The sequence below is a fragment of the Alosa sapidissima genome, chromosome 1 (genome assembly GCF_018492685.1).
Source record: "Alosa sapidissima isolate fAloSap1 chromosome 1, fAloSap1.pri, whole genome shotgun sequence".
Classification (NCBI taxonomy): domain Eukaryota; kingdom Metazoa; phylum Chordata; class Actinopteri; order Clupeiformes; family Clupeidae; genus Alosa; species Alosa sapidissima.
In genome coordinates, this window is record NC_055957.1 from 20,876,628 (window position 1) to 20,996,762 (window position 120,135).

The window sequence follows — 120,135 nt, forward strand, 5'->3', positions numbered from 1 at the left end:
GAGAAATACTTCTCAAAACAACAGTTTATATGGGTGCCGTTGTTTTGGGATGTTTCCCTCATGCAAGCATCATACACTGATAGAATATTTATATGCTAATTACATTTCATTTGAATGCCTGAATGTAAGGATTCAGGAAACACAATACCAGCTTTTGTGAATGGTAAATGGCGGATCAGATCATGCATAAATCACTGATCTGGAGATCTTTAACTATCGTTAAAGGAATTATCCGGAGTAAAATGCACTTTAGATCGATTTACGGATGATTGGGAGTACATACATTGAGTTGACATCCAAATCATGTCATTCGGATGTGTTTTGAGAAAGTTCGATGTTACCGTTTTTAGTCAAAGCTCGTTAGCGTGGAAGTGAGAAGGGCATATTATTTCGCCGCTACAAAACGCTATTTTTATACCTCTTCTACAGTTCCAAACAACATTGCACTTACGTGGTAGTGAGTAGAGGGTCCCTAAAGCCAAACCGAAGTATCCCGAGGTCTTTATGTGGTCGGATAGAGAGTCCAGAATGAATTTCATCAAGCCAGTACCTTTCCGGAAATGTTGCCATCTTTGCTGCTGTAGGAGTCGATTGCCAAGTGTGCTCTGGAAATTCACAATTTCGTCGCCGTTAAAAAAAAAATAAAAAAAAACATAGTCCAGTATTTCTTTTGAAATTGAAATTAAGTTGTATGGACTGGACTATGTTTTCTTTTTTTTTTTTTAAACGGCGACGAAATTGTGAATTCCGGAAATTGTGGGGATCCGGCCCGCGGGCCTTGACTTTGACATGTCTGCCATAGACTGTCGTGCCAAAATATTAAAGCGATGGTTCGGAGTAATTTCACCCTAGGGTCCTTTGCACCATGCACTGTTTTCCCTTGGTCGAACCCTGGTCGAGTAGCGCTGTCAGAAACTAATGAGTTTCTGCAGGTGTAATGGAACCAACTTTTATCTCGTTAACACTTGCCTGATTCCTTCACGGGAGAAATAACAAAACGGGAGGGTGCCAGTAGATGACCTTGAAATACAGGAGAACCCGGGAAAAAGTGTTGACAGGTATGATTCCCAAGAGTCCAAGCTTTCAAATGGTGTATAATATTACTATGCTACATAACAATATGGTGCATACAATTGATTTAGAATGTTGGGGGAGGGGGGGTAGGTGTGCTGTAGAAGGCACACTGGTATGTTACAAGAAAGAGGCTTGGTCAACTGTATGGCATATCGTAAATTAAGATGCCCTACCATAACATCCAAACTCTTCACTGCACTGTAGCCAATTAACTTCATGACATTAGGCTATTCATATTTTCCTGTAGGCCTACAACAACTTTATGCATCACAACTAAGCCGCGTACTTGGCTACGGAACGCACACATTTTGTTTGCAGAGGAGAGATAGAATGAGAATGGACGCACACATCGATTACAGAATTTTTAGGCTATTTGTGGCTGGTTACTTTACAATTTAAGGAAGCAGACCCAACCTGCAAAAAGTCATTTCAGGGAGGTATCACGAAGCCCCCCCCCCCCCCCCCCCAAAAAAAATAAAATAAAAATTTAGCCTACTTAAATACAGATTAATATGTTCAATAATGTCTAGTTAGTACACCAAATAAGGAAGGCCTAGATAGAAATTGTGAGAATAAAATATGCAGATTTTGGTAGTTTGGTCTTTTCATGTAGCCTTGGCAACTAGCCATCTAGTAGGCTATAGGCCTGAATAATATGCACATGAATTGACACTTGTTAAACTCACCTCAACATGTCTTTACCCGCCATGGGCAATGCTAAAGTCATTATTACAAACAGTGCAGCGTGCAAGACTAGGCCTATCATTATGAGACAAGGGTAGCCTACACTTTGAAATGGGTCCTTTGAAATGGGTCCTTTTTTTGAGGCACTGACTCTGCCATGACGCTCCTGTTCCTACACTGAACTGATTAATTAAGTTCGGGAGAAAAGAGCCCGCCTACACTGAAAACTGATTGGTTGATTTAACGAAACAGGCCAATCAGGATGCTCTCTATTTTGGAGGCGCTCAGGCACACACACCACCCCTCTCTCTCTCTCCCGTCGTGTGCGCGCTACACTCACACGCGGTCTCGCATGCACGTTCTTGATCGTTCACTATAGATTCCAGGAGATTTTATCTAATTTGCGGGTGTCAATATGCTGGAGATTCCCGGAACTTCCGGGAGACTTGGGATGTCTGAGGAAGTAACTAGTAACTTGTAACTTATTACCTTTTTTGAGTAACGACCCCAAAACTGGCGGGCATATATCTATCTATCTATAAGGGCACTGCACTAGTATTCTCTACTTCTAAAAAATCTGATGTCTGCTGAAGATTTTATATTCAGTTAATGTGCTCACATGAACGGTCATTGACTAAGCTTTTCCAACGATATGTATATCGAGGGTATTGTAAAAAGTATCGCTAAGATAACCGCATCCAAAGTTGGCATGGTTCTCCTGTAACGATACGCCAGAAGAGGAGAAAATCACCTTTTTAAAGAAGCCCTATGCAACAATTTTAGCAAAAATGACCTTAATTATGCAGGTTGAGAGTCGTTCTGATGGTTCTACAACACTTTTTGGGTCGTTTGGTGGGTGCTTCGTCTCCCCCTAGTGCTTCTCCGCGGGAAAAACCGAATATGCAACTTTCTGGTCGCGGTCCGAACACATCCGGATGTAACTCAGCGGAAGTATCCAATCGCGTCGCGAAATTTGTTCACAATATGAAAGTGTAGACTGTATACTGTCAAATTATGCAAAAATGTGAAATTCGACATTTTAACCCGTACGTTTGTTTATCGTGGATTTTTCTTAAAAAAATGTGCGCAAGAGGACTGGTTTCGCCTTGCAGGGTCACAAATGTGTTCAATATGGATTCCATAAATAGTGTTCTTAATGTCGTGTCAGGTCGTTGGACTGTCATTATCACTCTGCTGTTTTTGTTAACTCTGCTAATTGGGATGTTCATCCTGTACAGAAAAGGTAAATCATGTATTTTATGTATTGTTATGATAATATTGGATTAGGACACATATATCTATGCTGGGAAAGTGAAGTTTGCCTTTTGCTGAGCTACTGGGATGGCACTCGGGATGAGAATTGCATTGGCTAGGAAAGATTTAAATGTATCTTGAACATTAGGACAGAACATTATGACACATTAAAAATGAAAATAATTTCATATTTAAGCTTTATGTGTATTTTTCACATGTATGACAACGTCTTCATTACAGACAATCATATCATTGACAAGAATGTGTTTCAATTAGCACATGCACAAAATATTGATTTGGTAGCTTTACTCAAACTACAGTATATTAATGAAGGCATCAAAAATGGTTTACATGCCTATGGGTGAGTGTCTTTTTCCAAGGTTGCTGTGGCCATTTGTTTACTTATACCATGTGATGTTATGTTTATATAGCCATGTGTTTCAGTTAATAGTGTATCTGTCCCCACCCCTCACCTGTTTCTGTTTATTAGCCTTGTCACCCGCCTCACCTGTTTCTTATTATGTTCATTATGAGACACTTTCTGACATGTTGTGACCCATTTTCTCCATCCAGATTCAGATATAAGGCCAGACAAGGCATCCCATAATATGTTTGCTTTTTCAACACATGTAAGAAATATTAGTTAGTGTCAAGAGCCATTTTATATTTTAGTAGGCCTACACATTTAAGCCTCATAAAAAGTTATCAAGATGTGATCAACATATCAATGTAGGTGCTTTGAAACATACAATGTTAATGTTGTAATTGATGTAATGTTACAACATTACAACATTACTAGGAATTATAAGCAGTTGCAAATTTCATACAATCAATAATCACTCCACAAAATTGCGTTTATCTTCTTTGTCATCAAGCACTTGAAATAAACCAAGCTTTCGCCCTATCTCAAATCAGCTGTTAATATTATGTTCGGTTTGATCTGTTAAAAATTTTGTAACTTTTTCCATATTGAATGCTTATTATAACCATTATTGTGGGTTATTAGTGCGTGCGTGCTTATGTGTGTGTAACAGTAGCCAGCTGGTCAGTACCGGTGCAGTGTGTACGTTGTGTACACCTCCCTCCCAACTCCTTAATGGCTCCCACACACAGCTGCGTGCGGTCAGAGAATGTCTAATAAGGGGAGAACTTCCACTCTCGGAAAACTTCCAGTTTCTGAACTGGTTGCAGTTCCTTCTATGGTTCCCACGTGAGGGCGCTCGTCCACGAGTGCAGAATGAAGCTGTATCCCTCAAAATCCACTTTTCTCGGTTCTCTTGTCTAGTAATTTGAATGTTGCATTCGAAAGGGGAGGCAAAGAAAATACACACTGTTGAGTAGTATATTTTTTTAAAGTCTCTTAAATGTTCTAAAAAGCCTTTCAAAAGTGTCAATGACATCATTCATTAGCACAATGCTAGCGTGTTATGGGCAACAACGACCCAACCTGTAAGAAACCGAAAGGACATAAGTACTCGTTCATTCATCTTTCGACCTATAACCCATGTTGAAAGATGAAAACCCATGAAAACTACAATCAAATCTGAGATTTCTCAACGACAATTCATTTTGCACTCGTGGTGATCGCCCCCAGTGGAACATTGGTGGAACTGCAACCAAAATTCAGTACAATGGGACTTAATAGAGAGTGGCCAGGCTCTAGACGGGCTCTGGTGTGGTGCTAGAGACGCATCCCGTCCACTTTACATGGGCTTAGGTCATCCGTTGCCGAACTGGCATGCGTTGACGGACCGCAACTGTGTGTGGGAGACGGCTCCCGGTGGTGATCCACTAGTACTACACGTCATTTTGTCGTGTCGCATTCCACTCTATTCCTATGGGTGACGTCAAGTGACTTTAACGCGCATTCCGGGAAGGCGGCGCTGCATTTGAAAAAATGTTGCGCGACAAAAAGCTGACCGATGTCCATCTTTATGCAAACTAATCCGTTGAACGCGACGCGACTATCCAATGAAAGCACAAAGGTTGTAGGTCCTTTGTTCTACCACAACGGTGCCTGTGAAACTTTGGTTCCGCTTACAAGGCACATTAATGTTTTAACAATCTCTTTCATCACCACCTAGTAGTCCATAAAACAAAGAAAGTATTTGGAGAAATATATTGACTGTTGGTGTTTCTGGTGAGGATTTGAGATTGCATTGAGTAGTTTAAATAAAACAACATTTCGAAATGACTCCATCAATGTGGGCCTCAGTGACACCTCCACGCCCCGCCCCCCCGACAATCATTTTCAAATAATGATATTCACTTCAGTTAAGCCACTTAAATCGGTGCTATACTATGCTATGCAATGCAATGAGTTTTCATCATATTTTTTGACGTTTGGCTTTGTTGCCCATATCAAGCTCAGGCCGTGCAGCGATAAAATGTAACAAATCTGTCCATTTTAAGTTAGCTATCGGAACGTCACATATAACCGTCACGTATGTCCAACCTCTTACGTGTATCTGTCACTTAATATTCATTTCTATACAAACCAAGGCTGCGGATTCCTAAAGAAACACAAGCACCCACACCATAAGTTTATCTAAATTAGCTATGTACCAAAAAATACATTTTACCGTGACTCGAAGAGCTGTAAACAGTGTTGTAAGGCTGTGTGTACAAATCCGCTTGGAGCTCAAGCTCCAACCTGCAAGCTACCGTTCACTAGTAACTTGCAGCTAGCTCGGCTGGCGGCACTGTTGCTAAATTATGTTATGAAGTTTGGCACAATACATTCTCACTCAGGATAGGGATCAATAATACCTTTCACTATCCCAAAGATTTAGTATACATCTCTTCTATTATTCATTTCTATTTTATAATGTTGACAATTACATAATCATTGAAAAAAAAACATAGATAGTTCTAACATGAAATAAACATTTTTCCTTCTTTTTTGAATCAACCTTCCGCGCCTCCCCTCAAATTATTTGGCGCTCCCCAGGGGAGGCGCGCCTCACAGTTTGGGAACCTCTGGTATAGGCTAATAATGTGTTGTATACTGTTAAGTACATGCCTAACTTGGTGGTCCATTTGTGAGAAACACTTAAGACAAGTTAAAAAGAACTGACCATGAGCTGCAAACTGACATTTTAAACTAAACGCCCATACGCGACTGAACGAGGGGAGGCAGCACGACACCACACATATGTGGTGTAGTACTAGTGGATCAGCACCGTCCCACACACAGTTGCGTTCCATCAACGCATGCCAGTGGGTGTTCCCGACGGTAGCTATGTAAATGACTTGAAGTATAACCATAATTTGATTGGCTGGTGCTTTCTGTTGTTGTCCGTCGGTACAGCAAAAGTGGAACTTTTCAACGCGAGCGACGGGAGCAACGGGACGCAATGGACCCATAATTCAGTTCGGCAATGGATGACGTAAGCCCATATAAAGTGGACTGGATGCGTCTCCAGCACTGCATCGCAGTTGTGTGTGGGAGCCATAAGAGTCGTGCTAGCAGCGTGGCCACTTTTAAACACTTAACTTCTGAAAAGTTTGATGCTGGCTGAAGGATTTAGAATCAGTGAATGACACCATATTAAATGTGTTCAACATGGTATCCATAAATAGTGTTCTTATTGTTGTGTCAGGTGGTTGGACTGCTGCCTTCGTTATCACTCTGCTGCTCTTGTTGACACTACTGATTGGGATGTTTATCCTGTACAGGAAAGGTAAATCATTGATCTTATTTATTGTTGTGATTATACTGTGTAATGACACACATATCTATGGGAAGGTGAAAAATATATGCCCCAGTGACCCCTTTTGCTTAATTATATCTTCAATCCTTCAGGTTTAATCCAGTATCCTGTGACTTCAACACCACCAGGTACACATTTTTACATCCCTCTCCCTATGCTACAGACCTTTTATTTATTTTCTTATTTCATCACACGTCAAAACACACACACACACACACACACACACACACACACACACACACACATATCTGACTTTCTCCAACTTTTGCACATCTCCTTAGAACTTTTTATTGATTATTTTTGATTTCTCCTCCATTTATCTACCCATGTCCTTGATTGCCTAGCCTTTCTGCCCCCCCCCCCCCACCCCCATCCCCAACACACACACACACAAAACACACACAGTTACATCATCACTGCCATCAACTCGCATACATACAGCACACTGCTTGCTACAGTAAGCCTCCTCTACATACTTGCTGCACACTGCCGCCCCCCCCCCCCCCCCCCACCCCCTCCCTACATACACAGCACATTGTCTTCAGGATCTTCTCCAACACACATCCACTACATACTTACAGCACACAGAACATTGATGATAGCAAAGATCCTTAATATACGGTAACCTATGTATTTGGATCTTTGAATATTCTTATAAGAACATTCGGCTACCTAGTAGATCGCGTGCCAGTGGGTTACAGAAACAGACAGACAAGTGGCAAACAAAGTCGTTTTTCTCCTTAACTGTTTATTTGAAAAACGCCATGTCGATGTCAGAATGTAAGGAACAAATGTGAATTACAGAAAATGCATTAAAATGTCCGATCTCGAACTGTATAATTAAGGGCTAGGGCATAATCCGAGAAAAAATGATTTCTTCCATAGGGCCACAGTGTAAAGAATCTCTCGCTAGTCTCCTAAAAAGGCGTGGCGCTAATGAACCCTACGTCATAGGAGAACAGGAAGAACCCTTCTGTGAATCGTCTCGCTTTATCAACCGTCTCTGATGATAGCATTGCTGATGTGGCAAGACTAGCTCAAGTGGTTAAGCAGCAGGAGATCATGTGGGAGACCAGGGTTCAATTCCTTAGAAGTGCATGAAGTTTTTTTCTTGAGCTTTTAATTACTTTTGAAACCATGTGTGTGCAGTTAATGTGTACAATCTTTTGTTTTTCAGTTATTAATCAGAAAAGCGCGACTGAATGGATACATACAGTATATGTCTGTGGTTGCCTAGCAACAATAAACAAAGAATAAAATTAAAATCGATCCCTTGAATCTTTGGTGTGGATCACTAAGAGTGAGGGTTTCCCAGGGGGCATGGGGTTTCCCTGTTATTATTAAAAAAATACTTTGACAGAATATGAGATGCATACTGCAGGCTCTGCTTTACTATCTATACTGAAGTACCGTTGCAGAGCAGTGTGTCACTTTAGCCACTAGGGGCATCCATCAGGACCTGATCGCGAGGCTATGAACAGTAAATTTACATTTAGACTGGGTGGGATTCTTACATAATACCCAATAGGAGTCTTCTACCCACCCTCTCATTAGAATTTGCATAATAGCCATTTCAGGCACTAGTTAACTAGTGAGCTGCTTCACTGCCACACATGCAAACTAGTGAGACTTCAATTGTTCCACTAGTTAACTAGTGGACAAAAACGGTCAGCTTTTTTCTCTTTTTAGGTGTAACTAGTTAACTAGAGAACAAAATATACATGCCACTAGTTAACTAGTAAGGCCTACAACACCCTCACTAGTAAACTAGAGGGTATTTTTGCCTTTACATGTTAACAAGTGACCATTTTGGCATCTCACTAGTTAACTAGTGGGGCTGAAATAGCCTTCACCAGTTAACTAGTGGGCGTTTTGGAGCACACTAGTAAACTAGTGACACTTTTTGCACCTCACTAGTTAACTAGTCGAATGGAAATTGCCATCACTAGTTTACTAGTGGGTGTTTTGGTGCACACTAGTAAACTAGTGACACTTTTTAGACCTCACTAGTTAACTAGTGGGCATTTGTGTCTTAACTAGTTAACTAGTGAGCAGTTCTGCCTTCACTAGTTTACATGTAAGTGTCACATTGAAGCCACTAGTTTACTAGTTAAAGTTCCTTTGGCCAGCATGTTAACTTGTGTGCCACATGCAAATGTTGTGGATGGGATTTTGTGAAATTCTGCAGTGTGATTGGTTGTCATGTTCTATTTGGACATAGGGAGCCAATTAGAAAGCCTCAATTTCCAGAGTTCTCCGCCTCCTAATTTTAATTCTGCACCACTAGCTGACTAGTGTGAATTTAGGCTTCAACTAGTTTACTAGTATACATTTATGACCTCACTAGTTAACTAGTTTGGATAAAGGATGCATCAACTAGTTAACTAGTGAGCCTGCTGCCATCACCTAGCTAGCTAGTAAGCCATTTATGGTTTAATAGTTAACTAGTGACATTGACCTACTCCAACTAGTTAACTGGTGAGGAGTTTTGCCTTCACTAGTAAACATGTGCACATTTTTGGCTGTCACTAGTTAACTAGTGAGACCCAAAAGCCTTCAACTAGATGACTGGTATGCATTTTGGCCTTTACTAGTTAACTAGTGGACATTTCTGGCTCTCACTAGTTAACTAGTGAAGCTAATATGTGTTCACTAGTTAACTAGTTGACAAAAATGGCTTAGATGTTGGCCTGATATCAAGATATCAGAATAAATGCCCAAGCGGCTGGCCAAATTACATAGAAGTTAACAAGTGTGAATTTGACATTCAGTAGTCAGCTAGTAAACATTTTTGTACCTTACTAGTTGACTAGTAAAATATAGAAGTCTTTAAACTAGTTAACTAGTGCACATTCCAGTGTCCACTAGTTAACTAGTGAACATGCTGAGCATTACTAGTTAACTAGTAAGATATGAAACAAATGAACTAGTTAACTAGAGAGAATTTGGGCCTTACTAGTTAACTAGTGAGCATTTTGGCTGTCACTAGTTAACTAGTTCACACAGAAATGGCTCACTAGTTAACTAGTGGACAGAAATGGCTTGCATGTACATGACAATTATGCCTGATATCAAGATATCTGAATAAATGCTCAATTGGCTTGCCATATGACACTGTCATGAACATGTTATAAACAAGTCATAAACGTTTATGATATAACGCTTCTGTTATTAAGTGACATTCAGTTTTTGTCATAACAAGTTAGGAAATTAGAATTAAAATTTGTTTTGGTGAGTGGTTGTTTGGACCATTATGCAATGGCCAGTTGTCCCCGCCCCACTAATCCCATCTAAAAGTCAAATAAATTAAATAAAACAGAATAAAATAAAAGTTAAAAGGAAATAAAAGAGAGGAGCTGTAAAAAAGACACAGAGTGGTTTAAAACTTTAATTTAATTTTTCATTAAGACCTTGTGGGTGTAGTGTTTGAAGTTTTAAAATCCACAATCTCTCTGCTCTTTTCCTCTGTAAAATTGTCCAGCCTGGGTTCCCTTCAAGGCCACAGACCCTCAAATGTGTGATGTTGTGGAAATGTGTGACGAGATAAGTGTTGAGTGTATTTTTATGTATGTTGTGCAGATGTTGTTTGAGGCGTATGCGAAGTGTATGTCCAGTTTCCCCGATGTACAACATGTGACAGTGAGTGCAGGTGATAGCATATACTAAGTTGGGAGTGTCTAAGTTTAGTGGATTAGTGGGTGCAGAACAGTGACTATGAATATTGGTGTGGTGAAGGTGTTGTATGCCGTGTGAGTAGGTGCCAATAAGGGGCAGGAGATGGGGTGGGTCAGGGTTGGGGTTAGGAAGAGGGTTGGGGTTAGGGTTAGGAAAAGGGTTGGGGTTAGGGTTAGGCAAAGGGTTGGGGTTGGGGTTAAGGTTAGGAAAGGGGTAGGGGTTAGAGTCAGGGTTAAGGTTAGGAAAAGGGTTAGGATTAGGATCTGGGTCTGGGTTGGGGTCCGGGTTGGGGTTAAGAGGAAGGTCTGGTGTGGGAGTGGGTGATGGGCAAGTGTTTGGGGTGTATGAGTGAGTAGGAGCAAGGCCGGCCAAAGTCAAGTGCTTAATGTGGCGGAGGAAACGTTTAGAATAGTGCCTCTTACGGAGGGCTTGAAAGAGTTGTTGTATGGCATAGTGAAGGTCTGTGGGATAGGAGCAGATGCGATGAAAGCGGATTATTTGTGATTTAACTATGGATCTAAACGTGTGTTTTGGGTGATTACTGTGCTTGTGCAAAAGTGAGTGAGTGTCCGTGGGTTTAAAATAAACTTTGGAGCTAAAAGTTTTATGTGTAGGTGAAATAGGGGTGAAAAAGATGGTAGTGTCTAGAAAATTAATTTGGTGAGGGTCAATAGTGGCCTTAAGTGAGATGGATGGGTGATGTGAGTTTAAGGTGTCTAAAAAAGTGTTGAAATCCTGTAGGGGGTGTGGCCAAGCTCCAATGATGTCATCCAGATACCGAAAATAAAAAGTGGGTTGAAGGGGGCACTTGGCTAGGGCGGCCTGCTCCCACTCACTCATGTAACAAGTTAGGGTTAGGTTTAGGGTTAGGGTTAGGTTTCATGTGTCATGACCGTGTCATGTGTTCATGACAGTGTCATGACACTCTTATGTCGATACTGTCAAGTAAAGTTTTACAATATATTTTCATAAATAATCATGGCATAAATAACGCCTAAATCACACCAGTCTCTCACACATAAATCTCAATGAGCAAATAATACACACAGCACTGCAAACGTGAAACAAGGCAGGTTGGGGGCAAGGAAACCCTTACGATATGGCATACAAACACAATTAAAACCGCATACTTTAAATATGTATGTATGTATGTTTAAATATAAACATAATATAAGCAACAGCAGAAAACATCTACATTTACGCAGGCGGGAAGTGCAAGGGTTGGGAAAATGCGCTGCCTGCCACCTCTTCAACTAGCCTACAGCGGCACTAATTATTAGGCTAAATGATCTGCGCTAGGCTACACACAATGATATCCAACTTCATAGCTCATCAACTCAGCGTTAATGCCGTGCTCGTGGCGTGCTCTCCCGACTCACACATTTCCCAGACAAAGCGGCCGCCTGCCACCTGAATCTTCAGTCCTTCTAAAAAGAGCGTTCATCAACACACCTCCCACACACTTCGGTGACGTCATGACGTAACGTTCATTAATTTTAACAAAGGAAGAGTTGTTCAATCATAAAACCTGGACACAATGACATTACACAAAATTAGGACACTCATGTCAAAAATGAAAATAATAAAACAATATCAAAATCATATCACCACAACAAAACAACCTTCCACTAGACGCCTTTTACAAGTAAATGAGTGTTTATAATGATAAAGAGTTTACAGGGATTTGTGGAACACTTCTAAACAAATAGTGTAGTTTTACATTATATTATAAATAAATGTGTGTGTTTCTCTATCTGTTTTGACTGAAGATGGAGAGAGGCCCACATGTGCTGGGGCAGGTACTATTGATGTTGTTCTGTTCTTGTTTGTGTATTTGTTGCTGTTATTACTCAACATTTGGAATGTGCAGTTATGTGCATGTCACAATCCAACTGTTTATCCAATAATTTGATCTTTTCCTTGCAGAAGAGTCTTTACCACTTAAAGGTATTTAATCTTAAACCATTGTGCGGTGGATATAACTTGTCTGCTTCAACAAAACATTACTGAGTTGTCACCGCAACATCACTCTTCTGATTTTAAAAGATAAAATGGAAGGGAAGCTGAAAACTGCAGACAAAGAAACAAACACAGCAGTGACAGGTAAATACCCACCAAGTTTATTTCAAATGTGTACGGCATTACATTACATTACATCTTTACAAATATCTCTTTCATACCCAGAATGGGCAGAGAAGGACACAAACACGAATGATTCCATCCTTCTGACACCAGGTATCATCTGACTATTTAACTGTTTAGTTAATACATGAATTGAAATTCAAAAAGTAAATGTTGGTTTTGCATTTCAGAATGGGACTTATTGAAATCACATACAGGTAAATTCCTCTGTATGACCATTTCAGTTTAAATATATTGAGAATACAGTATGTGTATTATCATCACTGTGATACTTGTTTCAGTTAAGAACATCAGTCTGGACACTAGCACTGTCTCTCCCTTTCTGGAGTTGAGAGATTTGGGAAAAGGAAACACAGAAGTGAGCTGTCCTGATCCTCTGAAAGCCCAGGGCCATGGGAACAGGTGTCCCCATGTTCTGTGTAAAGAGAGATTCAGATCAGGAAAGCACTGCTGGGGGGTGAAGATTTGGAAAGAAGGAAAAAATATTGAAGCTAAGATTGACTCTGACAAAATAATAAAACAGAAGCAGTCGTGGTATGTGGGGGTGTGCAGTGACACAGCAGAGCGAACACTCAGAGTCCCTTTAACCCCAATGAATGGCTTCTGGGTTCTTCAGTATGAGAAAGGAACTGGACTCTTTGCCAACTCTGACCCTCCAACTCCAGTGCAGGTGGCAACAATGTTTAGAAGGCTGGGAATGTTTCTGGACTGTGACAAACACACTCTGTCCTTTTACAATGTGGACACTAAATTACACTTGTGCACCTTTGAGAATGTGAGAGCTGCCAATGTCAACCTTAAATCACAGTGCACCTCTAAGAATGAGAGACCTCCCAACAGCCTGATTCCTCTGATTAGTCCTGGAGTCAGAGACTCTTTGGTCATGAAGATATGTGCAGATGTAGAGGGACGCAGTTCCGCAGTTCCGCCACCTCAGATAAATTAATAATAAATATGCTATGGCGGGCCCGAGCACCTAAAAGAACTACAGATGAACAGGTTATGATGGTTATTGTTATTGTAGTGATGCACATTTCCTAATTGAGTTTTACGAAATGAGTCAAAGGACAACTTGCCTCATATTCCCATTTTCTACTTTATTTCAACAGTTTATAATACAGACTCTTAAACATTATATAAACAATACATGTCATTAGTGATGTATTATGAGAACTTTCTATTTGGTATAGAAATGTCATTTTCTACAGCACTGATTATTGAGATAAGGGACAAAAGTACTTTTGAAAAGTGACAAACAAAAAATCAATACTACATTAATTTGAATTGGATATCTTCATAAACATAGGTCTCATCTATCATGCCTGAAAAGGAACAGGATTTTATTTAACCACTTTTTATAAAAATTGACATTTAATGACTTAGTAACTTGTCATTTGTCAACTCCGACACATGAAAATATGTTTTTTTTTGTGTGTGTTTGATATATTCAACAACACTGTAAAGTCTTTAAGTGTGTAGAAATGGTGTGCCTTAGTAAGGTTTAGTGATACATTGCCATTTTACATTGTTTTGGAATAAGACATTTTAAATTACCTTAATTTAGTTTACCATTTTATAATTTTTAATATACAATAAGTGGTTTTGTGCACACAAGACACTGATGCATGTAGATAAGTTGATGTTTTAAATGTACTGTATTAACACACAATATTGAACAAAAGAAACATAAATTTTTTTATAAAAATGAAAAACCTCCATCTTACGGTGTTGACACACAACTGACGGTGTTGACACACAATTGACGGTGTTGACAAACTAATCGAGAATCAAACTAATAAATGATATTTACCTAGTTTTGACATGGCAAAGGGAGAGAGTATCAAGGAAAAGGGTATCAGACTTCGGTGTAGAGCCAAGTATTAGTTATTTATATATATACTAGTTTGTCTAACCTGCGGGACTTGGGCATTGGACAAGAGGTGTTGAACAAGCCTACACTCTATGAAGTTCATAACATCAGGGGCTATGGCATAGAGCTCCCTGGTCTGGCTTACTTGGAGGGGGCAAGCTGTCCCTGTCAGTTTCAATATCAGAACAGAACAGGACAGAAACAGACATCCCTCCTCCTAGCCTAGTCGCCTGCTGTAGTTTTAATGGTCACCTAGCTATTTTATAGTTGTAGCCTATCAGGTAGCTTAGTTGACTTTACATTCTCCTATGTGGGCCTAACACATTCAGCCCATTTGGAACAGAAGAACACACCAGAATAGACCTGTTTAGCAAGCAGGATTTAATGGCCACATTCCTACACTTATAAAATGCAATTCAATGCGGAAGTAATCCAAGTATTCAGAATACGTTACTCAGATTGAGTAACGTAACAGAATAAGTTACAAAATACATGAAAGTATCCTTCCCAACACTGCCTATATCTCATGAGTCCCATGCGCTTTTCCACCAGCGGAGCTAGTTGGCTAGTTGATCAAACTTTTGCCAACTTAAAAAAAAAACTTAAATCCAGTCGCGATTCAAAGACCGCTGTTTGCAAGCAGCAGCATCCATCTTCTTTGTTTTCAAGTAGCAGGGAATTTGCGCGGAACCGTTGCAACTCTGTCGTCATTATGTTAAGCCTGCCCACGACTCTATACACAATATGATTGGCCTGATCGAAGTTTGATTTTTCCAGCTCACAAGCCAACAGAGAGTTGCTACACTACCCTGGCTGCAAATAACATTTGCTGCTGCTAGGGTACGTCTAGATTTCTAGGCTACCCTCCTCCCATATTTAGGGTGAAAATTGCCAGTAGGACCACAAGGATGCAAAACCTCAACTTTCACATCTTGGTGTTCTATACCTATGTAGCCCTGTGCTATATTTTCTTTAATTACCTTTACATTAAAAATATTAATAAATAACTACAAATGTTTTGGAATGTACTATGCCGAAATGTATTTGATTTTCATTTATTGTGTTTGAATATTTTACTTTCTGTAAGTTTATTGGTTATGAAGTTTAAGTTGACCTTTGAACCGGAACCTGTTGCCACGGAAAGAAGAGAGTGGAGGAAGGAGGAAGGAGAGAAGATGAAAGCAAGCGAATGGCATTTCTGAGCTCGCTGCAGAAAGCATAAGTTTACATGGTTATAGCTCTATCTCTAGGACATTGGAGTGGAGTTTATCTGACTAGAGTTGTCGGACAGATAACTAAAGTATCAGTGACAGTGTATTTTCTCAGTTTGATAGACTTTGAAGTCACGTTAGTTTCAGTCAAGTGGCGAATTCGTGCATGGTCGCCATCTTAGCTCAACGTACTCTTAGTCGTATCAATAGTTAACATTGTGCACTGGGACTTTGCAAACTGAGTTGGTGGAACAACTCTGTGCACTGGAACTTTGCAAACCAACTTACAGGCCTGCAACGAGGGTGACATTTTAGTTTGATAAGCCGGCATAGGGTACATTTATGTTTTCACATGAGAGACTGTTAATGCATTGTGTGTGTATTTCAAGGGTTGCTTATGCTATTTGAATGTTTGCCACTGTGTTTCATACTGGATATATTGATTTAACTGTGTGAGCACTAGGTGCCTAAAGGTGATGTATATCATTTAAATAATATTTGAGTTTGGTAAAAAGATTCCATTTGGGATATTTTCCTTTGAACTGAAGGGTGGTAAATGCTTTAAGATTTGATACCTACATGTAATTTCATTTATATTTTAGCCAAGTAAAATATTTATATTTTTACAATACTTTTTGAAGTGTTGATGTTTTTCATTAGATCTTAGATACTTAAAAAAGAGTGATTACAAGTTCATAGAAGCTTATATCTCAAAACCTTAAAAAATACAATTACTACTTATAAGTTAAAAGAACTCGGGCCGTCCCAACGAGTGAGTTATAGTAACTTATTAATGAGACATGCTCATTACTGCGGCATTGGGGCGCTACACCTACATCAATGGACTTTCCTAACCACCAGTGATCATCATACACCACTGCCAGCCAATCCCCTGTCTCAATACTGTTGATAGTTACAGTATGTCAAGTTGAAGTAGGCTCCTCAACAGTCTGGTCCAGAGGACTTTCTGTTAAGTAAGTATAAGTATATATACTCTTTTGATCCCGTGAGGGAAATTTGGTCTCTGCATTTAACCCAATCCGTGAATTAGTGAAACACACAGCACACAGTGAACACACAGTGAGGTGAAGCACACACTAATCCCTGCGCAGTGAGCTGCCTGCTTCAACGGCGGCGCTCGGGGAGCAGTGAGGGGTTAGGTGCCCTGCTCAAGAGCACTTCAGCCGTGGCCCACTGGTCAGGGCTCGAACCGGCAACCCTCCGGTTACAAGTCCAGAGTGCTAACCAGTGGGTGTTGTGTTGTGAGTGTTGGGGTGTCTATTTCATTTAGCCATCTATTCTGCATAGCTCTGGACCTTTTCTTTGCTTTCCTCCAATACCTTCTGCCGTGTCTTTTTGCTCTGGGTCCTAATTCTCCTACTTGTTTTACTTTTTTGTTTTGGACGCTGTCCTTCCATCTCTGTCTCTCCTTTTCTCCTCTTCCCATACCTCACTCCTGAGGTAAACCATTACCAGTCATCAGCCATCCTTGTGTTTGGCCCTCATTGCACCTGAAGTCCCTTCCCTATGACTGCCCTACCATTGCCTGCTGCTGTCCACCTTGCCTGGATTCCTGGCCTGCGCAGCCTAGCGACCCACTACCGCCCTATGACAATTCCTAATCCCTATGGACAATACATCCCCTACACTAGACTATTTGAACTTTCTGATACTTTCTGTGACTGGTTATACCTCAGGTGGCTTTAAACACCATGTTCTATTCTCTACACCTAACTAACCTATTCATTATCATGTATACAGACCTTACTGCCCTGTAACTGACCCTAGGCAGATGGGTCTGGCCCTTGAGTCATGGATCTGCTCGAGGTTTCTTCCTATTTGTATCCAATTCTAGGGAGTTTTTCTTCGCCCCTGTTACTCATTGGGTCTCTCTGAATGTTTAACACTGTAAAGCGCCATGAGACATGTGTGATGTTTTGGCGCGCTATAAGTAAAATTAAATTGATATTGAAATTTTCTAACTGTTCCCTTCTGCTTTCTGGGTCACTGTTAATTCTTTCTCTCCTTTTTCTCTTGGTACTGTTTCTTTTTCTTTGCTCCTCCACTGACAATTTTTGTCTAGCCATGTCTGCCAAGAGTACTGATAAAAACAATACTTTTTTATGAAAGTTATTATTTGGCATTTGGTCATATTAAGATGTTTTAAGTCAATCAGCATGCTTACTTATATTATATTATCATGTTATGTAGTTGTTATACATTACTTAATGAGTATTTGGGAGCACTTTTCCACTCCATCAGCTTACATGTCAACACCGTCAGACAAAATATCTGACAGAGTTGACGTCTGACGGAGTTGACAAAACAACATGTTTTTTTAACTTAAAGGAGAATTCCGGTGTGATATTGACCTAAAGTGTGTTGAAACATGATACCGAGAGTGAACGTATGTCTCATAGCCCATCTCGGCTTGTCCCCTGCACTCCAAAATCTGGCGCTAGTTAGCCGATGCTACCAACAGCTTTTTCAATGGTGGTGCTTCGGCATCGGGCTAGCCATGCAAATAAATCACTGCTTTACACCCATTTACGAGGCTCAATGTATCTCCACACTTCATTGGTAGACTTCCGAGGGCCCTGACATTTAAAACGGGACATTGAGAACTTTGAAAAAGCACTGGTAGTTTACTTACAAGACGATTTATACAGACAGTATCTTCACGAAGTTTAGCGTTTGCAGCCATCTTGAATTTAGTCACGATAAGTTGAGCGACGAGTAAGAATGAACAGGCATGATAAGGGATCAGATTCCAAAAATAATTCAGTGGAAATGCATGGATTCCAGTTTCTTCCAGTAGCAGCAACTGGAATCCATGCATTTCCACGGACATTATTTTTGGACATGAATTGAGGACAGATTCTGAAAGGCTGTTGTTAATGTATAAAATAATGCAATGTTCATTTTAAGTATTTTGTGATATTTTATTAAGCCATCCAATTAACCTCTTATTCATATTTGTGCAGTTTGGGCATTTTAAAACACTTTATTTTTGCAGTTTGATACTGTGACCTCTACGGAGGACGAGTTCATTTGCATGGGCTTTCATTGTACAGTGTCAGTATTTTATGAAATTACTATGAAATAATATAAACATAGACAAAACTAAGTCTAAACATACACAACTCTTTTTGATGGGGGACATGTTTTGTCCCTTATCTCAAGAATCGTATGTCTCTGTATTTAAATGTAAGTGCTCCTGAGCAAAACATTGGCAACATTTAGCTGGACAGTTAGCAAACTCACTTTTATAATGTCAACACTAAATCACACCTCTGCGTCTTTGAGAATGTCAGAGCTGCCAACCTGATTCCTCTGATTAGTCCTGGAGTTAGAGACTCTTATGTGCAGATCTAGAAAAGACACATGAGGGCAAATAAGAGAATGTAGAGACAGAGCAGAGTGGTGAGGGGGAGCAGAAGAGGTTAGTCCTGGAGGCAGAGACTCCATGAGGATGTGCACAGATGTGGAGAGGGAGAAAAGATCAAAGTAATCCTGCACAGTACAGTGACACAGTGGTGTCATTTTAAGGCATTCTGTAAAACACCCTTAAGTAAATCCCTTACCTAAGGAAGGGTCATACTTAACCCTTAGAACCCGATTGACGCAAAGTGCGTCAAAAAAGACACCCTTTCTTCTCTGTTACATTGCTCCGGAACTGTTCATCGTAGCGAGATGAAACCTTTATTGCATGACAGAGCAGAAGTGGGGCTTTCCAGAGAGACTACACACTTGTCTGAACGATCAAGTATGAAAATGAAAAAAAAAAATCATGAAATCAAATCAAATTGCATCATATTTACAGTCTATACTTCTCTGCGTTCACCTGCGCACCCATTACTCTCGTTTGAATTACTCACGAACTTGTGATCGCATCGATATGGCAAGCATATCAGATGAAAGAGGAGACACAGGGCTATCCATTGGTACCATGTTTATCAATCCTTCTGGCTTATAAAAACAGACATGTACACAAATAAAAAATGGCATTTATTTCCGTAAATTATACACCACATATTTCTGTAAATTGCTCAGCCCCAGAGTATCCCTCCAACATGGCAATTATATTGCCCGATTCAGGACAGTCTGCCCTACACACACATGAAATGCATGTAGAGCTATGAGCTTGCTGTGGTGAGATACATGTTGAAATATAAGAATTTTTATAATACGCTTTTTATATTGTAATTCTTTAAAAATCAAAATAAAATCAATGCTAGTACTAATACATGAATACATGATGGCAGATCTGAAAAGCCTAGACTTGCTGCAACATTACCAAAAGTTGACCGCAACCGTTTGCCAGAAACCTAATTTGCAAGTGAAAATATGACCTTGCTGCAAATTTGCGGCAACTTCGCCAGAAACCTAAAATTTCTGTAATGGTAGTTTTGGCCGGTAAAAAATATGTCTGGCCGGCAATGTATTTCATCTAACAGCCACTTTTGGCTAGAAGGCCAAAAAGTTAATTTCGACCCTTGCTGTAAATCACAGTCTTCAAAAACTATCAAGTGCTTGGACCCCAATCATCGCTGCTCTGCAGCTATATTTCTTCATTGTTTTCATTGCGAGATTACAATAATCAGACATTTTCATTCACAATAATAAATCGCAGGCTATTTACCTTTTATTCCCTAATATTTTTTTTTCTATTTCATATTTCACTGTTTCATCATGTAAAGTAAACTGATTTGAGGAATATGCAAATTAACCATTGTAAACGCGACATTTAACAAAAGATTTGGCAAGACTGAAGACTTGCTGTCCAGACGGAGGCATTCTTGGCCCCTACTGTGCGTATGTATCATAGACCAAACTACCGCTGCGCCCAGAGGACAATGTTGCCATCTTGTATTTCTCTCTATATATAATATGGAGTAATAAGAACAGATCAATCTAAGAAATCAATCATTTTACAGTTTGAAAACCAAATCATTTAACCTGAAAAACACAAGAAAAATATTTCATTTTGCTTTGCTTGTAGGCCTTAATTTTATTACAGTCACAATTTCCAGAAATGTATGATGTACATGCGAACTGCAGCAGTGGCCTCTTCTGCAGCTGTGGTCTCAGGTCCTCCTCACTGTGGCATAGAGGTCTGCGTCTGGCTGAGGGGGATCCTGCATGGAGCAGGTGGTGGAGGATGCAAGGAGACATAAAGAAACACATTAGCATTTGATGTGATGGGGCATTACCAACTGGAGAGAGAGATTCAGAGAATGCTGCCCCCTACAGGCCATCCTACATATTACAGGAGTCAACGAGGCTGATTTATTGTTCTGCGTCGACTTGTCACCAGGGATGTAGTGGAGGCTAAACGCAAGTAAATGCAGTTTATCCACCTCTGAAATGTCAGAAATAGAGTTTATCCACCTCACAAAATAGTTTATTCACCAATTGCAACTTTTAACATTAAACATTAACACTGTATTATCCACATTCACAATATGTACACTCATCAACACTAGGAATCATTTACCATATTTTCCGGACTATAAGTCGCACATTTTTTCATAGTTTGCCTGGTCCTGCGACTTATAGTCAGGTGTGACTTATATATGAAAAAATATACATGTTTTTAAATGTTAATTCATATTAACTGACATGAACCCTACATGAAACATTCTGTGCAGTCAGAGATTAGTGCTTACGCTATGCCTGAAACACACGTGCATACCTAAATCCTCAATTCAATTTAATTCATGAAAGAGCTCTTCTTAATATTTTATATGGTTGGTTGGTTTAATATTGTTGCCAATGAAAAGTCATTGTCCTACACCATGAGTCTCCAACACGTTGCTCTCAAGCTACCAGTCGCATGCCGCCCCCTTCTGAGCTTGCCATAGGCTGAAGCAGTAACCTACACAATTGTTGCTGCCAGGCATCATCAGCCTACAAATTTTATAAAAAAGTAAATCATGCATAATTAAAAAATAACTAAATTCAGCCTATCGTAGACCTCTTTGGCTATACAGAATAAGGTTTCCATTGCAGCACAGCACACGTTCCATGAATGAATGAAAGCAGATGCCTTATTTCGCAATAAGCGGATGGAAATCCTGACACTCTTTCATACATGAAACTTAATAGTGAACCATCAAATACCCCACAGATTTCAGTGGTCATCAGTCCCGATATTTAGCAATATAATCAAACAGTACAAATGTAAATTAAATCCCAAATTGAACATCTTCTGCTTTTGATAGCCTACCGGTATGCCGCTCCTACTGTATGTCTGTCTCACAATAAAACGCACCATGTAAAAAATAAAGGTCTGTAGCTGCCTCGAATACAAATAATGCCCCAAATAAAGATGCTGTGCTTTGCGCAGCCTAAATAAAAGACCCCAGCCATAATTTAAGGATTTACGATATCTGTTTCCTAAACATTCCTCACCCGTTATCTAGACATGCATGAAAACATTTGAAAACAAAACTCACTGCCATGTAATATTTGATCGCTGTTGTGCTACTAATTATCTTTCACGTAATGATGTAATGAAAACATGACAAGTGAAAGTAGGCCTACTATGCGCTCCGTGTCTGCTGTCTGTTCACTTCCGCAATCGATTATAATGTTCCTCAAATGGAGAACACATCCATGTTCTCTCGCGTTACAATTCGGCTCGGCTACAATTTGACTTGGGTGTGACAAATCCTGCTGAGAGAGAGAGAGAGAGAGAGAGAGAGGCACCCGCAAAGTGGTCCTGCCCATTATTAGATTAGACAGTGCTGTAAAATGTGTGGGAATTTCTCACATTATGATGGCTAGAGTTGCAGGACTTTTATTATTATGCGCAATACTTAATAACTTGCACAATACCCGCAATCCTGCGCAGAAATGTATGTTTTAAATGTGCATCTTTTTTTCTCTCTCTCTCTCGGAGGTGGCCAGCCGAGCATTTGTTCTGCTGCCTACTTGTGCCAATATATCGTCCAAAATGCTTGATTGCATTGCATTCTCCACATTTTTAGCTATATTTTTGTGTACCACATCAGCATTTTTGTTCAGTGAATCTTTTGTAAATTGCTTTACAATTAATTAGCGTCGGGCCCTCGTTGCCAGCCTTCGGCTTGCCTCTTGCCACTATTCACTCCTTCGTCTTCATTAACATTCCCTCTAGAATTCTCAATATTTTTGGCCTCTATGTGTCGAGTTACATAGTCTGACTGTTCTTGGTCTTGGATTTTGTGAAATAAATTTCTAAATATCACCTGCTTGCTGCAGCTTTGGTCTGGACGTCCTTTTAAAACCGCATCTTTTTCTTTCTCGTGAGCATTTAATCTGCTGCCGGCTTGTCTCTCCGCATCGCCCAAAATGCTTGATTGCATTGCATTGTCCACATTTTTAGCTACATTTTCATGTACCACATCAGCATTTTTGTTCAGTGAATCTTTTATAAATTGCTTTACAATTACCGTCGGGCCTATAGGCCTATCGCCTGGCTTGCCTCAGCTTTGGTCACGTCCTTTTAAAACCATATTTTTCTCTCTCGCGTGAGCATTTAATCTGCTGCCAGCTTGTGACTACACATCGCTCAAAATGCTTGATTGCATTGCATTCTCCACATTTTTAGTTACATTTTCATGTACCCATCCATCAGCATTTTTGTTCAGTGAATCTTTTGCTTTACAATTAGGCTACCTTCCGGCCCTCCTCTTGGCTGCCTTCACTTCTTCGTCTTCATTAACATTAATCTTTTTGGCCTCAATAGTCCAGTTACATAGTCTCTGTTTTTGGTTTTAGATTTTGTAAGTGTCCGGTGCGACTTATATATGGTTTTCCCTGTTCATGACACATTTTTTCACTAATGCGGCTTATACTCTGGAGCGACTTATAGTCTGGAAAATACAGTAATACCATTGGTATTGTTATAAATATTGGACAATAACCTCCATCATCATCAAACACGTTCTGAATGCCTTTTTAAAAATCTGATACCGCATGGCGCAGTCCACTATATTATGATCACAGAACTCATAGTTTACCCATGGGTGTTTAATATGAATAAAAAATATGCTGCACAAACTGCATTTTAACAGAAGATCAAAAGTCTGTGAGAAAAATTGATTTATAGTAAATGAGTGTATCCTGTCCCGTAGTTGGGTCTGGCCACAGCAACTCATCAACATTGCAGCCCATGTTCCTTCACAAATCTCATCCAAATGAAAATAAGTAAACATACTGTACCTATTCTCTAATACCACAGAGCTCTCAGACCTGTGCTGGGTACACTGCTATACTATGCCTTTACTATGCAAATTTGTTTTTCTTTGGATACAAGTGTCACCTAAATGCCAGTCACTTTAAATTTTTTGTGATCAATCACAATCATTGTGTACACATTGGAGTGGAAACACCTTCACAAGAGGAAAAGAAAAAAAAAACTGATTAGGCTGATTACAGCAGCATTGAAAATATAACAGAGGCACAGTGAAGTGTTATTTATTCTTATTTTTATTATTGTTACTTATTCTTAACTAAGTGTTACTTATGCCTGTTTCCCTTCTCCCCATATCACCCCTCCCTCCAACCCATCCAGCCCAAGCCCACCCTCCAACCCCTAACATGATTCGCTCAAGGTATTGAACAATTAACAAAAACAAAAAGGAGGAGAGGAAAAAAGGGGGCAACACACACACACCTCTCAACCCTTTCCCCTTGCCACCCATCCATCCACCTGACCTTATCTACATCATTTCATTTATTTTCTCTAATAGCTCTGACCAGCAAACAATATTAGAGGTTTTGGCATAATGTAAACAAGCTCTAGCTGAGCAATATCCTGGTAAGAAGAAAGCCATTTCCTCACTGACAATGCATGCGGTGGTTTCCAGCGCCAGATTATCATTCTTTTGTCAGCTGTCAGACCAGCCAGAAGAAGACACCTATTGTTTATAGTTAGCTTTAGGGATGATGTGTCATTAAGTAGAAACAAACATGGTGAGAGAGGGATGGGTCCTTTGATTATACTAGACATGATGGATGAAACACTATGCCAAAATCTATTGACCTCTGGACACTGCCACACCATATGGTAAAAAGTAGCAATGGTATTGTCTGGAATTTATAGAACTCGTTTACATTTATTCTGTTTATTATTGACATATTTTCTACCTTAAGGTGATTAATCATGGGACAATAATATGGGCTGTTACTGAGCGACACTCCCATTGAGATTGGGCAACATAATTTCTATCTGAACGATTTGGATATTTATGGGCAACGAGACCATCCAATCAGAGTGCTAGCAATGAATCACATGACCAATCATCTGTGAGCTTCTGAAATGTTCAATAAAGATCCCAGGGTCACGATAGTGAAGCGAGGGAAAAAGAAAAGCTTCGTATATCTTTTCACTCTGCTAAGTATGTTGAAACCCAAAACGGACATTTTACTTCATCAAATGCTTAAAAAACCAACTAACTTCTATTTTTACTTGCTAAAGTTAAGAAGACATTGTTTTTTTCCAGTAAACTATTAGCTGCCATTACTCCATTGAGATTGAATGGGATTTAGCTAAATAGCGGTGGTTTTGCTAATAAAGTTGCTAGTTGTCTGTAGTCTGCCCTCATTAGTTGCACTGTGTTGCTCAAAAATTGCCCAGTGTATCATCAGCTATACAGTTAACAATCACAGCTTGAGTATGGATGCAATATCTCATAACCTACCTACCTAGTGAGAGGTCGTCTGACCCTGGTGAGTGGCACAGATTCTGGGGCAGATGGACGTCACTTATTTTGGTTTTGACGCAAAGATAACTAAATGGTGCATGTTCCCACGGTGATCACATGATTGCATGAAGACTCATATGTAGCCTATATGATATTTTATAAACGAAATACAAATCATCTTTTCTACGTTTGTTTATGTTTATGTAGCCTATAGAACGTTTTTAATTTTTCTGTCATCTGCATACAATGCAATGACAATGATGCAATGTGGTGTATCGTGAATAATGATTGGTTCTTCTTTACTTTTATTTGTAAATGTTTACCTGAGGAACGACTCCTCCATTGCTGCTGGGGTTTTTGAGTGGATCCAGAGAGGATGTGTCTACATCAAGGGTTTGCAGACAGATCTACAGGCACATGATGACAGGGTTGTGTTGGGTTATAGGGATCTAGAGAGCCTCATTAAAGGACAAGCATATTCAACATACAGTATGATGCCTTGAGTTATCAACATGATACATTATATTGATGCAGAGCTATCTAGTTTTTTCCTAACCACTATGTATGGATAAGTGTATGTGTGGGTTCACCTCATCATAAGGACTCTCCTCAGCTGTATCTGGCTGTGTATCATGCACAGTGCTGTATGTGGAGGCTCCTGGATCAGGGGACCCTGGAGATGAAGGTGGCTACACACAGACACAGAGACACACCAGCACTGTGAGTCCAATTACTGACAGAAAGAGAGTTACAACAATGGACACTGGGTTTCATTCACAAATCAGTCTTATGCGCCAAGAGTAGGTCTTTGTCTGGGTTTGTATTGTGACGTGGACAAGAAACAAGATGGCTTGCTCACCGTAGCTTTGTTTAATAGAAAGGGGAAAACACAGACAATGATACAGGAAAACACGAGGGTGGTCACAACCATACATGCCACACACAAGGGTAATCATTCACATCAACACGAGGATAACACATTAGGTACAACCAAAGAGTGACTAGACATGCTACCAAGTCCACATTATGGTAAATGCAAATATGACCACAATAACCGACATTTACACACTATAGCGTTCACACTTACAATCTCGCTGCATTCTGGGCACTCACACAAACAGCAGACACATACCACCACCAATGCTACAGTATCGTAGACGTATAAGTTTATATATGTGACCGTGAGAAGATGAGAGAGGGAAATAGCCTGCACACCGTATCCTCAGCATATTCGGTTTGAGTTGGACCTGTAAGTACATGATGAGTATCACTTCTCTTTCAGAACCCCAGTGAAAGTTACTGTATGTGATGCTAAAAAATGCCTCTGTTCCTGTAGAAATGTCTCTTCACCTGTTGCTGTTCCTGTTTCACCACCTCGGCTCCTTTGTTGATACACATATATTGCAATGCTGGCAACAAAGACAATTGCAATAACTACCACAATTGTTATGGAGGGAGTTTCTGAGAGTATAGAAGGGAAGGGAACAGAAATGTCAGTGCCTTAATCACTCCACCATGGCTGTATGCACACTGTACAAATATACTATATTTGTATATACACAACATATACTTTAAATATTTCACATATGTATGTTCTCACCATAATGTATAATTAGTTTTAATTTAATTATAATTCATTATAATAGATTTGTTATTTCATTGTGGCAATTGTTATTTTCATTGTAATAAATAAATCCCATCTTCATTTTCTCAAGGCCTAATACACAACATCCTCTTCCTCGTCATCACTATGATCATTGTCACAATCACTAATAACAATACAAATATGCAATGGGAAGAACGCTTATTTGCAATCATTCTGCAATCATTCTGTTTCCACATTGTTTTGAACAATCAATCAGCACGTTTTCATGCCGGGAATAAACCGTTTTGAATCAGTTTATTGCCCAAATTTCGTTTATGTCAATATTTCGTTTAACCTGTTTACAAGCAAGTAGAATGTCACATTTTGAGCATATTCCTGTTTACTTAGCAATCAACATTATTCTGAATAAGTCAGCGACGCAGCCTACAAATAGGCTCCCAACATCATGATGTAAATCTCCGCTGGGGGAATTCCCTCTTTTGGCTGCATGATGCAACGTCTTCAGGGTCTTGTATTTGACTTGTTCGGGCGTACATCGATACAGCCTCATTAAGTTTTTTACAAATCTTTTTAAAAACGTTGCTATTACAACATTTTCTCCCGTCTATGAACTCCATGACATGTGCATGATTGCAAAACATAAGTTTGTCTCCTTGTCTTTCCATAATTAGGAAAGTGCATGAGAGACAATTCGTTCATTTTATCCTAATTCTGTACGAATTGAGCATGTGCAGGCCTACAACTTTCTTCCTTCTGGGAGCATATTCCGTTTAAGGTGTTTTCATGACCCAATATTCTGTTTAAAACAGGCATATGCTAGGGTGTGCAAACGGTTTATTAGTAAACCGAATGTGGCCTTTTTCAGTTTATTTCAATCAGAATAAGGTGTTTACAAGACACATATATTCGGTTTATTTCCAATAAAGTGATTTGACACCGTTTATTGGCTGCATGGAAGCATGCTGAATGAAATGACTAAAATGAAATGAACAGCTCTGTTCTGTCTTCAGCTCACTGTCCCAGATGATGTGACTGCCATGGTTACACAGATGAATCCTGTGTCCGAACCTCTCTAACTTACTTGCATCACTTGAACACAGAGGTTTAATTCGCAAGGTAGCATGTTTCCAGCTGACTGGGTTGCTATAGTTACAGAGGACAACACCTCCTCTGACTGAGAGGGTGAGGGTGGAGTCAGTGGAGGCTCCTTCCTTTGGAGAGCAGCTGCTGCTGTTACAGGAGGAGGTCAGAGAGAGGTCACGACCTCTACAGGTCACTGTCACATCACAGGAGTCACTGCTGGACCAGTTAGAGACAACAGCCATGACAGGGGCCTCCACTGGATCTGAAACAAACAAATACACACACATGCTCACACTAATTTTGAAAGATACATTTGCATTACAAGATACATTGATGATATAAATGTATTTGGTATCATACTGAAATGTGAGAAAGGTAGAAGAAATGTTTAATCAGAGAGGGTTAAAGAGGATCTTTGGTTTAATAGCCTTCATGAAATCATACAGTATCATACACCCTGTTACTCTTACCCAGAACAGAGAGCTCGTAATTAATCAGAACGTCCCCCTCTGAAATGCTTATTATCTGTCCTCTGTAGGTTCCACTGTCATTCTTCTGCAAATTCTTCACCTCCAGAGAGAAGGTCTCATTATTGAACTCCACTCTGCCTTCAAGAAAGGATTTTTTCAAATGGTTCTTAACAGGAGAGTAGCTCATAATATTTTGTTCACCAAACTGCCACCTAATAATATCTACATGTCCTCTCTCTAGCTGCTGGTGAAATTCCAGAGTGATGGATCTTCCAGTTTGTCTGAACACAGAAGTAGGTGACCCAGCTGTGAAAAAGATTAAACAGAGCTCCAGTTGTGAAAGCTTTGAAATGGTGGAATTCACAAGAGACAGTTCAACAAGCACAGAGATTCATATATCTTAGCACCATTCATGGACAGGAATGGGCAATAAGAGAGGGGTTTGGCCCTGGTGGCCGTTGGAGAGCATGGGATGAGGCTGCATTGCTGGGGATGCAATACTATTATATTGCACCACTAGTAGGTACTGCCGTGTAATAAGCGTGCATGTATTTATGTAAAGTTAGAAGAAGAATGAAATAGGATGGCTTCGTATGTATACCTTTACTGCTTACAGTCCTCAGTAAACAACACAAACGCAAAAGCCACAACACATATGCAAAGTCACAACACGAAAGCAAAAGCCACAACACATATGCAAAAAGGTCCCAACATGAATACAAAGTCTACAGCACAAAAACCCACAGCACAAATGCAAAAGCCACAGCTCGAAAACAAATTAATCCACCAGTCTGTTGTCAGTTGCTGAGGTTACTGCCTGCTCACATCGTCCCTCTCTGACTCACCCTACTGATTTTCTATGGAGTTTAGATCAGAAGACTGAGGTAGCAATGGCAGAAGCTTGATTTTGTGTTTTTATTTTGATCTATTTTGATTCATTGATCTGCTGAATTATCCAATCATGACCAACTTAAGCAGGGGCTCTGCTATGCACCCCAATGAGGTTCCTTATGCTTTTGAACAGCCCCACAATATCACAGACCCTTCACCATAATTATCATTAGCCATGGGGCTCTTTTCTGTAAGGTCGTTCTTATATGTACGCCAAACCCACTTACTGTAGAATGTTTCTTGCCAGGAACACAAATTCCATTCTATCTGTAGGCCAGGATTCCAGACAGTTATTGTAGCATTCAGTACATTCTTCTATTTACATTTGTAACTGAATGACAGGAAAGGCTTTTACCTGGCATGCCCTCTAAATAATCTATTAGCACGCGGGTCACTTTTCAAGATTTTTCTGGAGACTTGGTGACCCTTGTTTTTCACAAGGTTTGTCAGATTTCCAGTTGATTGGAACCTTTTATTTATTGTTTTACAGTTTTTCTTAATTGCTTTAATGTTTCTGTCAACTCTGACATCACACTTTCAAAACAATTAACACACAGGCCTTAACAGAAGTGCTCTAGCCAATAAGGCAATTTTGTTTGCAAAAGGCTCTAACAGTGACAAAACATTTAAAACATGCAACAAAAGCATTTCATCTATCTATAAAGCAAGAAGCGTCTGTGTGTGTGTGTCATTGTGGCACAAAGGTCGATTTTGAAGATTTTTGAATGCATATTTCAAAATATGCTTATTTACGTAGGACGTTTATCGCTGCACTGCACTGTTTCTAAGGGGACCAGTTTCAGGGGAGCTCCACCCCATGTCTATTGTGTGGCTACAGTAGGTCTCACTTTGATGATAGTATGCGGACTTTGCAACAACACGCCAACAAACACGGGTATAAAAGTATGTGCAATAAACTGATGCTTCGAATAGCCCAGACTACTTTGGACTTGAGACTTTGACTAAACAAACGACAATTACGACTGCAAGGTCCCAAATTGAAATGAGCTAGACAACAAGTGGCTTGAGCGACGTCACTTCAGTATTATCCAGAATTCATTATTGAATGCTTACTGTAGCTGGAATGATGTTTCCCTATCATCAGAGCCGGACAGTAACGGAGTACATTTACTTGAGTACAATTTTGAGGGATCTGTACTTTACTCGAGTATCATTTTTGGGGTGTACTCATGACTTTACTCAAGTACATTTGAGAGGCAAATATTGTACTCTTTACTCCACTACATTTCTATCCATAACCGTGAGTACCTGTTACTTCTTCTAAAACAAAGGAAAAAAGAAAAATCTCGGAAACCCTCAATTTGTTGTTTCCCTCTCAAACGTGATTGGATTGTGCAGGCGCCACTGATTGGGAAAGCCTATCAGCAATCACCTTCAGCTGTCCGCCAAAGTCAACTCCATGGTCAGATTTAGATAAGAGACAAAACCATGGACGAAACAATGGATGAAGACGCAGCAAGTCCATCCCGGGAATGTGCCAACCTGTGGCCCCACCTCGCCAGACTATTTCAATTTTCTGAACAAGTTAATGATAGTTTTCGCTTCAAGTGTTTCAATTACAAAATAGTATTTTGTATTTGAAATACGTATTTTATATACATGTATTAGAAATACTGCCCATCCCTGGCAACATGGTAAAAATATGAAAATTACTTGATTTTACTTTCAATTCCTTTTACATTCTCCAAGGTATTAACATTAACATTTTTCATTACTCCATGTAGGACGTTTCTGTACATAAATGTAAGCACTGTGGCAGTAATGCAATATTTAGAAAATGTACTTTTGATACTCAAGTACTTTTAAAAACAAGTACTTCAGTACTTTTACTTAAGTAGACATCTGGCTGTTGTACTTTTACTTGTACTTGAGTAAAATTTAGCAAAGGGTATCTGTACTTTTACTCAAGTAATGAAGCTGTGTACTCTGTCCGCCTCTGCCTATCATCCTAAAGCAGGCATACCTGTGGGCATGTAATTGGGCTACGGGTTTTCTTCAGGAATGGCATGTTTGAACGGGCACTGCACTAGTTCTTTCAAATAACACAAATTGTGTTCAAATCAGTGCATTCAGTAAATCATCACAAAATGGACAACAAAATGCAAAACACAGTTTTCTGTGCCATTTCTTGATACTTTATGTAGTATCAGAAAAACTGTGAAAATGAAATAAAATTAATTGTATTCATGCCTCCCAAGATGTAACAGTCGTAGGGCTGTATTTTGGGCTCCAGCGCATGGCGTAAAGCTCGTTATTCACCCGCGCAAAGCTTAATTCGCTATTTTGCACGTTTATTTTTTAAACATTGCGCCCAGGGGTGTGGCAATTAACAACCTAGGGAGGGGACAAGCGCGTTGTCTAAAAATCGCTATCATACACCACCTAAACCTGGTCAGAAGTCAATGGCGAGTTGTTCATATGCTATTTTAAGAGCGCATGTCAACAGTCATATTGGCAGGTGCACGCACCATCCTTCTATCATTCATGAACGCACACCAGCGCACGTCCATGCAAAGCATTACAAATGCACGATTACAATGGGAAACATAATTAGAATAAAGATATTACGAAATACTGTACATCTCATGATGAGTAGTTATTCACCATCATTTGCAAATTGGTAATGACGGTTAAAAGTGATTAGGGGAGAGGCGAGAGACACGTATGTAGCACAGCTGAAGACGCACTGTCACGAGATAAGCAACTCATCTGCAGGATAAATGTTGTTTTATTCAGTCATTTGAGCAATATTAGGGTAAGTGTTGTTTTTTCCAGCCTATGTTTTCGATGGTAACCCATTATCAGTCAGTAGTGAAAGTAACTGCATAGAACTGTCTTCGTTGACTGACACCTTGGTGAAGTTATAGTTTCACTTTGCCAATGAGTTCAAATAATAGACGAGTGCAAATGCGTGAAGGCTATGCTAGGTTTTAGTAATGCATGGTTTAAGAATGACTATTTCATACGGTCTCGCAAGCAGCCTCCTTCAAATGCGCCGTTGAATGCCAAAATACTGATGCATTTATTTGACATATCGCGCGTTGTGCCGTTAAAGGGAATGAGAGATGTCATTCTCATTGGTTTAAAATGATGTTACGCCCCAAACACACCCATATGACTGATTAAAAGACAGCAACACCTTGTTACGCCATGCGCTCCACTTTTGATAACAAAACCCCTCCCAATGTGAACTGGAAATCCTACTAAATTTGAATAGACTTTTGACGAGTGACGATGCACTTTAGAATGTCATGATAGGGCCCATAGGCCTTTATCACGGCAGCCGAAGTAGGAAGTGAACAGCCCTGTTCCTGTGTGAGCACAGGTGTGTTTCTAATTAAGTGTCAGATTCGGCCACAGTTACTTCAACCAGAGGCCTCGTTAATGTTTTTAGGAACACCTGTGGTTTGCCTGCCAACAGGAAATTGAACAGCCCTGCTTCAGCTGCCCGTGGGCTGCCGTGATAAAGGCCTATTGACTTACAGTACAGTAAGCACCTACAGTACACCACCGACAATACACATTCATACATTGAGTTGTGAGCGTAAAATCATGGCGAAGTACTGTATGTACAAACAGGCCGCACTGTCATGGGAGCTGAAAATGACAAATGTTTTTCCGTGTCATGCATATGCATTCATAGGAGGGTCAAGGGGAAAGTGGGAGTTTGCCATAAACAGATGGGAGGGGAAACTCAAAGAGTGCCTACCGTATTGGCCCGAATATAGACAAGGTTTTTTTTTTGCTCAAAATATTTCTGAAAAATTTGCGGCCTACAAAAAAACAGGAAAAGCCCGTATATGGCGCTGTATCGATATTTTGTAACAAGTGTTATAAATTAAGTGAGCAGCCACCAACCTTCTTCACAACAGTGTCACGAGCCTGAATGATGGAGAGAGATCATCTCGAACAAAGTGGTTCAAAAGTCAAGTTAACCAACAATTGAGAAGGAGCTTTGATGGAAATTTAAAAATCAAATGATTAACGCAATGGCTAGCCCAGAAAGACCGTCTTAAAATGCAAACAATCAAAATCCATGGTTCTAAAAGTGCCGCTTCCAACAGATTGATAGGAGATTGTTAGAATATGTGACTAAAAAACATACTGTAACTAGATTTACCGCCGCCCAGTCCAGCACAAAAATAAGTCACGCTTCTCAAATTGTGTTAATTTCCTATTTTGTTCCTTTTTTGTGTGTTTGTAATTGAGTGTGTGGTTGTTTTTTGTGTATATGTGTTTTGTGTGTGTGTGTGTGTATGTGTGTGTGTGTGTTTGTGTGTGTGTGTGCCTGTGTTTGTGTATGTAGGTGTGTTTGTATGGGTGCATGTGTGTGTATGTGTGTTTATGTGTTTGTGTGCGTGTTTGTGCGTGTCGTGTGTGTGCATGTGTGTGTGTTTACGTGTGTTTGTGTGTGTGTGTGTGTTTTTATGTGTGTGTGTCTTTATGTATGTGTACATAATTAAAGCAAATCAGGGAACCACCTACTCTTTGCGATAAGTGCCATGGGATAACAACCATGGTGAGTCAGGACCTCAATGTAACATTCACGCAGAGGAAAACATCTCCTGCAGTACAGTGTCTCTGTCACTGCAATAGGACATTGGGATTGATATTTGTTTGGTGGCTTTTGGCCACAGGGAAGAGTGCCACCTACTGGCCAGCCACCAACACCACTTCCAGCAGGAACCTACTCTTCCAAGGAGGTCTCTTATCCAAGTACTAACTAGGGGTGGGCGATATATATATTGTCTGCGATAATATCGTGATTGTTGTTTTAACGATGTGCAAATTGACATTATCGAGTATTTAAATTACTTATGGGGAAAAAACACTCAAAATCACGCATTGAAGCCCCTGGCTGCAGCAGAGCAAGTGTCACGTGATCACTAGTGGGTCACAACAACGTTGTCACACGCAGTGTTGGGAGTAATGCATTAAAAAAGTAATGTAATTAAAGTAATGCATTGCTTTTTGCTGTAATGCAGTAATGTAAGGCATTACCACATACAATTTCAGTAATATTTTACTCGGTACAATTCTCAGTAACTGAAGTTACTTTGCTTTTTAATCCAAAATTGAGAAATGCTCAATTGGCACCAGAGAAGATTATCCAAGAATTAAAAAAGTAATCTATGCTGGTCCTGGAATTTGATTGCCTTGTTTAGATGACTGTAGAAAGGGAATTTGAGTTATCTCTGCCATTCATGCAACAGATCTAATATGGTTATACTTCTCATTTCAAGCAGTGAGAATAACTAAAATGCTGCTTTTACAGACAAAGATCGTAGCCATTATTCTCAAACTATTTGCATTAAGTCTACACCACTGTAAGTGCAAGGAAAGGCAACCAGCAATGATGAGAACCATTTAAAGTCAACATACAATTGAACTCTGGCTATATTTTACTATATTAAGTTGTGAGTGACCTTTGGCCTTTGGGGCCTACCTACATTGTCCCATGACCCATTACTGCAACCATTATATTGTTCTTTTGTTAGTCTTAAGCCTAGCTCAGTCATTATGCCATACCACATCACCTCCTGCCGTGTAATGAGCTGCATTGAACACATGAAGATCTATTGAGAACACCAAATCCATATTTCCTGTTATTTTGGTGAAAGTAATGTAAACGTAGTGTAATGCCTTACAATTCAAAGACAGTAATATTGCAATGTAACATATGACTTTGAGATGACAGTAACAAGTAATAAATAATGCATTACACTTTTGAAGTAACTTGCCCAACACTGGTCACACGCATGCCAAATGTTTATTTTGTGCAGCGAGAGTAGCCTACTAGGGATTTCATTCGGCTACTTCTGTTCAAGTAGCATTGATGAGACAGTCACGTTTTCTCCCACACGGTATTATGGAGAGAAAACATTAGCCTTTGAGTATTTTAATAGTCAGTTGTAAACTATTCTCATGTAACTCTTTTGTAAATGGACTGAAGTTCGCTCTAAGTATCTACGTTTACCGATTATGCTAACCGTTAGCATCTCTATGGGATTTCTCATATACATTAGCCATAAGCTAACACATTAGTTTCTATTCTGTAATTTGGAATGTTAGCCTACATGATTGCTCTTAAACTGCTCTTGAGCTTCAGCTTCAGACTTTTCAGGGAGCTTCAGGGAAACTGTTAGGCCTATTCATCTTCTCTAATGTAGCTGGCTAGACCATGTCATTGCCACACACAAGTGGGGGCAGAATTGGAAATGTGTCATAGAGTGACAATGCATTGGTTGATTTGGTTAAAAAGTCACAGGTTAGGTTATTGGTTATTATTGTAATGATGCTATTCATAAATAATGAGCTGTAAAGTAACTCAGACTTTAAAAAAAACAATGTTTTAAAGGATGTCGACTAATTATCGTTATCGTCAAAATCTCAAAAAATATCGAGATATTATTTTTTGTCCATATCGCCCACCCCTAGTACTAACTAAGCCTGCTTCAGTAATTCAGCAAAGTCAGTGTACGAAAGACTCTTATTTTGTTTGTTTGACGTTGCCTAGAAACCTTGGCTCGTGCAGCCTCGTTAAGTTTCAATTCAGTTTCAGAGTGACAAGTTCGTGGTCAAACAATAGTTTAAGTAATTTGCAGTTTACGTGCCCAAAATACATTTATGTGCTGGATTGTGTGCGTCCATACAAAAGTAAGTGTTTGTAGAGTTGCAGACATGATAAGTCAGGTTGTAGCGGTCACCATAAATGTGTACATTCCGTTATTCATGATTAGAATGCTAAGCAGAAAGTTAGCATGCTAAGCTGAGTTTTATGTTGCTATGTGTTGGTTTTATGTTGCTTAGCTTGATACCCACGGTCATTTTGATATGCGATGCTTGCATCTAATGTAGTTATTAGCTAATCGTGTGAAGGTTAATGTCATTTAATGCAGCATACTGATTTAGTCCTTCTTTATTTACAGACCACACATTAAAGTCCACACACACATACTGTACGTAAAGGCATCCACCCAGACTTAGATAGCCTCCATTACATTTCTGGAAGATTGTATGGAACCAATGAAGACACATTAAAGAGATAAAGAAGACTGCTTTGTGGATTCTTCGTGTTCTAACAGACACGCCCGAGCAATACAACCAGCCAATCCAACCAGCAAATACAGTCCTTAACCTCATTAACATTTTGGTCCCTCGAGCCGGAGACTGTGTTGATTCGGGATCAAGATGGAACAAATAAGTGAAGCAGTTCGTCCTAAGCGACAGACACATCTCCCACGTTACCTCGAAGAATATGAGCTCGACACAGGCAGCGGCAAACGTCATTCTCCTTCGACTACGATAGAGATGCTCATACAGGAGAGCGAACAGAGATGTATAGTGGAGCTGGGAACAGTCAAGATGACACCCACCACACATCCACATGCTTCATATTCAAGGCGCCAAGTGCAGTGGGACCCAGCCCTCAACGAGCAAGAGGACGAGTTTTCCCTCAGGCCCCGCGCAGAATATGATACATGGAGTAAGCACGAAAGTGAAGACTTTGCTGCTGCATGTAAGGCCGAGCTAGAGGAGATTCGTAAGGAGAACGTGGAACTGCGTGAATCACATGAGTACATGTTACATGACATTGCATGTCTAAGATATGTCCACGATGATGTGAGGTCGCTAGCTGACACAGTGAAGGCCCTAGCTGAAACCCGAACAGAGCCTCATCATACAGTATGGCCAGACCTACCACCTCCTCCACCTCCTGCAACACAAGGCCCAACATCGACTGGCCGCCACCACCACCAGGGCGAACACCCCGGACATCAGAGCATCCTGATGAAGGAGAAATGGTCTCAGCCATAGATAGAGTGATGGGTGAGCTACAGCTTCTGAAACAGAGTGCGGCTTCTAGTTTAAAAGCAAATAGTAGCCTGTCCTCCACACCTAGAGCAGACTATACCCCCAGCAGGCCCATGCCACCTAGAGCAGGCAATGCCCCCAGTAGGCCCATGCCACCTAGTAGGCCAATGCCGCCTAGCAGGCCCATGACACCGAGCAGGCCTATGCCACCTAGTAGGCCCATGCCGCCTAGCCGGCCCGTGCCACCTAGCAGGCTTACTCAATCCCAGCCATTCTCAGCTATACGCCCCCCATCGTTCACCCCCTCAGACCACAGAGCCCCGTATGATCCTGGTGCGTGCTACAGATACTCACCTAGCCCTGGAGCAGGCTATGGTTCTTCACCCATGGGCCATCAGCGGTCATTCAACTCCTCTGTGTCTGAAGAGAGGGTCTACAGAGGGCCCAAGCCGAAGATACCATTTTTCAGCCACAGAGACCCAATGGAGTTCGTCCGTCTTAAATTAGCCCTTGAGAATCTCCTACCTGAAGACAGCTCAGAGCTCTTCAAATACCAAGTCCTCATCGACCACCTAAAACTCGAAGAGGCCTGTCTGGTAGCTGATTCTTACCTCAATTCCCCCACTCCATACTCCGACACTATGTCAGCCTTAGATGAGAAGTTCGGCCAGCCCCATCATGTGGCTCTGAAGAGAATAGCCACTGTTATGGAGTCACCAGAGGTGAAGCGTGGAGATGTTGCAGCCTTTGAGAAGTTTGCACTACATGTACAGTCCCTGGTGGGCATGCTCCAGACCCTGGGACCCGACGGAGATGTGGAGCTGAGATGCGGCTCGCACATTGCCCGACTACTCACAAAACTCCCACCAGAAATGAGAGCTGACTTTCGCCGTCAGATGCTTCAACGACCTGGGTCGACATACACCCTGATTGACCTGGCAGAGTGGCTAAGATATGAGTCCTGGTGCCAAGGCTATGAGGTTGAGCTGGCAAGCAAGGGGCAAGTGCAGCACAGCTCAAAGATTGAGAAGAAGCAGAGTAGACATGCGGCTTCTGTTCTACGTGGAGCAGAGCCCCCTGTAGCCACAAATCGAACACAGCAACGCCCTATGTCATCAGAGAAGAGAGGCAAAGCAAAGCCCTATTGCCCATACTGTGAGAGCTCAGAACATTTCCTAAGCCAATGCCAACCCATCCAGAGACTCACAAAGGAGCAAGTGACTGAGTGGATCAAAGCAAACAGACGATGCTGGCGTTGCGCAAGGAACCACCAAGCCGCACAGTGTGACCTGAAAAGGCTCTGCGACGTGTGCCAAGGCAAACACTTGAAGGTCCTTCACGGGGTCAATCAGAGAGGCACGGCTGAGCCACCCAGAGAGGAGAACTGCTACGTCAACACGGCAACTGAGATCCTCTATCTAGACAGACCAGCTGATTCATCAAGGGTCCTGCTGAAGATAATAAAAGTGCTGCTAAGCCATCACGACCGCAAGCTGGAAACCTATGCAGTGTTGGACAATGGCTCCGAGCGCACCATGCTCCTCCCTGAGGCTGCCAAGCAACTAGGGTTAGAAGGCACCCCTGAAGAACTCAACCTGCGCACCATAAGGCAGGACGTCCAGGTGCTCAGAGGAGCACGTGTGTCTTTCCACCTATCTCCCGCTGCTCAGCCAAAGAAGAGCTTTAAAATCACACAAGCCTTTACATCAGAGCGTCTTGGCCTTGCTGAGCAGTCTTACCCCATCATGTCTCTCCAGAAGAAATACAAGCACCTTGTAGGTCTACCCCTCAAGCAGTTTGACCGAGTCAAGCCCCTCATACTCATAGGTGCCGACCACCCGCACCTGCTCACCCCAGTCGAACCGGTGAGATTGGGCCCACCAGGAGGACCTGCAGCTATCCGCACTCGACTGGGATGGACTCTGCAAGGCCCCGCCAGGTTAGTCCAGCAGACTCTGCCACACCAGCAGTGTCTGTTCACCACCGTCTCCCCACAGACTGCTGAACTGATGACAAATGTACAAAGACAAAGGCTGTGGCAGATGGACGTGGTGCCGTTTCAAAGTGACAAGGTAGTCATGCGGTCAAAGGAGGACCAAGAGGCGGTGGACATCCTTGAGGCGAAGACAATACGCGTGGAGGTCGATGGTGTTCTGCGGTACGCTACCCCTCTGCTGCGCAAACGTCAAATGCCCCTCTTCCAAGCCACCAAGGAGGTGGTCATGCCAAGTCTAAGGAGCACTGAGAAGAGGCTGGCTAGGGACCCAGCATTCGCAGAGGCATACTGTGAGGAGATCCGCAAACTAGTCAAAGCAGGATCAGTAGTGAAGCTCAGCACCGATGTCACAACAGAGAGTGAAACGTGGTTCATCCCACATCATTTAGTACAGCACAACGACAAGAACCGTATAGTGTTCAACTGCTCGTACCAGTGCCGAGGCCTTAACCTGAACGAAGCGTTACTGCCTGGGCCAACCCTGGGGGCCTCTCTTCTCGGAGTCCTACTGCGTTTCAGACAAGACGCAGTGGCCATTAGCGGTGACATACGCAGTATGTTCCATCAATTTAGGCTCTTGCCAGAAGACAGGCCACTCGTCAGGTTCGTATGGAGAGATATAAGGCGAGAGGATCCTATATGTATGTATACGAGTGGCAGGTCTTACCATTTGGCACAACCTGTTCACCATGCTGCGCCACGTTCGCACTTCAACGACATGTGAGGGAGCACAGTGTTGCTGATGAAGACGTGCGGCGGTCCGTAGAACAGTGCTTCTACGTCGACAACTGCTTACAGAGTGTGCCAACAGTCGATGAGGCAAAGCAGCTCGTGGATAAGCTCCGTGCTCTGCTCACCACTGGTGGCTTTGATCTCCAAGTGCAATCAGTCACTTACCCACCGAAGCCAGGTCCAACAGCCTTGAGCACTGGCTTTCCAAGGGCGACGCCAGCCATCCAGAATCTGCTCTTGGACTCATCTGGCACTGGGAGTCCGATAGTCTCGGCTACAAGCATCGACCCCTAGAGTATGGAGAACTGACGATGCGGAACGTGTACAAAGTCCTAGCTCGACAGTACGACGACACGAGCAAAAATGCTTGTTCAACGCCTATGGGATAAACAGCGTGGCTGGGACGACCCGCTTCTTCCCGAAGAGCTGCTGCACGGGTGGAAGGAATGGGAGGCCGAGCTTGAGGTTCTACCACATATATCTCTACCCCGACCTTATGTGCCAACTCAAGCTGACGTTCTCAGCAGGCAGATCCACATCTTCAGTGACGCGTCGGAAAGGGCTTATGGCTCTGTCGCATACCTACGGACAGAGGACACTCATGGCAGAGTCTACCTGTCATTCCTCGTGGCAAGATCCAGAGTCGCACCAAGGCGGCAAATGTCAATGCCAAGATTGGAGCTCTGTGGTGCCCTTACAGGAGCACAGTTGTCTAGCCTGCTGGAAAAGGAGCTCACACTGCCCATAGACAAGACCATACTGTGGACAGACTCTACCACAGTGTTGACGTGGCTCCAATCAGAATCGTGCCGTTTTAAGGTGTTTGTAGGCACGCGTGTGTCTGAAATCCAAGAGTTAACAGACTCCAGCTGCTGGCGCTACGTAGACACCGCCCAGAACCCCGCAGATGACATAACACGGGGGAAGACTCTGGAGGAGCTAGCAGAGTCAAACCGCTGGAGTCAGGGGCCAGGTTTCCTTCTCAAGGGACCAGAAGAGTGGCCTTCCAGGCCATCCACAGTGGTTGAACCGGATCCTGCAGAATACCGTAAGCTTACCTTCTGTGGCCTGACATCAACAGTTGACCAGCCCAGAATTTCCACAGCTGAACAGTATGCCTGCTGGAAGGACTTTGTTGAAGCCACTGCATATGAGCTTGATGGGGCGGCCGCACAGCCTGGCAGCCTGACCGCCTCCATCTATCAGCAAGCAGAGTTGTTAATCATCAAGCAAGCGCAACAGGACTGTTTTCAGGAAGAGCTGCGCCTCCTAGAAGCAGGCAAGCCTGTACAGCGCAGCAGCCATCTACTTACCCTGTCGCCGGAGCTGGACCCTGTAGCAGGGATCATACGCGTAGGGGGAAGGTTACGGAGAGCAGAAGCACTAGACTCCAGCTCCTTACATCCGATCGTCTTGGACCCCTCCCATCCAGCCACCAAACTCCTGATCCAGGATTATGATGCTCGTCTATGTCATCCTGGGCCTGAACGGGTGTACGCAGAGAGGAGGCGTTCTTTCTGGATCCTGCGTGGAAGAGAAGCTATCCGACGTGTACAGCAAAGAAATGTCGAAGGTGGAAGGCCCGTCCTGCAGTGCCAAAGATGTCAGACCTACCTGCAGCTCGGTTGCGACTCTTTAAGCCTCCATTCTATTCCACTGGCGTTGATTGTTTCGGGCCTTTCCAGATCAAGATAGGGCGCCGCACAGAGAAAAGGTGGGGCATTATCTTTAAATTCCTCACAACCCGTGCTGTGCACTTTGACCTCCTACCAAGCATAGACGTAGACTCTTACCTGATGGCACTTAGGAGGTTCATCGCTCGCAGAGGGACGCCGGCAGAAGTCTACTCAGACCAAGGGACCAATTTCAAGGCCGGTGAGAAAGAGCTACGTGAAGCCTTCACCAGTATGAGCCCAGAACTCCAGAAGCTCCTTGCCAAGTAGAAAATTGCCTTTCACTTCAACCCGCCTGCAGCTCCACATTTCGGTGGGGCCTGGGAACGGGAGATCAGATCAACAAAGAATGCTTTATACAAAGTGATAGGATCCCAGTCAGTAGCTGAGGAAGTGCTTCGCACAGTCCTGCTGGAAGTTGAAGCCATCCTGAACTCTAAGCCGTTAGGCTATACGTCCTCAAGTATAGCTGATGAGGACCCAGTGACACCAAATGTCCTGTTAATGGGGCGGCCTGACGGCGCCTTACCACAGGTAGTGTACCCTATGGACAAAGGCCTCACCAGAAAGAGATGGAAGCACTGCCAAATTCTGGCTGACCAGTTCTGGGCAAGCTTCATACGGAACTACCTACCCACTCTACAGCTTCGCCAGAAGTGGCACGCCAACACAGAAGACCTCGCTGATGACTCAGTGGCCTTGCTGGTGGACCCGCAGCTCCCTAGAGCCAGTTGGCCCATCGGGAAGATCATCAAAGTTCATCGGAGCGTAGATGGTCATGTCTGGTCAGCAGACATTCAAATCAGAGACAAAGTGTATACCAGGCCAGTGACTCGACTCATTCGCCTTCCAGCCATCCCGGACCCTGATGACACCGGAGATCCCATCGGCACCTGAGGAGGATGAGTCTTTCCCAAGAGCAAATTGCTTTAGCAATTCGGGGGCGGCTGTACGAAAGACTCTTATTTTGTTTGTTTGACGTTGCCTAGAAACCTTGGCTCGTGCAGCCTCGTTAAGTTTCAATTCAGTTTCAGAGTGACACGAGTTCGTGGTCAAACAATAGTTTAAGTAATTTGCAGTTTACGTGCCCAAAATACATTTATGTGCTGGATTGTGTGCGTCCATACAAAAGTAAGTGTTTGTAGAGTTGCAGACATGATAAGTCAGGTTGTAGCGGTCACCATAAATGTGTACATTCCGTTATTCATGATTAGAATGCTAAGCGGAAAGTTAGCATGCTAAGCTGAGTTTTATGTTGCTATGTGTTGGTTTTATGTTGCTTTGCTTGATACCCACGGTCATTTTGATATGCGATGCTTGCATGTAATGTAGTTATTAGCTAATCGTGTGAAGGTTAATGTCATTTAATGCAGCATACTGATTTAGTCCTTCTTCTTTATTTACAGACCACACATTAAAGTCCACACACACATACTGTACGTAAAGGCATCCACCCAGACTTAGATAGCCTCCATTACATTTCTGGAAGATTGTATGGAACCAATGAAGGCACATTAAAGAGATAAAGAAGACTGCTTTGTGGATTCTTCGTGTTCTAACAGACACGAGCAATACAACCAGCCAATCCAACCAGCAAATACAGTCCTTAACCTCATTAACAGTCAGGGTATCTGCTGGTCTGGCTGCTGGCCAAAAACAAAAGGTGAAAGGCATATATGATTCTAACTGTCTCACTGAATTGCATTATGCACACTCAATTCTCACTGGTATCTGCTAGACAACAAGTACCAAAAGATGATTAGTTCATAGATTTCACATGTAAAAATACATTTTATACAACCCCACCCCCATCTTGCCTGTTCATAATTCTGAGAAATTGCATATGCATGCATGCGTACATATGTCTACTGTGTGTGTATGATTACGTATGATTACATACGTATGATTACTATGAATGTATGTGTGTGTGTGTGAATATCTATTTATGCGCATGTATGCGTATGGGATGGGTTAACATGACCCCTGGAGGCAAACATACGCAAAAAATTGGTCATCCTAGGCCCTACGGTTCTCAAGATATTCACAGAAAACTCTGTTGGTGTATGGTCACTAAATGTACACATAAATTAATTTTTTTAAAAATCTTTAGGGGAAAGTCCGTAGGAGTCGATTGCCGAGTGTGGAGTAACACGCTCTGGAAATTCACAATTTCGTCGCGTTTTTTTTAAATTATTTTTTTTAAACATAGTCCAGTATTTCTTTCGAAATTGAAATGAAGTTGTATGCAACAGCAAACCCTAGCTTACTAACAGGTTGGAATTTTGAAATGTCACGTGACGTGATGTCGTGCAACGACGTGATGCAATCAACTCCTACAGACTTTCCCCTAAAGATGCCAGCTGCAGAAGCAACCTTTTCCGGAAAGGTACTGGCTTGATGAAATTAATTCTGGACTCTCTATCCGACCACATAAAGACCTCGGGATACTTCGGTTTGGCTTTAGGGACCCTCTACTCACTACCACGTAAGTGTAATGTTGTTTGGAACTGTAGAAGAGGTATAAAATTAGCGTAAAACTAGGCAAAATGACATGCCCTGGTCACTTCCAGGCTAACGAGTTTTGACAAAACAGTAAAATCGAACTTTCTCAAAACACATCCGAATGACATGATTTTGATGTCAACTCAACGTATGTACTCCCAATCATCCGTAAATTGATCTAAAGTGCATTTTACTACGGATAATTCCTTTAAGCTACACAACAGTAGGAATGGTTTATTATGACCTGAATGAAGTGATTAGTACTGTAGATGCAATAGTCTGGAAACACAAATATTTCTCCATACCCTTGTTTATTTTTTCCATACTTATCCAGACCTGGAAATTACTCAAATCAAATTCCATACTTTTCCAGGATTTCCATACTGCGTAGGAACCCTGACCTTAAAATAATGTTTCCAAAATCGTTGCAGTGGTTCATCAACTCGTAACAGGGTGAACGGCACTTTCTGCATTCACTTCTCGGCCCTCTATCGGCTATAACTGCACTATGTAAGTTTGCCGGATCGGGTAGTGGATCTGTAGTTCGATGGAATGAGACATAGAAACTACAAATTTGACTTGCATCTGATGTCGCAATACATCGTACCTTCATAAAATCATGCAACATATTCTACCTTGTCTGTGGACATTGTTATTTGCAAAGCTGGTGCTGGATAAACAAATAGTGTGTGCTACAGAGGAAAAGTTCTTTGGTGTTGCTTTAAGGCTTTGAAGATAGCTAAAGAGCTAAACACAGACTTTAAAAACTAGCCTTAATGATGGACTGTCATTGCATCTGAACTTGTGCCCATCAGACTTCAAGGAGAAGCCAACTGTCTTTCCAGCAGTAGGCTATGTGATCAATTTAAGGAAAACTCATTCCAACCCCCTGGATCTGATAGGCAATGCTGATCAGTGTTGAAACTGCTTGTTTCAAGACTGTACAGATACACGTACAGGCTATATGGTTGATGCAGTTATTGAAAGTTAATTCAATGGTAGAAATACCACAGTCTATCTTTTGCATTTTCATAGCATTATAAAAATACCAAATCATTCATTAATGTAATTTAATGTAGAATAGGGATTGTCAAAGTTTTTTTTCCCCGTCATTTACTTCCTCAATTTTTGGTCAACGATACCCGGGACACCGAAACACCGGGGCACATGAAATTTGGTGGGCATTTAGCCCCACTAGACTTTTACGGAAATATTTTGTTATTTGTTTGGGCCACTGGGCCCCCCGAAACCCCAAAAATGCATGAGACTGACTCCTTTGAGATGTTTTTCTGAGGCCGTTTGGTTTGAAGCAGTTTTATCTGAGGATGACAGAGGCTTTTCTGACGCTGAGGTAGTTTTGTCTGAAGATGACAGATGTTTTTCTGAGTCTGACACCTGAGTCTGGTTTTTCTGACGCTGAGGCAGTTTGGTCTGAAGATGACAGAGGTTTTTCTGACGCTGAGGCAGTTTTGTCTGAAGATGACAGAGGTTTTTCTGACGCTGAGGCAGTTTTGTCTGAAGATGACAGATGTTTTTCTGAGTCTGACACCTGAGTCTGAGGATGTCCTAAAATGAACACCGTACAGCCATGCCGAAATTCTGCTCACTGCACATTTATTATATTATAATATAATATTCAGTGTTCATTATTGAATGTTTAGCTGGAATGATGCTTTTCCATATCATCTTATTTTTAAAGCATGCCTACCTACAGGCTATGGGTTTTCTACAGGAATAGCATGTTTGAACGGGCACTGCAAGTATAAACTGCTCACAATGTAGTTTATGGTGATGTGGTTATCCCAGAACAAAGACCTATTTATTCTTATTCTTTCTATTTTATACAATCTTTTATTTCTTAAACAAATTACTGTATATGAAGAGCCTTTCATTAGGAATCATAGGAAACATTTTTACATGTTATGTAAACATACATTTTATTAAAAATGACTATCGGCCGATATATCGGTTATCAGTTTTTGAATAACTCAAATATCGAAATCGGTAGGTTATCAGCCTACTCAAAATCCCATATTAGCCAGGCTCTATAGGAGATGGAGACAAATTGACATACACACACCAACACTACATGTTGTAGACACACACACACGCACGCGCAAGCACACAGGAGCACACACACACACAGGCACACACACACATTCTATTTATGCTATTTTATCCTTTTCCCCCAAAAAAATATCCTGAAAAGGGGGGTCTTTTTATATTCAGCGTCGTCCTATATTCGGGCCAATACGGTATGCGTCCCGCGATATGTACAAAAACTGCCTGTGAAAGCGCACGTCTATTTTGCGTCTAAATATTTCCGTCTTTTACAAGCAGGTGTTAATCCAAATTGCATTAAATGTGTCAATAAGAGAACCTTTCAAAGACAACAGAATCCCTATTTAGAGCACCAGTTTTACATCTTTGTACTTTGATTATTTTTAATGTTGTTATCAGTTAAAGGTACACTATGCAGTATTGGCAATTTCCTTACTGTTTTTTTCGGTTTTTGCTTCTTTTTCGCTGGCTCTGTCATGACGACTGTCTGAGAAACTCCATCGCTACCTTTTTCTAGCCGGTGCCTGGCGTGTATGTGTATTTGAATGCAGTAAAGCAATTCGTTACACTCGTTATACTTCCTAACACTGAGGCAGTCGGCCTGCCGGCCCGCAGTTTTGAAAGGGTAGTTTTTCCGCTCACAGGCGCTAGGGGGAAGCGAGTTAAATGAAGGTAAATTAAGCAAAAAAACTTGCATATTAAGCTAAAAAACCTGCATAGTGTGCCTTTAACTTCATTCAACTGCGCTTGTATGTAGGTTATGCCGTTCAGATGTGGATGTTCGTAAATTGCGGTAGGGGGTGGAGAAAGGCGCAGATTACCCGATGAAGTGAAAGTTTGATAAATACCACGTACACTTGGGTATCACAGCGTTCGCTATTTGCGGTTTGTCCATGGCGGTGATAACGCTACGTTCACAAATGTACGTACATCTGGCCCTTTGTGTTTAACCTATGGTGTTTAATTGCATGAAAATGTGTTTAGCTTTTAGTCAACCTACTGACACTTCCAAGGTTAACAACACATTTGTCCATGACTATAAGTTATGAACACTAGTTTATGAGCACTACTGATGCAAAATCCTAAATGAGATCTTATGTCTAAGAATGATTCAAGTTGACAAGGTCTATACAGCATCATGTAGGAACAGTCCCAACTCTAGCAGATATTAAAACAATTAACTTACCTGTCTGCAGGACGTTCACAAGAAATAGCACAGCAGACATACCCAGCTCCATTTCACTGTGTGAGAAGTGTGTTTGATTCTAAAGGAAGAAACATAAGACTGAAACTAACAGGAAATGTCATGGCCAGAAAATATCCTAGTACCTGAGGAAGAGATGAGAGATGGTCAAATGGGGTCCTGTGGTCATGGAACAGAAGTAGCACAGTACAGCAGAGACACACTAACCATGTGTCATTAAACACAGAATCTGTAGTGAGAGAATGGCCCATCTTAAAGATAAATGATACCTTGAGAGGCAGAGACCTGTGCTCAAATACCTTCTAGATAGAAAGATAAAATTATTTACCAGGACATATAAAGCCTATTCGGACAGGATTAGTTTTACCTGGGGACGTGGGGTAAAGTAATTATTACCAGGGGCTTTATTCCTGTACAAATGCGCCATGTCAGTAATTATTATGGACAAAGTTAGTAGAAATTACGGCAACTTTTACCTTCTGTAAAATGGTCCGGGTCCGAGGGTCGTCTTTGCACGGGATTAATATCACTAATATTAATATTGCAACACACGTTTATTCTTACGCTGGAAGTAGAGTGATACGAAAGTTCCATGAATCACACATGAGGCTGCCTGTCGTAAGATTATTTCTGCACTCAGATCTACACTGGTTTCTACGCTCAGTTGATAAATGAGGGCCATTGTGTGTATCAGCGTGTTGTAGTAGGCCTAGCCTACTCGAGTCACGGACTCAATGGAAGTTTTCTTTCCATTTCTCGCTGTCTGCCTTTACCTACATATTCCTGTGAAAAGCGAGGGTCTAGCACTTAAAAATGTAACACATCATAGCATTTACACTGACTGCCTCCTTAAGCAACAAGCACCAGCGGTGTTATGAATTGGACATGACTCGGACTTGACTTTGTAGGGCCCTTCTTTTCCCCAAACCTTTTGCATTTCTAAAGAATGCTTTTTGCATTTAATTTACATGTGTGGATACCTGTGTTTGATCTGTATTGTCTTAGCTGGCCATGGACAAAGATTCCCAACACCCACTCATGCATAAAATGTCCATTTGCTCTTTGTTCTGGCCGCTCTACTGAGAGGTTGACTCAGTCCTGGGCCTACTTGGTGTCTTATGGTGAGATAGGCCAACCTCATTATCATACAGTATTGCTCTGTAAATATGTGTTGTGAATAATACATTCATGTTTGGTCTTGAATTAATACTTGTAATGTGGGCAACAGTCTGATCATGGTTTCATTACAATTTAATGTATCTGTGCATAATGTATCTGTGCATGAATCTGTTGTAGACTAAGAACTACACTGTAGCATAAAGTTATGATATCCACCCATCCCCCTCAGACAACAAAGGCTCTGATGAGTTGGGGGTGGCCCAAGTGAATGATAAAAGTGGAGGCTCTTGTCTTCCGGCTCTTCTCTTGACTCTTGACCTCGTCTTCTCTCTCTCTCTCCCTCTCTCTTCTTGCCCCTCTCTCTCCTTTCCTGTCTCTCTCTCCCTCTCCTTCCCCCCTCTCTCTCTCCCTTTTCTCTATTTTTGGGTTTGTATTGTTTTATCTGGTGTATCTGTTATCTCTAACTTTTTAACTGGTTAAGTTTATCTCTGTGTTTTGATAAGCTTCTTTTGTTCCTTTGGTTGTGACTTTGTTACCTTACTTTGTTACAGTAGACTATGGGTGTGTTCAAAACGGATAAAGTTGCTGCCTTTTAAGATATCTAACTGGGGGAGCAAGGCAGCAAGTGCGGTTCGAAACCGAAAAAACAAATTCTGCTGCCTTTTAAGATATCTTAGAATTCCCAAATAACGGTTATTTTTAAAGGCAGCATCGATGCACACTTCATGCTGCCTCCTACCCATAATCCCTTGCGGCAACATATGAAACAGCTGTGAAAGGTAAACAAACGTGGCGGATGACATCGGTAATGGCTGCTGAATCTGTTTAAAATGTCATTTGTGTGATCTTATTTTGCTTAGATTTGCAGATTACAGATTAGAAATAAACAATTTACTATCTGATTATGCCATTGTTGTAACCATTAATAGCGTCTGGTCTGATATATCTGCCAGACGTAAAACTAATTTATACCGTTATAGCCTGCTAGCTTACGTAAGATAATTTAGTTTAACGTCAGGCCTTTGCTAACGTCATACCGTAGTGTTAACCAAAGATTCTAGAGTGCTACGCTCATTTTTAAAAGATGCATTTAATCCAAAGTCATGTCTAGTGAGACAGCTCTCTATGTAGGGAGGGAGGCAGTAGGCAGCTGTCTCCCGTTTGGAACACACCCTATGTGAGTTTACTTGTACATTTAACTGAAGTGATATTGGTTACATTTACCTTTAAGGCTTAATGCCTAATAAATTGTTAATTTGCCTACCAATCATATACTTCAATTCTCGTAGTATACCATACCATGCTCTTCCATAGCTGATAAACTAGTTACTTGGTAATTTAATGGTGATACAAATTATTAATTAAATGGAGTCAGATTAAAAGTTTGTAATAATATCATTGCCATTTAACTCTTCACTCTATTTGTCCACACACAATCAACAGGAGAGGCCAGACTTACTTCTTATCCATGTGAGAAACGCTATGGGCTTGCTCTCTTTCAAGTGAGGATAGCTTAAACGTGTCTCCATGTTTCCAAGGTTATTTCTCGCTTTTCAACTTGGATTTGAAAAATGAAAAATGACTTGACTCGGACTGAAACATTAGGGTCTCGAGACTGGACTCGGACTCATGGTGTAGTGACTTGACTACGACTATGGTATCAGCACTGTACTGGCCCGATTGTACTCATGGCTCTGTCCAAGATGCAAAAACAATTGCATCTTGGACAGAGCCATGAGTTTTCTCTTTCTATTCCCCTTATGTTTTCACTTCCTAAGCATCTGAAAGCATCACAGATCTCCCATCAAACTACTGGTGTTGAGATGAAGCTTCATGACATTTCCACATCTTTCACAGAACCATGCAGTGTAATTTATGTGTGATAAGTACTCTGTGAACAATTCTCAACAGAGAATAATGGGTGTGAATTTGGACACATTTTGCGTCCCTCGGCCACATGGCCAGGGGTAGCCAGAGTTTATGTTGTGGTGGCCACGGCCACCCCTTGGTGGTGCCCCTGGAACCATGACCTTTCTATTCCCCTCGTGTGTCCACTTAAACATCAAGAAAGGATTACGAGAGGACATCAAGCTAGCGGTGGCGAGATGAAGCTTCATGAAGCCTTGAATGTTAAAAAGTGGTTCATATCAAGGCTTTGAATGTACTCTAGGGGGGTCAATGGCAACATGATGCAACAAAATGACTGATAACACAGGCGCATCTCAAACAATTAGAATGTCATGGAAAAAGTCCATTGCCTTGGCCAGACAGAAAGATTACAGGCTCAGGAAACCATGGCCGGTATTTTGACTTAAAGGAGAATTCTGGCGATTTTTCACACAGATCTCTATTTATTGAGGTCATCCAGTACTGTCAAGACGAAATAAAATGAAACAAATCAGTGCAACCTAGCTGGAGTTGCTGCAGCCAACAGCTAAAGCTACCAGGCAGCCACAGTGCTACACTCTAGAGACATCTTTTACATCATGCCCCCAGAGTCAGGGCCGGCTTAAGAAAGGGGGCTATGTGGGCTGCAGCCCCGGGCCTCGCCTCTAGGGGGCCTCAGGGAGCCTCATCGAACGTGCACATGACATGAGAACAAAAATCAGAGTGAGCACAGAAATAACTAGCAAAAATGTCCGGTCTAAAAAAGCAGCCAAGTGGGGCCAAAAAAAAGGGAAAGGATCTAAATGATGAAAGAAGATTAGAATTACTAAAGAATACTAGCCTGACGTAGTCATACTCAATTCTAGTCAGAATATGAGTCTGATACTGCTCCATTGGGACATAATTATGGGGCGTGTTTCAACCGATACAGGGGGGGAATGCCTCTGCACTCAATTGGATAGACCTAACCAATCAGAGCAATGAAATAGCTTACCGTGAGGTATAGGAAGAAAACACACGAACCATCCTTCTTCTCCACAAATGCCTTAACATTGTTTTCTGGTCTTTTGTAAAAGTTAGTGCAGTCAATAACTCCTAGCCTACAACACTCATTGGCGAAATCTAAGAGATACAGGGTAGGCTATTAGGAAAAAACTCATAGCCTATATCCTCTCCGTTTTTAAATAATTCTGTTGAACACTGATATGCTAGGCTACATACATGTTAAACAGCTGGGTAAGGCTGTCGCAAATCCCTCGAACAGGTGGTCAATCAGAGATTTCAAACGAACGAGGGAACATGTCACAATGCAACAGCGCTGTTTTCCCTTGATGAAAGTGAAACCACGAGTTTTCCCACATCTCAACTTTGGCCCAGTTTTCAGAAATAATCGTTTTCAGTGATAAAACCTCATTAAATAATATGCATTTTCCATATGGGGTCTTAAAAGCCATGTATCCTTCTAGCCACAGCGTTTTGGTTTCAAACATAAGCCTAATCTAAGCGCGCTCAGATGACGTGATAGACCAGCTCACCTGTCCATCATCGTAAAGCCCGATTTGATTGGTCCGCCCGACCTAGGGCGAGCATACTTGCTCCACAATGGAGCAATGCCAGACCGAACTTCCCGACCTCAAATGTTGTGGGCGGGACTAAGTTCGGAATAGCACCCAGGCTAAAAGAATACACCAAAATGACCACAAATCCTTTGGCTAGCCAGCATGCTGCAGTGGATGCCCCCCCCCCACCACCACCACTACTAGCCAACCAAATGCAATTGCCATGACTAGCCAGACTTTGCCGGACACAACTGATGCTGATCGAGAAGTGGAAGAGCCAGGTACCAGTTCACAATCAAAAGTTTGCATAGTGGTTCTGTTGCATTGGACATCAAAGCGCTGATGTGTCAGTGCGTGTCCCTTCGAGGGTTCGTGTGCGTGTCATGTGCGTCTAGGCCAGCGTTTCTCAAACTATGAGCCAGAGCCGCGGAGTGAAATTAGGCTATGCCCAGTGCTTCATCTGATAATTTGCTGCGCAAATGATCAAGGAACTACGGACCGACAGAAAAAGAAAACAAACATTTCTGCGATCAGAGGGGTATTTCAGAAAGGCAGAATTAAGACATCCAAGATAAGTGATAAAGCGAGGTTTGATATACAGTAGCGTTGTCTGGTCATCCTAGCTAAACTCGTTTCACTAACGCCAATCCAAGATGAGTAGGAGCAACTATGTCAAGCCAGGTGTAAGTAATTCAGGATGTGTGCGCGTTCTCGTTTCTGCTCCAAAATGCCCACGGTTGGAATAAAAAAGACGCGGAAAATAGCGGAAAATATTTTAGGGTGTAGCATCAGCATGGCGTATCAGACAGAATAGCCTGGCATGAGATATGTGCGATACCGGGGTTGTATGTTCACATTTTTGCACAAAGGAATAGATTTGTAGCACCAGCCACAAAATCTGTAGTATTGTTATAAAACCTTTAACATCTCTAAAAACAATCACAAGGTGGGCAGTTCATCACAGTTCATCTATTGCAACTGGACTTAAGGTCATGCACACCTGTAGGCTACATTGTATTTGGGAAAGGCAGTATCAGCATGATGTGTTGTTGTTGTTTTTAAAAAAAAAAACAATAAAACAATCACTGTCAGTTCTATGCAGTTTTCAACAGCTATCAGGAAGAGAGGTCAGGTCATAGGTTTTTGTGAATGTGTCTTACTACATATGCAAGATTTTATTCATGTTTAGGCTAGTTTTATAGTATTTTCATTAGATTAGAGTATATTCAACTTTATTGTCATAGCACAAGTGAAATACCAGTAGCCTACAACAAAATACAGTTGTAGCCTACATCTAACCAGTAGTGCAAATGAGTAGGTCATGTCCAAAAGGGCATGCATGAAATGTGTCTAGACTGTTCCATAAACATACACATACAGTAGCTGAAGGTCTGTGGCTAAAGCAGCCCTAATGAAAGTGTTGTGAAGTTTTATGTTGCGCATGGATCATAAGCTGGGTTCAAATTTGACAGATAGAAGCGAACATTATCAGCGGACTTTCTTCCTTGATGTTTTAACTGAATGGTGGTGTCTGGGTTTTCAGTTCGTTTTAAACTAATAAAAGCAAAGGAACAAGGCGATTGTCATAGACATTTAGAATGCACCTCGGCCTTGTCGGAAGAAACTTTCGCTTTAGGCACAACACTTGCTGGGCTCGGGAGAATAATTCGCAAGCTGTTGTAGGATTGTTTGGATAGCCTAGTATGTAGGCTACACACACGTGGGCATGCGTTTTAATCGTGTAGACTATTACTACCAAGTTGGAATCAAAGCACATCGATTGTCCTCTCACGTACCCTACACTTCAAACAAACAAACAAGTGTCTCATTCTCACACATATAGCCATAGGCAAAACTGTATCGCACCGGTGTTACGATGGTAGCCTATTCACACCAAAGATGAGCTGCAACATTCTATAAACCAGCAACTTGCTGCTACATTCTAAAACCTTACAACTGTGACTAGACATGGTGAATATTTCGCGATGGCTTGCAACATGTTTGTAATTCACACCGCTGCAACACCTTTCTGCAACGGTTTTGTCTCGTTACGAATCTTTGGTGTGAATTGGGCCTTAATCATCCATAGCACAGAATGATTTTTTGTAGAAAATGCAACAAATATGTTTAGCTACAACCCTGAATACATCTCTCAAACTGTGCTCTAGAATCTTTGGCTTAAATCGGGATGTAGGCTAGGTCATCACAGGTGCGTTAATAAATCTACGTTGCGAATAGTAGACGCAAATTATTCGCGTAGACGAATTTATGTAATCGATTATGTCGACTACGTCGACTAATCGTCCCAGCTCTAGTCTAAATATTTTTTCTTAAAGCTACATTGTGCTAGCCTAGAAATCTAGACGCACCCTAGCGGCAGCAAATTACATTTGCTGCCAGGGCTAGTCTAGCAACTCTCTGTTGGCTTGTGAGCTCGAAAAAATTAAACTTCTATCAGGCCAATCAAATCGAATTTCATGGGTAAATTCTTGGGGGAAATTCTCCCAGCAGTGAGATGGTATATTGCAACAGACTAACACTTCTAAAGATGAAGGCCGAAACATGGCTGCCACCGTACAGGCGACTCGTATGTATTCTGAATAGCAGATTCTACAATTACGTGAATACTTTTATTTATTGGTGGAAGCAGTTACACATTAATTGAGCACATATTTTGGAAAAAAAATGTGTTTTTGCTAAGAAACGACCCAAATTACACAATGTAGCTTTAAGTCTCTATCCTGTCATCAAACATTAAAAAGTACAATAGGCTGCATTACTGTATGTAAAGGGCATAACTGTAATTCTAACATGCCTACATTTTTTTCAGTATTATACATGAATTAAGACAAGACATTCTAATTTCTGCCATGTTGTTTATTGGAAACAACTGAACACATATCCATATACTTCGTTCTTACATAGCACAATTGACAAATATGTAATATGTAATATAATATAAATCACAAATAGGGCAGGCTACATAGCTGTCGTTGCCAACCTCAATTGACCAAACCTGGTCAGGGCCCAATCAGTGCATTTGTTTCTCTTATATCATCAAACAATACAAAACCACAAAGCATTACAGAAGCATCACTGTAGTTCTTACATCCATCCAAAAGCCTATGCAACTAATAAATATGTGCAATGAAGGTAGGCTACATAGCTGCCATTGTGAACATCAATTGACCTCTCCGGAATAAGTCCCGCCTCCGAAACATCCGGATCCACCAAACTTCCGGTTGTCGAATGTCTATGGGAAATAACATGGCGTTTCAAAAAATCGTACCTGTCAAACTCTGTAGGTGGCAAAGTAGAAAAAGCTGGTGGGCTGATTGGCCTACATACTTATGCCATCTTAGTACAGCGGCTAAGGCCAGATTTTTACCAGAATCGTTCAGTTTTTGCAGAAAGTACGAAACTTGATACAGGTATAGTACTACCCCTAGTGATCAAAAATTGAAATGGACCCCAACACATAGCACCCCCTAGTGGCCCCTATCTTGACTTCAAATATGGCCACCAAAATATGCCCTTTTTTTCTACATTTATAATGCTATGCTGCTTTTAACACATAATATGACGTGTCTATAGCCATCTTTGGCCTCATGGCCTCATGAAGGACCTATGCTCACTGCCCAGCACCGTGCAGCTCAATTGGCATTGGCCATAGAATACAAAATTGGCAGGTTCGCCATTGACGCCCTGTGCTTTTCAAAAATGAGACCAGGTTCACCCTGAGCACATGTGACGTCTAAAGATGTCTTGGAGAATGTAATGCTGCCAGCAACATCATTCAGCATGACTGGTTTGGTGGTGGGCCAGTGATGGTCTGTGGAGGGATATCCTTGGAAGGACGCACACACCTCTACAGGCAAGACAACTGCACTCTCACTGCTCTTAGGCATCAGGATGAAAACTTCAGACCCATTGTCTGACCCTGTATTGGTGCAGTGGGCCCCACACTCCCCTGACTTGGCCATGTCCACATCTGGGAGCAGATCCCCCAGGACACCATCCGCCGTTTTATTAGAAGCATGCCCCGATGCCATCAAGCATGTCGGGGTCATACGAACTACTGAGTACCATCATGAGTTGCTGCGCTGAAATTCAAGCAAAAAAGGACTAGCTTGCCGCGTAATTTTTTCCACTTGGATTTTCGGGGGGTCTTTAAATTCAGTCCTCTGGGGATTGATAATTTTCATTCCCAAATAACGAAGTTGCATCCTTTTGTTCCTAACATATTGCCCAGTCCATATCAGTTTGAATCCTACCTCACAGGATGCCCGTTTAACATATCATGGCTTGGACAGCTGTCCGCAGTACTGGGCCCCCTTCTATTTGCTATCCACACCACTTCTTTGGGACAGATTATCCATTCGACACAGCTTCTCATACCACTGCTATGCAGATGACACACAGCTTTATCTGTTCTTTCCACCTGACCCCTTGGTCTCGGGATGGACCTCAGATTGCCTTTCAGACATGGATGAAGGCACACCACCTCCAGCTAAACCTCTCAAAAACCAAACTGCTGGTCCTCCCAGCTAAACCTACTGCTCCCACCTACTCAAATGCCCTCATACAGGCATATATGCTACCCCCCGAACGTTGCGCTCTTCAGACATACATCATCTAGCTCTGCCACCGGTACACTCAGGTCAAATCAAACTTTTTTCATCTGTTGTTCCTCATTGGTAGAACGCGCTACCAGTTCCTAATAGAGCAGGGACATCCCTCTCCATCTTCAAAAAACTCCTGAAGACCCAGCTCTTCAGAGAATATCTCCTCTCGTAGCACTACTTACAACTAGCTAATTCTAGCACTTACCACCTGACTTGACTGTATAAACACAGCACTCACTGATGCACTTTTCCCTATTGTACTTTACCTTTTTGAATTGTTTTAAATTGTTCTAGAATTGTTTTAAAAACGTTAAACTGTTTACCAGGTTTTAAGTCGCTTTGGCTAAAAATGCGTCAGCCAAATGTAATGTAATGTAATTTGGATTCCCATTGATAGATGATAGTCTATATTTTGTCTATATGACTATATGATAGTCTATATTTTCACATTTGGTATCCGCTATATTGGATTTCAAAATGGCCAACATCAAGTTTGTTTGGAAATCATGTCAATAGTTTCCTTGACCCTAAAAATTGAGTGTTAGAACTTAAAATACTTTTTTATCTTGTTTAATTTTGAAGTTGTATCAACAATTCTATCTAGAATGGTAGCCATATTTGAATTCAAGATGGTGGCCACTAGGGGGCGCTATGTGTTTTTACATTTTTGATCACTAGGGGTAATAGTATAACTGTGCCAAGTTTCATGCTTTCTGCAAAAACTGAACGATTCCAGTGCTTAGCCGCTGTACTATTTGGTTTCCACTGGATTTTTTGATTGTCGGTGCCGTTAAAGTAGTAAACGATTATTAATGCTAACCGGGAGCTAGTTCCGATGTACGCGGGCGGAGGAGGGCGTTAGATCTCGCTCACAACCAGTCACAACCTAACGTGATGGTCATTTTCACGTGTGATTCAAGTAAATCGTTTGCAAGGTTCAGCCTCTTTTCAACACGACTTAACTTTGGTTTGACTGTGCTGAAAGTTTGTTGGCTGTTATTGAGATATTTGAAAAAGAAAGAAATCGTCGACAAAGACACTAAAGCCATGACGAGATGAGATTTTTTTTTCACGAAAAACAGATAATGATAAGCAGACTAGGAATCAGAGGCAGTCGTATTGAGTCGATAGCTTTATTTTGCATGACCTTGATCAGAACAGTAACATTTTCAGAATGTATTAACAACCTATCAAACATGACGATTTCACACAGGGTTAAGTGCCACCTCCGTAGACAGGCTCTGGTGTCACAAACTCCATTTCGGTGAAGACAAACTATGAAATATTGCCGTTGCTATGCAACCTTGACTCGGGGAGTCTGAAGGGTGCGTTAGGCTTAGTGCTTCTTACTGATATATTTCTACTTTAACGGCACCGACAATCAAAAAGTGGCAGAAGTGTGTAGGCCAATCGGCCCACCATTTTTTTCTACTTCGCCACCTACAGATGTTTGACAGGTATGATATTTCAAAACACCATGTTATTTCCCATAGACATTTGACGCCCGGAAGTTGGGTGGATCCGGATGTTTCGGAGGCGGGACTTATTCCGGAGAGGTCTATTGGCCAAACATGGTCAGGGCCCAATCAGTTCATTTTTGTCTCTCTTATGTCACCAGACAATACAAATCCACAATGGTGTGTACATAGCTACCATTGGGAATATTAAAGGTACTCTAAGCGATGCCACGCGTTTTTTAAGCTAAAACATTTTATGTCACTTACTGCAAACATCACCTAACAACCGCTAGCTGTCTGTGTCCTGAATACACTGTAAAAAAAATGATCTCTGTGGACAGCCCAGGCTCCAAAAATGGCAACAAAAACAACCTGGGCAAACCTAGCCCATAAAAACATAACAAACTGTTCCAGCAAATCAGACGAGATGCGCGTTTAGGAGATTTTCAATTGCATGGGAGCAGCACATGAGGGAGGGGGAGGAAGTAGCAAGCTAGCTCTCCGTTTTGTTTGAAAGTCAACAGAAGTGTTGTTACCCAGAATCGCTTAGAGCACCTTTAAACGTATACACAAATTTCCAAAACCTTGTCAGGGCCCAGAGGGAAATGAAAAAAGATTCTGACTGTATAGCTGGCAGCAAGCTTCTCTATGATATTTCTACCGATGAGTAAAAGTGAAAACTTGCTGTGCAGGTTTGAAACAAGGGGTTTGGCACATAAATAACTGCACCTGGAGCTGGACTTTTGTGATAAAATAGTATTGTTCAGACAGACATTCTTGGCCCCTACAGTGTGTACCCCCAAACTACCGCTACCCAGAAGAAATGTTGCCATCTTGTATTTATCTCAAATACAGTAGATATGGAGTAAAAAGAATAGATCAATCGGAAAAATCAATCATTTTACAGTTTGAGAATAATCTGAAAAACACAAGAAAAACATTTAATTATGTTTTGGGCCTTCATTTCATCACAATCACAATTCCAGGAGATGTATGATGTGTGAACTGCAGCAGTGGCCTCATTCTGCAGCTTTCTTCCTCACTGTGGCATAGAGGCCAGGGTCTGGTGTCAGGTCCTCCTCACTTTAGCATAGAGGCATGAGTCTGGCTGAGGGGGATCCTGCATGGAGCAGATGGTGGAGGATGCAAAGAGACATAAAAAAACACATTAGAGAGAGATTCCCTACAACCTACACATTTCAGGAGTCAACAAGGCTGATTTATTGTTTTGTGTCGTCTTGTCACCATAGCGACACTGTTGTCTGTACACTGTAGTGAACCTTTCCAGTGGTGTGTCTCGCGTGTTTGCGTAGCAGAACACCTAATGCTAGTTGGAGTACCAAACAGCCTGCTGTGTTTAGATGCAAATGCTATTTGTTTGGCCTTTGCCTTTTTTGTAAAAGTTACTGATAAATAGTATATTTCAACAACCTATGTTAGCAAGTGAACGTTCTACAACTGTCTACAAAGTAGTTATTTTGATAATTAAGTGCAATTCTACAGGGGCACAGCTGACATTTTGGGTGTCATGTTTATGACTGTGCTGTGTTGCAGCAGTGATCATAAACATATAGGCTAGGCTATGCATGCATTCAGTACACCTGCTGTACATTAAACACAAAGGCATAAAAAATGTGCTGCACATTCTGCATTTTAATACAAGATCCTGTAATAAAAATAGACTTGTTAGTAAATGAGTGCATCCTGTCCCCTATGGGTCTGGCCACAGCACCTCATCAACATCGCAGCTCATGTTCCCTCACAAATCTCATCCAAATGAGAATAAATAACAGACCTATTCTCTAATACCACAAAGCTCTCAGACCTGTGCTGGGTACACTACTATACTACTATTACAGCATGCTGAACCTGAACCTCAACAAATTTGTGTTGATTTTGGATAAAAGTGTCACCTAAATGCTAAGTGTCACTTTACTTTTATTTGTAAATGTTTACCTGAGGAACGACTCCTCCATTACTGCTGGGGTTTTTGAGTGGATCCAGAGAGGATGTGTCTACATCAAGGGTGTGCAGACAGATCTACAGGCACATGATGACAGGGTTGTGTTGGGTTATAGGGATCTATAGAGCCTCATTAAAGGACTAGCATATTCAACATACAGTATGATTCCTTGAGTTATCAACATGATACATTATATTGATGCAGACCTGTCTATGTAGAGTTTTTTCCTAATTACTAAATATGGATAAGTGTCTGTGTGGGTTCACCTCATCATAAGGACTCTCCCCAGCTGCAGCTGGCTGTGTATCCTGCACAGTGCTGTATGTGGAGGCTCCTGGATCAGAGAAACCTAGAGCTGAAGACGGCTACACACAGACACAGAGACACACCAGCACTGTGAGTCCAATTACTGACAGAAAGAGAGTTACAATAATGGACAATGAGTTTCATTTAAATCAGTCTTAAGTGCAGGGAGCTATGTGGGTTCCTATCGTAGAAATATCATTTCATATTTGTGGCTGTGACAAGATGAGGTCGGAAAAGTTCTGCTTACCGTGACCTCAGCGTATTCTGTTTGAATTGGACCTGTAAGTACATGATGAATATCACTTCTCTTTCAGAACCCCAATGAAGGTTCTATGATGCTACAAATGCCTAGAAATCTCTCTTCACCTGCTGCTGTTCCTGTTGCACCACCTCGGCTCCTTTGTCGATACACAAATATAGCAGCACCAGCCACGAACACTATAGCAATAGCTATGATCACAGGGATCACATTCATAGTTATGGAGGGAGTTTCTGAGGGTGTAGAAGGGAAGGGAATAGAAATGTCATTGCCTTCATCACTCTGCACCCTGGCTGTACACTCATGCTGCTTTCGAGATCTCTCGTAAATGTCTCGTAAATCCGCCGCCCGAGTTGGAAAGTGTAAATTACCCAGCTTTCTTGCGGCATTTTGGGCAGGCACACCCACTTTACCTCGGAGTACTTGAGGGTACCCCAAGGTGGACGTACGACCTTACAACAAACATGGCTGCGCCCATAGTTTGAGATGAGATGACATGTATTTTTTTGCATATGTACTGTGTTGGTCATGTTAAAGTTGATGTAATGCTCTTACACATTAGATTACATTGCTGCTTCAATCCGGTCACTAATTCATGCATTACACGGTCTTGCTGTGCCTGCAATACAATGTAACAATTTGTTTTCCAGCCGTTTAGCTAGAGGCTACATGTAGCACAAAACAATAACAATGACTAGCCTCCTGCTAATGCCCCTCGTGGCTCGAGAGAAAGGCGTTCCTAGCCACTCATTGGTACATGTTGTACGGGTTCGTGTACGATGATTTACGAGACATCTCGAAAGCAGCATCACAGTATGGCAAGCACTTTCTCAATGTTGTGCCGAGATAAGGAAGCACTCACACACATGGGTGCATACGTAAATTTGCATTCAGTTGGTCCACCACCCTCACTCGCGCTGTTTTACAGAAATAGCCATGTTTCCCCTTTCAAAAAAGAAATACTTTACGAATGAAATACTTTTCGTTGTTAGACTATCAAAAGCGGCTGTTCACTTTGTGTGAATGACGCTATTTTATGCGCCTTCCAGATTATTCTGTAATTGGAAGCCAATCTGTCTGCATGCTTAAAACTAAGGTTAACTAAAAGGTTCAGTGGGGTTAACTTACAGTATAGCAAACCTTCAGCAATTCAAGTATAGTTTACTTGATTTAAATTATGTTTACCTTTCCAACTCAAAGTACACAGATTTTAGGCAAGTAATCTCAAAAGACAAAATCAACCAAACAACTGAGTTATAATTACTAAACTTTTTAAGTAAGGGTAGCTGTAAGATTTAACTTCACAGTTGTGCTATTTCACTGTACCTAGTGTGCTTTTCGTTGTAATAAATAAATCCTGATTTCATTTTCTCAAGCCCTGATACACACACTATTAAAATGAATGTGTTGTCCCTATCTGGACACAGATGTGTTAAAAAAAACTAAAGTTGTGTTGTTTTCAACAAATTTGTTTTAAGAGTTCAACATTCTCTTCTTCTTCCTCATCATTATAATCAATAATCACTCTTACAAATATGTAGTGGGAAGAATGTTCATTTGCAATCAGTCTGATGTCCCATGTCTGATGTTGTTTTGAACAATCAACTAAATGACCAAAATAAAATGTGTTTTGTCCCAGATGATGTCATGTGTATGAACTTCTCCATCTCTTTCTTACTTGCATCACTTGAACACAGAGGTTTAATTCGCAAGGTAGCATGTTTCCAGCTGACTGGGTTGCTATAGTTACAGAGGACAACACCTCTGACTGAGAGGGTGAGGGTGGAGTCAGTGGAGGCTCCTTCCTTTGGAGAGCAGCTGCTGCTGTTACAGGTGGAGGTCAGAGAGAGGTCATGACCTCTACAGATCACCGTCACATTACAGGAGTCACTGCTGGACCCGTTAGAGACAACAGACATGACAGGGGCCTCCACTGGATCTGAAACAAACAAACACACACACACACATTGCACCATATGACAGAGCTGGAAAATGACCATCTCATTTTTCTATTAGCATTATCGCACTCACCCAGAACATAGAGTCTGATCTCAGCCTGAACTTCTGTCTCTCCAGCACTGATCTCTCCTCTGTAGAGTCCACTGTCATTCTTCTGCAGGTTCTTCAGCTCCAGAGAGAAGGTCTCCTTATTAAACTCCACTCTGTCTCTATGGGTGAATACTGTAAGAGTGCCTTTGTGAGGTACATATTTCATTATTTTAACTAGGCTAAAGTGCCACTGTATGATATCTATACTCTCCTCCAGCTGCTGGTGTTGCTGGAACTCCAGAGTGATGGATCCTCCAGTTGGTCTGAACACAGAGGACTCAGGAGACCCAGCTGTGAAGAGATTGAAGATTAAACATAAGCAGTGGTGCGCAACATAGTCAGTGCTGCACTGAAAGCTGTTGTTAGGACAGGCGCAGCTGAGGAGGTCACTCTTTGCTTTCTTTTTGAAGAACCTGATGAAATCAATATGTTATGTGTTTCATATCTGTCCTGTTGTTTTTGATTTCTTTTCGTACTTGTCTTTATCTATAAATGACTTCAGGTGGGTAAACTCTGACTGTGCTAAGGGTATATCCCTTATGAATACTAGATTACAAGCACTACTGTTGCCAAACAACCAAACAACTACCATACAAATTAATTGGAAATTAATTTGCAGACATGGTCATAAAATCATGGTTTACCAAATTTCCCTCACGGGATCAAAAGAGTATATATACTTATACTCAAATCTCTAAGAAGAGTTGACAAGGTCTATACAGCATCACAGATGTAGGAACAGTCCAAACAAGTCTAGAAGAGTCAAGTATTAGAACAACCATCCTGTCTGTAGGATGTAGATATTAGAACTACTAATCCGTCTGCAGGATGTAGATATTAGAACAACTAACCTGTCTGTAGGATGTAGGCTATATACTGTATATTAGAACAACTAATCTGTCTGTAGGATGTGGATATTGGAACAACTAACCTGTCTGTAGGATGTAGACAGGGTGCGATTTGTAGGGGGAGATGGTGAGGATTTCCCCCCCTCTGGTTTTCCTATCCCTACCTCTGCTAAATTATTTTTTATCGCCGGGGGGGGGGGGGACAACATTTATCCCCCTCTGCCCCTCATATTGATTAATGCTACTTCATATAAGTAAAGCGCTGCAATGTGAGAACAGTCTATAGGCTAGCCTACATAATAATCTGACATCAGAAACGCACCGTCACCGTCAGCACTGATGATGCTGACACAGTGGCTGCGTGATAACTTCATTTGGCCTTGATCGTGCAGGACATTTCAGAATGTCGAGTGTGTAATCCATCATAAATGGCTAGGTTCAATGGAAAAGTTAGCTGGACAAATGAAAGAAAACGAGAAGGATTCAATGAAGCATAATAATGTTTTAGAACCTTCAAAATTAGAAAACTGATGCAACTGAGATGGAGGACAACTGCACGTAGAGTAGAACGTAGGCCGATTGTCCGAAGGAACTTACATTAAATGAGGAGATATTTGCTGCATGTCACAAAAAGTGTTACAGAAATTGTTTGGCATCGCTTATTCAATGGCTCTCTAACACCTGTAGTTTGCGGAGGACGAACGAGAAAGCACTTGTTTGATAAATCAGCCAGTAGTAGACAAATAACTTTTAGAAATAATCTGAACTGCAAAAACGAATGTTGGTGTGTATTCTAGCGGGTGTTTTAACAGCTGCAAGAAATAGAAGCTTCATGGTCTTTATGTTCTGGTTCGTAAATTATTTTAATAAAATTTTAAGTTGCCCTATAACTTTACTCTCCAAACTCTTCACTGCACTGTAGGCAATTAACTGACAGTATGATAGGCTATTTATTTTCTGTAGGCTACAATAAACACATTTATTTTTTCAACTTATGCAATATTACGCACTTGGCTACTGAACGCAAATCAGCAGGAGAGAGAATGCACGTACGCAGCGTGTAGCGCAATGTGTAGGCTATTTGGTTACCAACTAACACTGTTAGCCAATTCACTAACTTAAGACTTCAGTGCCATCATATACAACGTTTTTTTACACAACAAATACAGAAAGGATGGAGGCAGCAAAAGTAGAGAAGTCATTTCAGATGGGGCAAGAACAAGGTGAATTTGTATGCTTGTCAAAACGTAGTCCTACCCTGCATTAGAGAAGCTGATCATCATACCAAGCACACTCGCTGTTTAAAGTCATACACCACGGTAAACTAAAACTAAAATGTTACAAAGGTGGCAAAAATAATATAGGGTATTATTAGCCATGACATTACTAGGCTATGAATCGTTCGTTCATTTTTTTTTGGGGGGGGGGGGGGGGGGTTATAAACTTATTCAAAATCATCCCCCCCCTCTGGTTTTTACACAAATCGCACCCTGGATGTAGATATTAGAACAACTAACCTGTCTGTAGGATGTAGATCACAAGAAATTGCAAAGTAGAGAGATGCATCTCCATTTTACTGTGTAAGAAACAAGTGTGTTTCTAAAGCAGGAAAGATTGAAACTAACAGGAAATGTCATGGCCTATGGCTTAACCTATTGAGGAGTGAATTATTTTCCTGGTTCCTTCTAAAATTCTATGCAAACAATCTATAGTTTCAGTGTTATTTATACAGTCTATGGGGGAAATCTCGCATTGTCGCATCATAATATGGAACTCTTGGATTGCAAACATTCTAATCACATATTTGTGACCGTTACTCGGTTAACCTGTAACAGGTTAATATATGAGGCAGAGATACTAGCTGTGGTCAAATGGGCTCCTGAGATCAACCGGAAATAGTACAGCACAGAAGCCAGACACCAACCACATGTCACCAAGTGTGGAAGAACAGAGTCTCAAACACAGAATCTGCAGAGAGAGAATGGCCTAGCTAATGACACCTTGAGAGGCAGTGACCTGTGGTCAAATACCCACCCTTTAGAAAGAAAGATGAAAACTCCACAGACATCAACATGATCAGCCGATAACTCTGGAGTGTTGTCTTCTCTTCTCCCAGGATCAAAAACACATGAACTTGTTCACTAACTATGTTGTTGGTGCTTTGTTTTGTAGGGACCCTGAGCAAGCTACTGACGAGGGTTGGTGCTGTTTTCAACAATATATGGTTAAAAAATGCTATTTGTGAAGCATTTGGCTCACTGCCCCTGACCAATCCACTGTTTGCAATTTGGGTCTATAACATATACTGGGCCAAGCTCTGTAGTGGTTGATCAACAAAAAATACTGTCTTCACGGCTTATTTGATGTGTTTTAATGCAGAAAAACACCCTGGGGTCAATTTTTGCCGGAATTACACTTTAATTTCAGTCATCACTGAACACACTGCAGAAACTAGTCACACAGCAGGTACTTTATATAGCTGTGTTTGGCTGTATCTATTAGTGTGTGTGGTGTGGTATGTGTGTGTGTGTGTGTGTGTGTGTGTGTGTACGTGTGTGTGTGCACGCAGTTAGACCTAGTGCCTTTATCAGTCACCATCAAGCTCAGTCAAGCCGGTACAGTGCTGATGTACACAATAACTGCAGATCTCACACACACACACACACACACACACGCACACATACACACACACACACACACACACACACACACACACACAAACTCTCTTCTGGTCATAAGCCCCTTGCCCCCCTTAGTCTCCAAGGTCGAGGCAAAGTGTGTGGGCCTGAATAAACACTTTGAAAACAACCAACAGGGGCCTACTTTACCACTGGTGAACCTTAACATGAGAGTGCAGAGGTAAACATTGCTGCCTACAACAGTCTTTGTCTCACAGAAATAAATCAGCTCTTACTGAACTTGTATGTTCAACTTTAAATGGGCTTCAGCGGGCTAAGACAATAGCCTGGGATCCTTTCCTGACCATGGGCGTAGGTTTAGGGTGGGACGCTAGGGACTAGTCCTAATCAATATTTTGAGATGACAAAAATGTCCCCACCAATATTTTAGCGAACTCCTTTGTGCTATTCCGACGGCCAGGATGACAGTAAAAGAAACACTGTCATTTGATTGGCTGAAACCGAAGGGGTTTATCTGACATGCACAACAGCGTCAAAGCATAGCCTAGGCCCATACTTCACTTTGTGGTGACACTGGCAGAAAAGTGAGCGAGTGTGTCGGTATAAGTTATCATAACAAAACATAAACTATGGTACATTTCCATACTCATAGAAATGAACATCGCGAGACACTTATCTCATCTATGATCTCATCCCAGAAAGATTTTCTTTGACTTTGACTTGTTTATTTGAACATTAATTTTATCTAATGACATAGCAAACATGATGAATTGAATCTACATATCCTTGCACTATGCAAAACTATTTTCCACTAGCCTAAAACCGTGAGACACACAATATTCAATATTATTCATGGCGTCAAGGTGGTGGGGGCCCCCAAACCAAATCATTTTTTTTTTTAAAAATCACAAAAGGACGACAAAAGTATCGAAAAGACGGCCAAAAGTATCAAATTCGAGATTTTTTACTTGCTATTGGTATTGAAACAATAATGTTGATATCGTGACAACAGGAGTTGGGGATGTGTCCCCACCAAAGCTGAGACCAAACCTACGCCCTTGTTCCTGACAGACCTGCAGAGTAAACTAGAATTGCATTTCCGAGGAACTGCAAGAGTGGGTTTGATTAGGTGCAGTTTGTCAAAAAGATTACAGCAGTATCTCATTTTTGAAAATCGGGCACACGGACCAAATGTTATCTGCATTAATGCAACATCCAATAAACCAAAATGCATGAATAATGCAATATGCCAGTGTTCAGTTATCTCGTTTATTTGCAAAGCACAAAAAACATCCATTCACTATACAACGATAACTCACAATAATGAATTACAGGCTATTTACCTTTTATTCTCTAATATAGTTATTTCTAGAAAATATTTCATATTTTACTGGTTCATCATGTAAAGTGACCTGATTTCATATTAAAGCAATATGCAACATAACCAAAACTGATACATTGTAAAACTACTAATTTATTGCAGTTGATGCAGTTTTCAGTGGAGTACAGTCATGTGGGAGGAGAGTGTGGGTCACGTGCTGTCCAGGGTTGAACACGGGGTTCGGCATAGTGGACACCTGGAGCTGGACTATTGTGATAAAATAGTCTTGTCCAGACAGAGACATTCTTGGCCCTACTGTGTGTATGATTCACAGACCAAACTACCGCTGCGTCCAGAGGACAATGTTGCCGTCTTGTATTTCTCTCAAATAGTAAGTAAAAAAAATGATTAATAGATCAGCTGTGGTCTCAACTCTTCCTCACTTTAGCATAGAGGCATAAGTCTGGCTGAGGGGGATCCTGCATGGAGCAGATGGTGGAGGCTGCAAAGAGACATAAAGAAACACATTAGCATTTGGTGTGATGGGGCATTACCAACTGGAGAGAGAGAGATTCAGAGAATTCTGCCCCCTACAGGCCACCCTACACATTACAGGAGTCAACAAGGCTGATGTATGGTTTTGTGTCAACTTGTCACCATAGCTGTTGTCTGTACACTGTAGTGAACCTTTCCAGTGGTGTGTCTCGCGTCTTTGCGTAGCACAACACCTAATGCTAGTTAAAGTACCAAACAGACTGCTGTGTTTAGATACAAATGTTATTTGTTTGGCCTTTGCCTGTTTTGTAAAAGTTACCGATGATTAGACACAGTATATTCCAACAACCTATGTTAGCAAGCAAATTTCAAAATGCAAAATTTCTACAACAGTCTACAAAGTAGTTATTTTAAAATGTTACTGAAAAATGCTGTTACACACACACAAACACACACACACACAAACACCACATGGGAGAGAACGCTTCTTGAAACTTTACATGTTTGTTGAAGACATGTTTGTTGAAGATTTAAGGGATAACGGCCGCCGAGGTGTCCTGTTATATTGAATTAATGGACAAGGGCGGAAGGCAAAGAACTCCCCGATGCGCAGCGGAGCCCAACTCCATTAATTCCGTATAACAGGATACCTCGAAGGCCGTTATTCCACTTATCACCCGGTTGCCACTATAGGCATTAGTCATGCCTTTATAGCATGCAAAGGAAACACGCAGCTCCGTGCTTGTTTTACAACTTTCTTTGGCCCTATAACAGCGATAGCATTGGACAGTTAGCTTTGTTGCGAAGCCTGCCTCCAGGCTCAACCGTCGTCCTAGGTTGTTATAGATAGATAGATAGATAGATAGATACTTTATTGATCCCCAGGGGAAATTCAAGGTCTCAGCAGCATACATACAACACAAACACATTCTTTAACAGCAGAAATAGTAATTAAAGTATATAATATAAAAACACAACTAAGCAGTAAGGACAGTAGAAGATAAAGAATATGCTAAATATACTAAAATACAAATTATACTAACACTTAATACAATATATAAAAATATACTAAAATACAAATTACAAAAATACAAATTATACTAACACTTAATCTAAATCAATTCTAAAAACAGTATCCACATAGTGGTGATTAATAAATCAGAGGCGCTTGCAATGACTGAGGCAGGGACTGAGCCTGTGATTCTCTGTGCATAGTAAGGTATGGTAAGGTGCTCTAAGGTGCTCTGTGTGAATGAGTGTCATGGTGGTAGTGCAATGGTGATAGTGGTCATGGTGATGGTACAAATGAGTAAGTCAACAGTGCAACAATGCAGAAATAAAGTAAAGTAAAGTCTATATGTCTATATATTTAACTATTTAAGAAAATGTATAAGTGTGGCCACAGTTCGGCTGTGGCATGGAGGGGGGGGGGGTTATGCATATAGCTCATGTGCTAATATAGCACGCAAACAGTGAGGCATAAAGACAGTGGTACAAGTGGCTAGTGGACAGACAGTACCAAACATGGAGGGGGTGAAGAGGCAGACAGACTATGCAGAGAAGTCTATCTCTCCTCTTCCCTTAAGTGAGGCATTGAACAGTTCAATGGCCCTGGGGACAAATGACTTTCTCAGTCTGTCAGTTGTGCAAGGCAGTGAGCGAAGTCTCCAGCTGATCAGGCTCTTCTGCTTAACAATAGTGCTGTGGAGTGGGTAGATAGATAGATAGATAGATAGATAGATAGATAGATAGATAGATACTTTATTGATCCCCAGGGGAAATTCAAGGGTGACACTCATTGTCCAAGATGTTGATCAGTTTGTTCAGGGTCCTTTTGTCAGATAGTGAAGTGATGCACTCCAGTTCAGCTCCCACTACAGAGCCAGCTTTCCTTACCAGCCTGTCAATTCGCCCCACATCCTTCTTCCTTGTGCTTCCTCCCCAGCATACTACTGCATAGAAGAGGACGCTGGCAACAACAGACTGGTAGAACATCCTGAGGAGCTTACTCCACACATTGAAGGACCGCAGCCTCCTCAGGAAGTACAGCCTGCTCTGCCCTTTCTTGTAGAGTGCATCAGTGTTGGCTGACCAGTCCAGTTTATTGTCCAGGTGGAGACCCAGATACTTGTAGGTGCTAACCACCTCCACATTGACCCCATCAATGTGGACTGGTAGCAGAGTGGGCTTAGACCTGCGGAAATCCACCACCATCTCCTTGGTCTTTGAAGTGTTAAGTTGAAGATGATTGAGTTACCATTCACAAGCATTGATATGAAATGGTGATTAAACTTTTTTACCAGATCTTCATACAGTAGGTGTCCTGTTTTTCAGAATTAATAGCCACCCGCACCAGCCAATCAGAAAACAGTATTTCTTCTCTCCGGGCGATAAAGTAAAAGTAACCAAATGCAATATTTGTTATTATAACCAAATGAACGTTTTATATTAAATACAGCATCAGTCACACTCACCCAGAACAGAGAGTCTGATCTCAGTCTGAACTTCTGTCTCTCCAGCACTGATCTCTCCTCTGTAGAGTCCACTGTCATTCTTCTGCAGGTTCTTCAGCTCCAGAGAGAAGGTCTCATTATTAAACTCTACTCTGCCTTTATGGGTGAATACTATAAGAGTGTCTTTGTGAGGTACATATTTCATTATTTTAACTTGGCCTAAGTGCCACTGTATGATATCTATACTCTCCCTCTCCAGCTGCTGGTGTTGCTGGAACTCCAGTGTGACAGATCCTCCAATTTGGCTGGACACAGCTGAAGCTGTCTGCACACAAACATACAGAATACATCTGGAGGGTATTCAATCAAGCAAGCTAAAGGCAAATCCTGGCTTATATTAATAATCCAATGCAATTCTGCAGGAACACAGCTGACAAAGTCCCCCCCCCCCATCCTATCTATGCATGCATTCGGTACACCTGCACTAACACAAATGTAAGGGGAATGGTTTTAGGCATGAAAAATATGCTGCACACACTGCATTTTAACAGAAGATTCTGTGATAAAAATAGACTTGTTATCAAATGAGTGTATCCTGTCCCCTAGTAACTCATCAACATCACAGCCCATGTTCTCTCACAAGTCTTATCCGAATGAGAATAGGGTCATTCTGTATCAAATCCGATAAGGTTGTTGCTGCACTGTCTCAGAATTTGTTCAACCTTGTCTATATCAAGAATGGGTCCCAAAATCAAGTCCTGTATAATATTTCTGTTCAAATCCCATGTGATTTTCAGACCTTGAAATTACTTCAGTTTTACAGTCTGAAAATCACATTATCTGGGAAGCAATGTTTTGCCATTAATGTAATGAAAAGTATCATTTATAGGCAGCCCAAATTTTGTAGAGTGGAATACAAACATGTTCTCAGTATGACTGAACCATTAAAAGTTTGCACAGCATTCTCACTAATTTACTACAAGGCCCTAGATTTGGACAAAAAGTACAAAAAGAGTGACATTGGTAGTATAAAGGTTTTAAATGCATTTGGTATCAATAATTATTTTTTTCTTATATTGTATTATGGTTATCCAATATTTGAGCTCTCCACATATAATGGGCTTGAACATTTTTAAGGATTAAACAAGGGGAGGTTGTGTTTTTCAGTAATTTTCAAAGGACCAAAATGAAATGTGGGGTAACTAGTAGGAACTTGAAAATCTATGTGAAAGTGTACAAAGTGCCAATGTTGTACTAGCCTGGAAAATCCAGACCCTGATAATCTAGAAAGATTAAGGGTCTGGCAAAGAATAATGTAATGGCCCAACTCAAGGGGCGGCAACAAGCATGCATTTAAAAATCTCACTGCACACAATTGGATAACACTAGACCATGTTTACTCTGAATTATTTTGGACTTTGACGCAATTGGATAACACTACGACCAATGTGTGCTGTCCTCCAACGTTGCAGCGCTGCCTTCATCAGTTTAGATGGTTTCCCGGAATATTGGGGTAAAAGTAACGTGCATCATTGCTCTTTGCCAGAGTGTCTCGCAGAGACAATTCCATTGTGCTCTCGCGATAACTCTGTATTTCCAGAGTAATGTTGTAGCCTACCGTAGAAACAGTCAAAATCATTGTTTTGCCTCAGGGACAAGAATGAAAATGTATTGGTATAAAATGGAAGCAGTGGAGGTTCCTGATGTCTGTTCAAAGGATATTTTCCCAAGGATTAATAGCTTAGGCTACTTCGGCCAATCGGTTACACAGTTTGCTAATCAATAAACAAAGCCTAGTTCACGTGTTGATTTAGACCTACAATAAAACCCATCTCTAAAATAGGCACTGCATTCTGAGTTTTTCATTCTAACTTAAAATAGCATTATGGCTTATTTTTTTTTCTAATTAGATATACATTTACGTTTTAAAATGAATTATGGTGCAGCCTCTGAAGAATTATTCTTGCAAGTAGCATATTTTAACATGCAGTTTTTGATTGTCATTACGCGATCACATTAATTTTGAGAGCTCTGATATACAGTATAGGTTTACATTTGCAGGTCATTTGCGTCCCACCTGTCATATGCGCCCCTCACTTGTACTGGGTTGATGCCACCTAAAATCTCACAGGCACACTTTAATTATAATTTCTGGCTACGCCCTTAAAGTAGCCTAATTTTTTTGTTTGTTTTAATTAGCCTAGTTGCCTGCTGTAGTTTTACTGGTCACCTTGCTATTTTATAGTTGTATCAGGTAGCTTAGTTATAGTGGATGGAATCTTGGCTTCTTCTTCTTATAACCTTTTCTTTTTACCTTTTCAAAAATGAATGCGGCTCTAACCGCTTAACGTACAGACATGTTGAAATAACCATTCTGTGGGTCTGGAATTGGACAAGAGAGTTATCATTTCCGATTTTTTGAAAAGTTTATACTTTTTGAGAAATAGGGGATTTAAAAGGTTAAAAAACATATTTTTCTCTCTTTGACATCACAAAGGGGGCTCATTTAGAAGGGTCGTAAAGTAATGAGTAATGAGTAAAAGGGTCCACCTGCATACAATCTGGCACTCCCTAAACTAGTCCTACACATCCTGTAATAAATCGCTTTTGAACCACACTGCTTTCACAATGCTCAATTCTCTTCAAGAAAGTTTACGTTCTTGGTGTCTCCTTCGTCCAACAAACTACGACGAAACGGACGTTTTCCTACCACACCCAATGTAAGTTACAATTAATTTGAAATGCGTATGTGACATCTATTTTTAATGACTCGGCTAGACAAGTAAGCAAGCAAGCTGGTTATACCTGTCATCGCTTAGCAATAAACTCATAGCTGCTACGTCTAGAGAGGATGTTAACGTTAAGTTTAACTCTAGCTAGTTTGACTTGATTATAGGCTTTGCTGTTAGATAAATATGTTCAACTGAACAACAAACTAACAACTGTCTCTTTTTTTCTCCCTTCTATTTCTGTTAGGTGCCGCTTCACTCTGCTACTGGATGGTGGAGGATCAGGCTGACTGCAACGGCTATGGATACTATACTGAATGGAAGGCAGGAAAGCAGAGCACACGTGAATTTCTAGATGAAGAAGAGTGAATAAATGCACTTGCTTTTCAAACTGATAAGTTGTCAATGGTTATTTATGCAAGCTTGTGTAGCCTAAACCAGACATACCTAGGCCTAGCCAAATTTATCCTGGCTGTAGATAAAGCACGAAATGAATTTCCCAATATTTTGACAGATTATTAGTGGTTTACTGAGGTTTAATATCAATTGAAATACCATTGAAATCACGTTGATCTTTAGTTTGGTTGTAATTTCAACATTGTTTCAATATTCATTTTAGTTGAAATACCATTGAAATCTTGATCTGTAGTTAGAATTTCAACGTTGCTTCAATATTAATGAAGGGCGCAAGAGTGATGTAGAATCAATGTTGCAATGCAATGTTGATTCAATAATTTAACGTTGACAAAGTAATGTTGATTTAACATAGATTCAATGACTAATTTTTATCTGGGTGCAGAACGAGCAGTCATCCACACCAACTGAAAGCCCCGTTTTGCAGGTAGCCTATTGCATTGCATACAATTAGGCTTTCTCTGAACTACATTTTCCAAATGCCAGCTTTCATGCTTGTGTCACAACTTCAGAATGGCTTGACATACATGCTTTAAATTTGCTGTGAACATTTGTATGGACTCAATGATGAAGTCAAATGTCAAGGTCAAACCCACCTTAAGTGTGATATCTCAAGAACGCCTGACACACAAGGTTTTTTGGTACGAGGGTTTGTATAAACTCAAAGATTAAAGGAGAATTTCGGTGTGATATTGACCTAAAGTGTATTGAAACATGATACCGAGTGTGAACGTATGTCTCATAGCCCATCTCGGCTTGTCCCCTGCACTCCAAAATCTGGCGCTAGTTAGCCGATGCTACCAACAGCTTTCCAAAAATAATTCAGTGGAAATGCATGGATTCCAGTTGCTGCTACTGGAAGAAACTGGAATCCATGCATTTCCACTGAATTATTTTTGGAATCTGATCCCTTATCATACCTGTTCATTCTTACTCGTTGCTCGACTTATCGTGACTAAATTCAAGATGGCTGCAAACGTTAAACTTCGTGAAGATACTGTCTGTATATATCGTCTTGTAAGTAAACTACCAGTGCTTTTTCAAAGTTCTCAATGTCTCGTTTTAAATGTCAGGGCCCTCGGAAGTCTACCAATGAAGTGTGGAGATGCATTGAGCCTCGTAAATGGGTGTAAAACAGGGATTTATTTGCATGGCTAGCCCGATGCCGAAGCACCACTACTGAAAAAGCTGTTGGTAGCATCGGCTAACTAGCGCCAGATTTTGGAGTGCAGGGGACAAGTCGAGATGGGCTATGAGACATACGTTCACACTCGGTATCATGTTTCAACACACTTTAGGTCAATATCACACCGGAATTCTCCTTTAAGTGATTCAATGTTTTCAGGAATCTCCCCACCAACATTAAGCCAGCAGCTTTCCATCCACTATTGTAATTCCTTTGGCATTACATTCTAGTTGACTTTACATTATCCTATGTGGGTCTAACACATTCAGCCATTTGGAACAGAAGAACACACCAGAATAGGCCTGTTTAGTAATCAGAATTTGATGGCCGCATTCCTATACTTATAAAAATGCAATGCAATGCAGAAGTAATCCAAATATTCAGAATACATTACTCAGATTGAGTAACGTAATGGAATATGTTACAAATTACATTTTTGGGCATGTATTCTGTAACAGAATACGTTTTGAAAGTATCCATCCCAACACTGGCAGTAGGCTATAAACTTTTAACGGTCTAATCATACCGAGAACATGCCTGTCTTCCAATCTACTAAGTTTGGGCAGTTTGGGCTAATAGTTTTCAAGATATTAATGCCCAAACATAGCCTCCTAGGTAAGGCATTTCTAAAAGTGTAAAAATGATACCAAATCAAGGGTGAAACAATGTATGAAAACTAGTTAGCTGTAGTGGATATACTGAGATGAAGTCTAGTTAGCTATGATGTAGTCTAGTTAGCTGTAGTGGGTATACTGAGATGAAGTCTATCGATGTACAGTAGTCTAGTTAGCTGTAGTTGGTATACTGTGATCAACCCCAAATGCTAATACCCATCCTTGCCTCTTTTAAGTGGGTATACTGAGATGGTGATGCATTTTAAGTGGGTATACTGCATAGCCCTGCGTATCATGTAGACTACACCACTGCTAGTAAATACATTACTCTGATGCAGGTTGACCATGGGTTGACCAGGGTTTGAATCTGAAAGTGTTGTGAATCAGAACAATTTCTGTAAATGTACATACTGTGTACTTCTTATGGTCATTTGATTGATTGGTCATGTGATTTTTGTATCCATGTGTACCCTGTGTGTGTCTTTGGTCTGTATGCAGTGTATCCATTGTTTATCCTTGAATGATTAGAATTCAGTAGGCACTGTCTTGGGACATTTTGTCTTATCCTCAGGTGTGACTCTCTATTGTATACACTAGGGAGCAAGGATGGGGGGAGCAGACGTCATATTGTCACCATTTGGCCATGAGCAAGTTGGGGTGCTAAAACAATATGTGGCCAGGCCTTTGAAGCTTAATTAAAGAATAATAAAGCTGACATGGCCTGATGACACAACAACAAGGGACCACATCCCCACACACCACACCTTTACATTGCATATTCATACTAGAGGTCACTCCTTCTTTTGTTTGTAACATAAGTTAGTATCAACCTTTGTATAGTTAGAGAATACTGGTGAAACCCATGATGGGGTGATACAAACATGCATCTCTCCCTTGAGGGGCACTGGCCCCTCATTGAAAAGAATAAAAGCCTGGATCCTGATATTCCATCGTCCTGAGTCTGAGTCTTAAGAGAAATATGGTAGTAAAAATATGCTATCAAATCCCAAACCTGCCTTTGCAAATTTTCGTTACTTTGGATAAAGTGTCTCCTAAATGCCAGTCACTTTACTTTTATTTGCAAATGTTTACCTGAGGAATGAGTCCTTCATTGCTGCTAGGGTTTTTGAGTGGATCCCGAGAGGATCTGTCTACATGAAGGGTTTTCAAACAGATCTGCAGGCAGATGAAGACAGGGTTGCATGGGGATATAAGGAGGCAGAGAGCCTCATTAAAGTACAAGCATATTCAACATTGAGTTATCAACATGATCCATTATATTGATGCAATATCACTCACCTCAGCATAGGGACTCTCCTCAGCTGTATCTGGCTGTCTATCCTGCACACTGTTGTATGTGGAGGCTACTGGATCAGCGGACCCTGGAGATGAAGACGGCTACAGACAGACACAGAGACACACCAGCATTGTAAGTCCAATTACTGACAGAGAGTTACAACAACAGACACTAGGTCTCATTCACAAATCTAATGCACTGAGAGCAGGTCTTTGTCCGGATTCCTATCTTAGAAATATCATTTCATATTTGTGGCTGTGACAAGATGAGGTCGGAAAAGTTCTGCTTACCGTGACCTCAGCGTATTCTGTTTGAGTTGGACCTGTAAGTACATGATGAATATCACTTCTCTTTCAAAGCCCCAATGAAGGTTGTATGATGCTACAAATGCCTCTGTGCCTGTAGAGATGTAGAAATGTAGGAATGTCTCTTCACCTGCTGCTGTTCCTGTTGCACCATCTCGGCTCCTTTGTCGATACACAAATATAGCAGCACCAGCCACGAACACTATAGCAATAGCTATGATCACAGGGATCACAATCATAGTTATGGAGGGAGTTTCTGAGGGTGTAGAAGGGAATGGAATAGAAATGTCATTGCCTTCATCACTCTGCACAATTGCTATACACACACTGTACATATACACACTACTTTACGTATTTATATTATTAGAAATATTATTCTCATCATGATTTAATGAGAATAATTTATTTTAACTATAATTATTAGGGCTGTCAATCGATTAAAAAAAATAATCTAATTAATTACATACTCTGTGATTAATTAATCTAAATTAATCGCATATATAATTTTTGCTGTGAAAGTATTTTAAATATTTAAATTCAAATGAATCATTGATTAATCAGCATTAGTGACATTAAAGTTCAAAAACTCTTTTATTATTATTTTCACTGTTCAAATAATGACCATAATAATCTATGATATGACCTAATATGCTGAGGAAATAAATTCAACAGTGCTTTGGGAAGAAGTTTTTTTTTCACATACAAGGCATTTCAGGCTACAGATATAACCTACAGTAGGGGACATAATGAAAATACATTAACACTCCCCTCAATGTCAACACTTATTTCTTTGCATTGATTTGCGATTATAGAGTTGATGAACTCCGGTGATATGCAAATTCCTGGCTGCAGACATTGCAGAGGACTTTATTTTCAACACTTTATTTTTATCAACACCATCAGGCCATTTTTTAAAAGTAAATGTTCCAATCAATGATCCAGGCAGCACGTTTTCTTCTCTCTCCTTCATTTTACAGTCTAAGTTTTACTGAATAGAACGGCTCGGGGTCAAAGGTCATACGGAATCGATTAATCTGCACTCATTTTTTTAATCAGTTATTTTTTCTCAAATTAATTAATCGAAATTAATCAGTTATTTTGACAGCCCTAATAATTATTATCATTTGTGTTATTTCATTGTGACTAGTGTGCTTTTCATTGTAATAAATAAATCCTGATTTCATTTTCTCCAGCCCTGATACACAACATCCTCTTCTTCTTCCTCCTCATCATGATCATTGTTATAATCACATAATCACTCTTACAAATATGCAGTGGGAAGAACGCTTATTTCAAATCATTCTGTTGTCTCAAAACTTTCACATTGTTTTGAGCAATCAACTTAATGGACAAACTAAAATGTATTTTGAACTGAACAACTCTGTTCTGTGTTCAGCTCACTGCTCCAGATAATGTCTTCTAAACATCTCTTTCTTACCTGCATCACTTGAACACAGAGGTTTCATTTCCAAGGTAGCAAGTTTCCAGCTGACTGGGTTGCTATAGTTACAGATGACAACACCTCCTCTGACAGAGAGGGTGAGGGTGGAGTCAGTGGAGGCTTCTCCCTCCGGAGAGCAGCTGCTGCTCTTACAGGTGGAGGTCAGAGAGAGGTCACGACCTCTACACATCACGGTCATGTTAGAGGAGTCACTGCTGGAGACAACAAACATGATAGGAGCCTCCACTGGATCTGAAACACACACACACACACACACACACACACACACACACACACACACTCACACACACACACACAAACACACACACACGCATTGTGCCTTATGATAGAGCTGGATAAAATTGATCTGATCAAAGCTGATCTTTTTTTAAAGTTTAACACAGCATCAGTCACACTCACCCAGAACAGAGAGTCTGATCCCAGCTTTAACTTCTGTCTCTCCAGCACTGATCTCTCCTCTGTAGAGTCCACTGTCATTCTTCTGCAGGTTCTTCAGCTCCAGAGAGAAGGTCTCCTTATTAAACTCCACTCTGCCTTTATGGGTGAATACTATAAGAGTGCCTTTGTGAGGTACATAGTTAATTATTTTAACTAGGCCTAAGTGCCACAGTATGAAATCTACACTCTCCCTCTCTAGGTGCTGGTGCTGTTGGAACTCCAGAATGACAGATCCTCCAGTTGGTCTGAACATAGAGGACACAGGAGACCCAGCTGTGAAGAGACAGAGGTTGTGTTCAGCTCCAATTAAACATAAGCAGTGGTGTACTGAAAACTGTTGATAGGGCAAGTGCAGCTGAAAAGGTCATTCTTTGCAGTGCATGCATGGCATTCTGAATATGCATTGTGGGAAATGTCATATTAGTCAGCTGAACTGTAACATTAGTTAGCACAACTTCAATACACATGTTTTGGCCGTCGAAATTGAGACACTGGTGATGGGCTAGGCGTGATTGTCTATTTTTGTTTTTCATGGCCTGTAATGCTGTAATTTGGCCCTTTGAATACAATTTTGGTTGTGGATTGTGGTCTCTACTTTCTATTACTTAGTTACACTTATGAACAACATCAAAGAGAGAAAATAGTTGACAGATGAAATACTGTTATCATATGCAGTACAAAGTCACACTACTGTGTACCTCTTCTACTTCATGTAGACCGCTGCCTATATAAGTCTGCCACCCCGGTATAGGGGGGATAAAAAGCACTAGATTACGAGCACTGTTTGATAATTCCATGCAGAAATGGACATCTATTCTCTAAAAATTATTCAAGTTGACAAGGTCTGCAGAGCATCATAGATGTAGGAACAGTCAAATCCAAACAAGTCCAGATAATTAGAACAATTAATCTCTCTGCAGGATGTACTGTAGATATTACAACAACTAACCTGTCTGTAGGATGTAGATATTAGAACAACTAACCTGTCTGTATGATGTATTAGAACAACTAACCTGTCTGGAGGATGTAGATATTAGAACAACTAACCTGTTTGTAGGATGTATTAGAACAACTAACCTGTCTATATATGTAGATATTAGAACAACTACTGTCTGCAGGATGTAGATATTAGAACAACTAACCTGTCTGTAGGTATTAGAACAACTAACCTGTCTGTAGGATGTAGATCACAAGAAATTGCAAAGTAGAGATATGCATCTCCATTTTACTGTGTGAGAAACAACAAGTGTGTTTCATTCTAAAACAGGAAACATTATACTGAAACTAACAGGAAATGTCATGACCTACTATAGTATGTGAGAAAGAGATGCTAGCTGTGGTCAAATGGGGCCCTTGACTAGAAATAGCACAGCACAGCAGAGAGACGCCAGACACATTTCATTACTGGGAGGAACAAAGTCAACCACGTGTCATCCCATACAGGAACAGAGTCTCAAACACGGAATCTGCAGAGAGAATGGCCCAGCTAACACCACCGTGAGAGAATGGCCCAGCTAACACCACCTTGAGAGGCAGAGACCTGAGCTCAATTATCCTCTAAACATCTAAACAGAAAGATGAAAACTCCACAGACATAAACATGATCAGCAGATGACACTTGCTCAAATAACCTAGATAGAAAGATAACCCCCCTACCCCCTGTCCTAAAATGAGTAGGGGGGGAATCTATCTTGGACTAATCATGGCCTTTCTCTTTCTATTCCCTTCATGTCTCACTTCCTAAGTGTCCGAAAGCATCACAGTTCTGTCTAAGATGAAGAGGACATTAAGCTAGTGGTGTTGAGATCCAGCCTGATGTGTTGTCCAGCCAGAAGTGCTTAATGTATCAAAGGTGCAAATGCAGTCTTGGGACATCAGGAGGGTCAATGACAATACGATGCAAAAAAAGTTTACCATCCAGTGACCATGCCAAAATGTGCACTTTATGATCCGCAAACGCCTGATACTACATTCTGAATAATGACCAAATGTCTTTTGAAGTATTGTGACATTTTTGTCTTAAGAAGAGAACAGTGACTCTGGATGAGGTATTGAGCCCGGTCTCATCTTTTTGCTGAGCACAGGGTCTTCAAAGTGTCTTTAATTGTCATGTAAAGGTATAAAATTGTACGATATCAATATTATTAATTAAAATATTAATTCTTACGTTCATATGCATGTTTAAATCCTAAATACAGTAGAATATGCATTTGGTCTGAAATACATTTATATTTTATTTATGTTAACACTCTTAACATAAATGTAATACTGCTTTGACAAGTAGCCATTCAAATTTGCTAGTCGGTATTGTAGTACTTTCTTTCGAACAGTGCAGATGTATCTCAATAATAAAACTGTAGATCAAGCACTGATAACTGATACTAACTTAATTTGTGGAAAGCCTCTGTATCAACAGTAACACCAGCATATCAAGCCGAGGCAAAGCGTGGTGGGTCTGAACAGCAGTACTGAGCTCATGGGAAGACCTAGAGCATGATGAAAATACTTCAAGCCCATTGGCTGGAGAGAGGTGTTAGATAAGCCCCACCTTCAGCTTATTCTAACTTCCCCTATTACAAAGTGGTGCTCTAAACCGAAGTTTTGGAGAATGGTGACCTAATCTACAGTCACTCTCACAGATGTTTTGTTCATCAGTTCATAAAATACATAAAGAATCATGTTCATGTCATGTTTTTATGTTAATAGTTAATTAGCCTAATACAACTATCTTTATATAACAATATTGTTAAGATCGCATTATATACCATGGGAAAATAACAATTATTGCAGGAGACAGGAGCAGGATCATTTGTCTTCATTGGGTGGTTGTGTTTCATGAGGATTCACACAACGGTCATTGTAGACCAAAATGAGGCTACAGGGTACACAAACCATAGGATTGCTGTGTTCTATGCATTCGCCAGTAGATGGCGAAATCACATTGATGATATAGTTAGTGTATCCCTTAGACTCCTTTTGGTTTTCACAGGTGAATAAGGGCCACTGTGCATGAGCTGTGTTATATGGAGTTTGCCATCCCACCACCCCCACCGACCCCCCCCCACCCCCGGAGCACCCCAGGGGACATGGCAAAATGCCATATAACACGACGACGTGACACCAACATCACGTGACGCCTCTGATGAAGGCTACAGAGGCAAGGTAGCCGAAACTTGTCAGGTACACAAAATTTTACCTTATTGGCTTGTACAGAGAAACAGTGAGACATATTAAAAAATGCTGTCTGAATAATATGCAAATTTATACAGCAAAGGCAAATATTGCTGAGCATCATGGACACATATAGGGTTTAGAAGGTCAGGGGCTATCACTCTAGTGCTGCACCACACACACACACACACAGACACAGAGAGAGGGACAGACACACACACACACACACAAAGACACACAGTGCCACTGCTCCCACCACACGCATCACACATTGGCACCAAAGGACAAAGGGGGTACCCAAATTTAGCCAATAAATAGTAGCTTTACTGCTGCAAACTGCTTTCACTCTTCCTCAAGACTGTTTACAATGTCAAAATGCGATGTTACATGGATGATATTTTGGGTCCTCTTACCATGTAGCAAATCTAACTTTACTTACTCAACTTAATTGGGAATGCATCTTGTGTACACAGGAGAGAGACAAAGAGAGTGACAGATTGCAACTGGCTTGTCATTGTGTATCTCCTTATTAATATAAGACACTTTTAAAAGGAAATTTTGAAGGCAACAACGAGGTTGCGACTTGCGAGGCCTTTTATTTTACTTTAGGCGTATATCATTCATCACAACAAACTAAAAAACATTTTTCTTTCTCACATGTAGGCTAGACTGCAGACTTGCTGTCCAGGGTTGAACACAAGTACTGCACCTGGAGCTGGACTGTCGTGATAAAATAGTCTTGTCCAGACAGAGACATTTTTGGCCCCTCATATGATTCACTGACCAAACTACACTAGGTCTAGAGTTTGCCATTTTGTTCCATATAAATGAAGAAATCAAGCTAAGAAATCAATCCTTTTACGGTTTGAGAGTAACCGGAAGAAGACAAGAAAAATGTTTAATTTTGCTTTGCTTGTAGGCCTTCATTTAATCACAATCACAGGAGATGTATGATGTGCATGTGAACTGCAGCAGTGGCCTCATTCTGCAGCTCTGGTGTAATGTCTTCCTCACTATGGCATAGAGTATGAGTCTGGCTGAGGGGGATCCTGCATGGAGCTGGTGGTGGAGGCTGCACAGAAACACATCAGCATTTGGTGTGATGGGGCATTACCAGAGAAAGAGATTCAGAGAATGCTGCCTCCTACACATTACAGGAGTCAGCAAGGCTGATTTATGGTTTTGTGTGGACTTGTCACCATAGCTACACTGTTGTCTGTACACTGTAGTAAAGCTTTCCAGAGCGGTATTTTACAAAGGCAGAATTAAGAAATCCAAGATAAATGATAAAGCGAGGCTTCACATAGCATGTTTAGTTACAAATGTCATTTGTTTGGCCTTTGCCTTTTTAGTAAAAGTTACCGATAAATAGACACAGTATATTCTGTCAGTATGTTCTATGTTAGCAAGCAAACTTTCCACAAACTGTCTACAACGTATAAAGTAAAATGTTGCTAAAAAATGTTATATACACAGTACACACACACACACACACACACCACATGGTTGAGAATGCTTCTTGAAACGTACCTGACATATTTGTTAAAGATTGTAAGAGTAACCAAATTAATATTTATTATTATAAGCAAATGAAAATGTTTCATATGAAACAATATTATTGCATCAGTCACCAGTCCCGGCGTCATGGAGGGGCTTTGGGGGGCCGGGCCCGTCCTGGAAGTCATCTGTGCCCGCCCTGGATGAGCTTGGCTGCACCAACCAACCCCACTTCCCCAATCCCATGGATTGATTTTGAACACTAATTAAATGTAGGCCTAGTGTATTAGCAAGTTAGAATGACCAATCTGACTTAAGTTATCGGAGGATGACTGTTGTAATTGGCACAATCGCTTTGTAGACAAATATATTTGGTCACATGCAGTCCACAGGGTTGACTGCATGAGATACCTTGGTCAGACATAATATCATGATTATCAAGAAGTGAGACATTCTTTCAGTAAACCGGCTGTACTTGGAATAAGCAGTGTTGCACTTTTCATTTTTCTGTTACTTTGAGACATTCTGTTTTGAAAACATGCTTGAAACGTCATGTGGAGAGACCATTTAGCATATCTGAGACGGAGGCATCACTGTCTGAAGTATCATCTTGAGATCAATAAGACCTGCATGTTTACTCATCTGTGGATAACAAGCCCTACAATCCATATACTTTGCTTTTTAATTGGTGTGTATGTGACTGTCTAAACTTGAAGGCAGCTTATCTCCAACAGCAGACTATACACTTTGTTGTAATGTAGGGTTTTAAAAAATAAAGATGATTTCAGTGTGAAGTTTTTCTTTATATATAATCATAGCACATCTGTAATTTAAGTATATATACTCTTTTGATCCCGTGAGGGAAATTTGGTCTCTGCATTTATCCCAATCCGTGAATTAGTGAATCACACTGCACACAGTGAACACACAGTGAGGTGAAGCACACACTAATCCGGGCGCAGTGAGTGCAGCCTGCAACAACAGCGGCGCTCAGGGAACAGTGAGGGGTTAGGTGCCTTGCTCAAGGGCACTTCAGCCATAGCCTACCGGTCGGGGTTTGATCCGGCAACCCTCTGGTCACAAGTCCGAAGCGCTAACCAGTAGGCCACGGCTGCCCCATTTAAACATGCTTCAATTAAGATTCACTTATTCAAAATTTTCCATGCAATCTAAGTGTTAAGACTTTCAAGTTTAGTATTAAAATTAGATGTTAGATGCTGAACATGAACATGACACTGTCCCTTTTGGACCTTTGCACTGGTCAATGCTCTCCCTGGAACATACGCAGCTCTAGAAAAAAAATTAAGAGACCACTGCACATTTTTCTGATTTCATCCTATGTACGGTTGCTGAGTGATATTCAAAAGAGTTGACGTACATATTCAAATTTGCAGTGGTGATTCTGAATATGACCGTCAACTCATTGAGAAAAATGTGCAGTGGTCATTTTTTCCAGAGCTGTATGGTGTATATGTGACTGTTACCAAAGACTTTCTAATGAGGAGACACAGCACACAGCATCCTCCAAAGAAATGCATGGGGTTAGTTTGTAACGCCAATACGGCTGTTGTCTACACATATCCCACCCCTTCCTCGGCAAAACGTCGACATGTTAATACATTGAGCCAATCATGTGGTGTGATGTGAATACATTGAGCCAATCATATGGTGTGTTGTGAAGACATCGTGCCAATCATTTGTTGTGAACTCGCCGCTGGAGCAAGATTGGTGTCGTGAAGGCTTGCGCACGCGCATTTCTGCCGAATAGGACGCCCGATGAGTGCCCAAAAAGCGTTGCAATATGGCCGCCGAGTGGAGGGACTTGCCTAAAAGGACTTTGCTGTTACTAGCGTACATGACATACAAAATTATTTACAGATAACAGTGCCACCTTGTGGTGGGCAGCCTAACATGGTAGTTAAGCCTAAGATTATAAATGTTGATTCATTCACTGGTATCTAAACACTTCTGAACCCTTTTGAAAGCAAATAAATCCTCAGAATAATCTGTATCCTACGAAGCACACACTACCAGGACAGCCACTTTGCTAGCTTTAATAAAAGAAGAGACGAAAAGACATAAACCATGATTTACTGAATGAGGTTTATTTACTTTTATGGTACATACAAGCATCATCTGATATATAGGTAAATAAAATACATGACATGGCAATTGACACATCTGATCAGACTGTGAGATCAAGATTGACCTCGAATATTTTAATCTGTGAGCAAATGACAATGACTTCACACTAAATAGGAATAGGAATCTGATGCTCTTTTATATTTAACAGGCTTGATTACCAGTTTATAGTGCTGGTCCAATTCTCTTTACTGAGATGGTCAAGCCTATTTAATCAAATCAACAGCTCATTTATTTGAGGCCTTTTTTCAGGGGAGGCCGTATTCCAAAAAAAAAAAAAATATATATATATATATATATTCAAACCTTAAATAAATCTACTCCAATTCTTTCAGCCAGCAGTGTTTGAGTTCACCCACAACCACAACCATCAGGCAACTCCAGCTTGTTCCCCCTCTCATAGAGGGATGGCTCTCCACTCTTTCCCCTCTGTAAGAGCACGAGGTTGGTGGATGAACACACTATAACGGACGCCCTGGTTGGCTGCAGCCCTCACAAAGCCGCTGTTGGCGGTCATGGTGACTGCGCGTAGTGAGTCTCCCGTTCCAAAAATCATGAGGGACCTCGGGTTCACCTTGGAGCTCATGACCAGGCGGTTTGTGCGTTCCGAGGGCTCATCAGGCACCACGGTGAGACGGGCAAGCAACTCATCCGCCCTGGCCTTCTCTCCCGGTCCGCCAAGCGTGTCCAGGATCACGCGGAAGTCCTGCACGGCTGACTGGCAGGCGAAGAGTTCCTTGCCTTGCATGAACTCCTCGAGCTTGGGCAGAACCTTGTCCTGCCGCTCCTGGGCGGCCTGCTCAGTCAGCACCTGCTCCTTGAAGGCGAAGTGGCAACGGCCGTGGCTTAGTGAGGACACGTAGGTGATGAGTGTGGTGATGTCCAGGTTGGCCCTGTTGCACACGTCCACCTTAACTTCGGTCGGGAAGGACAAGCGAGCTACAATGGTGTCTCTGTCCACACGAGTGTGCGTCAGCTCACCATCTCCCCCATCTTCTTCGTCATCATCGTCATCACCACCCTCCACCACCTCCTCCTCCTCCTCTGCAGGTTCATTTTCAAGTCGTTGCTCATCTTCACTGCTGCTCCCTTCCTCTTCCTCTTCTCCATCGTCTTCCCCAATTAAAGTATTCACAGCGACTATATCTCCCCTCACAGAGATGCCCATTTCCCTGAGGCGATCCGCCATGGGGCTGGACACGCCGTTATAAAATGCAAAGATGATGTGAGGGTTGCTATACTGCACTGGCTGCTGACGACTGGCCTCAAGGAAGTCCTCGGCCTGACACACAACACTTTTGTCCCCGTACTGGCCTCGGCCCTGCCATATGTTGTGCAGTGCCTCTGCCTTGCGCCCAATGGCTTTGATCCAGGTATGTCCATTGTTGGCCACCACGTCTACTACCAGGGTCTGCTTCTGCCCATCCGGACCTTCGTAAGCAAACACATGGAGTACGCTCACCACCCCTTCTAGGCTCTCAGCTGACTCAACAATGGCTCTCAGGTGGGTGAGATTTGTGCTCTGCAGATGAGATTCCTTGATCTGCACCTTGCCAGCCTCAACCTTCTGTAAGAACTTGAGCTCAGCTCGAAGCTTGCTGCACAGCTTGGCCCTGCCTTCCACATCTCTGGTTTGTCTACTGCACAGCTGGTCTACACGCTCCAGAAGCTCCTTGGCCACCCTGATCCGGTCCTGTAACGTTAGCAGACACTGGGTCGCCATCGCTGTTGCATCATTCTGGAGTACATGGGAAACACAGAAGGAAAAAAAAAAAGAGTACAGTAAAAGTGGTTGAGGGCAATGTTAAAGTTAAGCCAACAAACTGACATGAACACACGTTCAATATGGCAATACGTTTATCACACCTGTTATATCATCAACCAGGTGGGTAGTCACTTTTGGCTGACTGATGACGTTAGATGTTTTACCCTAGGTGATAGCTAACGTTAATTTACCATTAACATAACCTCAACTCCAACGAGTATCACCACATATGATTTTTCATATGGAATAGCCTAACGTAAACGAATCCATAATAGCACATGCTGTTACTCTATTCGCTTTGAATAAAGGTACATTTGTCGATGACACCTGGTTTTGTACTGGACAAGTTGGTTGCTACTGTCCAGCTAACACGGGCAATCTAGCTAGCTAGACTGGCTAACTTAGCTAATACGTGGACATTGCATTGCACAGCAAGACAGCCGACCGGCTAACGATGGCTAATGCTTTTAACATTTGATTACGACATACTTGATTATAACTACAAACACACAGCCATACGTTATCATATGCTGTTAAGTTAACGCCTCTGTCAATAAGTTGATATATCATGCTGTGTAGAAAGGTATAACTTACTCTCTATTAAGATGAGTTTGACCATTTCCAGCTCACATTTGGCTTCCTCCACTAACTCTGCGACACTTTAGCACATCTCTACTTTCCTCGGCAAGGTTGCATGCGCCACCTGTCTTGGAGGAATGGAATTACTTTTTGGTTGACAAAAGTAAAAACATGTGTGCGTAAGGTTGCATTTAGTATCAATGTAAGCCTATAAATAGAGTAAATAACTAATGAAAAAGATATGAGAAAGATAAGACATTTTTGAAAGTTAGGGCAATTCCATGTGCACTTCGCAGCTTTCACATGATGTTTGACATTCTCTCACAAATTCTCTTTATTTTCTCAGAGGAGCAATTTGGTTTAGCCTACTGCAAAGAATAAGCACCAATGCACTCATCACAAACTAGCAAAAAGATCATAAATAGAGCATAAATACAAGCATAATAGCCTACATAACATTACATAGTACTTGCAATGGGATATCAGGTAGGCCTATATTTTTCCTAATAACGAGTCTATACAGTTTTCCCAAGCCCAAGAACAATTTTCCCAAGCCCTTTTGTTTGTCACATTCAGGTTGCCAAACCAGCAGACTGTGGCAATAGGAGTTACTGAGATAAAGGCATTAATGTTCACAAATAACATAGAGACACATCCCTCTCTGATTCATTCCTTATTTTAAGGTCAAAGGTCACCTTATGTGCTTGCTTTGGTGATACTGCTGGTGGCATTATAACCTACCTGATTGGCAGAGAAAAGGGAAGTGGCAGAGAGTTGCACATTATTGTGTCAATTATTCGTCAATATCGAAACCTTATTGTATATTTCCACAGATACCACAGATGTTTAACTTGCCTTCCTCAAGCAGCTGTTGAAGTGGGTGATCAAAGTCAAACTCTACATACAGGAGACAACGAGAAAACAATGTCTGGGTATTGAATAGCCTGCTGGTTACTTACATTTTTATTCAGACCTTGTATTCTAAGATCTGAAGTGTGCATACCATGTACCATGGTATGACAATAAAAGCAAACTTAATTAAAACACAGTGCACTCCACTCTAAGTTGTCACTATGTTGGCATGAAAAATTAATCAATAAATGACAATGATGCAACAAATTACACATTTAATCTATATTTCTTTCTGTTAGATTTTCTTTTCTATTAAAATGGCACAGATTACGTGGATAGCTATCAACATCTGATGACTCCTTTCAAGGTTTCACCTCTGAAAATGAGAAATGTGTTCCAACTGTCAAGTTTAATATTCACAGTCATTTTAATTAATCCAGCCTGATAGGGTAAACATCCGTTGGCCTACATAGAACAGACATCGCTCTGTGTTCCAATAGGTACAGAGATAAGAGTGACCTCTAATTAGTTCTCTAAAGTCATCATGCATGAAGAGCTACCCCAGGGAGTCTGTGGACTCCATACAACCCACCCATTTATTTCTATTAGTGTGAATTGATTGTGAGGTTGTAATGTTTGTCTTCAAATGGACATAACTGCCTCAGATGAAGGCATTTTGAAACATCTAAATATGCAGCTGGAATTTGGCGAGTGTCATGTGCAGTTGACAGTGAATGAACTTTCTTAGCTGTGCTGTCACTGACTTTAAGAACAGATTGGTTTTGGCAATAGGCCTGATGTCTTGATTGACCAGTAGGCCTATGTTTTTGACCAACAAAAATGGTCCTATGAAATGTTCCTATTCTGCACATTCTTATAAAAAACAAAGCGTTTGTAGGTTTTATGGTTTTAATGACTTGGGGCATAGGCTAAGTGACTAAAGCAGTGCGCAGACAGTAGCCTTGGCTCTTAAAGCCAGCAGAGGGGGCTACACAAAGATGTCAACATAAGGTCATTCCAGACCTGTGTAGCACACTTTTACAAATCTTTTCACCCTTCTCTACCTCTACACACCATTTTTCGAGAAACGTTGCCTAGTGTTGTTTTTTTTACTATTAGCCTATACAGTTTTAAAGAGTGTCTTATGGGAGACAACTTTTGAAATACTATTTTGTATCTTGTTGAAAGATATGCAAAGAATTGTATTAAAAACAACAACAACAAAAAAAACCTATAAATAACTTACTAAATGTGGAATACTTTTTAAGCCTCCAAACGTTCCTGTCTCTTTAATTGTAGACCCTGCTGTTTTCCAGCAGGACACTGACAAGCTCCTACGAAGAGAGAGGATTTTACTGCAAATCCTCATCGCCTCCTGCGGACGCGAGCAGTGTCTGCATGGTAACGGTCATATTCGACGAGAGCGAATGCGTGGTCCTGACGCAACAAGTTTCTGGTTTCCAGTCTTTTTTCTGCGCCTAGATATCAAACTCTAAAACGCGGAGCTCTAATTCTCTTCCCCTAAATACTATAACCGAATTTTAAGACCATGCGGCTGTTGTAGTGTGTAATCACCTTGGTATTTTACACTAAATATTACAGCCATTGGATTGATAATGATGGGACTGTTCGGTTCACCGTTATCTTTGCGAGCTGTGGATTAATCGCACAAGAAAGTCATTTCTTCAGAGACCTAGTTTTTCTGCCTTCCAGTTTCACCCATCGCATTATTTCAGGATTATTCTGTTCATTTTGTATGGATATTTTCACCGAGCCCTGCAGATAGAGTATGCATTCCACAGGATGGGTGCGAACAATGGGAAACAGAGTGGGAGTGAAGGTAGGTGCCAAGCCCAAAGTTTCGCAGGGAGTGAAAATAGCCCCTTTCTACAGCAAAATGAGAGTGTGCAGAGGACTCTTCAGCTGCCATGAGTCATTGTCTACAGTTATCGCGTACTTTTCCTTCATTGATTATAGCCTGTATGTGTTTATACCATGGATGTTTATTATTTATTTGTCTTGCACGCGTTCATTAATGTATTTTTTTTGTGTTTTAAGTCTTTGTAGGTTATATATATGACTAAGCTATAGAAGGCATGGCCAAAAAAATTGTGGCCGGCGTATCTCCAGGGATCTCTGTGCCTGAAATGAGCTCAGCATTTTATGTGGCAGTTAGCTAAAGCATCCTTCTGTTACAGATAAAGGAAGAACAAGACACAAAGCCAACCACATTTCTTTAACCAAATGCCAGAACAGGGCTTCATTTAGGATAGCCTTGGTGCCAGTTTATTATAAATTAACAATGGACAATGAGGTTTGATATGAGCTTACCTTACTTTCCTTACCTACCTTACATACCTAATATAACCAGGCTGGACAATCAACTCCTCTGGTCTTTAGATCTGTTTTACATTTTGACAATGGCCTGATTTACCCCATGTAGAAGGTAAAAGTAGGCCTAATGTTTTGCATATGGCCTTCTGATCCCCCCTAGAAGCATAAGGGGGTTGGTCCTGGTGCACTCAAACACTCTAAAGAAAGCCTGAACACGTTTCAGAGCCTCAAGAGGCAGGCGGTAGGGAAAGTTCCCTGTCAGTCTGAGTTGGATATGTCCTGTCTATTGCCAGGAATAGTGTGGAGTGAATGCAAGGCCCCAGCAGGTTTGGCATCCCCCAGTCGGCCTGTGTGTGCAGTCAAAAACAACTGCAGAAGAAACTCAGGGAGGAGGGAGTAGAGCGAAAATAAAGGACAGCCTGAAATGGCTGCACTGTTCTTCTAAGTGCGTTTTTCTGTCATCCCTATTGTGCATGGTAGCATTGGCAGCCACAGAGCTGCAGTAGTGGAGGAGGAGGAGCGTTGGAGTGTCACACACTGTAAGTGTACGTGTGGAGTTTTCGGGGGTTATTAGTGACCCACCACATGGGCTACCCCGATTGTGTACTTTAAGGGAAAGCAACAGGTTTTTCAACACAGTAAGTTTATAAAGTAATTATGAGCCAGTAGCACTAGCTAGGCCTACACTTAACTGCACTGCTGCCCATATAAGTGATGTGTTGCCTGCCTTGGCACATAAAGTTTAATACTTCTTTAGTATCAAGCCCACGTTGACCTTGGAGCGTCTAAAGTTTGCCTTTGGGATTCTTTGCATATAGCTGTATTCATTAGCTTGCAATTGTAGTATTAAGTTTTTAACTTGGCGTTCTAACTCATAACTACTAGCAGGGCCATAGCAGTCCTTCCCACAGAGCAAGTTTTGGCTTTGTTAAAGACTTGTGGAAAGTGGTGCTGTAAACCACACCAGACTCTTTTTTTTTTTTCTAAGGTTATGTCTTGGCATTTTCCCAGAACTGGCACTCATGGATGACATCAGCAACTTTCCACAGTAAACAGTAGATGGTAAATGGCACACAAAGAAACTTCTTTCTCAAGTTCTGAGATTGAGGTGTCTTGTAGTAATTGTGCATTATTCATGTGTGAAGTATGTTTCTTGAGCATGGCTCTCTTCATGTGGTAGATCTTCCCTGAAGTCTCTCTCTCTCCAGACTTCTGCCAAGGCCTGCTAAGGGATGCTTAGATTTACAAGGAATTGTGAAAAACAACTATTCCTGCCACAAATGTTTGACAGGATGGACATTTTTAGCACAAGAAACATACAGTGTATCTGAAAAGGAAGCAGACAAAGATGGTGTAATATATACTTTCCTATTTTTACGGCTGCATTCTCCCAGAGTGCTTTCAGACTGGAAGTGTACTGGTCTGTGTTTTCCTTATGCAGCTTTGTTAACAGTCTATCAAAAAGTTACCCTTATTTTAGGATATATGATAAAATGGCAACACATATGATGTATGTAGATTAAGTTGTGCAGCCTTGTAGATCTGTTACATTTGTCAGTGGCACTCACAACATTAAGTTGATTGGAACTTTGGTGAATTTCAGTGTCCTTTCCAGTTTTGGGAATACATCTAGCCAAGGCATGTATTTGTGATTTGTGAAACGTGTTATATCTAATCATTAAAACAAATTCGGATTCAACATTTATACCAGACTGAATGATCATGTGCTTCTCACAAGCATCTTCATCTCTTCTTAGGCCTCCACACTCAGAGTGCTAAGGTGTAGAAAACCACAGGCACAACCACAGAAAACTCTTCAGCTGCCATGAGTCATTGTCAGAGTGCTAAGGTGTAGCAAACCACAGGCAAGCACCACTGCTTGGGCTGTCCCAAATCCCATCATTACTGAATATGGTTTGCTAATTAATCTCCTCGACATCATAACCCACATTCCTGAGAGACAATAGACAATAAACAATGCCTCTGATGTAGGCTAATTACACAATACACTGGAGCCTGGTGTATGGTTTAGCTCCACTTGCACCCCACCTTCTTGATCCGTTGCAAAACCCTAAGTCTTCTGAACATGGAATCCTTCAGATAATTTAAAAGAAAGTGTGTTTACACTCTAAAATGTGCTCAGGATGCTGTATGCCCATCAAACTATTCCTTCTATGGTAAGAAAAGTCTTGAGCCAAACTTATGTTGACCTTGAGTTCCAGGTATGATTGTAAACATGCTAAATTTGTACTGCCTTCCAGGTAGTTATGTCTCCTATATAACAAAAACATCAGGGAAGCCCTCTGCACTAACCCTCTCACACATGTGGAGAAATGTCTGGACTTTAATGAATAACACAATCGGTGTGATTTGATTGAAAATGCAATGTCCTGTCATGCTGTTTTTTTACTTAGTTGGGAATAAACGCATAAGGCATAAAGATCTTGCATCTTCTTTCTTACGGCGAAGCTTGTCTCAGCTAAACATTTCAGTGACTCTTCTTTAGTAGAGATTCACTGAAATCTTCTCATGTTATTTAATTGGATGAATGTTTACATGCAGAACTGGGTATTTTTGTAAAGGATTGTGACCTCTATGTGCACGGGAGGTGAGGGTTTTGTGTCCTGTATGTGCACGGGAGGTGAGGGTTTTGAGTCCTGTACGTATGTGCACGGGAGGTGAGGGGTTTTGTGTCCTGTACGTATGTGCACGGGAGGTGAGGGTTTTGTGTCCTGTAGGTGCACGGGAGGTGAGGGTTTTGTGTCCTGTAGGTGCACGGGAGGTGAGGGTTTTGAGTCCTGTACAAATGTGCACGGGAGGTGAGGGTTTTGTGTCCTGTACGTATGTGCACGGGAGGTGAGGGTTTTGTGTCCTGTATGTGCACGGGAGGTGAGGGTTTTGTGTCCTGTATGTATGTGCACGGGAGGTGAGGGGTTTTGTGTCCTGTACGTATGTGCACGGGAGGTGAGGGTTTTGTGTCCTGTAGGTGCACGGGAGGTGAGGGTTTTGTGTCCTGTAGGTGCACGGGAGGTGAGGGTTTTGAGTCCTGTACAAATGTGCACGGGAGGTGAGGGTTTTGTGTCCTGTACGTATGTGCACGGGAGGTGAGGGTTTTGTGTCCTGTATGTGCACGGGAGGTGAGGGTTTTGTGTCCTGTATGTATGTGCACGGGAGGTGAGGGTTTTGAGGCATCTGGAATGCTTCTGCTCAGAGCAGCCTATGTGATGAAGTGAAATGGAATGCTGGGCATTTATTAACAGTGTAGTTAACTGTTCTGTGTAAGGGGGAAGGGTACGGAGGTGATCTCTCAGTACTACCTATTCACTTGCTATTCAAAATGACATAAATGACCTCCAAACACTGACTCAACAAGTGAGCGATAGCCTAATTACAGTAAACCTTTTCATTTATGAAGTGATCTGTTAAATGATGTGTTGTGACAGAATTGTTTACAAAAGAGTCATTGTGATTCAAATGACCACATTAATGAAGTGCGAGCAAATATAGCGCTTCAATAGCCTAATGCTTTCTTCTTTTGCTAGCAGTTCTCTTTCAAGAATGTTATTGTGATATACTGTATTTAACTCTGCTTAATTGATCTGTTTGAGTTGAGGTTGTAGCTTTAGTACCATTTTGGAGTGATGCTACGGGTGTACTGACACGTCTCATGATATTCTTTGTGTTCATAGGGAAAGGCAGTTCCAGTATTTCCTCCGACCTGAGTTCAAGTACGGATCAGACGTCGACCAAGGCTCCAAAGAATGCAGCTACCAGTGAAGGTAGGGCATATGGTCCTCATTATCCATCATTGCTCTGTGTTTCTTTCTTTTTTTCTTTTTTTCGTGCAGTGTTGACTATTTTTGGAAAAAAATGTGTTTTTAGAGGTGCTTTATACTAAAAACAAACTGGTCAGAGCCCTCACTGTTGAGAGAGAGAAGAGGCGCTCCCACCCCACACCCACCCACCTCCCAACTCCATTTTGAAAAACCCAGGCCCCCCAAAAACAGGGAGAAGGGCCTAAATCCATGGAGGTGCTTAGGAGATAGAGAGCCTCATGGAAAGAGATAGTGTGTTTGGGAGAGAGAGAGAGAGAGAGATAGAGAGAGAGGAGGAGGAGGAAGAGAGGGTGTGCAGTGAGGCTCTGTCTTTCTGCAGGGGTGTCTTTTTGAGGCCTTGCCTCTGTTCTTTTTTTATGGACTGACTAGCTGGTATGAATAACTCACAAAATTGCTGCGCACCCACAACGTTCTACAATAAAATGAAAACAACTTTAAGTATGTGCAACGCTGAGTTGTGTTGCTCTTCATGAGACTCCGTTTAATCGTATTTTATAGTGCCAGAGTTCTCAAAGATACGGATTTGTTTTTGTTTGTTTTTCTTGAATGCATGCGAGCACATACTCACTCTCTCAGTCACTCAAACGCACACATGATGAAACTCAAAAGCACACAGTCCGTAATTTGCAGCTCTGGACATTATGTCTCCATAATAATAGCAGGGAGGGCTGTCCTCTCCTTTCTAAAATAACAGTGATGTGGGCAGTGCGGAGCAGAGACGCGAGGAGCGGGAGGTTGGGCCGGCCCAGGGAGCATGGGGGCCTGCTGGGAGTGTGAAGGGAGGTGGCCTGCTGCTGGCCGCTGCACCGTGCCGGGGAGGGCAGCACGGTGAGCGTTCACGTTGCGGCGTCTGTGGTCATGGGCTGCTCCGTGGCCTGTCCAGCGCCTGGGAGTGGGAAGGACTCGTCTCGAGCACGCTGCTGTAATGTCAGTGGTGTGTGTGTATCCCGCTGCTGAATGACTGCCTGGAGCGCCCCTGATTTATAGAGCAGCGTCGCGACGTCAGCCAAGAGAAGAAAAAGAAAACAGAGGAGCTGCTCCGAGGAGCTGTGGTGGTGAGCGGACAAAGCATCCCCAGGCACACTCCTTCTCTCTGACTGGCTTATGTGTTCTCAAAAAACAGGCAGCAATATTTGGAGGACCTACTGTACCCTACGAGTCTCTTTTACTGCTTCACTGCTGATTGTTCACGGTGTTCTGACAAAGAACTACCCTGAAAACTCCAGAGTTCTCGCAAGAGCACAATTTCAATTGTCTCTGCGAGACACTCTGGCAATGAGTAATGATGCAGGTTACTTTTGCCACTTGTATCACGGGGAGCCAATCACATCAATGCACCCCAAGTTGGGCCATTACATTATTCGTGGCCTTAATCTTTTTAGATTACCAGGGTCTGGAATATCCAGGCTAACAAAGAACTGCCTTTGACAAAAAGTGGGTCTTTTGACTGACATGCAAAGCACCCAACCACAGACTGTGTGTACTGTGTACTCATGTGAAAGCAGCAACACTCACAAGGAAGTGTGTGCAGCGTGCACATACTGTAGTTGTGACTGAACATGAAGTGGGGGTAGGACTAACAAGCTCCCAGTAACAGTGGCACTTTTGGGCTGACCGTGTGCTTAGCAGCCTATGGTGCTGTATTGGCTGTTGTCTCAGTCCTCCGGGACATAGCTCTGTGATGCTGCTAGAATAAATAGAATTTGCTGATCCATTGTGAACAGAAGAATGGGAAATTTGTCCTGTGGCTTGGTCACACACCACTCGTAAACTGAGATGCTTTATCTCTGTGTGTTGGGTGGAGGTTAGCGTTGGACAAGCCTTCCCTGACAGCGATCCAGTGAAGTGTTCACAAAGTGTTAACAGGAGAATCTTCTTGCCGTCTTTTTGAGGACTTATTCTTACATTTTATGTGTTTGTGTTTGTATCTATCCTGTCTGTGGAACCAGGGGTTAGTTGTTGGTCTGTACTGATATCTTTAGTAGAGCAAGGGGCATTGTGCAGTCCAACGTTAAGCCTTTTAGATAGCATTGTTATAAAGGCAGCGTTTTCCACCACCGTTTCCTTAGTGATAAGTTACCAAGGCCATGTGCCAGTCAGCTCCAAGCAAGTGGCTTTGGCACTGGTTTTGTGGGTGTGTGTGTGTTTTGAGGTAGCAACCAACCAAGGAAAGAAACAGGCCCCTTATTAAGTGCCCTGGTGAATGGATTTGTGGGGACCATGGGAATATTGTCACCTCAGTTTGTGGTCTCTACTCTTTATTTAAGCTGTGTGATTTCATGCACATTCCACACATTTCCTGAAAGTTTGAAGAGATCATTTATTATCATCTAGACGCAGCCAAATGCACCAATCAAGCATTACTTCCATTGACTTCCATCGACTTCCATCAATAACACCAATGTGACTAATGAGTAGTGAGTGACTAAAGCAAAAGACTGGTAATCATGACTGACTTTGTGAGAGCAGAATCCTCAGATGATGATTACATTGATTGACCAATCGAGATCCAGAGCCAGGCACGCGTCTTTTTGAGTAGCCTTTACAGGTGAGGAAGCAGTAGTTCCAAGTATGTAAGTATGCAATGGGTCTGAATTACGTTAAGCTAGGCTAACTGTGTCTGTTTCAAAAACTGACTAAAAGGCATAACCTTTCTGAACTTAAAATGGCCAAATTAACCTCACATAAAAATAAACAAAAAATATACATTTCACTTCTTAACAAGCATAAATGACTTGTTTTATGTAAACAACAAAAGAGAGTGTGGAAAAACCCCTATGCAACTGGTTAACATTCAACTGCTCAAATAGTCAAGTATTTCTACAGCGATTCAGTCTATTGGAGACTTGTCTGCAGTGTCTTTGTGTGTGTGTCTGTGTATGTGCTGCAGCAGTCCATCTGAATTTTTAATTGATTTAAGTTCTTGTCCTTAGTATCTTGTTCTTCAATTTAGCCTCAGCAAACTCCATCTTCATCCTCTGCAGCAGCTCAGGAGACAACACCTCTAGGGTCAGCTCTTCCAAGTTGAAGTGGAGCTTTGCTACAACGTTATGGATTGGTTTCAGTTTCTCTCATGCAGACGTGCACACGCATGCATACCAGCAGTCTCCTCGTCCATAGTTTTGAGAAACGCTATGCTGCGTCCCAGCAAAGATTCTAGAGCGGGGCTCTTTAGGGCCAGTGCAACTCCAAAGAGGAGGACAAAAATGAACGTCCGGCTTGAGGCTGTGCCGGACGCCAGACAGGGCATTTAAAATCCGGACGTACAACCACCCTAGGTGTCAGACTGGGTTATTGCACGCACAGAGAAAAGAAGAGTGTGTATCCTCTTGTCTCACTCTAGGCTGGGGTAGACAGCAGCTAATTTACCTAAATTTTCCTTTAGGCCTTTACCTATCAGATTCTACCCAAATCCCAAAGGCTTTCTATCAACTGACCTACCACTCTGTGATGGGTGTTTGGCCATACATTTTTTTCTGTTTTTCTTTTCCAAAAAGAAAGCAACAAGGCTGGATTGATTTTATCAAGTGTAATTAGCCTAGCAGCCCTTACTACCCTGCTGGAAGCAATCAGTAGCCCCACGCCAGCCACATCTTTAAGCAGCATATGGTCTTGCTGTGCTAATCCTTCAGCAGTAAACAACAGAACACTTAAGAGCTGACCCAAGGAGGCCTTCCCACTGAGGCAACATGTTAGACTAAAGAATGCTGGCGGATTTTGTGAAATGATCAGATTGTTTTCTGACAAAAATGTTGTCTTTACTACGGATACTCCTGACTTTTGTCATAGCATCTTTCTCCATGTTTTGGAGAATTATGTTTCTAAGACCGCTATACAGTTTATATCTCTCATTATATCCATACCAGTCAGACTAAGTAATATTCCAACCCGGTGGCAGAGACAAACTCATCGTTAGTCATTGAGTGTTTGAGGAGGGGTGATGTGAATCTTTTGGAAGATCTCAACAGGTTGCAGCCAAGAGCTGACTGTAAACCATCAAACTAGAAGCTACAGTACACACAGAGTTCTGCTAACCTCAAAATGGGCCTCCAACTGTTTCAACATGGAGCTAAAAGTCTGTTCTATGCTCCAACAACGACAGTACTTGTGCAGAATTGGTTTTACTCAGAACCTGAAGCCAGAGCCTAAAAACAGCTGTATTGCCATGGAAGTTTTCCTTCAAAATCATTTGGCGCCGATTGGCAGCTTTAAGGGTTCACTTACAGGGACAACGCTGAAGAGCTCTTTATTTAGGGAAAGTGTATGGGCTCGGGAGATGGAGGCAACTGCCACAGAGAACTCAGTAGGAGGGCACGGTAATGCAGACATTACTCATAGCAGTCGCATAGTGTGGGGATGTGGGGTTTTATATCCCTGCTAAGATGCACTCCCCCTCTCTGTGCAATACATTTTTAGAAAGCTCGGTTGGGAGCAGAACTCTATCTTGGGCTTTAACGAATGTAAAGGCCATCTATTTCAGAAATAGATGAACCAGTACATAGAAATTGTATAGTGGAGAACAGTCTGATATGTTTATGTCTGAAAATGTTTCAGTGCTTTCTCAAATCATTTTCTCAGAGCAAAACAAAGAGGCGTGCCACAGAGGTTGTTCTACTGCAAATGAATCCCTCTCTTCTGTTTCTAAGTCAGTCAAAGTAATGATGTGGACACTTGTTGCTACATTGTATCTTGTCATTGTCCGAGAACTGGCCTGCTATCTCACACATCAAGTGAGGGGATGGAGAAGGAGAATGCGGGCGTTCTAAGTGTGTGTGGGTCGGCCGGTCGGAAGAAATCTGATCTGTGTGTCTGGCGCACACTGGAGAAAAGAGTCAAGGGTGAGCTGCAGTTCACTGAGCGGGGAGACGTGCCAGGGTGTAGTGGGAGGAGGCGGAGATGGGGATGGGGTCACGTGTGCAGCAGCCGTATCAGTGTGGGCTTGGATATGGGTGTGGGTCCACTTCTTGTCATTTTGTGCAGGTAATTCCTCAGAGAAAGGCTAGAAAATGTTTAGCAAGATATCAGATATTCTTGCTAAATTATCTAGTTTTCACATGTTGAAAGCAGGCTGTTCGTGCTTGTGAAAGTTTGGTCAGTTGTTTTGAAATTAAATGAATCTGATAGGTTGTTCATATATACAGTTGCCACATATTAACAATAGCCCCCTGACGTCTAGCCAAACACCTGCGTCTGACAAGCATTTCCAGCAGTCTTGCAGCAATATCTTTAAACATTCCTCTCAACATAAGGTTGGAAGTTTGAGATTGAGGCTATTTACACAAAGACTGCACTTTACAGACTCTAATACACACTGCAAGAGCAGTTATTTGGTGTGGTTTTGCTTTAGATTGTAAAATAATACTGTGCATCATTTGGGCTGATTCAGCAGTATAAACTTTCCTTCATTGATTTTAAAGGAAGCATGAGTAGACAACACAATACTAACACCCAGAACTGTACAAATATTATTCCAACTTTACAGGTCAACATATTTTTAACGGAAGTCTTACTTACTCATCCTATGTTGTTCTCCCCAAACACCTGTCTGTGAGAAACCTGATTGTGTAGGTCTCTGACCACATCCAACTCCTGGGTGTACAAGCGGAGTCAGTCATATTTTCATACCTGTTTGTGTGTATAGAAAAAAACAAGACAAATAGTCAAGATACTTTATGTAGGCCAGATATATAGGCCTAATGGACAAAGTGCATTGAAAGCACATTTAATAAGGCTCTTAATCTTACACTTACTGGCACATCTTCCCATTTTAGAGGCCCGCAGGGCTGACTATATCACTGGTAGGATGAGGACAAATGAGACAAAATGAGCACACAGGATGCTGTTCTAACTGACACGAAGGAAGATATATATATTGATTGAGAAAATACTGTCTAAAAGACACACAGTATCCATCCATCTATCTATCTATCTATCTATCTATCTATCTATCTATCTAAGTGAATCACACACATCTCTGTGATGACTGATAGGAGACTGTTTGGGGAATGCAAATCCACACCAGTGGCACCTTGTAACTTCTCTGCTCAGCAGCTGTTGATTGGGTTGGTGCCATAGCATGATAATACTGACGGCTGTGATTTGGACTTTACTTCCTGCCTTTTCCCTGGTGGTGTGGAACACCTGCTCTGCACTGCGCACAGTCATCTGGTCCACCACTGTTTTCAGAGACACTGGATCAAATCCAAATCTTAAGGCACATTTTCTTTGGCAAGCTGTGGGATGGGTGGTGGAGACGAGAGCAATGTTGGTTATGGAGGTGTTCCATGGAGCCTAATAGGAATTGATGCTCCAATTGGAAGAGCTTTGGTGGATTGTTGGGCATTGGCATTGGAATATGGCAACTTTTTGGAAAATTTGCTTATTTGCTGTTACCCCAGAATTAGATAAAAGGATACGTTGATTGCATGCAGCACTTGAAAAGCCAGTTGTTGGTTAACAGCAAAGACCAGAGCTGCTTAGCAGTAGGCTATCCCTTAATGTTCTTCTGAAAGATGTAGCTAGTAGTGTTCCTTCCAACAAGATGGTTTTGTGTGAGATGTCACCACAAACATAGTCTGGCACAGTATCCGATGGAAATGAGGGAATCCCATTGTGTCTGTCCTCAGACCCAAGCTCAGTTTGTGTTGTGTCAGGTGAGAGCATTGTACAGTGCGGCGAGTTGGGTCGTGATGACCAACATGTCACTGTGTCTTCAGACCGGAAGCAGGTGTGGCCAAGATGCCAAGATAGGACTGCAGCTGAAGTGAGAGAATGAAGGAGACAGCAGTCATTTGCAGACTGTCCTATAGTTCCCTGTTGTTTATTACCTTGTATTTTTAGATAGGTCTGAGGCAGGATTTGCCACTATAATAAACCCACCAGAGAGGGGGATGGGGTGGAAGAGAAGGTAGAGAGAAAGAGGGATAGAGAGAGGGACAGGGATGGTTGAGGGTGGAGAGGAACAGACTTAACAGGTATTCTAAATGGAAGGAGACTCAATATTTTGTGAGCTACTCACTGGAATTTAATATTTTGTTTCTGTGATCTGAGCTACGGATTTGAAGAGAGTCCCAAACCCAACCACACTGTTATTCTTTCCAAGGAGCCTCAGCCATAAAATCCTCTAACTCCAAAGTGATTATAGAAGGTTTGTCAGGGCTTGAGCTGTTATTAAGCTTCATTCCATACTCAATTTCACATCAGAAAAGTGGAATCATCACTTGTATGGGATATACTATATTCTGTATCTGGTTTTGTTGTGAAATAACTTTATAGTTGACATAGAAAAATAACAAATGAAAGAGTTGTGAGAAATGTGCTGCAATTTAGTGAAATGTCAGATGATACCCCCTTACAAACGCCCAACATGAAATCTGCACCGACATCTGAGAGGCACAAGTCCCCCTCCCCCCAAGAAAGATGGTGCCAAGTACTCGCCAAAAGAGAGTTGCACTCTCATGTCAAACAACGGACTGATTACAGCAACCACAATATGCTCTTGATTAGCAAGATAGAGATGTAGTCATGCGAGGTCAATCTGCTGGGCAAGTGAATGCGTTTCTTATGTGAAGAGAGAGGACTATATAAACACTATGCCCAGTGGGGCCCGCCACTGTTGTGGAGGGCTGCAGCGGTCTCCGTCGTCTAGAGGGGATGTGGTTCACTTAGAACTGGCTTCAGAGGGATGCTTCACTATGTGGATTTGTGGGCTCTTATAAACCACACTTTAAAAAAAGAGAGCTTGGCTAGATCAGACCTTGAATTATGAGGATGAATGTGTGCAGACTTATAACAGTGGTAAATATACTGTATGTTTGCATGGCCACAGATCTGTATAGTGGATTGGTACCATTAGTGGACTTTTGTGTATCGGTATAGGCCACTGAATGAAGTGTCATAATTCTTTTTAGATAAGGTAATTGCCTTGCCATTTCCTAGTGCAAGGAAAGTGTTTGCTTTCTGCCACCCTAATAACGGTGATGACATGACGTCCTGTGTGAAATTCAGAATGCAGAAAATCATTTAATCTCTGTTCCTCGTCTGCCCAAATGTGGTCTGCCAGGCACATGTGAGGGTTTTATGGAACAAAGCTGTGTGCTGACCGCTGCTCCCCGAGCCAGCTCTCTTTCGTGGTCTCCATATGCCTCACAGCGTGGCTATCCCCTTACACAATCACAGAGGGAAATCTGTCCCGAGCAAACTTCAGAATTCCTCAAACGGATACCTATTCCGTTGAGCGGGGGATTCTCTAAACATCGCTGTGACTTACAGCGCTGGCTGAAGGGAGAGAGGCAGACGTGGGAGGAGGAGAGCAAATCCTATCGGGTGGCGTCATGTAGTTGGGACTGATATAATAAGGTGGAAGACATGCATGCTGTGTGTGTGTGTGTGTGTGTGTGTGTGTGTGTGTCTGTGTGTGTGTGTGAGAGAGAGAGAGAGAGAGAGAGAGAGAGAGAGAGCATAGAGAGAGAGAGAGAAAGAGAGAGAAGCAAAGAGAGAGAGAGATATTGCGACGCCTGCCTGAGGCTCACATCAAACACATAGTCTTACAATCAGTGCCTTGTGGTGGAGTGCCCGTGCTTGTGCGCTGCTTGCTGGTTTCCTGCCTGGGGGAACACTCTGGAAGTCTGGAGAACAGGAAGGCGGTGGGCAGCCGTCCCCATTGTGCCCAAACCACACTCATGATGTCACTGCTTCCTGCAGGTCAGCCAGTGTTGCCTTCCACCAAAAGGTGCAGAATGTTTTTGTCTGAGAAACTCTCTTTTGGAATCATTCAGTGGCCAAGGCGCACTGGTCATTATATTGTCCGATAAGGGCCTAACTGCTTCGATTTGAGGAGGAATGCCTTCAGGGTGTCGTGATGAACCTCTGTGCAACACGTGAGTTGTGGGGGAGTGAGAGCATGGAAATAAATTGTCTTCAGGGAAGTTCACATGAAGATATTTGTGGCAATGGAAGGCACTGCAGTCAGGGCCCATTCACATACAGTACTACTAAAACATCCCCTAGAGGAACAATTTTCAGTGTTCCAGACTGTGTCTATTGCCACGTTTTTTTTTTTTTCTTTTTCTTCAGTCTGCCTGCCTGCCCGTGTGTACCACAGTTTGAAGCTAAAACCCTTTCTGGGTCGAGATGAATCCGCTCTGAGCCCGACACAAAGGCGCTGAATAATCAGCCCACAGAGCAGAGGGTTGCGGTGTCACTAGCTGATGTGATTACACCGGGTGAATCGAGAGCGGCCAAGCCAGGTGCCTGCTTCTCACCTCCCAGTTTGACCTGAATAGGGCGGGAATCGGGCCGCACTGGGAAATGGGATTTGGCTTATTGGCACAGGCTATTTATGTGGCCTGCCTTCCGGCGACTCATGACACGGCAGAGCATTTCATTCAGTGAGGTCACCCCCGCTGCCCTCCTGGGCGCCCGCGCCGTGCCACAGCTGCGGAGTGTCAGCTGTTCCTGTCTCAGACCTCTGCTGCGTGGAGACGTCTTTAAGTTCATAAGTACACACACACCATCTACTCATTTAATGAACAGCATCTTCACCTATGTATGTGGGTGGTGCTGGTTTAGTGGTTAGGGTTCTGGAGATCCAAGTGTAATGGCAGAATCTTGTGGGATTGATATCAGGCTCTGCTACTGTTAGCCCCAAGTTGCTCTTGGAGGACTGCCACTGTTGTGTTCAGTCAAGTGCATCAGCTAAATGCCTGATGCCATTTTCAACAAAGAAATCAAGACATGATTGGGAGACGTTCGTTCTCACCTGCCATGGCGTATGTGGGGGTCATTAGCATTGCGCTGCTGGTGTGGACACGTGGGCTGAGGGCAGGGGGGGGGGGTTGGGGGGTACAGCACATCTGGCCGGCCCCTCCGTCTGTCTGGTGATTGTGAATACACAGCAGCCCAGCCCAGGACGACCAGCCATCCAGGCGAAGTAGAATACTTCTCCAGACCCTCTCTGCTTTCTACATCACCAGTGCTGCTCCGTCGCACCAGAATGGAGGGGGAGAGAAGGGGGGTGGGGGTAGGGGGGAGAGTAGGGTGAACTGGTTAGAAACATGAAATGCATTACTTTTTGTCCTTTACTGTGGCAAAGCCTTAGTTTAAAGACCAGATGTTTGAATATTTCCTCTATGATGTTTTTGATTTAATAAAAGAAGGGGGCCCTGTGCCCATATGGATGAGTAATTTCAGGAAAGAACTTTGTCGGATATGTTCCAGAATTTATGGTGACACGATGACTCAGGCTCTTTTTTTTAATATGATAATTAGGGAAGGGAAACATGAAAGAGGTAGCAGGGAGACCTAGCTACGTTCACACAAAGAATATTGGACGGAAAATGTGCATTGCAAATCAAAATAGAAACTCTTGGCTTTTTTTGCGCTTCTGAAGGAAAAAGAAACAATTCTGAGCTCTAAAAATCTTCTTTGTTTCATGCTGGTCATTTACCTTGAACAGTGCTTTGTTTCAGCCAATTTGCAGTACAGAGAATAATAGCACAATTGCACTCCTAACTCTCTACACAGATTGTAGCAGCAGTGGTTCAGCACTTCAGACATAGCTTACAGCCAAGTGTTCTTATGATGAAATATAAAAAAGAGGCCGAGAAGTGCAAGTCTCTCTCCTATAGTATAGTTACAGGCATGTGTGGTGAGATGGCTGTAAATGATTCGTCCATGTGGTCTCATTGATGGTCTGCGAGCGCAGCTGCTCCGAAATGCATCTGCATTGCTCGGATGAGCCAGAGAATCTCGCATGAGAAGCACAGAAGGCATTTTAATCAGAGCAAGATGCCCTGCTCCAGGCTGAGGCTGAGGCTAGCATAGGTCTGTCAGCAAGCACCACGCTAGTCAGGATCATCAGTCGAGCACAGAAAAGTCCAGGTGAAAAAGTCCAGTGTGACCGTACTGAGAGTACTTTCAGCTCAAAGTAGTTTTTCATCTCAGTAAATATATATACACTGAGTTCAGATGGGATAGAAAATTGTTTTGCCAGCGTGCCATTACACAATGATATGAAAGTTTACACAATCATATGAAAGTTTGTTTGTTTCAGTTGAACATATTACTTAGGCCACATTTTAGAAGCGGGCACATATGCCAGATCACAGTGCAACACTGGCCACGGCCTGAGGCTGTGGGATTGCAGTGCTGAAATGTGACAAGTTATCTGGGCAGTGCTGAGATCAGGTTGCTGGCGGCTGCCAGAGGTCAAGCCCTGTGTCGGCCGGCGTGAAAAATGGCTCATGACATCACACTTCACGTCTGTGAACTGAAGAGAGCTGTGATGAATAACCAGTGAGAGGAGGCGGCCGGAGAGGAGGCTTTGCGAGCAGAGAAACGCGTTGTGATCAAAGAACTTAAAGGCTTTTGTGAGTTGACTGAATGTGACTGGTGATTTACTACAACTGTGGAAGATGGATGTCAAAATTGGCCGGTTCAAAAATTGAAGAATGTGTGTTAAGTGAGTGTGAGTGGTTGGTGTTGTGTGTGTGTGTGTGTGTGTGTGTGTGTGTGTGAAAGCCTGTGTGTGTGTGTGTGTGTGTGTGTGTGTGTGTGTGTGTGAGCCTGTGCAGCAGAGCAGTAGATTTTACTTGACATTAAACTTTGTTTCAAACGTAAATGGGATATCAGGAGTTGATAAAAACACTGGACAGTAACCAAATGTGTCTGTGATGCCTAGCACGTCAGTTCCACTTGTGCATGCCAGTGTGTTAAACTCAATCTCCACTCTGCAGATGAAATTGTACTAGGATTAAACACCATAAAACTGTGTCTGTCTGACCTCCCCTTCACCCTTACCATGGCCTCAAGGAGTGCGCTGAACACACTGAAAGCTTGGCCCTCATTCTAATCTCAATTTGGCCCTTCAAAAGAGCTGATTTTTAGCCGTGATTGCACCAAAGAGGTCAGTCTCCAGATAAACCACTATCTGGATTCTCTGCACTTACCAAACAATTTGCTTGGAGGTCCCTCCTCCTGAGATGAAACAGAACTTTTTGTTTGTGTGTTGTGAATGTTGTTGCTGTGTTTGTTTTCCTTGACTAAAGGACCGATATATGCCGAGGTGGCAGCATGAGTCGGCCGAGGGGCCAACAAACCCTGGGATTCCTCTCAGCCATTCCCAAACAGCCCTGTGTGTGTGTGTGTGTGTGTGTCTGTGTGTGTGTGTGTGTGTGTGTGTGTGTTGGGGGTTGGTTTTCATTTGGAGACCAGTCGTTCCCAATGATCCGGTCAAATGGCAGGAAGTGAGCAGAGTGGGACTCTCCTGGGTTCTAGCAGTAGCCTCCTGCATGCCCTAGGCAGGCTGGCCAATGGCATTCCTCGCATTCTGACGTGTGAACCTATCGGTCAGTCCTAGCTCACGCTTAGCGCTTATCACTCACTGCCTTATGTATGGACTGCAGCAGACTGAATAAGGGTTGTTATGATTGTGGACAGGGTTTGTGTTTCACCAGGTCAACCTAGTGCTTCTTAAACGTGATGCTTACATGCGATATGTTGTGGGTTTAAAAAGGATTTCTGAACACATTTTAATTTATGTGCTTCATTGGGGCCATAAAGTTATTGGGATTGGGAGCAGCTTAAGTTTTCTCAAGCAAGAAATTATCCGTAAGAATAACCTTCATGTGGAATTACCCCATAAGAAGATTTGAACTACCTGTAGCGTTGGGCACAGATTATTTAGACACAAGTGGTTTTGTGAAGATGTTTTGACTGGTGAGAACAGTGTTGACAAAGCTATAGATTATCTTAGGCAGCTTACCTGTCCTTAGGTTTATCTTCGTCTCAAAAAGAACCCTATAGTGGATTTAGACAGGTAGGCCTATAGCAGTTCAAGTATTCATCTGTTTTGCTCATCTGAACAAACTGCCCAAATATTTCATACATAACAACAATCTGTTCCAAAATGTCACATCAAGCTTTGTTTTCAGTCATGATGTGTCAATCATCTAGATCTCCTTATGTTTTTGCGTCTCCAGTCTCCCAGTTAAATAGTGTTTCACATGATAAGTGTAATAATGATTACTGGAGCTTGAACCATAGAGTTTGGCAGGAGGTGAACGTTTCTCATCCGGTGCTGTGTTGAGGGACAGACATTTGTTAAGAGTTGTCTAAATGGTTAAAAGGTGTTTCCTGGGCAGATAGGTCCAAGTTATGCCTGTGTTCTTCATCTCCAGCTATTGGTCTGGAATATCAATCAGGCTGGCAGGCCAACGCAAAACAGAAGCTCTGCTTAATAAGCCGGAGCAGCCGAGGAGGCAGAATTCGTGAGAGTGCTCAAAAGACAGAAATTGAACCTGGTGGTCGCTTGATTTTCCCCTCATTTAGTCTGCCATGAGCAGCTAGCATTTCACATGCATAGTAGTTGGAAGGCCGCATCCTATGGGGACAGTGATTTACAGTGATGGCATGGGCATTTTCTCTCTAACCACACATATCACCTCGTTTGCACCCTAATAAAATGCCATCTGCTATGGAATTAACTGCTTTTGAAACATATCATATATTAATTTATGGCTACGATCCTTGGTTTTATATAATTGTGGGATTCTGAAATAATTTGTGGTTCGAGGGTTTTTTCCCCCCGTCGAGCTGAGTTAGTGCTCTGGTTGGGTGACTATATTTGTTACATGAACGTCTATGTCCAAAACAGTGGTCAGAAATACCAGCGAATGCAGTCTAGCCACATATAAATCAGAAACAAACAAAATGTCACCAAAATAAATCCTGATCACAGTTGAACTCCTCTCATGTTTAGTGCAGGCTATGTTTCTCTGCAGACCGAATACAACAAAGAAGGACATGGCTATAAATCTGGTTATTTAGGAACCAGTGGTGATCCTGGCGTTAACCAAGTCCGTTTTGCATGGAAACCTGTGTTGACTCGCATTCAGAAAGAATAGGGATAGCACGGCCAATATCAGCAACAATTAGGAAAGCGAAAACACGGCTTTTGGGAGTTTTGTTTGTTTGGGCAGGAAGCCCCTTCTATGGGCCGGCGCACAAGGAGCCAGATGAGGTATTGACAGGTTATGTGAAGCAGAGATCCAAAACCCACTGCCATAGAATGCAGCAGTCTACAACGCAGCGGTGCTGCAGCCAAAAGCTTGGTCCTCGGGGTGTGGGAAAATTATTTGGAGTTGAGGGAAGACTTTTTGCTAGCTGCACTGAAGGTCTTGGGGAACGTCGTCTGAAGGAAGCCAGCTCAAGGGTAGCCCAGGAACATCCCCCCCACCCCCCACCCCCCCCCCCCCCCCCACACACACACACACACACCCCTAATATGAAGCAAAAGGGGCTCAGGGGAGGGGGGCACAGGCCCTAACAAATGGGTGCCTGATCAACGCTGATGGGAGGATTAGCAAATCACACTAATCCTGCTTTTTTACGGTGTCTTAGCAGCCTGGCGCTCTGCTCGGTCCACTAGGCCAACCCCCAGCCCCAGCAGAGGTGATCTAAGCTCGCGGAAATCACACTGTCTGCTAAACGACTACACTGTGCCCTCATAATTGTTTGCCACAGATCTTCAGCAGAGCAAGGGTAAAAAAAAAATGTTTGTGAGGAGGCCATTACTTGATATTGATATTATAGTGTTTTTGTTAAAGTATTGACAAGTTAAGTGATGTATAATAGATGGGCTTATGCAGTTAAGGAGCTTATGAAGTCTAATTCTGATGGTCAGGTATTTCCAGGGATCCAGTTGGGCAGTGTAAATGCTCTAATTGAGCTGTCGGATGGGTCTGCTGCCCTTGGCCAGAGCTGAATGAGGAATTCCTTGGTAAGGACCCAACTGCACAATGACCTGAGTGTTTGAGCCGACGCGACTGAGTGACTCTAATTGTGACACCTCTTTAGAAGGTGTCCAGGAGGCAGCAGTCACCGCGGCGGAGTTTAGGCTAATGTGTGCACACAAGAAGGAGAGTGTTCTCAGAGTGAGACAGACAACTTCAGCCTACCCCATGGGGTCACTTCCTCCTCCTCCTTCTGGGCGGGGGACATAAAAGCTGACTAAAGACATAATTGGCGCATAACAGCCAAACAAGTGCCAGGGGCCCCTCCGCTGTTTCCGAGGGTGCTGCTATTATGAGGTGCTGTCTGAAGGGTGGGGACCCAGCCTGTCAAAGTGTGTGAGTGCTCTTGGCTTGTGTACAGTCCAGAGATGGCTGCACACCCACCCAAAGACACTGACACTCACAGGATTCCCAGCAATATGTGTCATACTGTTGGACAAAACAAAAGATCTCACTAATGCAGTCATAAAAGAAAGGGCGTATTTAGTGAAGTTTCTTTGTCACTCTCCATTTCTCTTCCTTCTCTCTTTGGTTCCTTTTGTTCATTTCTTCCTGTCTTTCTTTTAAAAAATGATCTTAAACTCATTTTTATGTGATTCTCTCAACCCAATACTGCTTTTTTTTCTATCTGGGGCATTTTAAAAAGATGTGGTTTCCATACGAGAACACATAGTGTCACTGAACTGGAAACTGGCTTGCAATTATGCCAACGGCATGCCACATTGAATGAGGGCTACTGCTCTCCTCTTGGCAGTGAAACTTGTGCCCTGTGCTCCGTCTACTAAAATTCCTCCCAGCTCAACCTCGGCCGAGACGTCAAACCCACAGGGGACACGGGACCTGACACTTGTGACATGAAACAGCGAATGCTTGCCATCTGTCTAGAAAGGGTCTTGAAACGTTAGGTTAAAAGCATTTTGGAGCCTTTTAAGTGGAAGTAAGTGTGTGTGTGTGTGTGTGTGTGTGTGTGTGTGTGTGTGTGTGTGTGACCTGTGAATCATCTATACGTTATGAAGTGGTGCCAGTAAGGCAGAGCAGGCCTGTGGCCTGTGAGGGCTTTGTAAGTTGCCACTGGGGTGAGGGTGGTGTGGGTTAAGCTCTGGAGTAAAACTAATTCAGGCTCTGTCAGAAGAGATTAGCCTTCATTAATATAAGTTCTGCAGCCAGTGTTCTTTACACATTCCATACCCTGAGAATTACTAGTTGAACTGTCTCGTTTCCTACACAGCCATGAAATCAGGAAGAAAAATAGTAGGCACACAGGAAAGCTGCACAAAAAGTCATCATCAGCTTTACTGTCGTGGGACAGAAAGCAAGTTCTTAAAATAAAACAGGAGTTGCTGGGTTGTTTCTTGTTTGAGGTGCGTTGTGCTTTTCAGTTTGGCTCAGTTGTTGTCTGTGTCACGGAGCATTAACTCTGGCTCAGTGTTGTTGTCTGTGTCAAGGAGCATTGATTGTAAAAGGCTTTGTGTTCTTATTTCTCCCCATGATTCCTAGACTCGGATCTGAGCATGAGGACGCTGAGCACACCCAGTCCGGCGCTCATCCTGCCCCCGCGGTCCTCTTCGCTATCCCCGGCGGCCCTCTTCAACGGCTCGTCCACCTCCTCCTCCTCCTTCACAGCGGAGACGGTCGCCATGGTGCACGCACCGCCCACCGGCCTGACCCGCGTGGGCTACCGGGGCGCGCGGCACCTGCGCGACCAGCAGGAAGCGCTCATCGACATACTGCCGGACCATGCGTTTCTGCAGATCTTCACACACCTGCCCACCAACCAGCTGTGCCGCTGTGCGCGCGTCTGCCGCCGCTGGTACAACCTGGCGTGGGACCCGCGGCTGTGGCGGACCGTGCGCTTGACCGGCGACGTGCTGCATGTGGACCGCGCCCTGCGCGTGCTAACGCGCCGCCTTTGCCAGGACACGCCCAACGTCTGCCTGACCCTGGAGACAGTGGTGGTCAGTGGCTGCCGCCGGCTCACTGACCGTGGGCTCTACACGGTGGCCCAGTGCTGCCCGGAGCTCCGGCGCCTGGAGGTGGCTGGCTGCTACAACGTGTCCAACGAGGCCGTGTTCGAGGTGGTGTCACGCTGTCCTAACCTGGAGCATTTGGACGTCTCTGGTAAGCAGTGGTCACCCTGCATGCCATCATGTTGCCTAATGGGTGGAAAGCTGGAGAGCGGTTGAGAGCTGGCTGTTGTTCTGCTATAGTTATTAACTGAAATCAGAGCTATGGGATTTCTGCTTCAAAGAGTTGATTGATTTATAGTTTGCTGTGAAGGTTAGGGTATATATATATATATATATTAGTAGTAGAAAAAACTTAATCTGCAAGGAAATAATCAGTCATTCAGACTACTTGGATGGGGGTTGTTCTTGAAAGAAACTTCCTTCTATAGGTTGTGCTGAGCCATGAAAACATGGACAGATTTCAAGACAACAGGAGGAGTCTGTCTCCTCACACGGTTGGTTGTTTCAAAATATCCTCATTTCCTCCACAAGCTGGGAAATATATTAATAGACCTGGCTTTCTTTCCATGTGTTTTGTGTCCCTTAAGGAACATAAGCCTATTCAGAACTGAGCTCTCAATCGTTGGCCAACATGATTATTCTCTGCTGTCTTCATTTAGGCAGTCACATGAACTTAAATTCATAAACAGGCATTCTATTGTGGGTGGATGTCATGTTCGAATACAGGACTGATCCCATTGGGTTATTGTACATTTAAAGTGGATTTGGCTGTGCTGTTTTTTTTTTTTTTTGGTGTCTGGAGAAGACAATCCAAGTTGACCTCCATCCAATTTTTCCCTGTTGTTAACTGGAACACCTTAAGTGTATTGATCACATCAGCTCAGTTTAGTTAAAAGACCTGCGTCTTTGTTTCACTGTGTATTGGGCAGATCTCTGAGAGGGGGGTGAGAGAATATGGCGTAGGGAAGGACGGGGTTGTGATGGAATGCAACACATCAGAATTCTCCTCCCTTGGACTCACCCCCTCCTCCCCTTAGTGCCTTTCCTGGTGTTTGATTTCCGACTTCCTGCACCTCACTTCCTGTCTGAGTGCATTGTTGAGCTCACTGTGCGAATGTTGGTGTGTTACACATGTTCCCTCTGCTGTTTGACCTCAGCATTGCATTTCCAGTCATCTCCCGTAGACAGAACCATCCCCCCACTCACTCACTCCCCTCCACACACACACACACACACACACAAATAACAAGTTTCAGATGTTCTCTCAGATGTTTAAAACCACCTCTCCACTTACCTTTTATAGGACAGCTACAAAAATCTGAAATTAAAAGGACCCCTGCAATAGTAAGGAAGAATCTGCGTAGTGATTATCCATGAAATATTCAGACAAAACGTACAAATATAAGAAATAAGACTACAACTCTCCACACTAATAAAAAAAACCCACCTCTAAAATTGTACTTCAACACAAAATTACAAAGGCACTATCACTTTTTGCTCTTTTATAAAACAACTGTGACAATCTACACTGGCTTTATTGGAAAAACTAGACATCTTGTTTGATGACAGTCACTGCTATAAAGGAATCCTGAACGAATGAAATGCAAACGTTCATATCTTCTGAGGTGTTCTGTAAACTAAGTATGTGTTACGTAAGACTCATCTGAAAAGTGTGCCGTTCCAACACAGCCGTGGCTGCCAGCTGTAAGTGCAGGCCAACGTTGTTTGGTTAAACTGGGTTTAGCGAGCTCATATGCTAAGCCTTTTCTTCTCAGCACATGCCTGTGCTCCACTCGTCTTTATGATTGAAGCTTTCATACACAAACACATTCTTTGGCCCGAGTAATAGCATTCCTCTCCACTGATACCTTAAACAATGCAGCAGAGGAGGGCTTAAAAAGTGCAGTTTTTAAAAGATAGATGAAAAAACTAATAAGGGAGAGAAAAAATGTATACAGTGGAACAAAATATACAATTTTTGGAACATACTTGACGACTGGAAATCCTAAATTACTTGACCTCATGTGGATAATTTGTATAAATCCTCAGTTGATAAAGATGATCTATTGGTGCTCATCTGAGATTATTTTTAGGTTATATGTTAAGGTTTTTTCAGTCTTTGACAGGACAGTCAAGAGATTAGAGGAAATGAGGGAGGGGAAGAGATGGAGTGTGGCTTGGGTAAATAACCACAGGACTCACTCCTGGTTCCCACGGACACTGAGCCCATTCATGGTACAAGGTGTCGACACTACCAACTGCCCTCAGCTGAGATTCTTCCTGGAGTTTGAGTCGATATACCACTCCCTAAAGCAACTAGGGCCGAACTTGGACAAAAAATCGGCCCTGGCATATTTGGTCCAATCAGTCAGGCACACCCACTAATACACAATGCTGGCAGTACCCTTAAATATGTGTATCTTTTGAACTTTTGGAGCACTGAAAGTAGACAAGTGTAGGCCTAAGCACTAGCTATCTGACTCACTGGTGATTAGGGAGCACATCATCTCCATATTCACATATACACATACATTTCAAATTATTCAATAAATGTTAAATTACTCAGATTGTGTTAGGCTTAACTGTAATCTATAACATATCTTAACAGTTACCACTAGCAACCACTAGCACTAGCGATAGCAACCCTATGCATTCTCTTGTGTTGTGCGTTGTGTTGTCACCTGTTTCCCATATGTTCTCTAACAATGCTTTTTTTTTTTGTTCTCATGAATGCCCTCTGCAGGCTGCTCCAAAGTCACATGCATCAGCCTGACGCGGGAGGTGTCACTCAAGCTGTCCCCCATGCATGGCCAGCAGATCTCCATCCGCTACCTGGACATGACGGACTGCTTCGCACTTGAGGACGACGGCCTGCACACCATCGCGGCACACTGTCCCATGCTGACGCACCTGTACCTGCGGCGCTGCACGCGGCTAACCGATGAGGGCCTGCGCTGCCTGGTCCTCTACTGCCCGGCCGTGCGAGAGCTGAGCGTCAGTGACTGCCGTTTCGTCAGCGACTTCGGCCTGCGCGAGATTGCCAAGCTGGAGGAGCGCCTGCGCTACCTGAGCATAGCGCACTGCGGACGCGTCACCGATGTGGGCGTGCGCTACGTGGCCAAGTACTGCGCCCGGCTGCGCTACCTGAACGCGCGCGGCTGCGAGGGCCTGACGGACCACGGCCTGGAGCACCTGGCCAAGAACTGCCTCAAGCTCAAGTCCCTGGACATCGGCAAATGCCCGCTGGTGTCGGACGCTGGGCTGGAGATGCTGGCGCTCAACAGCTTCAACCTGAAGCGGCTGAGCCTCAAGTCATGCGAGAGCATCACGGGCCGTGGGCTGCAGGTCATCGCCGCCAACTGCTTCGATCTGCAGCTGCTCAATGTGCAGGACTGCGACGTGTCGCTCGAGGCACTGCGCTTCGTCAAACGCCACTGCAAGCGCTGCGTCATTGAGCACACGAACCCTGCCTTCTTCTGAACGCAGAGGGGATAAGAGAAGAGTAGGAACACAGGGAGAGGACTTCTGCAGTCATGTTGTAGCAATGTGACAATGATGTCCACATCCTTCTCTGTCCAGTAAGGGTGATTTCTGTTTGTGGTGCAGGCCCTTCTTTTGTATTTAATGTGGATGGTTAGGGAAATTTGTATTTATGTTTTTGTGATACAGTTTTTTTATTAGAAACCCATACATTCAGATTGTTTGAGGGATACTTACTTTAAAAAGGGGTTTAAACTAACTACTCTACAGCAATGTTTGTTATGCCATTTTTTTTTTGTAAGAGCCAAATAGATTTTGACATTGACAGGTACATACATACCACTTTTCAGCTTCTGCCATTTAAGACAAGTGCAGTTGATTGCATTAGTCTTGATGTCCTCTAACAGATGATTTTACAGGGAATATGCAATAGAAGACTATTTCAGTATAACATTTAAAAAATGTCAATCAATTACAAAAGCATTATCTAAAATGTTTGTCCGTGGACGTTTACAGGACATTCAAGTTGATGGGATTTTTGCTGGATTTTTACTTAAGTAAGCGAGAGACCCAGTCATGGAGATTAAGTTCAATGAAGATGTAGATGTACTCACATGTGCACAGGAGAGAGGCAGTTTACAAGACAATGTACTGTACAAGGCTCCATAGCTTATTGTGTCTCTTCCTAGACACGGAAGGATTTCTGAGCTCAAATAACCGATCATGACAGATCAAGACAAAGTGTTACAATCACTATCATGACGGGGCATTTCTTACTTTAAATTGGTAGCTAGACCATGAAATCATACATTTGGATATTACATGTCACTTTGCTTTGCACCCTCTCTCAAGTGCTATATGTCAGATACTCATGATTTGTTGCATCCTATTTCCAAGGGAATTTTAATGTACAGTGCCATTTTTATTATGATGTCTTGTTCACTTTTATAATGGTCAAATCACTATAAGAACCAGCCTGCTTATGTCAGGTGGTTTGTTTAACAGAGAATTTGGAACACTATGGTGAAATAAAAAATATATATCTATTATTATATCACTTGTGTAATATTTCTGTTTTTTACTCTACCTTTTTCTATAGTCATTTTACTGCCTTGAGCATCCAATCAACTTTGGGGGGTTTATTTTTACAATGCTACTGTAATACCAGATGAATCTGAAAGTTCCCAATGACACTCCTATAACAGAATCAAAATCAAAATACAGTCCAGAATACTAAAGCCACTAACTGCAATTGAATAGCACAGTGGCTGAGTTGCTGCACAGTGGTATAACCGTATCAGTTCCCAACAGTGCACATATAAAACAGGATAATGAGATGGACCTTGTTATCAGTGTATTTTCCTGGTAGAAACTGGCTGTAATACCATGGTAGCCTATCAGTTTGATGTCGTTTATGTTCATTATGGTGCCTTTGGATGCGATTTGACATATCTTGAGATATGATGCTGTCCAACACTCAAAAAGAACAGAGACAACATCTCCAGACGAGCATTTGTGATCACCTCCGTCAGCGTTGTTCCCATCATTTGACATAGTCTGCATGTTGGTCTGTCCTCTTCACTGTTATTCTCACGTGAACTCAGTGTTTGCACTGGTCTCCTGTTGGCTTGCAAAGGTGGCTCACAAACAGAGAGATAATTACACACGAGGTATTTAAAGTATTTAAAGGTTTCTATTTTTTTACTGCATATAATGTCATTAATTAAACCATCAACAATCCTACTGCACCTCTTGACATATTTGTGTGATTACTGTAATCACACAAATGTAACCCTCCTGTTGTGTTCGCATGAGGCTAACATGAGGCTCCATGACTTTGTTCATACAGGGCATCGGAACACACAAACCAATTTTTGAGCATTTTCATAACAATTTCAATGTTTTATTTAACTTTAGAACACTGTATGCCCGGTCAAAATTGACTGGCCATTAGAAAAGAATGGGTGAGAAAACGGTCAGTGTATAAAATTGAGTCCAGGCACACACCTATTGATCAGATGGACTGTATGTGTGCTTCTCATTAAAACACACACACAAACACACCCTCACTCCCCCTTTTTGCTTCTATGCCAGCCTTTCCCCAATAGAATTAAGTACCTGACAACTCTGTGTGGATGTATATGTTTATTCAACTTGTTAATATTGTGCAGTGTTGTATTTTGATGTGTGTGTGTGTGTGTGTATGTGTGTGTGTTGCCAAGTTTGGTCTTAAATATTTTACATTTATTCAGTTATAGCCTACTTCATCCATAATTTGTATAACATTTCATGTCTTTTCTTAATATTCATGACAAGTTAAAGAGATGGTGGTCCAACAGCAGACTACAAGTGGCACACACACACACACACACACACACACACACACACACACCAGCGGCCCATTACCTGCCAATCTGATTTTGCTATCAGGGAGGCAACTTCATGAAATAATTAACATGAATGAGTTTTTGAAACTTCATACAGTATGCCGTTTTTAAAAAAATGTTAAACAGATACACACACACAAAATTGACCTTATCTGGATGAGAACGAATGGGCATGATACAACATCCTACTCAGGTGTCATGCAATCAACAGAACCTTAAAAGAACAGTGTCACTGGGAATGATTCATAAGTAGAGGATGCCATCCAATTAAACCAAATCAAATTAAAGTCTTATGACGACAACCAACTGATAATTTGCAACATCCAATTTGTCCTTTACCAGTTTGATTAAGTCCATATTATTCTAAGTCTTCCCATTCATCATTCTGACACACACACTGGTATTGCAAATAATGATATTTCTGTTTACTTCTGTGATGATTTGTCCTATATAATTTATTCACTGTTGACAGAGAAAACCTGTGTGAGAGCCTGATTAATTTGCATTGTAATCTGTGGTAGACGCCTGCTCAGTGTTTTGAAGACACTTTAAGTCCACTTTCTTCTCATTCTTTTATTTATTGCGGATTTATCAGTCTCCAACACACACATAGCGGAGTTCCTAGCCCAGGGGTGGGCAAACTTTTTGGCTCAAGGGCCACATTGGGTTTTGAAAATTGGCCGCACAACAAATAACCTTCAAGTTAGATCTGCTGTAAAGGAGATAACTAAGAGTAGACCTATCATCTCTACTTAACATGATGTTTTGGCATTGACATTGTAAACGTTCTCTAAGGAGAGTGAAAAGCAGTTTGCAGTAAAGCTAACCAACGTCTTCTCTAACGCAAGAAAAAAATAGCGAGCAGCCTGATAACCAAATTAAATGCTCGGTGGGCCGGATGAAAGTGCTTGGCGGGCCGGACGTCGACGTGTCGACATTAAACTCAACATTTTGAGAATAAAGTTAGTTTGGAGAGAGAACGACCGCTCGGGACGATTGAAAGGGAGGACGAATTAAACATTCCAGTTTTCTTCGACTGCAACAATGATTAGACATAGGCCTATATCATGTGAACAAAACATAAAACATTAACCTCCGTTGCTCAGCCAAATACTTTCCTGTATAGGTCCTTATCACGAAGTTACGGCGATAAATGCGATGGTCAAAATAAGTAGCCTAAACGTCATTAGCGGTTTATTTATTTATTGTAGGCCTATTATTAAAGAGTGTTTTTCATCTAAAGGTTTAACTTCATGCTTATGCACTAGACTAGGCATAGGCTACTAGGCGCTCTCCCCAATCCTAGAATTTCACATTGCTTGTTTGTAATGGATTCAAAACAGCCTATTCCTGAATGTCTAGGGACGAATGAAGCTGTCCTCCACCCGACCACCCCATGTACTACATGCGCACATATGCACACATAGTGCATAAATAAAGTATACATGCACACATATTCCCTCACGGGATCAAAATAGTATATATGCTTAGGCTATAGGCCTACCTGTGTTTATAACCTCCTATGTTTATTGCAGGTGAGACATGGAAAAGCAGTTTTAGAGAAATTAGTTAACCGGAGAGTGACGGCCTGGTTCATGAAGGGCAGTTATTTGAATGTGCGGTGGCCTTACGTAAAACAGAGTGAAATAGCATTTTGTATAGAAACATATCATTGAATACATGTATTATTCTAGCTATATAGCCTAAACGGCATAGTGCATGGTATTTCCAACCGCGAGATACAGCACTTCACGATGACGGCAATGAGTAACAGACAAGACGCAATCTATCTGAATATCTGCAATCTATCTGAAATAACACCTATTTGATTTGAAGCCCATTATCCATGTAACATATTGTGTGTTAGTGTGGGCTAGCTTAAACCGTGCATGCTATGTTTAAACTGTATTGCGAGTTTAATGTCAGCATGTCTACTTTAAAGTCGACACGTCGAGATTAAAGTAGATATTATATTTCAACTTTATTCTCGAAATGTCGAGTTTAATGTCGACATGGCAAACATATTTTTTTCTTCATGTGGCCCTAATACTCCGTCGTAGGATCCACTAATGTTTAACTCTCCTGTTGTGTTTGTTTCATGTTTACTAGTTTTGTATTCCCAGTCAAAAATGGCTGCTGCATTATAACTTGTTATAGTATCACATATATTATCATCTAATGTTGTGATCTTGTGTATGATCATGTTCTATTGTAGGTTGGGTGATATCAGGTAAAATGGGCCATCAGCTAAAATGGGCCATTTAAGGTTTGGGGGTCCCAGCCCCTCTGGAATTTAGAGCCAATGACTGCAAAGGATTTCAGACTGTTGTCATAACTGTGCTTGACAAGTAACAGGTGATTTGATTAGTTTATGGTTGCTATGGTGGGCGGGGCAATAGTTCAAATCAAGACTGCACCAGAAAGCTGCATGGTAAGTAGCCTGGCATATCAAATCTAACTAAACTATTATAAGGATGATAAATCTATAAAAAACAAACATGCACATAAAAAAAACTGTGCATAATATCTGTCTTGATGG

The 120,135-nt window shown here is 42.0% G+C and overlaps 6 protein-coding genes across 12 annotated transcripts in view; 2 read left to right on the plus strand and 4 right to left on the minus strand.

Annotated features, from left to right (window-relative positions):
- Positions 1-13,645, plus strand: part of LOC121715629 (butyrophilin subfamily 1 member A1-like) — a 28,079-nt gene extending 14,434 nt beyond the window's left edge. The window contains exons 6-13 of the mRNA XM_042101502.1: positions 6,615-6,695; positions 6,818-6,853; positions 12,170-12,199; positions 12,327-12,347; positions 12,447-12,503; positions 12,585-12,635; positions 12,713-12,739; positions 12,824-13,645. Coding sequence (XP_041957436.1) covers positions 6,615-6,695; positions 6,818-6,853; positions 12,170-12,199; positions 12,327-12,347; positions 12,447-12,503; positions 12,585-12,635; positions 12,713-12,739; positions 12,824-13,488 — 968 coding nt within the window. The 3' untranslated portion in view covers positions 13,489-13,645. The remainder of the gene's footprint in view (positions 1-6,614; positions 6,696-6,817; positions 6,854-12,169; positions 12,200-12,326; positions 12,348-12,446; positions 12,504-12,584; positions 12,636-12,712; positions 12,740-12,823) is intronic.
- A 6,970-nt stretch (positions 13,646-20,615) lies between these two features.
- Positions 20,616-47,457, minus strand: LOC121715668 (CD48 antigen-like). 4 transcript variants are annotated; one of them, XM_042101560.1, is made up of 8 exons: positions 47,352-47,457; positions 28,475-28,612; positions 28,003-28,266; positions 26,666-26,776; positions 26,531-26,562; positions 25,906-26,004; positions 25,639-25,722; positions 20,616-20,761 (listed from the first exon to the last, which is right to left on the minus strand). In XM_042101560.1, the coding sequence occupies exons 1-8, from the start codon at positions 47,401-47,403 to the stop codon at positions 20,711-20,713; spliced, it is 831 nt and encodes a 276-aa protein (XP_041957494.1). In that variant the 5' UTR covers positions 47,404-47,457; the 3' UTR covers positions 20,616-20,710. The 4 variants fall into 4 exon arrangements, 3 of the variants coding, with proteins under 3 accessions (XP_041957494.1, XP_041957490.1, XP_041957506.1); XM_042101556.1 differs by having other exon boundaries at positions 28,475-28,780; XM_042101572.1 differs by lacking the exon at positions 28,475-28,612.
- Positions 47,458-58,973: 11,516 nt separating this feature from the next.
- Positions 58,974-65,129, minus strand: LOC121715661 (natural killer cell receptor 2B4-like). The gene is made up of 8 exons (XM_042101543.1): positions 64,959-65,129; positions 62,576-62,884; positions 62,223-62,483; positions 60,652-60,777; positions 60,533-60,564; positions 60,246-60,344; positions 59,973-60,056; positions 58,974-59,136 (listed from the first exon to the last, which is right to left on the minus strand). The coding sequence occupies exons 1-8, from the start codon at positions 65,011-65,013 to the stop codon at positions 59,086-59,088; spliced, it is 1,017 nt and encodes a 338-aa protein (XP_041957477.1). The 5' UTR covers positions 65,014-65,129; the 3' UTR covers positions 58,974-59,085.
- A 2,206-nt stretch (positions 65,130-67,335) lies between these two features.
- On the minus strand, positions 67,336-80,084 carry LOC121715638. 4 transcript variants are annotated; one of them, XM_042101511.1, is made up of 10 exons: positions 79,964-80,084; positions 78,756-79,067; positions 78,333-78,587; positions 77,025-77,150; positions 76,880-76,911; positions 76,592-76,690; positions 76,385-76,468; positions 70,371-70,674; positions 70,197-70,272; positions 67,336-67,903 (listed from the first exon to the last, which is right to left on the minus strand). In XM_042101511.1, exons 1-10 carry the CDS (start codon positions 80,049-80,051, stop codon positions 67,846-67,848), a joined length of 1,434 nt encoding a protein of 477 aa, XP_041957445.1. In that variant the 5' UTR covers positions 80,052-80,084; the 3' UTR covers positions 67,336-67,845. The 4 variants fall into 4 exon arrangements, with proteins under 4 accessions (XP_041957445.1, XP_041957452.1, XP_041957465.1 ...); XM_042101531.1 differs by having other exon boundaries at positions 67,824-67,903; positions 70,197-70,277; XM_042101518.1 differs by lacking the exon at positions 70,197-70,272.
- Positions 80,085-85,546: 5,462 nt separating this feature from the next.
- c1h7orf25 (chromosome 1 C7orf25 homolog) lies at positions 85,547-88,092 on the minus strand. The gene is made up of 2 exons (XM_042104936.1): positions 87,964-88,092; positions 85,547-87,342 (listed from the first exon to the last, which is right to left on the minus strand). The coding sequence occupies exon 2, from the start codon at positions 87,325-87,327 to the stop codon at positions 86,002-86,004; it is 1,326 nt and encodes a 441-aa protein (XP_041960870.1). The 5' UTR covers positions 87,328-87,342; positions 87,964-88,092; the 3' UTR covers positions 85,547-86,001.
- A 1,807-nt stretch (positions 88,093-89,899) lies between these two features.
- On the plus strand, positions 89,900-116,256 carry fbxl7 (F-box and leucine-rich repeat protein 7). Its single transcript, XM_042104923.1, has 4 exons — positions 89,900-90,640; positions 94,824-94,913; positions 111,260-111,880; positions 114,473-116,256. The coding sequence occupies exons 1-4, from the start codon at positions 90,604-90,606 to the stop codon at positions 115,207-115,209; spliced, it is 1,485 nt and encodes a 494-aa protein (XP_041960857.1). The 5' UTR covers positions 89,900-90,603; the 3' UTR covers positions 115,210-116,256.
- The last annotated feature ends 3,879 nt before the right edge of the window (positions 116,257-120,135 follow it).

What these genes read in the sequence shown, in the direction of transcription:
- LOC121715668 (XM_042101556.1), bottom strand. Translation starts at nt 47,403, where the DNA reads ATGGAGCTGGGTATGTCTGCTGTGCTATTTCTTGTGAACGTCCTGCAG. An exon ending in TGTGAACGTCCTGCAGACAG is followed by an intron (nt 28,781 to 47,351) that starts GTAAGTTAATTG and finishes TCTTTTTCACAG; the next exon opens with CTGGGTCACCTACTTCTGTG. An exon ending in TCTGTGTTCAAGTGATGCAA is followed by an intron (nt 26,777 to 28,002) that starts GTAAGTTAGAGA and finishes CTATACTCTCAG; the next exon opens with AAACTCCCTCCATAACAATT.
- fbxl7 (XM_042104923.1), top strand. Translation starts at nt 90,604, where the DNA reads ATGGGTGCGAACAATGGGAAACAGAGTGGGAGTGAAG. An exon ending in GAATGCAGCTACCAGTGAAG is followed by an intron (nt 94,914 to 111,259) that starts GTAGGGCATATG and finishes CATGATTCCTAG; the next exon opens with ACTCGGATCTGAGCATGAGG. An exon ending in GGAGCATTTGGACGTCTCTG is followed by an intron (nt 111,881 to 114,472) that starts GTAAGCAGTGGT and finishes TGCCCTCTGCAG; the next exon opens with GCTGCTCCAAAGTCACATGC.
- LOC121715638 (XM_042101511.1), bottom strand. Translation starts at nt 80,051, where the DNA reads ATGAAACACACTTGTTGTTTCTCACACAGTAAAATGGAGATGCATATC. An exon ending in TCTGTGTTCAAGTGATGCAG is followed by an intron (nt 77,151 to 78,332) that starts GTAAGAAAGAGA and finishes CTACACCCTCAG; the next exon opens with AAACTCCCTCCATAACTATG. An exon ending in GATCAGACTCTCTGTTCTGG is followed by an intron (nt 70,273 to 70,370) that starts GTGAGTGTGACT and finishes CCCGGAGAGAAG; the next exon opens with AAATACTGTTTTCTGATTGG.
- LOC121715661 (XM_042101543.1), bottom strand. Translation starts at nt 65,013, where the DNA reads ATGGAGATGCATCTCTCTACTTTGCAATTTCTTGTGATCTACATCCTA. An exon ending in GATCAGACTCTATGTTCTGG is followed by an intron (nt 62,484 to 62,575) that starts GTGAGTGCGATA and finishes TGTTTGTTTCAG; the next exon opens with ATCCAGTGGAGGCCCCTGTC. An exon ending in TGCAACAGGAACAGCAGCAG is followed by an intron (nt 60,565 to 60,651) that starts GTGAAGAGAGAT and finishes ATGTACTTACAG; the next exon opens with GTCCAATTCAAACAGAATAC.
- c1h7orf25 (XM_042104936.1), bottom strand. Translation starts at nt 87,327, where the DNA reads ATGGCGACCCAGTGTCTGCTAACGTTACAGGACCGGATCAGGGTGGCC.